This window comes from Mesocricetus auratus, unplaced genomic scaffold, assembly GCF_017639785.1.
Source record: "Mesocricetus auratus isolate SY011 unplaced genomic scaffold, BCM_Maur_2.0 Super-Scaffold_100020, whole genome shotgun sequence".
Lineage (NCBI taxonomy): Eukaryota > Metazoa > Chordata > Mammalia > Rodentia > Cricetidae > Mesocricetus > Mesocricetus auratus.
In genome coordinates, this window is record NW_024429201.1 from 1273530 (window position 1) to 1417708 (window position 144179).

The 144179-nt window shown below is 37.1% G+C and overlaps 1 long non-coding RNA gene across 2 annotated transcripts; it reads left to right on the forward strand.

Annotated features, from left to right (window-relative positions):
* Nucleotides 1-5884: 5884 nt before the first annotated feature.
* LOC121133203 lies at nucleotides 5885-118249 on the forward strand. Of its 2 annotated transcripts, XR_005869995.1 has the most exons (9): nucleotides 5885-5996; nucleotides 6687-6778; nucleotides 50365-50556; nucleotides 79059-79099; nucleotides 79626-79743; nucleotides 81479-81538; nucleotides 82772-82810; nucleotides 93010-93168; nucleotides 118084-118249. It is a non-coding gene; the product is annotated as an uncharacterized LOC121133203 (long non-coding RNA). The 2 variants fall into 2 exon arrangements; XR_005869996.1 differs by lacking the exons at nucleotides 82772-82810; nucleotides 93010-93168; nucleotides 118084-118249 and adding an exon at nucleotides 82552-82758.
* The last annotated feature ends 25930 nt before the right edge of the window (nucleotides 118250-144179 follow it).

Consider the following 144179-nt stretch of genomic DNA (forward strand, 5'->3'; position numbering starts at 1 on the left):
CCTGGTTCAGTTCCCTGCAGCTGTAATGTGGCTCACAGACATCTGTAACTCTAGTTTCTGGAAATCTGATACCCCGTTCTAGACTCCATGGACACCAGGCACACATGGTGTACATATGCATACATACATACATGCAGGCAAAGCACTCATATACACAAAGTCAAAATAAGTAATTATTAAAAAACAAAATGAGAGCCATATGATAAAATGTCTCTTTCCAATGGGGTAGCTCCCCTCCTCCAACTACCTCTTTCTGCAAGTGGACACAGCTACATATTTTGTGAAAGATTTAAAATTAGAACAAAACACAATATGAAGTAGGTGACGACAATGAACAAAACCATTTGACATTCTCCTGTGGCATCGTTGTCTAATCACCTTACAGATTGTTTCTCAGTGTCAAGTCACAACTTGTGATGAGAAGAAAGCAACTTCATTTGACTCAAATGAGATTGATTTTTCTCTTAACAATTTTTCCCAGGCATGCCTATTCCTTTATCTTCCTTGAGAGATTATCATGGTTTTTGACCATATAGTTAGTTTGCTGTGCATAACACTGTTATATGTACTGTCCAGTTTCACTATGACTTCATTTTCTCATTATAGTGCTATAATAAGAATGCATTGCTGGCCAGGTGGTGGTGGTGCACACCTTTAATCCCAGCACTCGGGAGGCAGAGGCAAGCAGATCTTTGTGAGTTCAAGACCAGTCTGGTCTACAAGAGCGAGTTCCAGGACAGCCTTTAAAGTCACAGAGGAATCCTGTCTCTAAAAAGTAAAAACCAGACAAACAAAAAAAGAATGTGTTGCTAATTTTAGAGAATTAAAATATAATGATTTCCTATTCATTGTCACCAAGCTTCCTGATGGACAATTCTACCCCAGACTTGATCTTATTTCTACCTCAAGGCCTTCCCTCAAGCTATTTTGCTTGCCTCCAAATGGTAGTGATCTTCCACTTCAGTTATTTAAAGTTGTATTAAATATCTCACAAAGTCCTTCATGAACTGACCACAACTATCTCAATTCTGTCATCTCTTACTTTCTGCTTCTTTCTCTGCTGCAAGCATGTAGCCCTCCTTGCCCATGTTTCAACTCTAATTCATTTTCCCATTAGGCCCTTTCTATTGGCTATTCTTTCACTTTCTGAATTCCTGTTTGTCTTACCTTTTTGTCTTTGATCAAAATAATATTTTGTGTGAGTTCTAAATTCCTCACTCTTTCAGAGCCCCCTGCATGGACTCCCATATTTTTATTCTCCTTTGACCAGATGTTAGTTACTTTACTTACGATAAAATACCCTGACCAGAGCAACTCCAGGAAGGAAGAGTTTGCTGTGACTCACAGTTTGTAAGTACAGTTCATTCTGGTATGGAAGTGACAGTGATAGGAGCATAAAGTACCTGGTCACATTGCTTCCTTAGTCAGGAAGCTTGAGGCAGTGAGTGTATGTGCTCACTTGTCTTTGTATAGTCTGGGAGTTCATCCCAGAGAATGATGTCGCCCACAGTGGGCAGGTCTTCTTAACTAAATTAACATTGGCTTATCTGGAGGCCCATTTCCCAGGTAATTGTATATTTTATTGGTTAACAATTGGGGTGAACCACCTCATTCTATCTACTTTTTCTCTGTCTATACTTTCTGTATAATTGTGTGGTTGTTTGGTTTATTATGTCTTTTTATCACTTATTTGCTAACACTAAGAATAAGCCCTAATATTAAAAGAATCTTTGTTTTGTTTCAGTAGTTTCCAACTGCCAGATCAGCACATAGGACAGTGAAGACGAATAATAAATATTTGTTGAATAATGAAAATAAATTCCCTTTCAAATTAGTAGTTTATTTCCCCTTTTCTAGAAAACATGAATAAATGTAGCTTTCTATACATCTCCAGCTTGACATAATCAGTGATATTTTTGCCTTTTTCTCATTCACTAAAAATTACAGAACACTTTAACTATTTTATATTTCATACAAAACAGTATTTTTTATTAACAAAGATATGGTAACTAGAAGCTATGTGTGGTGACTTGAAGTGACTCAATCTTGCATTCACTCATTTACATATGCAAAACGACAACTTGTGCTTAGAACTGATAGATGATTTTGTTTTTTTAAGATTCTGTTTGCTAGATAATTCCAAAACATAGCAACCGGAGATAGCGAATGTGTGATCTCACCGCCTTGTTAGGTCAGGAGCTGCTTAGCTGGTAGCTCTGGCTGAGAGTCTCCATCTGTGTGGAGTCAGCGTGTCAACAATAACTGATGCTTCTGATATCTTCATTGGTGGATCCATTTACATGTTGCATCACATTTACACAATGGAGTATTATTCAGCAGAAAAAAAAAACAATGGAATCCTGAAATTTGCAGGCAAATGGATGGCACTAGAAGAAACCATCATGAGTGAGGCAACCCAGTCAAAAAAGACAAACATGGTATGTACTCTCTCATATATGGATTTTAGACATAGATCTGGGGAGTGCCAGCCCACAATTCCACGGCCAGAGAGTCTGATGGCTGATGGAAGCAGAGGCAGACTCCCACAGCTAAACACTGAGCTTAACTCAAGGAACCCAGTGACAGAGAGGGCTCTGTTGAGCAAAGAGGTTAAGACTGGGCTGGTTTAGCCCCCAGAAACAGATGACCTGAACAAGAGTTAGCTCTTGAATACCAGACTGATGGCTGGGAATCCAGTATGGGACTGATTAAGACCCCCTGAATGTGGGTGTCAGTGAGGAGGTCTAGGTAATCTATTGGGCCTTGGGTAGTAGATCAGTATATATCCATGGCATATAAATGGACTTTGGGTTCCCATCCCTCAATGAGAGTCCCACTCTCATCCTGGACTCTTGGGGGAGGATCTAGGTCCTGCCCTGGATGAAATGGCAGACTATGGACACCCCAATGGAGGGCCTCACCCTCCCTGGGGAAATGAGGGAGTGTTGGGGGGTTGGTGGGAGGGCATGGGAGGAGGGGAGAGAAAGGGAGAGGGACCTGGGATTGACATGTGAAGCAACCTTGTTTCTAATTTAAATTTAAAAATAAAAATTAAAGAAGTGGGAAAACGAAAAAAAAATCCAACTGGCTGAAGGCCTACTTTTTTAAGTAAAGAGGCAATATTTTGGCCTCTGTGTTTTTGACTTTTCTGTTTTCTAATTGCCTTTTTCAGGTAGGAAAAGTGATGCTGTGCATTGACCTTATTGATGTTCAATAAGACTCTTAAGTGAAGCATACCAGAAAAGCACACACAGGATGTAATACAAAACAGACATATGTTAAAAGGCTAAAATAAGTATGAATGATGGTGGATGTAATGTATCCAGAGGAGAATTTTCTAGATGAATTGAAATTCGATACTAAAATGATGACTGGTATAGAGTCAGTCTGGGAGAAAGGGACACAATATAAAGAAACAGCACACATATACAGGCAAACATGCACGTGCACACACACACACACAAACACACAAGGTAAGTATGTTCAGAAGATATGGTGATATTTTCTTTGAGAAATTTTGGTTTGATAGGATTGATATGGATGGGAAGAAGCAGAAAAGGTGTGCCTGAAAAACTATTAATAATTAAACCCGCACACACATGTACACAGAAAGCTCAAGCAGCAGAATGCTGCAGTATAGGAAACAGGTGGAAAGACTGGAGCATTTACTGCTGACAAATTTCTATACATAGGACAGGTGGTGGTGTCAGGTGGGTGACACCTCAGACATTCACAATCATTTGGTTGCCTTAATGATTTTAAGTCAATATAAGAGAAAGCTAGATGAGATGAACATATAATGGAATGATTAAGACAGAAGGTTTAAGACCCCCAGAATTGCTTCACTGTAAGTAAGAAATATATGGGAAGATATCATAGTAGGCATAATGCTCTAGGGTAGACATGCTGAAAAAATTTAAGTCCAGGGGAAAAACTGCCTTTTGGAGTGGGAAAGCATTTTCCTCAAGGGAAAAAGAATAACTCTTTTATCTTTCTCAATTTCCAATTCGAAGATGGTTGAACAACAGAGGCCTAGGTAATAGATCTGTTTACTTAACTAAGAAAATTATGAAAATTTGAGATTGGCTTGGAGTTGATAACCCTTCCAGACAATGTAGGCAAAAGAAGAAGAAGAAGAAGAAGAAGAAGAAGAAGAAGAAGAAGAAGAAGAAGAAGAAGAAGAAGAAGAAGAAGAAGAAGAAGAAGAAGAAGAAGAAGAAGAGAGAAAACAAGATGTCAGATTTCCACATTCCACGAAAAGTCCAGAGCATCAGGGTGGAAGTTACATGTAAAGATCTGTGAGAGGCTACTATTGCAGGCTAAAGTACACAACCCCACACAAATGTGAGAGAGATTAGGCACTGGAGAAGTGAGAGTGAATTTGGCAACTGAGGGGAAAAGGAAATGAAATGGAGGAAGGCACCTATAGACAGGAAATTCAAATTCACACTGCCATCTGCCCATGTTTTATTGAGTAAAGCTGTCATGTTGCCAAGTCAGAAAGTCATTTATACACCTTATAGAATCCAATGTCTTCTTGCCAAAGTAATAGTGAGCTTATTTTAATGTTCTCTCTGGGACTGTCAACCACTTGGCCATGTTGGATTAATGATCACTTTATAACTAATAGTATTTCAAAAAGTGTTTATGTTTTTCAGCTAAGAATAATAATATCACTTTTAGAACAAAGTGTGACATTCATCCATTGATTTGGTTTGGCTTATGCTTTGGTTAATCACATTTGCCTTTTCAGGAATTTATTTAATTTCTTTTATATGCAGTTTCTCTAAAGCAGTAAATTAAGTAAGCTTGAATCTTTTCCCCCTATTTAAAAGAATTGCTTATACACCAAGAGGCTCATTCTCAAAGTGAAAAGTCTAACAACCTTTTAGTGCCTGTAACTATGTTAATACCAAAGTATTTGCTATGTTAATCACTATGGATTTTAGAACAAAACCATGAAATTTAATTGATCCCAATTGTTTAATTTGACATAGCTGGTTAAAACAAGTTCATATTCTTTTAGGCCCATATTTACATTTCAGTGGGACTTGGCCCCAGTCAACTTTAACTATTCCAACTATTCATTATATGACTGTTACAAAGTTATCCTATGTACTTTTGTGTACGTGTATCTTCATGTGTATATAGATGCATATGCAAGTATATGTACAATAGTGTGAGGTCAGAGGCTAGCATTGGATGTCTTTCCTCAAGTACCACACACATTTTCTTAAGACAAGGTCTCTTACCAGACTAGGACTTTCCACAGAGGCTGTGATGGCAGGTCAAGCCCCAGAGATCTGACTGTCTTCATCTCCCTAGCACTGGATAACAAGTGCACATCACCACTTGTTATCTTAGGGATTGAACTCAGGATCCCATCTTTACAAGGTAAGCACTTTACCAACAAAGCCATCTCCCCAACTCTCCACATCTCAGAATTTTAAAAGAATGACAACTGCAGTGGGTGAAATATTATCATTTATTTAGTTGTTACAAAATTCTCTGAAAGGAAGATGCTAAGATGCTTTCAGTAAGTTCTTTCAACAATAATTGCCCTCAGCACTATTGTCTTATAAGTTCTTACTACAACAGCCCACTAAGCTCTGCTTACAGATTTCAACTTTTTAGTTTTTGCTTAGAATTTCAGAATCTTTAAAATTTTCTCTTGAAAAACAGCATGGTCAGGTTCTTGACAGTAACACCCTACTTTCTAGAACTAACTTCTGTATTAGTTATTTGTCTGCCACTGTGACAAAACACAACAAAGGCAATTCATGGAAGAGTTTATTTGGGCTAATGGTTCCAGAGGGATGAGTTCATTATGGCACATTGGAAACATGGCAACAAAGGGTAGGCATGGCAACTGAAACAAGGAAGTTGAGAGCTCACATATTCTTCTTCCAGCGAGGTTTCACTTCCTGAAACTCTTGACCTGAGCCTCCATGTGCAGTGACGTTGACAACCACCAGCCATCACAATAATGAAGTCAAGTATAGTACTTAAATCATTTAAGGGGCATCTTATAATAATCAATAAATGATTACTTCTCTTTGGTTAAATGAGTTTAGGAATCAATGGCTATGATGTACTTGGAAACCTGTAAAGCTCACTGATAGACTGTCAAGTATAAGAAGCCCTACAGGAAATTGTGTTTACCTTTTTTAAACCCACTGCTTCATAAACCTATTGGTTGCTTGAAAACTGTTTTTATGGCACATGTACAAACATCTTCTATGACTCAATTTGAAAAAAAACAATGTGGTCTCGAAAGAATATAGTTAATATGCTTTATATGAACCTCAAGCAAGTCAAGTGGCTAGTTCAAAAACATGTTGCTGACTTATGCCAGTACCTTGAAGAGTCTGTTTATCTCCCAACTACTAGTCATTGAGGATGGGAATTGTTGATTGGTATAAGGACATTACAGTTCATCACCATAAATGAATACTTTATCATCTACTTTCTAATTTCCCAATTCCTGATGTGTTCAAGTGATACGACATCACAATGAAAAAGTACAGAGAAAAAAATTGCTCATAATTCCTATACCATCAGAACAAAAGTAGAAGTTTTTCTTGTTCTTATTCATATACAACATTTACTCAGATCCAAAAGTTCCAAAGACTGCTGATTCTCCCATGCAACTCTCAATCCCTCTGTTGTTTTATCCATTCCTACAGAAAAGCCTGGGGAATATTGGATTTTGCCTTCAGGGATTTCTGATAGTTCATAGGACAGCCATGAACACAGACTGTCACTGTACCCCATAGAGGTAAGTGGAGTTATATGATTATATTCCTTTTCAACTATTTTCCTGAGGAATGAGCTGAGACTGTTCTCAGACTTCTTTATTTCCACTCGGTGTCACTGGGAGTTGTGTTTCAGTGTAACCATGGTACTTGACCAGGAGCTGATTATGTAGAAAGATCAATTGATAGTTTCTTCAAAGAGGAGACAGTAAAGAATGTCTATCTTGCTAAGCCATCTAAAAGTACAGGCCTCAAGCATCACATATAACTCACTTCCCACATATTAAGAGTATATAAGTCTCAGTTTCTGAACTTTTAATTTCTTGTTATATATGATTCAGAAAATATTTTAAGTTGGAACAGCTACAGTCATTAAAAATATTTCTTTCATTTCTTTGGATTTATTATATTATTGAATCATTTCCCATCCCCTGAGCCCATGTTTTGTTGTTTGATTGGTATTTTTTTGCCAAATATATATATTGTACTCTGATAACCACTCCCTCCCATCCCTACCAATCCCTCCTCACCCCTCCTCACTGATCTCAGCCTCTTTCCAAGATTCCTGGCTTTCAGTTTTGTTTCATGACCCATTTAGTTTAGAGGCTGTCTGTGTGACCACTGACTAGAACAGAACTATACATTTTTCCCTCTTCTCTTTCTTTTTAATTTAAATTAGAAACAATCTTGTTTTACATGTCAATCCTAGTTCCCTCTCCTTCCTCTCCACCCCTCCACCCCTCCTCCCCTGCCCTCCACCAACCACCTATTCCATCCCTTTTTTGCTCCTCAAGGAGGGTGAGGCCTTCCATGGGGGATCTTCAAAATCTGTCACATCATTTGGAGAAGGACCTAGGTCCTCCCCAGTGTGTCTAGGCTGAAACAGTACCCCTCTATGTGCAATGGGATCCCAAAGTCCAATTGTACACTAGGGATAAATACTGATCCACTGCCAGAGGTCCCATAGACTCCCCAGGCCTCCTAACTGACACCTACATTCAGGTTTTCTGGGACGTCTTTTTTTTTTTTAGATTTATTTATTACATATACACCAAATTGAATTGAAGATGGTTGTCAGCCACCATGTGGTTGCTGGGAATTGAACTCAAGACCCCTGGAAGAGCAGTCAGTGCTCTTAACCTCTGAGCCATCTCTCCAGCCCCTCTGAGACGTCTTATACTAGTTTCCCAGCAATCAGTCTGGTGTCCATGAATGCCCCCTTGTTCAGGTCAGTTGTTTCTGTGGGTTTCTCCAACCTTTACTCATCATTCCTCTCTCTCTGCAACTGGATTCCAGGAGTTAGGCTCTGTGGGTGTCTGCTTTCATCAGCTACTGGATAAAGGCTCTAGGATGGCATAAAAAGGTAGTCATTTAAGCTTGGTGCAGTCATCAGTGGGTAGACAACTGTAGGCAATGGTTCCTTTTCCCTTTGAATCTACCATAGGAAATAATCCACAAATGAGGGGTAGGGACCCCTGAGCCCTTCCTTCATTCCTGTTTGCTAGTTGTTGAGACCATTCTTATGCATACTCCATGCAGATCTCTGCAGATTTTGAAAATTCATGACTGCAAAGGCTGTTTCTTGCCAAGATGATGTCACTTTACATCACATTCCTTATCTAGATTCTACAGGTACTCCAAGTTTAACATATAAAACCAGAAAACTGAAGCTAGAATCCACATATGAGAGAGAACATAAAGTGGTGTATTGTTTTTATTATGAGGATAATGTCACTCAATATAATTTGTTTCAGTCCCATCCATTTACCTGCAAATTTTGTAATATCATTTTTAAACTGCTGAATAGAATTCTATAATATTTAAAATGCATCACATTTTCATTATCTACTTATCAGTTAATGGATATCTAAGGTAATGCAATTTTATTTGTGAATACAGTGACAATGTACATAGATGAGAACATTTTTCTATAGTAGGATAAACAGTCCTTTATATGTCCAAGAGTGGGATAGTGGACCATATACAAATATTTGATTGAGTACTTTTGTGTCTATGTTCATAAGAGATGTCTTTTGCTCTATCATTATCTGATTTTGGTACTACGGCAATACTTGCTTTGTATGAGACTGGGAGTATTATTTCCCTTTCTAGTTTGTGGAGCAATTGCATAACATTTGTTGTAGCTTTGTTTTAAAGGTCTCGTAGAATAAAACCATGGCTCCATCTATTTTTTTAAATTACTACTTCAATCTCCTTTTTTTGCAGTATGTCTTTTTGCATTATTAATCTGTGCTATTTCTAATTACTTTTAGTGTAGGCACTTAGGACTATATATTTTCCTCTTAGGAGTGCTTTTATTGAATCTCTGAGGTTTTGGTGTGTTGTATTTTCATTTTCATTCAATTCCAAGAATTATAAAACTTCCTTATTGGTTTCTTCAATGGCCCATTTAAATATAATATGGTTTAATATCCATGAGTTTGTGCATTTTCTGGAATTTCTTTTAGTTTAACCACATTTCACTGTGGTCAAATAGAGTGCGTAAAGTTATTTCAATTTTCTTAAATATATTGAAATCTTCTTTGTGTCACAATGTGTGATCTATTTTACAGGAATATCTATGTGTTCTGAGAAGAATGTATATTAGGGTGAAATATTGTTCACATGTCAGTTACATCCATTTGGTGGATGGTTCATTTATTGTCAATGTTTCTTTGTTTATTTTTTGCCTGTACAACCTATCTATTAGTAAAAATGGGGTGTTTAAGTCACTTCATATTCTTATGATAGGGTTCATCAGTGTCTTCAAGAAACGGAAGCTTGTTCTTTGAAATTAGGTGTACCCATTTCATGGACACACATTTAGAATTTCAGAGTCTTCCTGGTAGATTTTATCCTTGATCAGAATGGGGTGGCCTTCTTTATCTCTTCTGATTAATTTGACTTCAAATATATTTTGTCATACATTAGAATATCACTACCTGCTTTTTTCCTGGTTCTACCTGCTTGAAATAATTTTCCCATCATTTTACTACAAAATAATATCTCTTGAAGGTGAGATGGGTTTGTTACAAGCAGTGAAATGGTGGATTAACATTTATTTTATAAGAGGGAAACTGAAGCAACTAATATTTGATTATTATTGAAAAACACATTATTTCAATTGCTGTCATATAGTTGATTTTGTGATGTTTGTCTTATTGGTTCAAATTTACATAACTGCTATCCAAGCATCATTTATATTTTTCCCTGTCATCTCTGGGGTATGATTATCATTCCTTTCAAACTGAAGCATTCTTTTCAGTATTCTTTGTAGTGTTTGTTTTGTGGCTATGAATCCCTTTACCTGCTTTTGTCATGGAAAGTTTTCCTTTCTCTTTTAGTTACAACAGGTAGCTTTACCAGATAAAATATTCAGGGTAGACCTCTGTGTTATTTCAAAACTTGAATCACTTTTCTCCAACTTTGCTGCCTTTTGAAGTTTCCATTGGGGAAAAAATCATGTGTCATTCTGATGGTGTTGAGTCTATGTGTAATTTGGACCCACTGTTTGATAGCTTTATGTGAATGAATGTTTTGTTTGCACGTATGTTTGTACACCACTGTGTACCTGATGCCTTCAAAGGCCAGAAGAGGGCATTGGATCTCCTGGGATTGGAATTACAGACATTTTTGATCTGTTATATGGGTGCTGGGAATAGAATCTCAGTCTTCCAGAAGTGATGCATTAACCATGTAGCTACCTCTCCAGTCCCAGGGTTTTAACTTAAAATAAAACAAGGGGCTTCTTACATATGCCTATTTGGTGCTATATGTGCTTCTTGTTCATGGATGGGCACTGCTTTTCCCAGACTGGGAAGTTTTCCTTTATGAGTTCAGTGAAGGTATGTTCCATGAAGCTTTCTCCTCCTCCTCCTCCTCCTTTTTGTTCTTCTTGTTCTTGTTCTTCTTGTTCTTGTTCTTGTTCTTCTTGTTCTTGTTCTTCTTGTTCTTGTTCTTCTTGTTCTTGTTCTTGTTCTTGTTCTTCTTGTTCTTGTTCTTCTTCTTCTTGTTCTTGTTCTTCTTCTTGTTCTTCTTGTTCTTCTTGTTCTTCTTCTTCTTCTTCTTCTTCTTCTTCTTCTTCTTCTTCTTCTTCTTCTTCTTCTTCTTCTTCTTCTTCTATTGTAATAGATACATTTGGACTTTCCATGGTGTCCCAAAGTACTTGCATAAACCATTCATGAATTTAAAATAAAAATACCACTTTATGTTATTGAGTGATCCATTCTTCTACCTTGACTTACATGCCTGATATTATATCTTCTACATGATCCAATCTAGTGGTAAAGTTTTCCATTGAGTTTTATTAGGCTTATTGAATATTTCATTTTCGGTTTCATTTATGTTTGGGTTTTATTCAATAGTTCTCTTTATTGGATTCAGTTTTCATATCCTGAAGAGTCACTATTTCCTTCAGATGTTTATTTGTATTTTCTTATACTTCAATATCTAATTTATTCTTGTCTAATTTAAATTCATTTGGGTATTTATTGGCATCCACTTTTAATTTCTTGAATTACTTGAACACATTTATGATTATTCTTTTTAAATCTGTGTCTTGAAGTTAATCTAAGCTCTTCTTCACAGGGACAATTAACCCAGGACTGGGATAACTACAGGAGGCATTCTGTCTTGCTTTTTCACAATTTATGTTGCTCTTTCATTTAGCTGCAGGACCTTGGGCATCTGAAGTTTGGTGGTTGTTGGTGTGTGTGTGTGTACATGTGTGTATGTATTAATATGAGTTGTTATGCCATCCTGTTGGATCACAAGGGAATGAGGATAGGCAAAGGATTCTCTTTACTGCTTAGGCTATGTGCCTTAAGAGGCACCAGGTAGAAGATGGAAGAGTTGAACTTGTAGTTGGGTCTGATCTCTAACCCAGGACTAGCCCCATCTGGTTGATGATGTTATGATCTGCAAAGAGTCCTGAAGAAGGAGGTAGGTTTGTGTAGGCTAAGAAAGAGAAATATGACTACCTATTCAATAGTGCAGTCTATGTGGGTCTCAAGCAAGACAGGTAGGGTTTTAGGCAACCTAGGTAGGAGGAAGGACAGGGGTCTACTTGGTATTAACATTGGCTTAGAGTGTTAGAAATGTCAGGTGGGGCATTGGGATGCTTATGTGGATAAAATGCAGTACCTAACTGGTAATTTGATTTTATGAGAAAGGTAGGCAGACAGTTGGGTTTATAATCACTTATAACTACCAAGGAAGATTCTGAGAATGTGAGAATGGAGTCAACAAAATTTAAAATGGGTTAAAATAAAAACAGTGAAAGTTTGACTTTATTGATATTATGAGATCAAGTGTTATAAAGCAAGTTAGTCCCTAACTTTAGAAGTACATGAATCAATTATATCCTTTTTCCTTTTAGGATCTTTGATCATATTTCACATAATTTACAATGGAAAGCTTTAACTGTGCATATTGTTTATTCTGTCACTGAATACATAATTGTGCCATGATAAGGTCTTTAGGTCCCCTTAGGTTGTATTGTTTTTAAAATAAAGGAACAAAATGTTTCTGATCCTCTTCTATTTGCTATATTCTATGAATTTCCATGGTTTCATAATATTTTCCTTAAAATATTTGATCTTGACTGATTTTTTAAATTTTTATGTGTATGGGTATTTTGTTTGCATGTATTTCTGCACTCTACGTGTGTACCTGATGCAGTGAAGCCAGAAAATGGCATGAGATCCTCTGAGATTGGAGTTTGATTTGAATGTGAGTTGTCATGTGGATGCTAGGAATTAAAGTCTGCTCCAATGGAAGAACAGTCAGTGCTCTTAACCATTAAGCCATCTCTCCAGCCCACTCAAAAATGTTTAAGGTTACAGGAAGAATGGTTTAACGATAAAGGTTACACAGGTCCACTCACTGATTTTGAAATAAGAGGACTTGGATTAATCAATGCCCATGTGATAAACAATGTGCTTATTTGCAAATATGACCTTAGGCTTGTTCAACTCAGACTTAGTCCTATATAAATCTTGAGAAGATGAAATCAATAAAATATTTTCTTTTTACTAATGCTTAATCTGTGTTCTGATTTTCTTATTTCATTGGTTCATTTAAAGATAAACATATATACCTCAAGAGATGAAACAAGACAAAACAAAATGATGAATTCTGGGCACGTGAGTGAGTATTCCACAGCTCTGCTGGCTGCTTTCTTTTCTCCTTCCTTTCCTTGCATGCTGATGGCAGGCATTCTGTACATGTGACCAACACCAATAGCACCAAACAAAGGCATTATCATGGACACTTAGAATAAATCAAGGAAAACAGAAACAAACCCCCAAATGGTTACATAAATATCTTACCTTCTTGGAAAGGTGTTGTGAATGGGTTGATGTGTGTGAAATGCTAGAAACTTACCTAATGGAGAAGAAGATGTCCAAGGAGGAATGGTCACTGAGCTCAGATGCATAGAGACATTTAGAACAATCTAAAGGAAAGCTGAAGAGAAAATTCATGTTATGTGCAGCACACTTAAGGTGTGAAATAGATGCAATTTTGGCATGGTGACACATGCCTGTGATTCCAGGATTTGAGAGGGTGCAGGATTATCAATTTGAGCCATCCTTGGGCTCAAAGGAAGACACTGTCTAAATAAATAAATAAATGACAAAAGTCAAATTCAAAACAAAGCAGGCCACTGTGCCTGCCATGCAGACAATGAAAACAAACAGGAGAAGACAAAGATGGAGACTGTGGTAGCTGGTCATGCCAAATTGTGCCATCTATACTAAAGGCTGTTTTCAGCCTAGAAATAAAAAGAAATTATCAAAAGTAGAAACTGGAAAGAGATGCCAACAACTTGGCATTGTTAAGTTCTGGGTATATAGGGGATCCATAATAGTGTAGCACCAGTTCAAGGCAGAGATAATGCCATTTTGGAAGTGATAGTACAGGTGGATAGGAAGAAAAGAAACCAAATTGAATTGAAGAGCACCCTACAGTTTCTGCGATGTACCCAACCCTTGGAACTTCAGAACCTTGAAAGATCTTGACCTGTAAAGAATTAAATAAATAATTTTAATTTCAATGACGTGGGTACTATTTGACTCAAGTGAATTTGCTTAATAACAATAGCTATCTAAATACATACTGGAGTAGCAAATTTTATCTTTTAAGAAATGGTATCAGGCTTAGGATCTTAGAAATCTGTCTTTATAATGTATAAACAGAAAGTATGACTTATTTGGACTGAGGTCCATACATTTGCACTTTCTCTCTATGAACAGTCACTGGCTGTGGTTTACAGCGTAGCACTTTGGAATTCTTATTGAGGGTATTCTAACTTCATTTAAACGCAAGGGGTCATTTCTGGAAAAATAACTGAGTCTTTTTGGCAAAAAATTTTATCCCCATAAACTTGACCATTTTACAGAATGTGACCAATAAGCTGCTTCCGTCGCTTGCTTTAGAGAAATTTTGATAAAATGTCAGTTCCCTTTAAGATGGTTGCAGTTTTCAGGGGAAAACCCGTGACAAGGGCTGTCAATAATTGCTAGTCAATAGAAAAGCAACATATCAAGAGCAACAAATGAGGCAAAGATCAAGGAACAGTGCCTTAGATCCAAAAATGTTCTGAGGTGTTTTGATGATGAAAATGATTACTTTTATTTCTCTGCAGTATTAGTGGAAGAGACACTGCTTTTCTAAAATTACACTAAAGCTTAGGTGAATTCTTGAGGCATTTAAGGTGTATCGATATATCCCCCTGGTGAATGAAATGTAAAGAGAATTTCAGATTACCTTTGCTATGTAAACAGCTTTCTTTCCTATACCTTTTTTGTTTGTTCTTTCTTTGCTAGCATATTGTGAGAAACTTATTTATAAATCCTTCTAATTTTGGTGTTTCCCAAGAAAATATGCCTTTATCTGATGACAAGCATCCACAAAGCCCACTATTTGCATGATGTTGTTTTTCCACCAAAGGAAAATAAATATCTATCTGTCTACTCACTTAAGGCAGAGTGCCAGTGAGAGACCAAGAGAATAATTTCACTTAAATGTATCTTTATGGCAATCATGAGTTTAATAATGGTTACTTAGCAGAACATGGGTACGGGGTGAATTACTGGAGCCCAGGCTTACACGTGGCAATACTAGTGAACAAAAAGATATTTCTCTTACCCAACAACTGCTAACTCTCTAAACCCATCAAGACGGGCATAGCCTTGTGAGATCCTGCTCCGTTTCGTGGCAGAAAGTTAACTGATTTGATCTTTTTAAAAATAATTTTAAATTATTTTTCAATTTATGTGTGTATGTGAATGGGATGGTGACTGCATGCAGGTGCCTGCAGAGGGCACAAGAGGGCTTTGAACCCCAAAATGGGTGCTGGAAACTGAGCCCAGGTGCTCAGAAGAGCAGCAGGTGCTCTTAACTTCTAAGCCATCTCTCCAGCCCCAGTGGGCCCAATCCTGTGCAAGCTTCCCATTAACTTCTTGTTCTTCTTTTAATTGGGAGGTATAGATCTGTTCAGATTTCACTTCTCAGAGACTTGCTTAGACCCATTATGAATGTTAGACTCAACTGTAGAAGACTAAGAGTAATGATGGGAAGGTCACACTCCTGGATATTATTAAGCAGTGTAAAGTCTGATGCCGGAAAGTCATCTTAATTTCGCTTAGTTTTGACACACGGAATAAAAAATTTAATCACAGGTATCAAAGTGATCTTACTGAAAATTACAGTCTATGAAGAAAAGATCACAAATAGTATATATTTTAATACAAAAATAAGCAAAGTCAGGGTGATTAACTATGTTTAAAGATGCCTTTTGAAACATATTTTGTAAATTAAAAATATATTATTATGAATGTTTTCTATCTAAAATAAATAATCGAAGTGCTTTTTGAAGAAAAATAATTACAGAGGGAAGTACTTTGATCAATACTCCCATTCCAAAACTAGTGCTAGAATGTCACTTAGCAGTCCATGAGATGGCAGGAAATTAGGTCTCTATTGAGACCTAGATAATTCCACACAACATTATTTTTGGTAAGTCATAAATTATGTTTTTGCCATTGTGGATTCTACAATAAAAGCCTTGGTTGCTATAGAATCTTTAAAACTGAGGAACATTTCTCACTCTGTGCTAAACTCCTCTCCATTTCTGAATGGATTTGTGAAGTACCACTGTTCCGTGGGAAAAGCTCCTCTCCCATTTAAACTAGCTTCTAGTCTGGTTTTAGGTTTACTAGAAAAGTTACCATGTGAAAAAAAAATCTCCCAGAAATAAAAAGAAAATGCTCAACATTTCCAAGGGATCTCTACCAATTGCATTGTGACTTTAAAAAAAGTTTTGGCATCACTGATGTTGTCTGTTGGGCAAAGGAACATCCATGACCTGTGATATCATTTATCAAGGATAATCCATGCACAAAGAAAGTAAATTTCAGTGACAAGTGGGGCATGAATATTGAAGGTTCCATTGAGCAAATGAACCAGCCTAAAATTATGCCATATTTTATCCAAAGTTCTTTATGCTAATATGGGTACATATTGTTTCTGTTATGCTAGTTCAATAGTCCTTTAGCTTTCCCTCCAGGCCCAACATACTATGTTTTGTTTGAAGTAAGATTGTAGTAAATCCTCCTACGGGCTCACTTACATATTCTCTAATCACTCTTTGCTAAGTACTGTTAAAATGTTCATATATTCGATGACACTAATAGGAAACAGGAATGAGGCCAAAGGATATTTTGCTTGAGAATGTTGAGCTTTGGCATATTTTTATATTCCCAAATGTTATTTATTTGTTTAGAGATTATTATCTTTTAAAAGCTTGTAGGGCAAGTCTGAGGAATTCTATTGGATTTCATTTTAACTCCACCAGTTTGAATAAGGGAAACTGTTGAAGCGGATTCTTCTCAGTCTCCTGCCAGCATCTAGCAACACAGGGCAAATATCTTAGCATCTCTAGACTTCAGTTACCTTACTTAGCAATTATTACAAATCCTTTCTGTGAGATAGGATGCACACTGTTGCCTACAACTCTGTACATACTCTATAGCTAGTAAATATGGGGATCTAAAAGTCCTTTATATGATTACTTAATTGAAAATAAGTTTTCATTTCAGATGAGGACTTTTCATCTGAAGTGAAAAATTATAATGCTAATATGTCAATAATATGTGTATTTTATACATAGAAGAAACCAAAAGCATTTCAAGAATATTTCATTCAATGTGGACCTCTTTGTAAGATAACCCACATCCCTTAAATTGTCTACCATATTTCATAATTAATGCCAACCCTTTCTTGCCTTTCTGTTCTAAACCAATTGCTGTTTAAGAAATCATGTTTTTCCCCAAATACCATGTGGGTGGTGATATTCTACAAGGGAAAGAAAATTTAAAAATGTCACTTCTGAGATTCAGTCCTATTTTGACCTACTGCCATTATTTGTTTATTTACATTTTTGTATTCTTAATTTTCTGAAAAATATTTATTGCTTGGTAATTGCATATACAAATACAATGTGTGTAGAGTTCCAACTCTTCTGGAACCCCTTCATGTCACTACCAACTCCATGCCTTTTTCTTCCTACTTTTCTTTCTCTTCCTCCTCCTCCTGCTGTAGCTTACTCAATTCAGTTAGTGCTGCCCATAAAGCACCCTTGTTTGGACAACCTCCCATAAGGCCACAATACTAAAAGCAAACCATGTCTCTTTACCCAGCAGTCAAACCTGCTAATAGCTCCTGAGGTAGGTGTGGTACTCATGAGCTCCCCCTTTCCTGTGCCGGACTGCTGAGTGGGTTGATCTTGTGCCAGTTTTGTGTTGACAACCACAGCATTGTGTGTTCTTGAGTATAACAGTAAACTCATGTGCCCAAGACAATTGTTTTTCTGCAATATTCTCTGAACTCTGGATGTTAGGGTTTTGCTGTCCTTTCTTCTGCAATGTTTCCTGAGTCTTGGTGACAAGCAGGTATGATATAGGTATCAAACTAAAGATTGAGCACTCCATATTCACATACCCTCTGCACCTCTATCACTAAATGTTATCTTCTGAATAAAGAACTTTCTCTAAACAAGGGGGAATGCATGGACCCCAGACTGATGACTGAGTGGCCAACATTGGACTGATCCAGACATTCCCCCCACCCCCAACCTGGGTGTCAGAGAAGAGGCCTAGGCAATCTATGGGACCTCAGAGAGTAGATCAGTATTTATTCCTGGCATACAAATAGACTCTGGGAGCCCATTACACATGGAGGTATACTCTCTCAGCCTGGACACATGGGGGAGGACCTAGGCCCTGCCTGGTATGACATGACAGACTCTGAAAATCCCTCATGGAAGCCCTTACCCTCCCTGGGGAGTAGAGGGAGGATGGAGTGGAGTGGGGGGTTGGGAGGTTTGGGAGGACAGGGGAGGTGGGAGGGAGAAGGAACAGAGAGTAACATGTGTAAAAAGTTAAATTAAAAAAAACTTTCTCTGATGAAAGGTACACCCTGGCCTATGGGTAGAAGTGGGAATATTTATAAAGCTATTTGATACTATGTTCCTTTAGGCTTATGATCTCCCTATCTATAGGTAACTGACAAGCCTAGCACAGCCAGGAATGAGCTTCTTTTTATGAAGCAAGCTTAAGTATAATTAGATACCTTTCAGTTGGTCCCATATCATTCAAGATAGTATTGCACCAATTAGTGTATCTTACTAGGCTGGTCATTATTGTAGGACTCACAGCTAGGTAGGATTATTGATGCTTTTTCTTCCCTCAGTAGCCTGCAAAGCACAATGCAAAACAGCCAGCAGGGAGGAAGCCTTTAACTCAATGATAGCTTGATTTCTTCATATCCTATGACCCAAGTGTGGCATCAATAACAATAAGTTATTACTGTCAAGTTCTAATGGGTAGCCAAAAGAACTGGTAATATGTTGAATTGTTTGAGGGATTTTAGAAAGTCTTCATCCAACAACTTGAAAGACAGTAGTATTCTATACCTGAAACTGGACTTTCTGTTTGAAAACCTACATGGGGTAGCATTATTTCTCCATTTGGAACAACTCCAATTTAACTATATAATACATTAGGAAGTGTGATGTGTAATCTCAATTGTCAACTTGGATTGATCTGGAGTCAATTAAAATGCAAGTCATTAAGCACTCTAGTGAGAGACTTTCTCTTTTTCCCTTTTTTCATCCGTGGTCCAGGTTGTTATCAAACTCATACCAACTCTTCTATTTCATCCTCCCAAGTGTTGGAACTAAAAGCATGACCTACTATGTGTTTCTGTCTGTCCCATATTTTAAGAAGAGTTGAGTTTGTGCAGGGTTTCATTCTTCTTCATGAAGCTATCCAGCTTGTCCATTTATTGAAGACACTCTTTTCTCTCCAGTGTGCTTTTGCCTCATTGTCAAAATCTATTGGTTATAGAAGTATGGAGTTTAAATAGCTAAGCAGCCAGGAGGACATCACATGTTTGTTCTGCAAAATGGTTATGCATACAAAACCAAAGGGTCAAAACTCAATATTTCATCAATACATATAAATTGAATTATATATTTATAATAGAAATGCATGACTAGGAAATAACACCAACATGAAATATCCACATGGAAGACCTCTACACTACCTCCTCGCAGGTATCTACTCTAGGATGCCCTTTCATATCATAAGAAGTTCTGGACATACACCCACCGAATACATACCAAAACCCACCCTGGAAAGTTGTGAAACATTACTCAAATAATTAAGGGTAGAGATTTTGTAAGGTTAAAGTGGTGAAGAATCATTTGGAAGGCCCAGTGGTACTAAAAATGATTCCTCCATAATCCCAAGATTTCTATATGAGAGAACCACTTTTGGTTCTGTTATAGGTTAACAAAATGATTGTCAACCTATAATATACAACCATTATGTATCCACAGCTAAACTGTGTTAGGCTACCTTTAGGGACTTTGTTCAACCTATTCTCCTGGAAATTTGTTGGTCTGTAGGTCTTGAAACACATCTAGATAATTAATACTTTATCTCTCTCAGTTACCTATTTTTAGGCTGAACACTTTCATCTTGGTTATAACATCTATATTCTCTTTTCTTGCTATCCTCTATTCTTCTCCTGACTTGATCTTCCTGCCATAAAAGAAGGAGCTAGTATAGGTTTAAAGAGAAATCTGGTACTAGGGAAATGTCCAGAGATCTACAAGGATAACCCCAACTAGCAATCTAAGTAATACTCAAGAGGCTACCTTAAATGCCCTTCTCCAATAATGAGATTGATCACTACCTTATATGCCATCCTAGAGCCTTCATACAGTAGCTGATGGAAGCAGAAGCAAACACTCACAGCTAAACACTGAGCTGAACTCTGGAATCCATTTGCAGGGAGAGAGGAACGATGAGCAAAAGGGTCAAGACCAGGCTGGAGAAACCAATAGAAACAGCTGACCTGAACAAGGGGTTACTCATGGATCCCAGACTGATAGCTAGGAAACCAACATAGGACTGTTCCAGATCCCCTGTTGGAGGTCTGGTTAATCTATGGGGCCTCTGGTATTTGATCAGTATTTATCCCTAGTATTCGAATAGACTTTGGGAGCCCAATCCACAAAGAGGGATACTCTCTTGGCTTAGACACATGGACAGGATCTAGGCCCTGCTCCAAGTGATATGACAGACTTTGAACATCTTCCATGGAAGGCCTCACCCTCCCTGGGGAGCAGAAAGGGGATGGGATAGGAGTTGATGTAGACTAGGGGAGGAGGGGAGGGAGCAGGAACTGGGATTGACATGTAAAAGAAGCTTGTTTATAATTTAAATAAAAAGGGTCAATTATGTATGAAGTAAACAAAAAAGAATCTATTTTCTCTGGTTTTCTAAACAAACTGGAAAAATTATCTGTACAATCATTTGAAACTAACTTCCAAGACAGTCACTGTTGTAGGACTGTTCTGTTTGGTAAGTTAGCATGTTCTACACATATGTGTATCATGCAATTTTTTAATAGTATGCCACGCCTAATGCAAAGATTTTGTGCAGTCATTTCCGAAGAATAACAAAATACACACTAAATTCAAGATGGTATGTTGTTCAGGGATGAAGGTATATCCTAGGATAGAGTGCTTGCTTTAAAGAGGCAAGGTCAAGAATTTAGTTTCCAAGACTGAGGAAAAAGCATGTTAAAAGGTGTCTTGTTTCTTCTGACCTCGATTTACAAATTTACTTTGACTTCCACTGTTACAGTACTATGTAAAGGCACATTTTCAAAAAGCAAAACAAGTTTCTGTGTCAATCCATGACAGAAGGGTGTCAGTTTTTATATTCTTGTTGAAACTGTATCCAACTCACCAGTTCTTGGGGACTTTTTTGAACAGAACAGAGATCTTTTCTACTACTTTCTACTTTTTAGTAGTAACATTTTGTATATTTTAATTGACTATGTATATGGTAAACCTGTTTTGTTATACTCTCTCATATTTTATTTTGCTGTTTTAGTACTAGATGATCAGTAAACACGTGTGATGTAATTGAATAAGTTGTAATGAAAATAAGAATGTAAAGGGCCAATAATGTAGGTGTAGAAAAAAAAGTCTCAGCAACATTCAGGAGATGAATGCCATTCTTTTAAAATGTTGACTGTATATTTGATATTATGGTGTCAGGAATTTAAGTTTTATGGAATAATATAATTATTGTAAGGTACTGTATTTAAATTTTGTTGTTAAAGACACAGATATTATCAGAACTTGGCTTGATGGGACACGGGAGAGTGAGATGGGGGGCTCTTCAGTTACTAGTGTGATCAGGCTATGTAGTGCATCATTGTCTCAAAAATGAAATTTAACAAAAGACAAGAAAAGAAATGCATTTATATACCTATTGAGGCAAAATTTTTCATTCAGTATATTATTGCTAGAAAAAAATTACCTATATCAACAACTTGTAAGGCTAGTCGATTAGAGTGTTGTGGTTATGGAGTGGAGGAATGTTGTATATCCACAGCTAAACTGTCTGGGGCTATCTTTAGGCACCTTAATAATGTTTTATTACCCACCTCTGTTCTTGACTTACCATCTCTTTCACCATCAGGTAAAAATACTTAGGATGTACTAAGACTGGTTTTCTCCAATCCAAAAGCCAATGAGGCAATCAGATAACTTTAAAAACCTCCATAGAGGTTTCTTGGCTTTACAGCAATCCATCTACCTTCTGTCTCCAACAGTGTGTGTGGTCATGCCCTGATTTATGCCTTTCTTTTGTAAATATAAAGTGTTTGTCAAATGTCTTCCATGTTGGAAAATGTTATTTTCAGCAATCCGAGTCCATGTTCTAAGGTAATGGTCACTCAATTACATTAAGAATAAACACTCTCACTTCCAGTGAAACTTGAACTGTGTTTGTATCAACACTTTCATGAATCAATTGCTTTATTTTGAAACTAATATTACTTCTCTATAATCTGCTATTTAAGCAAATCAATAAATATACTCATGGATTGGTCAAAAATACATACTATTTGATTGTACAAAATTAAAAATAGCCACTGATAACTATATAAAATTGCGTCTTATATTACTAATTTATATCAAAGGATATGCGGTACTACTATGTTTTTATTTTATTTTATTTTCCAGTTTAAATTTAGATAAGAAACGAGGTTGCTTCACAAGTCAGTTCCAGGTCCCTCTCCCATTCCCTCCCCTCCTCCCATGACCTCCCCCCAACCCCCCCCCCGTTATCCCCTCATTCCCCCAGGTAGGGTGAGGCCCTCCATGGGGGTGTCCATAGTCTGTCATTTCATATAGGGCAGGGCCTAGACCCTTCCCCAAGAGTTCAGGGTGAGAGTGCACCTCACATTGTTCTATGGGAGTCCAAAGTCCGTGTGTATACTTGGGATGGGTACTGATCTGCTGCCCAAGGCTCAATAGATTCCCTAGGCCTCCTCACTGACACCCAGATTCAGGGGGTCTTGATCAGTCCCATGCTGGATTCCCAGGCTGATGCCTGGGATTCAAGGTACTACTATTTTATATCATACTTTTTCCTGAAAGCACTTTCTAGTCCACATGCTTGACATAGTAACTGGAAATTCATATTTATTAATTTAATCTTAAAAATATAGTATTAGACAATTAAAAATAATTTTATGTAGCTTATACTTTAGAGTTTTTCTCAACTATTATATCCTAATGGAGGCTATTAATTAACTTTTTAACACAAATATTTAATGCTGTAATTTGCAGTTCCTTGAACCTGCAAGTCATGGGAATACACATTAAAAAATCAGTGATCTGTCTCACTTCTCAGTTGTTTTTCCAGAGAAAGAACACACACACACACACACACACACACACACACACACACACACACACAGGATATGAATAGACACATATAATTTATTCCTCATATTTTTTACAAGGAAGCAATCAGTCATAAATTTAACTGGAAAGTAAGTACCAACAACAATTCCCCAAGTAATCAATGAGTAGGCTTTTGTTTCTGTGTTTATGTATATTGCTATATGTAGATAATTACATTGCTCATGATATAATTACTCAGAAATGCTATTCATTTCTTGTGTAAAGGACAGGAGTTATGCTGTTACAATTTTTAAAAATTTATTGTATATACTGTGTTACAAAATTCTGAGTCTTCTTTAGCACTTTTTAAACTTTAGTAGTTGACAATCTTGTAAGTTAATTTAAACATTGGATGGCAACATTTATTTTTTAATAAGCTCTAGGTAGGCAAAAATCTTATGATGCTTGTTTGTAGTGAGTGGGCTCATCAAAGTTGCTGTAATTCCACATGACTACATTCTTCATAGAAAACACACATTCACACAGATATTATACAAAAGCCTGTAACACAAATTTGATTTAGATGAGGTAAGTCATTTGCAAGTTCTCCAATAGTTTGGGATGACCATGATCAAACCTGAACTAGATTTATGTACCTAAAATCTGCCCCTGCCTGTCCTTTACTATTACCATAGAAGATTAGGGATGGGTGAACCCAGCCATGTTTTGGGTTCGTCAAACATCTTGAACTACTTTTCCAATGTTCTGGGTTAGGCAAAACCCAAAATGTGTTTTGCCAAGCACAGTTTCTCTTAATTCCAAAACCCAGGAGTATTTTAAGGTAAATTTAATCCATATGCTTCTGATTCATTTACACTAAACTCATCAAAATGTTCTGTCTTAAGAGCTATTTGATGTGCAAGAAACTTTTTGAATATTTTATAAGCCATTTAAAGTCCTATGCATTGGCCAAGAGCAAGTGAACTCAAATTCTAAAGTGACCAAGTTTGGTTGCAGAATTGAAACACCAAGGTTGTACAAAGTTCTAAACTTGGCTACACAGTTCAACCCATGGTAAGAACATATATTAACTTTTTTTTCCAGAACATAGATTGTGTAACACAATGAGCAGTGAACAAAATGCAAAATAGGGCATGGAAATATAAAGAAGCCAAGTGACAAATAATTCGAAGCAGATTGAATGTCTGTTCTTTAGCAAGAAGCATGCATGAGCTAACATAATGGAGGATGACACCGCATCTGTTTTCATTTTTCTCTCTTTTGGGAGGACTTTCTTCTTTTTTGGACTGGATTTGGTTTTATTCTGCAAGGTTCTTTCCTATTTGTATCTTTGAGGTAATTAGAGAACTTACAGCTAGCATTTCAATGCTGACACTAAGGAGAAAAAAAGGATGTTTAATACTATAAATAAAAGGGATAGTCTTTTGTCATAAAAAGCTATAGTAGATCACTAACTATATTTTATTAATACTTCAGCATAATATTTTACAAAACATTTAGGTTTCTCCAAAGGAATGATGGCTAATTGAGATTCACTGTACTCAATTCACAACTCAAATTGACCATCAAAATCCCATCACTTACTTAAACTCATTAGGACTTACTGAAATTAGCTACAAACTATTGACTATATATCTAAATTTTTTTTATCTCCCACTATTATTTATTTTATATGACTGAGAGGATATTATTATATTAAAATATATTTGAACTGGGCGTTGGTGGTGCACACCTTTAATCCCAGCATGTGGGAGGCAAAGGCAGATGGATCTCTGTGAGTTTGAGGCCAGCCTAGTCTACAGAGAGAATTCCAGGACAACCTCCAAAGCAATACAGAGAAACCCTGTCCCGAAAAAGCAAAAAAAAAAAAAAAAACAGAGAAGAAAGAAAAACTAAAATATATTTGAAAATGATAAGTAGGGGATTATCTATATAAATATGATGACTAAGAAGTAAGACATAAAAGCAGAGTGTAGAATAAAAGAATAAAACATTGCCACCGAGGAACAATTTATCACAGAACAAAAGATTAGCATTTTGTTCTTACTTTGCAGTTAAGCAAATGTCTAAATGCCAGACCCAGACATTGAATGAAGTTGAATAAACATCAATAATGAGTTTTGAATAAACTTTGACAGTACTTTTGACGAAAGCTTGTTTTTCCTACTGTTGTTGGCTTAAGAAACATTTTAGTGGCTTTCAAAATATTCTTCTGTAAGAGAACACAAATGATAATAAATATCTTTATTCTTATTATCCAAATTAGTCTATCTATAGTCTTTCTTTGAACTTTCTCAAGAACATTAGATTGACAAAGAGGATGCCAATGAAGATGCTGGGATAAGAACAGTGTAATACAATGAGATTGCTTCCTGAGTAAAATGACACACTCAGTTATTTCTGTTGTATGTTCTCTTATTTTACTTAAATCAATATCCTTTTTTAAGATTTATTTATTTATTATGTATAGAGCATTCAGCCTTGGATGGCTGAAGAGAGCACCAGATCTCCTTATAGATTGTTGTGAGCCAACATATGGTTGCTGGGAATCAAACTCAGGACCTCTGGGAAGAGCAGTCGGTGCTCTTAACCTCTGAGCCATCTCTCCAGCCCCTAAATCAATATCCTTTTAACATGCAAAGATAATAGCTTTCCAGAGTAAGGTCTTTAATTCATTAGTTAGTAATTAACCAAAAATTATACATATATATGTATATAAAAATGTTAAAAGTTTTTAAAATTTAGTTTTACCCTCTGGAAAATGAAGACAACAATATCAAAGTCTCTCCGGTTTTTTTTTATTGAAAATATAATGCAATGTTAGCTAAATTCATGTGTTCACTGGAGTTTGCAGTCAGTTATTTTGTTGTAGGTAATTGGCTTAGCCATTCATTGGGATGAATGAATTACAGAGGGAAAGTCTTTGTTATCAAGGTCAGCACCGTCTGAAGACCTGACCAGATGCTGGCTGTATGCTCTCCTAGTCCCTCCAGATCACATAACTGTGAAATAAATTGTTTTCTTTATAAATTATCCAATCTTAAGTATCTTGTTATAGTATCACAAAATTGAACTAAAACACTTGAAAAGCTAAAAGTTGAATAAACTATAGAGCTAGTAATTGCCAAACAATTGGTATCGGTAAGATTAAAAGTCTGCTTTCCTTGAACTTCTCAATGATGGACTCTCTCAGCTGAATACCCAGTGAGAATTCCATTATGTTCAGGCCATTGATATGGAAACTGTCTGTTTTTGTTGAACTTCTCTGTGTCGGACTTTCTCACCTTAATACCCAGTGAACATCCCATTATGTTCAGGTCTTTGCTGTGGAAACTTAGCTACGTGACAGCCTTTGGTTGTTCCTTCAAACACTAATCTTAGTGTTTCTGAGGTAATATTTTTCAGATAGAGTTATAGACCATAATTCAATACTTTGGATAAGAAAAGTACCCTAGATTTACAGTTGGGCTCAAACTAATCCTTTGGAAGAAAGAAAGAGAATGGCTTAGGGTTCTCTGAGAAGGTAGAAATTCTTCTTGTGGAAAAAAATGTCATCTTTAACTATGACTTTAGCCTACCGTACCTGTCCATTCACCCTGTGGATTTTAGACATACTTACCAGACCCCATCAGTGAACCTGTCAAGTAGGATGTTCTCTATTTTACTACTATCCTCTAATCTCTGTGTACAGTATCCTTGTATAATATGTGCCACGTATTCACTTGTATAATATTTACTTGTATCTGCTTGTATATAATACACAATTCATATTCACTCATCACATATTTACTAAGGGTTTCTGTCTGTTAAGCATTGCTCTAGGTATCTGTAAAGAACAAATTAGTTACTGTCTCTCTCATCAATTAGGTTCTCCCTTAAATTTTTATGAGTAAAAGTAAATATTTATATCAAAATGATAAAATGTCTTCAAGAAAAAGGAAAACATCGTGGAGCATTACTTTAATAATAGTTTTTCGATATTACATATGAAAAACAGATTTTGCCTAGTAATTTTAAAACAGACTTACGTCTTAACTCCAGGACTTCCCATGAGTCTATATTTCTTATTAAAAATGCAAATATAGTTTCTTCTGCCAAAGTGAAATATATTTAGTTTTATTCTTCCTGGTATAATAAATTAATTAAGTTCATCTAGTTTCCTGTGAAACTGAGATGAATGAGTTAGAATTAGGGCATGTTACCTACTCTGGCATCTGTTACTTCTGACTTATTGATTCTTATTATGAATTGTTTTAGTTGTATTATCATATAATGAATATGGTATTATCATTCATGTGACCCTAATTCAGACTTCTTAATATATCTGACGGGAAATTTTCATTCTATGTCCTCATAAGAACAAAAGAGTATTTTTCAAAATATGAGTATTTATTAACTGTTAAAAATAATCTTACAAGCTTGAGATGTAAGATATCATTTTGCATGTTTTTCATTTCAGTACTGAAGGCCAGTTGATGGGAATGCAATGCTTCAAGTAAAAGGTGTTATAAATCACAAATTGATATTTTGAGTAGGGATCTAAAGTAAACCCTGAGACCCTGGAGTTGGCTGGGGCTGAGAATCTTCCAGCATCTCTGGAGTAATTGGGATAATAAGCCTGAATGCCTCCAACACCCCATTTTATTCTGTGCTGGACAGACATTCTGCTAGAGTAACTACTCTACATCTGTATCTACATTGCTAGAACCCTGCTACAACTAATTTTTACTAATAAAATTGTGAGCACACCAATGTGTATCTAATATCAATTGATCATCCATGAAAACCTACATATGAAAAGCATTATACTGACTAAGCATGTTATATTTAGGGATATATATTTAGATATACATGCACAAAATACATATACATAGATGTATGTAACAATAATTAATTGAAAAAGAGTCCATAAGTTTGAAAAAGAGTGGCATATAGGAGGGTTTGGAGGAGGAAGGTAGGGAATGGGGTAAATGATGTAATCAAAATGCAATCTCAAAGAAATAAAAGCAATAAACATGATTTATAGTTACTTCTGTACTGTTCTAGCATTACTTTTCAGTTAGCCTGCTTTAAATTTTACAGAAATTGATTACTGTTTTTCATTCTAACTTCATAAAATTCTATAGAAATTACCCGTTTGATTAAATAATCAAACGACCAACCTACCTTTTATTATAATGTGTGTTTGTTGTACATGTGTTGCATGCATGCAGCTTCAGAAGAAGATGACAGGGGTGTGTGTGTGTGTGTGTGTGTGTGTGTGTGTGTGTGTTAAGCACGTGTTGCATTCAGGCAGTTGCAGAAGAAGGTATCTTCCTCTATCCATGTCCACCTCATTTTTTTGAGTGTTCGTATCTCAGTAGACATGGAAGTTAGCATTTTCAGCTAGACAGGCTGGCCATTGAGTGCCCTTGATTCTTCTAAGTCTCCCCTCCATCCTGGAATTGCAGGAGCAATGGCCACACACAGCTGTTTCCATGAACACTGGGGTCATCACTCATATCCTCATGTTTGTGCTTTATCCCACTGAGCTGTCTCCTCAGTCCATTGATTGCACTTTGATGCACACTTTCTTCCCCATAAACAGTTTTGAGACCCATCTCATGTCTTAAGGCTTTTGCAAACATCCATTGAAAGTGTCAAGCTCTTGCCTGGCAGTTGATAGTATGGTATCATTTTTTTAAAATGCCAGATTTCTTCAAATATAAAGACAATGTCTATACATATTTTCATATAACAGTACTATAGTGGGGGTTGGGTACCCCATGGTCACTTGTTCTCTGCAGTTTGGAAGCTGTGAATTTTCTTGTAAAAGTCTCCATCTGCTTCAAAAAGAAGCTAGAATAATGAAGGGTGAGAGCTACTCTTGTCTGTGTATATAGGGATAATTATTGAAGAATTCAGTTAAGAATTATACCATTAGGAAAGTGTCAATAAGAGGGTCTTCTCTAAAGTCTATGACCTCACCAGCCATAGGTACACAGCTTGATTTACAGTATTAGGCACGAATCTCCCTTCACATCTCAACAATTAAGTGGCCCATAAGTTCAGTGACAGGTCTATTTGTTAACCTCATGATAAAGCTATCACTCTGCACCTTGGAGGGTATCATGTCCTGCTGCAGGTTGTTGTGATTCAGAGGCTTTATATTTAAGGCTCAGGGAACATTGCAGAAGGGAGAGAGAGATGGGATGAGCCCAAGACAAGGACATCTTCTGTGAGATAGTGTCTTCTCTATATAACAGGGAAGCTGCACTCATGAAATCCCAGTAACATGGCTGCCTAGCAAGAGGAGCGCAGCAACACTGATTTACATGCCTATATGGGTGGGAGAAATCTTCCAAGGCTGAACTGCAGGCAATTAATGGCTGCTAAGGGAGGGATTCTGTAGAGACAAGGTTCCTCATAGGTCACTTTAAACCTACATTTACACACACACACACACACACACACACACACACACACGAACTTAGTCCATTTAGTGTTGTTCATGTGTGTGTGTGTGTGTGTGTGTGTAGCAATAGTAATTAAAGAATACAAGGACACAGATTTTAAAGAGCAGGGAAGAAACACAAAATGAATTGGACAGCGTGATAAAAGGAAGGAAACTATGGAAATATGATACTTAAGCATGAGATTTTCTGTACAAGATATAAACATTTAAATATGAGAAAAGAAAGGAAAATTTGGAGGAGTATCAAAGATTTGGAATCTAAGAGGACTTTGGAGAATGGGAGGAATGAATTTATTCAAAATATATCTTAGTCGCATCTACTGTGAAAATGAGGACCATTCTCAGCAGTCAAACTTCCCACATTCTAGAAAATGTCACTCTGAAGGGGAGCAGTTATGTGAAGGGCCCCAAGGGAGGAAATTCAATAACGTGAATGTAAAGCTATGTCTCTTTGGAATAAAAGAAAAAGACTCATGATGGAGACACATGATGGAGAACAAAAAGAATGTGACTATTCTGTAAACTCTCTGTAGTCATGTTCTGAACACGAGCAAGATTGATCCACTGGATTACAGTAAGATGGGGTATAGTATGATATGCCCACCACTAACATCGTTATTCAGAAAATGGGGTTTCCGTTGAAACAGAAGTTTCTTGGAAAATATATTGCAGCTTTCAGATGCAGACAGGTGTCTCTTGTTTTGCTTTCAAGCCCAGAAGGCTGAATTAATCCTTGAAGGATATGATATTGAACTTGCTTCAAATTCATTGGCTTTGATTCATCAGTCCACAAACAATTCAAAATAAGGATACCAGAGAGGTTTCAGATAGCATCAGTGTGCAGGAAAAGGAACAGTGTAGCCTATGAGTAAAACTGAAGTCCCGCAGCTCCAGAAATAGGATACTGGATTATAAGTATGATTTGGGATGTCTTTGGGACAATAAAAGACTTAACAGTAACTTTTCATGATTTTTTTTGTTTGTTTGCTTTTACGAGACAGGGTTTCTCTGTATTGTTTTGGAGGCTGTCGGTCCAGCCTGGCCTCGAACTCACAGAGATCCGCCTGCCTATGCCTCCCGAGTGCTGGGATTAAAGGCGTGTGCCACCACTGCCCGGCTCATGAATGTTTTTAAATTGGCCTAAATTCAAGGGAAATATGATCAGAGGAAAGATGAGCCTAATTTCCTAGCCTTCACTAAACTGAAGGTTAGAACAAAAGGACCCTGTGTTGAGTTTCTATTGTTCTAGAAAGATATTTGCAAGTGTGAGCAGGTTTCAAGAAAGAGTATTTATGTGAACAACTTTTCGATGACCATCCTTGAAGAACTAATTTGTTTTCTACAGAAATAGCTGTCACGTCTGCTGCGTGGCCTGTGTCCGAGAACGTGCGGAGGGTGTCGGGGATTGACAACACAGAGACTCATTCAACGATATAAAGAGAACTTTAAACAGGCTCCAAAAAGGTTCAAGAAAAACTTCCTAAGAAAAGCTCCCACCAGAGAAGCTTCTGCTCCCTCCTCTACCCTGGCTGGTTCTGCTCTGACACCAGAGGTGGATGTGTGTGGGTTTTTTGAAGGTGCGGTTAGTCTTTGGACAAGGTCGAGGTCAGGGCGGTTTCTGTGGGAAGGCCTTTCCCAGGAACTTATTGTATCATTTTTAGTAAACATGTTTTTACTAAACATTGTCTTACAGCTGTCTACTCCCAGGCAGAAGGGGGAAGTGGCCAGGAACTTATTGTATCGTTTTTAGTAAACATGTTTTTACTAAACATTGTCTTACAGCTGCCTACTCCCAGGCAGAAGGGGAAGTGGGTCTCTGCTCAAGGTCTGGTGTTCCCACAAATAGCCATTGGTAATTGATGTCAAGAAGTAACTATTTACTACAGTTCTTGTGAAAAATAGCTATGAGAAATATACAGATGAGTCAGGAAATCCTCTAGGTTGTGAATGCTTGAGTTATAATGAGTTTATGTTACAGCTGTTTACATAGTGTTATCAATATTTTAATTTAATCGAGTTTTCTAAAAGCTTGAATATTTGGCACCCACCACCTAAGCTTCTATTGTTCTGTATATCTTTACAATTTTTTGAACTTTTCTATTAAAATTACTATTTTTCTATCTAAGATCAAATGGGATTCATCCTTTTATGCTACTAATTCTTTGGGCAACAAATATTTCTAATTTTCATTTTGCTTTGAAAATTTAATGTTTTACTATTAAACAATGCTTGGTTCTTTATTTATTCTCATGTAAAGGATTGTACATTGGAGAAATAATAAAAAAGACTAACTGGGCATGGTGGCATAGGCTTTTATAATCCCAGGACTGGAGAGGTGTAAGCAGGTGGATCTCTGTGAGGCCAGTCTGGTCTACAAAGTGAGTTCTAGGACAGCCATGGCTGTTACACAGAGAAACCATGTTTCAAAAAACTAAAATTAAAATAAGTAAATAAATTAAGACCAAAGACTCTCAAAATACCTCTTCTGATTTCCTGATTACAACACACACACACACACACACACACACACACACACACACACACACACACACATACATTTTAAGTAAGCTTTAAAATAATCATTTCCTTATGGCTTTTGTAGACATCATTAGTGTTATTTCTCTCTCCTCTCTTACTCTGTACTCTCCTCCAGCCACTTCCCAAGTAAAGTCCCCTTCCCATTTTCAGGTCTCCACTTGATAGCACCTGTGTCTTATTGTCCCAGTATATAGAGTTCACTGTACCCTATCCTATAGTTTTTTTCTACGTTTTTAGCTGCTGTAGTTACTCCAGGATATATACCCAAATACAATGCAGAGAGAACATGTGGTGTTTGTCTTTATGGTCTGACTTACCTGCTCCATTTAATGTTTCCTGTCTTATCTATTCACCTGCAAGTTGCATGGTTTAATTTTCCTTTACAGCTGAATATAATCCCACTATGTATGGCATTTTCATTACCCATTCATCAGTTGAAGGACATTCAGTTTGTTTCCATTTCCTTGTTATTGTGAATATAGTGGCAATAAACATGTCTTTGTAGTAGAATATCAGGTCCTTTGGATATGTAAAGGAGTGGAATACTTGTGTTACATTATATGGTAGGTCTGCTTTCAGCTTTTTCATCATTCTCCACATCAAATTCTGTAAAAGCTACACACCAGTTTACAATTCCAGCAGCAAATGAGGGTTCCCCTTTTCCTTCATCCTTGCCAGCCTATAGTGCAGTTATTTTCTTGATCCTAGCCATTCTGACTGGGTAAGGTGAAATCTCAAATCAGTTTCAATTTGCATGTCTCTTATTGGTAAGAATGTTGAACACTTTAAAAGGCATTTGTTAACAATTTTAATCATTTCTGAGAACTCTCTTCATAAGTATAACCCTCATAAAAACATATGTATGAGAGGAATAGACTATAATGATATGTAAAGAAGAGGCTTTAAAAGGGAATGAGGCAGGGCTGGACTGTGGAGAGTGAGGGATGAGATGCTTTAAAGTATTCATGTACAAATTTTAAAAAATCAAATAAGAAACTCCACAAAAATCAATAAACATAAATACAGATTAAAATGATTTTTGCAATCTATTTTCTTCTGGGGTTTGTTCTTCCTAAGTGTGTTCCTAACAGGTAAAATGTCCACAGATAATTAATAATACATTTTTACTAGGAATGAAGTAAGAAAGGAAAATCTGTAAAAAGTTAGAAAACAATAGAATCCCAAGTCTTCACCAGCTTGGTCCATAATGAAAAAATCATCTCAGATCATCACCATAAACTTGTTTGATAAGGTTATGCAACATCTAATTATATTCTTCATCTTACTGGATGAAGAGGCTACACAGACGTCATGGATTTGGTCTCCAGTGAAGCATTCTAAACAGAGGATCATGAACTTTTACTTACAAATTAAATATAATTGCCTTGGATGAGAACAATCACATGGATTGGGAACTGGCTGAAAGATCATAAACAAAAATCCAACATTCCAATTTCAACCCTGTTGAAAATACTGCAGAAGGGTTTCACAATGGTTAGTACTTTATAAATGTCTACTTGTTTTAAAAGTAGAAAAGCTCTTGGAAGTACAACACTTTCAGAAGTACTGAATGAAACAAATATAGTAACTTCTTAGACATAACATGAGATGTCATGCAAATTAACATTAAATTTAGAATTTGAGTTGAAAATGCTTGACACTGAAAAATTAGGCATGCATCCTGTTCAGAAAATGGCCAATGCTGTTAAACATGAGTATTTAAAATATTCTCTAGATACTAGTAAATATAATTCTGCCAAGATTATTAATTTCAGTAACATTTTTATTAGAAACAAAGCAAAGAAATAAACTGCAAGTTTAATTTTATACATTTATGCTAGCAATTTGTTCAATTAAAAAGTCATAATGGGTTTACATTAAAGTATAATGAATTGAAACCATAATAATCGTAATGCAGATGTGTTACAGATGCACAACTATGAAACTACAGCTCTGAGGCCAAAATTTCTTTTAAGAAAAAAACCTCTAGATTTATGATGAAATATTAAGAGTTTTAAAAATATACACTGCAAGACATTATGTAGTTATGTAGTAGTGTTTTTAAATCTTACATATTAGGGAATATAAACAGCTAATTTTATAACATAAATATTGTTAAAACATGTTTAGGTGACAACATGTAAATTATCAGGTAATAAGTGGAAAATGGTTCAATGCGTAGAAAAGAATGAATGGTTTTTTTTTTAATTTTCAGAGAGATGGCCAATATTGGCCAGGCAATAGTGGTGCAGTGGCGCATGCCTTTATTCCCAGCACTCAGGAGGCAAAGGCAGGAGGATCTCTGTGAGTCTGAGGCCAGCCTAATCTACAGACTAGTTCCAGGACAACCAGGATCTATCTAGATAAAACCTATCTAGATAAACAAAACTAACCAAAAAGAAAATAAGAAATAAAAGGCCAATATTGCCTTGTCTATTGAACAGGATACATTTTTAGTGACATGAAAAAATAGTATACTGTAATGATATAGGAGAAATCACATTGAACAATATGATTCAAATGGCAAAACATGATAATTTGTAATGTAATCCAAAAATTTCCCAGTCCTGGGAAATTTATTTAAGCAATATTTTATTATGTTTGGTTTTATAAATAAACAAAAGATACTATCGGATTGGTTAAAGGTTTAGTATACTGGGTTTTATTTATTATTACTATTTATGTGGAGTGGTGGTAGGTATGTTTGTGTTTGTGTGTGTGTGTGTGTGTGTGTGTGTGTGTGTGTATTTGAATGAAGTACAGGTTCCAAGGAGGCCAGAACACATTGGATCCTTTGGAACTGGAGTTCTAGGCACTTGTGAGATGCCCAACATGGGCTTTCTACAAGCAAAGTATATGTTCTTTACCGATGAATAATCTCCCTAGACCCTTTACTTTTATACCACTGAATCTATACTTTCTAATTAATTACCAGTGCACATTTTTGTATAAGAATGGAATAAAATAAAAGCATACTAAGTCCAGAACAGAAGGGATTTTATCACTATGAGGTATCCCTTTAGAGGGAAAGGGCAAATTTGTTGCTTAGAACTCAACTCTAAGCTGAATGAATATCCCTGCTCAAAGACCTTATAACAATTTCTTTTCATTTATAAAAGCTAAAAGGATGAAGATATGACATGTAGTGTAGTTTCCTCTGAGGAAAAGACAAATTAAAAAATATTTCATCCAAGCAGAAGCAATGGAAAGCATGCTTGCACAACAGCATCCCAAAGGAGAAGGTGGGATTTCTATCACTGATTGCTCTTAGAATTCACACTGTGAGTGTTGAGGCCAGCATTCTATTCACAGGGGACATTACTTGATCTGTCATGGCTTTTTCATTCATTTCTATTTACATGATTTTGTTGTCCTAATTATCATTGTTTTGGAGAACATTTTGCAGGCAACTCAAATGTTTTTAGTGATGTCCTTGGGGTTTTGTTTGGCTGTGTTTGGCTAGAACTGATTTGTCATACCCTACCATGGTGAAGTTAGGAAAGTGCCTGCCATTGAAGCCTGCTCTTTCCTGGGGTTTTTCTGCTTGAACAGGCAGTTTCAGTCAGTTCCTGATCTTGGAGAGGAAGTGTGAGCATTATAGCTTACATATCGTTTGCAAGTGAACAGTGCTACTGCTTTTATCAAGAAACAGCTGACTCATAATCCTTATTCAATAAAATACTAACAATTTTCTTACATCTTTTCCTGTAAAACAAACATATGTACTAAGCTATTAATTCATCCACTCTTGGTGTTTCCTAAGCATTTGTTGTAATGGTGGTAGACACTGAAGACAATGATGATATGTATACATGCTTGATGGCATTAAAGAGCAAACTAGGGAAAAAGAGTCAGTCGTACAGTCTGAATGTTCGCATCCATTGCCAAATCTATGTATTGACATCCTAATCCCCAAGGCAAGGTTTCTTGGTAGTGATTAGATAGCAAGGTAACAGTCTCATGGATTTGATTGCTGAATGTCATGTCTTAAACCAGTATCTCTTAATAGTGCATCCACAAAGACCCCAAATTGACATCATTAATAGGTATTCTGGATCTTTAACAGGCACAGTCCTGTGGAAAGTTCAGTATGGTGGAACGTCTACCTCTTTCTCTTAGTATCTCTGAATAGTAATTTGCTTTAGCAACCCAAAATTGACTGATACACAGTAGTTAAACAAAATAATAAATTTTCTGTTTATAATGTAACATATTTTGGGGATCATTTTGGAGGAATGCTAAATCCATTCTTACTGGTGATCATAGGGGAGATAAATGATCATATGATAGAGCTGATTATTTCTCATATAATTTGTGTACATCGATATGTTTGTGAAGCATATTTGTATGTTCATGCAGAATCTAAAATGCAGTTAGTACAGCCTGTCTGAAGGCTGCATGGGGAGAAACACATGAAATGTTCAAGGCATTGAACTATTTGGTGTTCTGGAGAGTAGTTTATAAGAGAATGGTGATAAGAAATAAGATGGGCCGGGCGTTGGTGGCGCACGCCTTTAATCCCAGCACTCGGGAGGCAGAGGCAGGAGGATCTCTGTGAGTTCGAGGCCGGGCTCGACCGACAGCCTCCAAAACAGAGAAACCCTGTCTCGTAAAACCAAAAAAAAAAAAAAAAAGAAATAAGATGGGTGAGGGTCTCTCTCAGTCTATTTTGTGTTCTTGTAACAAAGTACCTAAGGTTGGGTAATTTATAATAAACAGAAAAGTTTTAGCTTATAGTACTGAAATCTGGGAAGTTTAGTGAAAACGTACTGAGAGAGAACCTTCTTGCTGCATCATTACTGGGTTGTATATGAGAAGGCAACAAAGGACAAGAGGGTGTATTTAATGTATGTTTATGCTATAACAAATAAAACTTGCCTGAAGATTAGAGTGCAGAGCTAGCCACGCTATTAAATGGCACACACATTTAATCCCAGCAATTAGAAGACAGAGGCCTACACGAAACTTATCCAGTCTGAAAGAGAAACAAAATTCACACAAAGCTGATCCCAGCACTTGGAGTGACTTGCCTTTAATCCCAGCTTGTTGGGCCCCAGCCCCATGGGGTCTCTGTGAGTTGCTGGTCAGCCTACAAGTGCAACTTGTTTTCCAGTCCAAGTGCTTTCTGTTTTCTAGTCCTGGCTTACTGCCCTGGCCTTGACCCTCTGACATCAACATCTAGCAGGAGGAAAACAACTATCTCTTCTACCTGGGGTTTTTCCACTGTGCTGTAAACATGTATATAAAGCTCCTCCCTCTTACAAGAGAAAGACCTCTTAGCACTTGCAATGAAGACACACATACACACTCTCCTGGCAATAAAGGCAGCACATGTATTCTCTTAGAACAAACAAATGGACGTCTTGTCTCTCTTTTCCTGATACCTTGGAGTGGCTTGTGGCGCTGGTGCCACAATTGGAGGTTCCACACCAGCTCTAAGGAGGTATAGACAGAAGTGATATGACTGGGCAGAGAGAGGAATATAAGGCAGGAGAAGATAGGAGCTGGTGCAGTCTAAGGCAGTCAGTCTGAGGAGCAGTGTAGTATAAGAAGTCTGATGCAGAGTCTTAGCCTAACCACTGAAAGCTGAGTTGGGTCCAAGGAAGAGTAAGCGTGCTGCTTGCCCATTTCCCAGCCTCGCAGGATCCAGGAGACAATCAGAGGGAGTCTAGTCAAGTAGGAACTCCTTTATTGTCCCACAGAAAACATCCCTTTAAAGCAAAAAAAAAAAAAACCCCACAGAATGGGAAAACAGTGGTTTTAAAGGTCAGCCCACACCTAGGTGTCCTAAGCCTTACCTAGTGAACATGGTATGTTCAGGCAGTGACCTCATCTGGTTCAATGTAGGCAACAAATCTATTTTTTTATAAACAACTCAAGATTCGCTCATCTGACTTCCCCTCAGTGCCATCTTTGACTGGCTCATGTGCCCTACAGTATGAGGAGGCAGTTTGAGGGCAGGATCACCCCTTTGGTCTGAGGGTTGGTAGAAGTTTCTCTGATCCTTCAGCTTTCATGCCCTAATAGCTGACTCCAAAGTTTTTATTATTGATAACAAAGAGAATTCATGCTACAGTAAGTTGTCTAAGTTAGGCTTTCTAATGCTGTGATATACACCAATACCAAAAGTAATTTGAGAGGAAAGGGTTTATGCCATTTTATAACTCTCCAGTTATACTCCATCACTGGGAGAAATAAGGGCAGGAATTCAGAAGCAAAAGCCTAGAAGTAGGAACAGAATCCATGACCATGGAAGACCACTATTTATTGGTCTAAGTGTCTGGCTTAGCCTCTCATAAAACTAAGGCCCACCTGCCCTAGGGTAGCACAGCCTCCTGTAGACTGGTCCCTCCCACATCAACCATGCCCCACAAGACAAACTGATGGAGCCAGTCTCTCAGTTGAGATTCTGTCTTTCCAAATAACTCTTGTTTCTGTCATGTTGAAACAACATCTACAAAGATCTGAGCAAATATAAGTAAATATATGTTTAGGCTATTAGTGGAAGAGACTAATAAAAACTAGTTCACTTTTCTCAGTTGAAATAGTGTTAATTCCACAAGAAAATAAATTAAAACATGGGGAATAGGAGATGTGTGATGATATTAAATTTCTTTAGTCAATATGTAGAAATTTTGTTCATTTTAACCATTCAGAATACTTGAGAAACATGAATAATATGCTCTTTTTCTTAGGCAAGGCCAATGTATAAATAACAATAAGTAGTAAAATGGCACACTACTTACATAAGTAAAACAAATAAGCTAAAAATTATGGGGAAGGTTTAATTCATATTTCTTGTAGTGTTGATTTATCATGTCCTAATGTAATTTTTCATTACACTGGTAAAATGAGAAGAGATGTCGACTTTGCTAGACATATGTATTTTTGCAGTCATTTTTAAAACTTAGGTTATCAGGAGCAACAGATAAGAGTCTTGTACATTGCTCTGATTTTTAAGAATGTGGGTATGTGTGTTTGTGAGTGTGTGTGTTTTGTGTGTGTGTGATCACTGACATATGGCTATGTATATAGAAATCCAAAACAAGGAAAGCAATCAGTCCATCAATTGGTTATTTTGTTTACTTGAAACCAGAAAAGTTAGTTTGACTGTTTCCCCTTCCTTGGATGTTTGGACATTAAATATATAACCCAGATGTCAACTGGGGCCACCTTGTTCTTCTTGAGATAGGTAGATAATCACAATATCCACCACATGAAAAGGAAAACTCCTTTCAAAATGTTAGTGAAACAAGGAAGCTAGAGTTCTGAGTTTCACGGCGCCTCTAGTCTCCGCTGCTGCTTCTCTCTTACTTCTTGTTTCTTGTATCTACTACATAGTCCCAATTTTAGATTCTGAACTTTTAATAAAAGTTTGACAAAGCAAAAATCTGTCTCACTCACATGAAGTGTAAAAGGAGTAAAGGGAAGATTTTGAAACCTGCTATCAAGGGAGACAAAGGAGCCCAAATATTTACACTACACATAAGAAGCAAAATTTCATACTTACACAGATATTGTAAGCCTTTCAACCCCATTGGAATTGGGGCAAGAGCTAAATTAGTATACTTATTTAAGGCATTTCACCTAACAAATCAAGTGAGCATAGATATATAAAATTAGATATACACACATGTAGGCAACAGCCTTGTAGCCAAAAGTCTTGCTTTAAAAGGAAAAATTCAAAGTTGTTTCCTTATGAATGACATAGGTAAATTGTCAGGATAATCTACACAACATGTTATTGAACAATTATATAAAATGAAACTTTGTGTATCCTCCAAAAGGAAAATTTATTGTATTATACATGGAATTAGTAAGAACCTCAGAGGACAAAATCATAGTTGTGATATGTTCCAATTTTGAAGAAAGACATTTTAGATTTAAATGATACAAAAACTTACCATAGAAGTTCCTTTCAGGGAGAGATTTTGGATTAAGACAGGATTTTTTATTTCCATTTTATACGTCCATATTTTAAATTTAAACCCAGTTTTAAGTTGTTTAATAGCACATTAATAAATTCATTCAGATATGCTGTCGTTCTTTTGGATTATAAGAGAAAGAGTTGGTAGGTATAATAAGATAAAACTTATAAAGCATGATGTACTTTTCCCCTGATTCTCAACCTAAGTTCTGCTCATCCTTGTCTTCCACCTCCCTGGCTGCTTGCCAAGTTGATTTAAAAACTCATAGCTTGCATTCACTCTTCTTGGTTTAGTTTGTAATTCTCCCACTGTAGCTGCTTCTGTCATGTGAGTCTCTATTCAAAATTGCATCTTCCCAAGACACCTTCGCCATTAAGTCCTAATAATGGAAGTTAAACAGTGAACTTTGACGTAGAATAAATCCCTCTCTGTCTTATATAACTTTTCTTTTTCAGGTAGCAGAGAGGTTCTAAACCTGTGAGTCGTGACCTCTTTGGGAGTCCTCCAACACTTTCACAGTAGTCACATATCAGATATTCTGCATATCAGACATTTACATTGTGATTCAAAACAGTAGCAAAATTACAATTATGAAGTATCAACAAAAATAATTTTGTAATGTGGGAACTGTATTATAAGGTCACAGCATTAGAACGGTAGAGAACTACCGAGTTAGTACCTGGAATAGCGTCTTACCAGACTTATCTTCAAATTTTTAGTCTCAAAGGTCTCTCCTGGCCTGATTCAATACTCACTCTTCCTTGGTATTTAAATTCTCCCATTGAACTCAGTAAGAATGTGGCCAGCCTCTGGGAGCTCAAAAGAACAAGAGAGCAGATTTTATCCTGGAGCCTACAGGAAAACATTTATCTCTGTGGACATTTTGATTTTAGTCAATGTAACACATTTGTGAACATTGGATTTTGAAACTGTGGAATAATAATGCATGTTGATTTGAGCCATTAATTTTATGGTCATTTGGAAAGCTAATATAAATGTCTTTTTTTTACTAGTTGGTGTTATTTCAACACTGCCTTCTTCTCCTTGCTTAAGGATCTCTATTTCCTATAGGTATACACTAATAGACTGTGTCACTCACAACTTATTTCTGTCATCTAATGATGCTATTCTTATTGCACCTCACATATGAAACATATTTATACTTTACTCACTGTCATTTTCTTCATTGTATTTTATCATCATTTATGGTGACCTTTATATCAGTGTTTAAGATCCAGTTTCCACCTAAAATTCCACCATTGGCCTTTGTATAGTTAATAATCTTTACTTCTATCTCATCTCCATTCTTGGGACCTAACTGCAAGTCTTCTTGGAAATAGCAACAGAATTACTTCCATTGTTTGAATTTTAATCTTTCTGCTCTGGGGTACCCTCATTTCCCATTCTCCTTCTGCTAATCCCCTTCCCATAAGTCACTAACTGGCTCAGATTTAGTTAATTAGCCCAATTTAGTCTTTGCTGCCCAACTTTTCCCCCTTTGGGCTTACTCTCTTAGGCTCAATGTTCACATAATTGTTCCATTATATAACCCTTCAAATTCTCCCTCTTTTTTCTTCTCTATGCTACTGGAATTTCAAAACTTGAAGTCACTTCAAATTTTCATCAATTGGTTTACCCTTGTCACTTGAGAGAAGCATACCATCATGTAGATGAAATTTACTTCAAGTTCACATCTATTATCTATTGGAATTTTAGCAGTGCCAGTGTTTTTGCTACATTAAAAAGTAAATTGCTCCTTTCCCTCTGTGTATCAGTTCTCTTTTGTGTTTTTCACTCTTGTCTGGTTAACTAAATTATTTTTCCATTTAAAAATCTGAGAAAGAACTTCCTGACCTAGCAAGCATCTTCCCTTTTGGAGACATGTTCTCTGTGTTTCCAGTACAAAGAACATGAGCTGTTATTGTTCCTGAATAGTACTAAACACTATCTTGCTTATTACTCAAGGTTTTGTTCACAAAATCATCCACTTTCTTTTCTCTCACACTATTAGCATCATATTAGTTCTGTTTTCTCCTTTATCAAATGGTTTTTTAATCCAAATCATATCATGGAAATTTTCATTTCCTGGGCTGGGGAGATAGATAGTTTGCTTTTTGAATCTCTTCCTGGGTAATTATCAATACCTGAATTTAGTTCTCAGAATCTATGTAACAAAGCACCAGGGATTATAATCCATGGAGACAGATGAACTAGAATCCCTCGAGTTCATTGGCTCATCATTTTAGTCAAAGGTGAGTTTCACGGAAATTATAAGTTCTCCTTCAAAATCAGGAGAACTGTGTTTCTGACGACAGCACACTAAATCATCCTTTATCCACCACATGCACAAGCACATGTATTTACCCACATATGCATGTTAACTAGAAAAACCCCTCCAATCTTGGAATTCTATACAATCCCTTTCTAGTTTCTCCTTAAATAAAATTGCTCAAATAATTACATATGTTGATTACTTGACATTCTTAACAGTACATACTTAGTCCTTTATTCAAAGAACAATTTCAATTGGTTTCCATGTGATATGCCCCCCACACCTAGATTTCTTTCTATGTTAACATCTCCTCTTGATTTCCAAAACTTGGAGTGCCTTTATTCCCAGCCTTCAAAATTTTCCTCTTTCCAAAATATTCTCAGATTTTAATGTGTAAAATTCTTCAAACAAGTGATTTTTTCTTTTCTTTTATGCATTTGTATCTATACTGATTACAGAGTATTTTACCAAAAGAGGGAATATAATAAACAAATTGACCAACACATTCTTTATCTGGCATATTAATTTAACAAAGATATCACTAATGAGATAAATTTACAATTTTAATGCCTTTATGAAGCTATATCCTATTATAAAAATATAAAATGACAAAATAAGTATTGACGCATTCACAATACAAAAAGCATTTCATAGTTTTGTAATGATTTTATTAAAGGAAAAAAATCAGAGTACCTTGACATTTAAAATTATTCAACTCAAAATTAAGACTTTTATTATTAATATAAAACTGTCATAAATTTAAAAATATAAATTATTACTGTTATAATCCTGATTTCTTTTGGGAAATAGCTCATGTGTTAAACAGTACTTGTTTGCTGCAGTTGTTTAATTAAATCTCAGTCATTTATGAACCAAATGAAAGTACTGTTCAAATAAATCTATGTTGTTCTGTAAAAAACAAAAAGCAAAAAGACCCACCCACCTTGAACTCCTTGTGCTGTCATGTTAATCTATGCTGAAATAATCTCACTACTAAATATTTCATTTATTAAACAGCATCAATTTATTAAATGCATGTTTCTAGAATTGGATGTAGACTTGTGACAGTGGACGAGTTTCTGAAACTTTAACATTTAGTTGCTCAAAACTGGAGGTGATGTTACAGCAGAGGGTAAAAGCTCGCAAATGCAGTTAACTCTGCCCAGATGTATTAGTACAACACAAACGTCATTTTAAAGATAATCTGAGTCAATGTTTAAAATCTGGAGGAGTGTATATAAAAATGAAAGTTTCTGCTTTTTTGCAATGAGCCTCTATAGAAAATAATTAACTGTGAAGTATAAGATCTAAAATTCCATTCACTTCTTTCAGATTGTGATCTTCACATTTGCTCCAAGTTCTAATGGTGAACTCTCCTGATTTGGCCAGATGTGGCCACAGTTCATCAGAGAAATCTTCTGAAATGGCCATTTCCTCTATGGTCCAACCTGCTTCACATAACCTTGTCTAAGTCTAACAGGTTTCATTGCCTTACTAGGTTGTCAAATTATTCAGTGATGCCAGTCTTTTCCTGTTGCAGAACTCAGAAATAACATAAACTTGTCACTTACAAGCCTGTCATCTCCTAGTGTCTGCTCTTCCTCTCTAATCCACAAGCATCTTCCATGATCCCCGGGCTGTGGGCATTTTGGCTAAAAAACCACTTTCTTTACCTCATCTATCCAGTGTCAAGTGGTGTATGTGTAGAGTTCACACTATTTGGGGCAGACAAGCACCGTGTTGCTACACTCAGGTTCAGTCACCTTTTTTGGCTGATTTCGGTTCACCTGGCTCCTGTTATCATGTTTTGTGTTGTACTTAGGTAATTCTGTACGCATGAAAATTAGAGGTCAAAGAGGGGCAGGGAGAAGTTAACCATTAAAAGTAGAGTAGAGAAAGTAAAGGTACTCGTGAGGACAAGAAGGTAGGAGTGTAGACAACATTCCAAATCATGGCATCTCCATTGTTGTGGAATATTCCTTTACACTATGTGAAGATGTGCGATTGCCTTAATAAAGAGCTGAATAGCTATTAGGAAGGCAGGAAGAGTTTAGGTGGGGACTTCCTAGGGACAGAAAGGCAGAGTCTTTAGCCAGGCACAGAGGAAGCAGGATGGGCAGTACAGAGTAAAGGTGACAAAGTCATATACAAGAACACAGATTAAAAGTCATGGGTTATTTTAAGTTATAAGAGCAAATGGGACAAGCCTAAGCTATAAGCTGAACTTTTATAATTAATAATAAGATAACCTCTCTCTCTCTCTCTCTCTCTCTCTCTCTCTCTCTCTCTCTCTCTCTCTCTCTCTCTCTCTCTCTCTCTCTCCCTCTGTTTCTGAGCTGACAGACCTAAGGAAAATCTGGCTACTCTATCAAGAGTTGACATGTCTCCTTTGGTAGAACCTGAGTGTCTTTGACCTCCAACATGTTAAGGCCTGTTAGACTAGGTTTGAGTTCTGTTTTATTATCACATGATCAATGCTGAAAGTCATCAAGACAGAATATACAAAGCAAAACTTGGCAGGTGTGAACTCATTGTCAGTATTTACCAAGGTAATTTTTGTTTCAATGTATGGAAGAACAGAGAGTCAGAGACACAAAGAAAGGCCATATTAAAAATTACTTTCTTTTTTGTTTTATCTGCTTGCTTTATTTTGTTGTATTTTATTATCTCTTAGAAGCCTTTTCTTGTCTAATGAGAGACAGAAAAGTACAGCACGAATAAATTAATGACCCAGAGACTGATACTGGGTCCAAGTTTCAAGCTGAAGTTCAGAAAAGCAAAGCACCTGGGTACTAGCTCTCACCTCTAGCTCAGGCTGTACGGGCTGATTCATGCATGAGTTCTTCACCAAGTCCCAAACTGCTGCCTCTCCTCAGTGTGGCTGGAGAAAGAATGCTTCTGTCTTATATACTTCCCTAACGTTGGGATTAAAGGAGTGAGCTATAATTCTCCTTCAGATTGATTCACTCTTGTGTCGATTTTGGTGGCCTTGGACTCACAGAGATCTGTCTACATCTTAATTCTGAGTGCTAGGATTAAAGGTGTGTACCACCACCTCCTAGCTTTTGACTGTTGGGATTAAAGGTGTGCGCCTAGCCTCTATGGCTTATGGCTGACTTTGCTTTTCTGAATCCTCAGTCAAGCTTTAATAATTCATAAATAATATATCACTACAGAAAGAGAGTAGATCCAGATGGGAGGGAAGATGGGGAAGAACCAGGAGGAGTAGATGGAGTGGAAACCATAATCAGGATATGTTACTTCAGAAAAGAGTCTATTTCCAATAAAAGGAGGAAAATTCTGCTTCTCGGAGTAAATTCAAATGGTATTTTAAGCAGACTTTAAAGCAAGAATGTGGTATTTACGCTTAGGTCATCTTGCATCCATTTGGGAATAGATGACACTCAAGGTTTCAAAATTCTTCAGGAGAATGAAAAAGCTCACTGCAGAATGTGTCTGTAATGATCCTCATATAATTTAAATTTTCCTAATGTTTTGCAGGTCATTTTGAATTGGGTGTGTGCATGCCTGCAACCATAACATACAGGAGAGAGCAATGGGAGGATCAGGAATTCAAGGGTATCCTTAGTTGCCACAAGGGCTGAGACCTGAGCTAGGACTAAGACCTGAGCTAAGGCTAGGACCCTGTCCAAAATGAACACCTCTGACAAAAAAACAAACACGAATGAAAGCAAATCCATTTTAAATGCACAAAAATTCATTCCAAATGCAAAAAGAAAAAGAAAAGAAATCCAAATAAATAAATCATTTTCTTCACCCCCATTTTTTCTCAATTGTTTCCTCAAAACAGGGCACCAAGTCCAGAAAGATGTCTGTTACACACCAAGTGTTTAACGTTGTTCTCCTCTTTCCTCTGGAGACACTGACTAACTCTGCAAAGCCCCTCTCCACGTCTGATGCTTGCTGGGTCGGTTTAATTGTTCACTGCTGTTTAAGTTCTGTTGAAGTGCATATACGTTCAGCACTTGAGCATCAAATGGCTTTCTTTCTTCCTTTAAACCAGAAGAAATTAGACTTCTTTGCAGGTACCAAAAGAAAAAAGAAAAAACAAAACAAAAACAACAAACAAAAGCATCATAGGTATAAGAATTTAACTCATTTGTGGAGTGCTTGGCAAGCATGTGCAATGAATGACCTAGGTTTGATCCATGGAAACGTGTACACACACACACACACACACACACACACACACACACACACACACACACACACCATTATTACCTCAGAATCACAGGACCACAGAAGGTGACCGGAGATTTGCCCTTTTGTCAGGCTCAAGTGGCGAGTCATATGTCGAATTGGAAGTGTCTGAAAACATTTCACTTTCTTTGGGACAAGAACTATCACCCGAGTTTGTTTCTGTCTTTCCCTTCCACACCACCTAAGTAAAGAAAATGGGGTGAAAGCTGAAGTACTGACTTGACGAAGTCTCCGTGAGAGAAGCATAAATCACACCCTTTTATGTGTCCACGTGGGTTAATTGAACATCTTCTAACTGAGCATATTTTCCCCAACTCAGCGCGGAAGGTATCCTGTGAGGCAGTGCAGCACTGGGAGAATGTTTATCTGCTAGATGGGAGGGGGGCTAAGGAAGCCCAGACCTCATAAGGGACTTGACATGAATGGTGTGTGCTATGCCCTTTCCTTTGGTACTTCAGCAGCTACTAAATCCTGCTCTGCTTCCTACTGCTGGCTGACAAGAACCAGAAGCCTCTGCCCACAAGTGACTGGTGGCAGATGGATCAGGCCAGTGAAATGCTACGCCCCGACTTTCATCTCTCTAGCAGATGGGGTCATTACACAGTGTGCTTTTACACACGGCTTCTCTTAAGACAGCAATTTATGTGTAGGCTGGGCGATGGTTAGTATAATTTGATAAGTGTATTTTAAACACGTGCTATGTGCCTGGCAGCATGCTGCCTGCTTCCCAAATAGGGAGGAAGACAAGGCCACAACATATTGGCTTGTGTGTTACTATTGAGAGGGAGTAATGAATGTAAATCTACAAGACATATTATTGAAATAAATCAAGCTCACTTGGTCTTTAATTTTCCTTAATATTAACAAACTCACTGGGAGATAACTGGTGAACAGAAGTTATGAAGTGAAGCTTGGAACATATATGTAAATAGGCATCTAGAAGATCATATAGTACATCTTAAAATTTCTACATCTTAATTGTATCTACTGAAATTTACTTAATAGATGTTATTTTTTGAGTGAAGATTCAGAATTCCCAGGAGTCACTTTTACTTAGCTGTGAATTCTGTCCATCCGTCCTTCCATTTGCCCATCCATCCATCCATCCACCTACCTTGCCACCCATCCATCCATCTGGCAATCCACTTTCTAATAGTTTTCTTTGATGAAAACCGAGTTTCCTAATAACCTGTGCTATTTAATCCTGACAGTGGAGGGAAATAGCCATGGTCCCGGCAAAGTGCCTCAGATTTCCATTCTGGGAGAGGCAGCTGTTGGTAGCACTGCCTGAAAGGAGACTGGAGAGCATGCTGGGAATACCCAGGGGAGCTGGTGTTGTGCAGTGTGGGTGACCACAGTCTTTCCTTTCCTTATGCATCCCACTCACTCGAGTGCACGGCATTTTCTTCTCTTTCCTACACCTTTGGGGAGTTGGAAGACGGAAAGCACCCTCTGCTTTCAGGCCTGCACCAAGTGAAAGGCAGGGTGAAGCAGCAGACTCAATGAGTCTGGAGGGTTGGTTTTCAGAACTGGGTAAGGGGGATCATGCTTGCTCTGAAGCAGAACCTGGTCACTATTTAGCCAGAAAAACAATACAAGTAAAATGGAATTTTCAGCAGGTTGTTTCAGAGATACTTGGTCATTCAAGTGAGCAATAAAGTAAGCAGGGTGGCCATTCGGTCTTAGATGTCTGCAGGAGGGTGACAATCTATCACTGCCTGAATAAGCATGTCGAACACCCCTTTGGAATCCCAACACCTTCACACCCGGGCCTGTTTGTTTGTTTGTTTTTCTTTGAATCAAAATAAACATATAGGCAGCCAATTTTGGGGTTTGTTGTTTAGAATATTTTTCCAAGTTAGCCCTTGTTAAAAATGATAAAACGTTTCCATCCTGAATTAAGAAAGAAGCAAAAGCGCAGATTCAGCTGGCATATAGAGTATGTAATGTGAGTTATGAGATATAGTATTCTCTCATTCGGAAATTTACTATTTGGAACATGCTAACAGTCATAGGCTGGTTCTCAAGGTTTGGGGATGAACTGCATGGATCTAGGAAGTTTCTAGCAGCTTGAAATGCCTGGGATCAATTGAATTGTTGATGTTGGGAGCATTATTTCAGCTCTTCAAATCCTCAGATTTCACCCAGAGAATCAGATTTTGTGGTAGGTCTGAGAGAGCCTGGCAATCTATAGTTTTATGAGGAATTCAAATGCGTCTGGGATTTCTGCCAGCCAGGCCTTTGCCGGGGTGCATATGTGATTTGTGGGCCACTTTAACAAATCAACCCTACTCTGTTTTCCCAGCAGCTTTAATTCCCCCATGGCATTTAAATATTAGTTCCTGTTTCAAAGCACTTCCCATCTTCTCGGTTCTTCTAGAACCCTACTTATCCTTTGTGATGATACAAGTACCACTGCCTCCTGGTGGCCTTCTCCAGTCACCACCGCACTGATAGGAACCAGACTTCCACTTGAATAATGATGTATGCATTTGGTAAAACTGAATTTCAAATATCTGATTTTTTTCTAAGAGAATCCCTGCCTAAGGATCAGCATAAGATTATTTTTTCTCTACACACGGATCAACTATATAATTTCTGTAGTCTGTGTGATGAAACAGCTAGGAAGAAAGACTGAGAAGCGAAACTGTGTATGTTAAGTTTCACTGTGACTCTTGACATATTACGAGTGGTGTCTACTCTTGAGGGCTATTTTGAAGATTGAATGCTTTGGCATCTGTGATGCTTGTACTTGCACCTGGCATTTTCATTCTTCCATGCTAGATGTTTATTTTTATCATTGGCCATGGATTATAGTTCATGTCCATATGAAATCTAAGAATTGGCTCATTGGTTGTTTTTTTTCCTCACTGAGTCAAAGTACATAGTCATTATATTTTCCATGTTAGGCACGTTGGAGGTCAAAAACTAAACTGCCAAGATTATCTGCTTTCACACTTGTACCCCAGACCCAGGAAGACCACACAGTTTGTGACTTACTCTTAGGAAGGAAAGGAAAAAAATTTAAACTTGTCACTGGTCCCCATTTCACTCTCGTGTTTCCTTTTTATTTTGTATTTAATTTCGGCAGTCTTCTAGAACAACCTTTAATGATTGAAATTTCTGAGTGTTCTTTGTGGAGAAGAGTAAGATGCAAAAAATAAATAATTCTACTTAAAATCTTTCTTGTTAGTCTTATTAGATGAAAACTATGAGAGAAAAAAATAGCTTTCTGCAACATAGCTAAAATCAGAAATTTGCCCTTGAAATGGATGAATTGGAGAGGTGGATATAAAGACAGGAGAATCAAGAAGGGTCTCTTCTGTTTGAAAGTTTTCTTCCCAGGTTGCTTTGTTTTCAGCTGCAGAAATGTACAAGGCTTTGTGCATCTGTCCTTTATGAATGGCCCTTTGTCAGTAGATTCTCTCCCAGTGTCAGGGAATAACTCAGAGGCATCACGACATAACTATAACCCCAATGAAATCCAATGTTGAAATCACAAACATCCTCTGGGCATCTCCAATATTCTTTTTATAAGTTTTTTTAAGTAATTCAAATTTTCTAAGTGTCATCTTAAACTGTTACATTATGCTGAAAAAAATTAATCATAAATTTAATCCCCTTCCTCCTTTAGAAATATTAGACAATGAGGGATTTGATTTTAAACTTGAAATCTCTCAAGATTGTAAGTGGATTTGTGTTTACACTTGAAATCTCTCAAGACTTTAAAATGTTGATTGTGAGCCACAAAAGCACTTCTAGGCAAGGGTATTGTGTATGTGGTGTGTATCATCTGGGATTCTGGAATGATTTATCCAAGCATCTCAGGTCATTAGTTTAAGTATTTTTCTCTGCTCAAATCATGTGTCTTATCAAATCATGACCTTCTTTTTTTTTCCTAGCAAAGCTCTGTTGCTTGAATCCTGCAAATTTCAGATTAGTGAGAATGTTTCTAAACTCCACCAGTGATTCATGACTCCAACTCTCATTTAGAAAAGCCATTCACGCAGAAGACTTACATTGTGTGAAAATTGGTGACAACATGTCTTGGACTAGAAGAAAGCAAGCTACCAGAGATGGCCAACATTCGCTGAGTAAGCACTTCCAACCCCTTCTAAATCATAGCCGTGCTTGGAAAAGAATTCTATGTCTAGACCCCAGTCAGGAAAGTCTGAGCATCCTGAACAAATATAGTTCTGTTCCATTTAACTCTATCCATTTCCCCCTGTATTCTAATCCTCTGTCTTTTGTGCATTAAAAAGCACAGACTAAACAAATATGACTAGTTAAAATGAGTTACTATTATGGTTCATTTGGAATTTGAGACCAAATCTTGATCCACCTATTAGTACTTTCAGAAATGTGTTACTATCTATGGAGCCATCTAACCTCTGCTTGGCTACAGCACACTGATTCATGCCTGGCAAAAGTGATGACTATTCGGTTAAGTAATTTTGCTTTTGGAGTATAGCCTCAGGGAATGATTTGGCCAATGAGTAAATTTTAGAAATATAATATTGCAATTGTTTACAGCCTTTTTCTTCTCAGAAGTTTCATTTGGCTTCTAACAGTTTTCAAGTACTTGGCTGAAATGAAGCATCAGTTCTTCTTTAGTTCTAATGATATCAACTATGTCCAAGCTCTGCTGGATTTGCTATTGTGCTTTAATTTCAAGCACTAATTGTTTCATTATTTCTCTTTTTGTAGTTTTTAGAGCCATAAACAAGGGTCAAAGAATGAACCAAGTATGTATTTCCAAAGGTGTATCTTTTGAGAGATAATTCATATATCTGATACACCTTGGTCAGAGAGTATCTACAGAATTTGAGGACTTCTTTTCTCCTATACTCTACAAACTTCTAGTCTGAACAGCTCACAACCATGGGATAGCTTGTAAGTGACGACTGCATCAGGTGTGACCACAGCCTGTTTGGTATGCTCAGAATGATATTTTATTATTCTACATAGTCCTACTTTACTTCTTATCTCTAAAATCATTTACTATAAGAAAAGCCACACTAAGACATGGTTGTATAGAACTCAGTGAACTAATCATTTCACTTGGCATTTCTCCATAAGTGGTGAGAAAAACCACAAAATGACCTGCATTTCATTTTGCTTGATAATGTAAGAATAACAAGGCTAATAAATGGCCATTAAAATCTAATAAATTGTGCTCATGCATGTCAAGTAAGTCTTTATGTTCTAAGTGATAGATGCTCCTTGCTGCTAACTAGGCCTAATATTTAACCTCAAATGTCACTACATTAAAATAAGGTTAAAGTCACCACAATATCTGTTATGTAGAAATTATCAAGTACCAATACTCTTGATGATTTTCATAATCTCTTTCTTCCTTCTGTTCTCCTGCCAGGATACACAGCATTTATCCTCTTCTGTGTTAGTTAAGTCTTACTGATCTTTGATTTACATATATGTGCTTTTTATATAAAATTAAAAAAACACTACTTGAAGGCAGAGTTCTTATTTCCTATTGCATGGCATTTAAAATATTGCAGGATCATGTATTTGGTGCATGGTGAATGTTAAACACACCTGTTTACCAAAAATTAGACATAGACCATGAAACCTTGAATACTGACACTTGGATACATAAATAGTTGGAATGTGTGATCATTACCATTGGTAATTAATAATTCCCATGAAAATAGCAACCTCAGTAGTAGATCAGATGAAAGCTGTCGATAGGAAGGAAGTCATTTGTCACTCATGAAAATGAAACGTATTTTCAGTTGTGCTAGTGGGCATCTTCTAAGCACAACTTAGAAGTTCTACTTTTTGAGTGATGGTTTGTGGTGTGCTTGAGTGCTTAATTATATTGCAAATAGTTTGAGAAGCCATTGGGAATGGTGGGATGAAATTGTCACTAGAGATTTATCTAGCAGAATTGTCTATGGATGATTTTTAATTTTATAATTCACTGAAGCAACTGCATTAGTTGCACACAAATTTCTCATGCTTTTATAACATAGGATTTCAAAAAAGGAAGTCTCTAGGTCCACTAACACATATAGCTTTTATTTGTAGCTTGGAATACAGTGTTTTGTAGGTGCTCTGAAGCGGTTAGTTTATTTTGAATGATATTTCACATGTTTTCAGGAAGTTGTAAAACTAATTAAGGGTCTAGTTTTCACAGTCTATAAGCATTGCTTCATTTATTTAGCAATATGCTTTAATTCCTTCTCTTCACAGTCCAGAAGTGCTATGTACATGCAAACACAGTTCTCATTAGCAAAGGCAGGAAAGGTAAATTTGTAATTCAGTTCCAACACCAATAATACAAAATTCATAGAAAACCACCTTGTTTTATAAAGTGGCTTCATGTCTTCCCATAATACTACTAAAGGTTCATGTAAACTCTGGGGTGGGATGTTAGGGTTCCAGTGACAGATTGGAAAGGGGATTCTGGAACATTTCAATGGTAAAAAGAAAATAGGACATGACAGATTAAAGAGCTCTGACCAGTGTTCACCTTCCCCAATGTGCCCTTTATCAGATGGATTAATGCATTCTCGCCATCAGAAAAGACAGGTTGCTACCTACGACAGCAGAGAGCTCGCCCAGGGTGACCTGGCATTAGTAGGAAAAAAGTGGGAAATGTTTATTTCCCCTGTCATTATATTGAAAGAAAGAACATTTGCCCTGTGGCTTATCTTAAAATAGCTTCATTAACACAAAGCAACAAACTGAAAATAGCAAGGTAGGAAATGTAGTGTAGGTGCATATGGTCAAAGAATTTATGTACTTGTTAAGAATGAGTTACTTTGTTGTTCAGACTTATTTTTAGTATCGATTTTTAAGACAGGATCATCTCTGATTTGATTTTTAAGAACTGGGTCATTATGTTGTTGATTAGGACACTCAAAAACTTTTACATTAACTTCTTTAAAGTTTGAATTTTTTGAAATAATACGCCTGCATTTTAGGGATTGCCTATAGAGTTTTGAAAGAACATCTATCCTCCATATGTAAGACCCTCAGGAATTCACTACCACCATTCATTATCCGATGACATTCCTGATGCTTCTTTGCCCCTAGTGTCACTAGCATTCCTGTCCACAGTTGGAATTGCTCCATTTTATTTTGTTATAGATAGAATTTTCTAAGATGTCATATAAATTAAAATTTGTAGTATGTTCTATTTTGAATCTAATCTCTCTCACACACTACATCTGAATATCATACATGTTGTGTGAGTTAGTAGTTCTGCCATGAGTACTATTGGGTGGTAATCTGACAATATGACCTTTGTTTGTTTTTACAATATGCATTTGGTTCCTTTCAGGTATTGATGGTGTGTGTGTGTGTGTGTGTGTGTGTGTGTGTGTGTGTGTGTGTGTCCCAATTAAAAAAACTAACTAACTTAAAAGAAATTAAGCCACTTAGGCTGAGAATTCTCAGTACAAAACATTAGAAACCTCCTTTCAAATCGTTGGCCATGTTCCAAAACATGAGTGTGTGAATAAGTGGGTCTCTTTGCCTTCTGTTGGGTTGCCTTGTCCACCTTTGATATGATGATTTTTAAAAATCTTATTATATCCTATTTTGTTTTAAAAATGCTTCTAAAAATAAAACATTTTTGAAAGGTTTAAAAAAAGAAAAAAGCAATATTGATGATCAAAGTAGTTGTTAGTTGTCCCTCAGGGGTTGGAGGTGGGCCCCTGATCCTAAAGATCACAACTTAGGACATAGGACACTGATATTTCAAGCTAAAGCCTTTCTGCTGCAGTCTAGATTGCATGGTTTCTGAAAATACTAAGCAAGTTGTCAAGGAAGGAAAACAATTAAAAAGTCTTCCTTAGAAGCAACACCTATGACTTACTATCATCACAATATATGCATAAAGGTGAAATAGTGACACTTACATGTTGGTGTCAACCAGCCGATGAGTGTAACTACCACTCCCACTCTTTACACAAAGTGACTTGTTTACATGTACTCTTCACTACCCACCTTTAACTCATCACAAAACTCTCTCCATCTTATTTTCCTCCCAACTTCACATCCTTCCTGTATGATGCTTAAAAACATCACTTATATTTTAAAAAATTTATCCCGTGTACATTTGATTGCATGTATGTTTGTGTGAGGCTGTCAGATCCTCTGGAACTAGAGTTACAGGTGGTTGTAAACTGCCATGTGGATGCTGGAAATTAAACCCAGGTCCTCTGGAAGAGTAGCTAGTGCTCTTACCCACTATGTCATTCCTCCAACACAAAAATCACTTTGTTTTTAACCCACAGAGTCCATTTCATTCTGCCAATATACATGGGGGGCATTCATTAGGACACAAAGTAACCATCATTAACAACACTATAAAAGAAAAGTGGCTGTCCCTTCCCAAGTAGTCATCAGCAGTCAGTAGGCTCAAGCCTACAAGTTGGGTCTCAGGAACCCATTTCCCCTCCCTGCTGTGCTGCAACTTTAACTGTCTTAATAATATGCATATCTTCTGTAGGTAACTACAACTCTTACAAGTTCATGTGTGCAGCAATTATGTACTTCACAGAGGACATTTCACAGCCACTGCCTCTGCCCTCTGGCTCTTTTACTCTTTCTACTTCCCTCTCATGGTGTTTCTGATGCTTTGGTGGGATAATACAGAAGTCCTTGGAAGCTCAGCACCCAAAAACCACTTAATCTCAGCACTTTGAACAGTAGTGAGTCTCTGTTAGCTATTATCCATTGCTATAAGACCCCTCTCTGACTTAAGGCTGGGAACTGTACAAATCTATGAATATAAAAATAGATACTTAGAAAATAGTTTGACAATATGACCAGTTAGAGAACAGCATCAATGGGTTATTGCCTAAGGCCTTTGACATCCCAAAGCCATGAATTTTGACCATATTTATAGTACAAGACATGAATTCAGGGAAAGCCTTAATTCCAATCAAGAAAGCAATTGGTTATTCCCATAAGCTGTCTTGCCATACTTGCCTCAGTGGGCACATCTTATCTGTCAAATCAGTATTATCACATTCTTAATAGAACCTTTGTTGTCTCTTCTACAGCAGCCTTCATAGCACCTTCTAGAACTTTTGAAGCTAGTTAGCAGTGGAGAGTTTCCTTTTTCAGTATAAGGTTGGTGTTTCTGTGTCCTGCAACCAATGTGTGTGTGTGGTTTCTTCAGCAATAGAGTCTCATTATCAAGATTAGTGATTAGTTAAGAGCAATGGCAATATCCTGTATATTTTGAGTACCTCTGGGGCATCTTGAGTTAAGCCTGATAACTTGTGTGAATGAGGTTTCCTGTGCCTAGTACAAATTTTTCATTTAATAACCAGTGACTTCCAGGATCAGTACTGTTAACTAATGTAGAGTACTTCTATTCAAGTATCTTTAAAAATAATATAATATATATGCTTACAATATAATATGTTGAATAAATTATATATGTGTGTATATTCATGAACATATAACTTAACCTTGCTTGGTCTACTTAGTGTTACTTGTCTACATATGATATGAGCTATTATTCCAATGCTAACCACTTGGCATTGGATAACCAATGAGGAGCTCATCCCGGCTGGTAAGTCTATTCTCCTGTCCTCAGCATTACTTAGTTTCTTGTAGTTCTTTGTGTAGTAATGGGGCACTTTGAGATCTCTCCCTTCCACTTTAGCATGCCTATTGATGTTTTACTTGTTCAGTTGTTGTTTGGATAGTCACACTTCAAAGTTTTCTTGACATTCCTAGGAGGAACAATCATATGCAAAGTTTTCTGGTCTCTGGCTCTTACAGTCCTGCTCACCCCTTTTCACGATGTTCACAGAACCTTAGATGTAGGAGTTGTGCTGTAGTTGTATCTATTGAGGCTCAACACTCTATGATCACTTGTTCTCTGCATTTTGACCAGTTGGGGGTTTCATAATGGTCTCTGTATATTGTAAAGAGAAGTTTATTTGATGAAAGGATGAGAGTTATACTTATCTCCAGGTATAACAATAAGTATTTAGAATACAGTTGGGAATTTGGTTGGTTTAATATAGTGGAATTTGTAGGTTTTTCTCTACGTCCTCTCTGGCCTCTGGTAGTTGGCTAGATTTTCAGAGCCAAGGATGAATTCTATCCTAGAGAGTGGGTATTACGCTTAATTACATAGCTGTTGGCTAGTGCCAGGATGTGAGTTTCTTTAGGGATATTTTGGTACACCGATCATTTTTGTGGTTCATAGGTGCCATGATGAGCAGTACTATTGGTTACTTCCCTCTCTTGGAAGCTTGAATACTACCTTCCAGTATTATGAAAGTTAGTCCTAGGAGAGGAGGCTTTATATCAGATCCAGTTCAAATCCCCCAAGTCCTAGAGTGCATATCTGAAGCGCATGGTGTCTTCAGCAATAGGGACTCACCTCCAACTTCTGGGGAGGCAACCAAACATAGCAATAGTAGCCTGTATTGTTTGAGAGTCTCTTGGACCCCTGACCAACAGCTACAAAAGGGGGTTATCATGCCTGGTACTGGGATTTTTTGTTAATCAGTGACTCTTAGGGGGAGGTTTTCATCCCAACTGAAGTAAATAAACAGGAAATAGAGACAATGGCTCATCTAGGATCCCAGGCCAATCTACAACCCCAAAGTCTGCCCACAAGGACCTACTTCAATTAGTCAGACTTCACACTTTAATAATTTTACAATTTCCTAAAACAGGGTCATCAAATAGGAACCAGGCCCTTGAAGAGGGTCAATATCCACTCAAAACATTGTACTATAAAAACACATTTGGGGTGGGGGTGAGAAACTCTGGTGTTATATGACATAAGAAGGCAACTCCAGTTGACAGCATACCTAGAGAAGAGTTTGGTGGTTTCCACCACACTGAAATGATAATACCTGGGAATACAAAACTACTAGTTATTCTGATACTGTACACATATATAGAATAACATTATTCTACCCTGTAAGTATATATGAAAGTCATGTGTCAATTAAAAAATAAAGTCATCAGCCCCATGACTTATTGTAAGGTTTATTTTGCTGTTGATTCATGTAACAAGAACTTGCCATTTTTTGTTGAAATGAGTAGATGGGGAGTCTGACCAGAAAGATTTTTCCTAAGCATTAATTGAAGTTTATTCTGTTGTAAAATCCTATGTGACCTCCAAGATATACAGCTCCCAATGAAATTGGTTTCTACTAATGTTCCATTCCACAAATGGGAAGAGGTCTAGTCCAGTTCATTGAGATATGATGCCTGATCTATTATCAGATAAGTAAAAAGATATCTACTTTAGAGTGAAAACTGAGCCCATGTGATGACCAGGGCATTTGACATACCCAGGAGATTACTGACTATGCAGTTCTTACTAGCACTGTCAATTGCACTTCAGAGAGTTAAATTTCCTGAGAGGGAATCAATAAGCTCAGAGGGCATTTCCGATGCCATTCCAAGGATACCCAATTCCAAGTCTGCATAACTGCCAGTGTATTAAATCACCTGCCAGGGAAATTTAATAAAAAAGAGTAAGAAGAATATAACCTACTGATCATGATTTTTGATAATTCACCTGGAGTTCTTTTAAGTTCACAGAGTAAAGTGTGTAATAATTCATGGTAATTGGTGAGGCAGAGTCACATGAGTTTACTCTCTTGTCTTTAGATGCTTTTCCATGAAACCACACAGTCCACAGTTGGTTCCCCAAGCACATCAGTTGAGGGGAAAGCATGCTGTAGTTTCATTTGGAAAGTGCAAAACAAAACAAAACAAAAATAAGATAGCTATATAAACCAGACTTTAAACAGTACTAACTACAAAATCTCCTTTGATTCAGGAGAGGTGGAAGGGACTTGCTGTGTCTACAGAAATGCCTTCCTTACTTAAATTGCTCCCAATGTATTTAACTCACTAGTGCATTATTCAACAACAAATCTTCTTACTATACCTGATCTTGCAGAAGTAGAAACATCTAAGTGTTCACAAAATCAGAAACTGTTTTTTTAACTTCCTTCTATCCCCTAAGAACCTATTATATCATAGCTACCATCAAAATTGACACCTGGTTTTCCCCTGTGGCAGCACAAGAAGTCTAAGTCTTGAAGGGTAAAAGTTGGCTTGGAGTTTCTTAATCTCATGATGTTATCCAGCACATGTCTCCTTCAGAGATTCTTTGCCAATGTTCCCTGGAAGACTTCATCTGTGTTCAACACAGTCTTCCATAGTTTCATGCTACTTATGTTGGCTAAAACCAATCAAGCTATGAACCCCAGAGGACCGCTGAAATCGATACTCCTTGTTCTATTTACTTTCTACCTCTCACAGGACTAAGTATTGTGTTATGTGACCCCTTGATATCCATTACTGATTTAAAGCTACTTCCCTTCCTTTCTCCTTATTTTGTTCCAGAGCTTAGACCTTTCAATTTGTATTTCACACTGCTCTCTCTCTCTCTCACACATTACTGCTTTTTGGGCTTTCTCTTATTGTTCTTCCTTCACTTAAGATACATGCCTTCCTTTCAGTGTCTACACCTGATGCGTTCCTAATGACTTGAGCATCCAAGGTAGTAAGTAATGTGTGTCCTTTACTTGACTTACATACCAAAATCACTAACAACAATTGTTTCTGATGCTTAAGTCCAAATCATGACCAAGGATAATGTACATCATCTTTAGTAGCTACACCCACACCTCATCCCCAATCCAAGGATTCCCAATCTGATCAGAATTATTCTTACTTTCCACCTCTCTGCTACCCTTCTTCCCAACACATTATCATCTCCAATCTCATTGCTTCCAATACTTCAGTTATTCATTATTTCATTTTACTTAATGGTGCAAAATTGTAATCTTTCACTTATGATCAAACTATGATGTCTGTGCCCTAAATTTGTCAGCCATCCCAGCATTAAGTTTTCTTTCTCCCTTACTCCTGTGAACATAATGGAGAAAATTACACACACAGGTTGACTGGTTTTCTTTCAAGTTAACAATTGCACATTTAAAGTTTCACACTTGTTGTTTTCCTCTTCTACACTAGTCATACTTTTTTCATTTATTTCATATATTATCCTCCCTTCTTCATACCTCTTCTCTCTTCCCCAACACACAAGCCCACTTTCACACTCGGTTTAGACCCTTCATTCTCCTTATTTCATTGAAAATATAAAAGTTATTCATTTAATAATCAGAAAAATTCATTCAATAATCAGAAAAAACTACTGTCTTGCACAAGTTTACCCACTTGCTCTGCTGATTCTGGCTGGTCACGAGGAGAGCCAGCCCTGACTTTGAAGGTATGGGGAGTCTGTAAGAGTTCTGGCCTGCATTTCCTCTCAGAATTGACTGAAACATCTCATGTTTTCCTCCTCACTGGAAATGGGTTTACTTTCTATTGAAATTTTCTCACTAGAATTTACAAAGTATTTTCCATATCCTATCTTTACCAACAATCATTCATCATGGTTGCAAAGCACAGTCTGGCAACTAAACAGTCACTTGCACTTCTCACACCTATACTTTCCATTCAGACTCTGACTCCTCCTAATACATCTAGAATTCCTGCTATGCTGCTTGGACTCCACCTTTGTCCTCTTTTCTTTTTTATTGAGTGTGCACTGATGTGTGTGTGTGTGTGTGTGTGTGTGTGTGCATGTGTGTGTATGGGTGTATGATCACCTATGCAAGCACACGCAGAGGCACATGGGGACCTTTTCCTCACTCACTGCCCTACCTTGTTTTTGAGACATCTTTCATAGAACATGAATATTACCATTTCTGCTAGAATGGCCAGTGAAGACCTCCAAAGATGAGTTACCCTTTGTTTCCCTAGTTATTATCATCACATGTCTCATCTTTAAATGAAATCAACTAGTGATGTTTTATGTTGTTATTCCCTGACCATATTGCTCACCAAGACCCCATATATATATACATATCTGTCTACTTGATGGATATCTCAGAGTCATCATGTCCCAGATGTACTGATATGCCAACTGTGGTTTTTCAGTACCCATTTGTCCTCGTGTTGCCATTGCCAGCTACTCAAGCAAGCAAGTCAAAGAGATGGCATTTAATTGTTTTCATCATCTTTCATCAAAGCCATTAACCTATCAACAAGTCTTCCTTCATCTATAAAATATTTGCAAACACATGGATCACTGTCTGTATCCCCATTCTAATCCAAACTATGGCCATCTCTCTTCTTAAAGCAAAAGTGCAGAACCTTATGCATGCATAGATATATACGATATTCCCCAAAATTTGTCTCTCTATAAGAACCTATTACATTTAAAAGTGAAATGATATACTTAGCTTAAAACAACTAAAGTTCCCATTAATTTGAATAACAATCAAATGTCTTAGCATGATTCAGGCCCTGAATAATTTGTTTTCTGATTCCCTTATGAGTATTATTTCAAACACTAGCATCTATGTTGCCACTGCTGCAATGTTGTGGATGTGCTTTTTTATTTATTTCCCATCTCACAGTCACGTTTCTGTTTCTCCTGTCATAGTACCCCTTCTCCTCATTCTTTCCCTGCCATTTTGCTCTTTGTATGTTTTTGTCTGGTTACCTTATTCAAAATAAGCTCCCAATTTCTATTTCATGTCTATGCTTCACAACTACATTTATAGTCTATACTTATATTGTCTCTCCAGCACTGCAAGGACTGTGTCATATGAGCAGAAACGTGTCTATTTTATTTATCACTGAACCTATAGCACACAGGACAGTACCTGACACATGTTGGTCACTTAAATCATTATAGATTTAATAGAAAATGAACTTTAAAAATTTATATAAGATAGCACGAATTTCACTTTGGGCTTACCAAATTGTTATAGATATATTTAACAATTGCATTTTGAATCATGCTAGCCACATCACCATCAAACAACATATCACAATTAGAATACTTTTAAAACAATATAACAAGTACCCTAAACCTATTTTTAAAATAAATTATTGCTTCCTATCATTGGTATTTTCCATTAATTTCTACTTCTTTTCTCAACCTTTTCTGTTTTGTCATTAATTTAGAACATTTAGGGGATGGGACAATGACACTAAGACTTTGTGGAAACTGAATATTTTTATCTTAAATTTTGAATGCACTACAGATTCTAGAAGGAAAGAAATACAAAATTTTAAATTCGGGCTAGAAAAATATATAAAGCATTTTTATTGTTATGTGGTTAACAGTAGTCATTGTTTACATATAAATTCTTAACTTGAACAATAATGTTAAATGTTTTGGCGGTTAAAGTTCAGGAATAAATGAAAAATTTTAAAAAGCTGTATTTGACATTTTAGTTAATATCCACTACATATTTCTCTGTAGGGTCCTAGACAGAACTTCATTAGAAGGAAGAATGTAAACAAGAAAAATCACATCCTTTACTCTCCATGCTGTAGTAAGTCTGGGTTTTCTCTTACCAGGCCATACACATAATAAGGCAATAATCTCTGAAGATATTCCATTATATCAGGAAGTGGTATTTCCAACAAGACCTCCCCAGCTTCCTTTGGTATCATCAAAGATATCTAGGAAATTGTCTGTTATGCATAGAGAAGACAGATGACAGAAAACACATGGCCTTTTTGGTAGGCATGACCAGTACTTGAAAACCATATGTATCATGGGTATCAATAGTATCAAAGCTCATTAGTAGACAGACATGTGATATATGGGGTAGGTGGGTAGAGAAAGATAGTTCAAGTGCTATGGGGAATCAACATTTGTCAGGGAAATTGCTCAGAGGAGGAGGGGAACATGTGTAACCACAGCAAACTTTGGACTGATTTAAAGCAAACGTGGGAGCTTCAAATTAACTCTCATGTTCGTTCCTTTACTGACATTGGATGTTTAGTATTATTGCTTGCTCATTATTGTTGCACTTTCCCTTGTGCTATCTTGTTGCTTGGATTCTTGCAGATAAGAGTTGGACTGTTGGTTAGATGGACATTTTAAACTTATTTTTTCCCAATTAATTTTCTGAGAGATTCCAGCAGGATGGTTTTGATCATATTTGACTCTTTCCCCAACCCCTCCCATAGCCACCCTCCTTCCCTGTGTATGCAACTTTGTGTCCTCATTTATTTTTTAAACCTAATGAGTCCAATTTGTGTTTCCCATTTATTCTTGGATGTGTGGCCTTGCAAGGGAGCATGGTTAACCTACCAAGGGCCATACCCCTAATGAAAACTGACTCTTCCTCTACTTAACTTTTAAAATGAGGCTCAAATAGCTACCTCCTTCCAGATCAGTATTTTCTTACTCACAGACCTACCATAGATTTCACGAAGAATTCCACAGTTACAGAAAGTTAGTATTATTATAGTAAGTCCAACAAATGAAGTTTAACTTTTAAAGCTGTTTTGAGACAATCGACTCTCTTTGTCATTCAGGAAAGATGAAAAAAAGTTGGAAATTCTTGTTGAAACCATAAACTGTCTTAGAATTGTTAAAAATAAAGCAAACTACAAAAGGGTCAGTTTCTGTTGCATTTAAGATATTTTAGGTTTCTAAGGAAACAGAACACACAGAAATTAAAAGCAGATGCTATAAAAATTGATGCTCTGGACAAGGCTGACTGGACTCAATCCTCAGCAAGGTAATGTTTTTCGGCTGACAATTTTATTTGCCAATGATTTTTCATCATAAGTTTGATAACCGTGTTGCTCCCAGAAGAAATGCATAAAAATTATTTCAGTACCCTAATGTGTTGCTTATACACTTTCAATGTTGAACAGACTGTTATCTGCCTCCTCACTGCTAGTAAAAGTAACAAATCAATATACCTTTCCAGAAGCATGTGGGGCAATTGTAATACCTAGTGACTGAACACATAATTCTGAGCCCAGTTTACTACAAAATTCATGTTAGTGAAAGTGAAATCAAAGAAAAACACAAATTAATTTTCTTATCCACAAGGCATTTTCTTTTTTGCTTAAAACTCATCTCAGGAGAAATAAAATTTGATTACCATCGTTTTAACAAATCCTTGAGAGTCTGAGCACTGTAGCAAGTTTTGAATTCTGTAGTATACTGATAAGTAAATAAGTGCTGATGCTTTCTTGATGAAATTAAGCATATTTTGGTACAGGGTTTGAGCCTCAGCCTGTACCATAGAGATCATTTTCTTCAGCCCCAGAAAGACACTATTTCATATTCAACACACGTTTTTTGAGCCAGACACATCTGCATCAAGGAAAATGCTATGAGAAGCCACCTGATAGGTGGTTGCAAAGGTTAAAGCAGCAGCTATCTTCCCAGTTCCTCTGTGAAATCTGCTTTTCTAGCCTGTGCAGGATATGGGCTAATTTGTGGCACTGCCCCGCAGACTGCATGAAATTAACCAAAGTTTGAAGTCACTGCAGCTGCTCTGTGTTTTACAGCCGAGCAGATGGGCAGCTGGCCAGCTACAGTCAATTTTAGCAGCTTTCTATTCCACAGTACATCACACACATACAGGCTGATCTTTGCAAGTACATCCATCCATTGTACCGTTTTGACCTGGCCACTCTTGACACGGCACACTTGAAGATCCTTTGTTGTTGGGAAATAGATATCCTCTGAATTGTGGTATCCTTGATAGCAGAATTATTGATCTCTATCCAGTAAATGTAGTTCCACCTCCAGCTCCTAGTTCTGACAAGGAGTGGCCTCTGCAAGCATTTCCAGGTATCTTCTCTTGAGTAGATTAAGAAGGTCCACAGCACAGACATGTTGTTCAGAAAAATGTGTCTGTGGACAGCAAGTAACATATTTGAAACAAGATGAACAAAATGAAAGATCTGGTTAAATAAAAAAGAAGACTCCATTACAATGATGACTTGGGAAATTCAGGGCAGTGCCTAAGATTTTATACCTGAAAGCAGTTACTAGAATCATGCTAAGTGGTAAACATGGTGTTACTACCATTATAAAGAACAGTGACACATTCACATTGGTTGCAATTTAGTAGAGGAATTAGCAAAAGGGAAACACAATTCCAATCATGTTTGAACTGCAGAAGTAGACATTAACCTCCTAGATTAAAAGTTGGGGGCATAAGTGGCTAGAGATGATTCCCCGAGGATCTAAAGGTCAAAGCTGGTTAATCACTTTAGGAGGGTGAGGGAAAGAGTTTATATTTCTCTCTGTGTATGAAGAGACAGAAAGAGAAAGAGTGACAGTGAGAGTGGGAGTCATATCATGATGGCTGTGCCCCTGCTGAAGTGAAGTCATTAAAGTAAGGAAGCTTAAAGGGATGGAGCTGGGCAAGAGGTCAGAGAAAATGTTACGAAAGGCTTTGGGAGAATAACTTACATTTCACTGCAAGAATGTAAGTGTGATGGTGAGCTAAGCAATAATAGAAAAATTGTTGGAGTATCTAAAAGTTATCCATTCATTGTTTATACATTTTTAATTAAAGAAAAAAACCAGAGAAGCAGGATATAAGGAACAACTACTAGCAATCTAATCTATTCTTCAGTCCTGAAAGAAACATCCTTGCTATTAAACGTTAAGGATGAAGAGGTGGGGAGTATACTGAACGGATAAATAAAGAGAGAATTTGGAGAAGAATCTATGGTCAGGAATAAAGGACAAACAAGTTAATTGGCACTAGGCATGCTGAATAAGTGTTGTTAGTTACATAGGAGACTCACTTAACAAGTGTGAACTAGAGGAGGGGAGAAAGAAAAGACAAGCATGCTTGTGGAGCAGAGTGAAAAATTCAGTTCTGTTATGCTTTAAACTAGAGTTGGTTATGGGTGTGCAAGAGGACGTATAAAGCTCGGGGTCCCATATTCCACTGTGAAGTTCAAAGCAAGATCTCGCTTGGACATGCAGATCTACAAACTGTTTGAGAGTGAGCACTAAAGCCAGGGCGGTACAAAAGTTTATCTTTGAGATGGATAGAGGAATAGACAGAAAGACATTTCCTGAGCAAGGAAGTAAAGCAGAACCGAAAGTTGAGTCAGAAATTGTGGCTATGGACTCTGAACCACTGCACTATAGACCTACAATCAACTCCTGACTAGAAAGTACAGCTCAGAGAAACTGACGATTGGGTTCTTTTTAACGAGAACAGCTGCTGATACAGTATTTTGTGTAAATTGTAGTTCTTTATTAATCAGGAAATACTTACTTGATTAGATGTGCATGCCCTCTTAAACTTTCTCTTAGATGGATTGGTAATCATCACATAGACAAAGCACAGTCCATCTGTGTTCTCTGCCTGTCGGGAGCTGATCTGGCATCACAGGGAAGATGGGTGGCCTCTTTTAAGGGTTCAATGGAAACCTCACAGCATATGAACCTGGATTTGGTTCTTAACATTGAAAAATTAATGTGCGGCTCAAGCATCATCATTCATAAAGTCTCTCTAACATATGAACAGCATTAGGCCATCATTGTTCCTGTGGATAACTTTATAATAGAATTCAGGTCATGTGTTATGTTGCATCAGGTACTGTAGCTCACAGAAGGAAACAAACTTACCATGATCAGAAAAATTCAAACACAGTGCAATCTTTGTAAAGGTTTGCTATAATAAATGTGAATGAAGAAAGTAGGCCATGCAAGAAATAAGTTGAAATATCCCAGCGTACTTTAATGAGCTCATGTTTTTGTCATAACTGAAAAACCCATTAATTTTAAAATGTATTATTTTATGCTTATTTTAAAGTAGGATTGTATATCAAGCTGCAGATTTACCTTTTCACTTTATACCCTCAGTTTTCACTTCTCACTTAACATTATAACCACATTATCCATCAAAACTAATCAAAATTTAGTAGAGAAATAGTTCTGTGAATTGGACATACATAATAATAAACAGTTTTGCTGGAGTTCCTTTTTTTAACAAATGAAACTCTAGAAGATGACAAAGAAGTAAAATCTAACCACTTTTGATATTAATTCTTATGGCAACTTCATTACTTCTTACTTTAGAATTAAAGGTAAACATAACAATATTTTGTTGTCATTTGAAGTTTATATATATGTATGTATACATATTTAAAGCTTCATAATCTTTATTTTTATACAGTATTCTGTCTACATATATGCCTGCAAATCCGAAGATGGTTATGAGCCACCATGTGGTTGCTGGGAATTGAATACAGGACCTCTGGAAGAGCAGCCAGTGCTCCTAACCTCTGAGCCATTTCTCCAGCCTGATATATAATTTATTAGGGAAATTTGCAAAGAAGTTGAACAACTTCTTAAAACCATAGAACAAACTTATCTTAGGATAATATTCAAAGTCAATAAATATCTTGATACTTTTTAAAAATTACACACACACACACACACACACAGACAAATCTGTGTATTTATGTGGCATATATCAAAGTATGTTCCTTGTTTTATATAAATCATAGTATCCGAGATTGTTAGTAAAGTAACAGGAATAAGAGCTGGAATACTAGCAGCTCACCGGCACACAGTTGGCTGTGTGAAACTCCTTCCTACTTTGGTAGAGCTGATTTGCTCTAGGAGATGGTGATTAAATTTAACAGCCTACACAGAGTCAAAGTGAAGAGCGTCCTGCAAAAAAAAATGGGAGAGGGATCAGTAAGAAGATCCTGAACCAAACTCTGATATAATGAGACAAGATTCTGGAGTTTACCCATAAGAGATCGATCAAAATTCATTTGCTGAAGTTATCCTTGAAGTCATTTAATCTTTAGATCTGAGCCTAAGAGAGAAGGGGGCAAGTAACCTATTGCAAATGTCCCTTTTCTAGTAATAAAATTCTGGCGAATTGCTTGGTCATTTCTCCAATGCATGAAGAGCCTCTAGGCCACAGGGAGGAACACAGTGCCACCTTCTCTCTGTGTACTGAAATGGCCTCCATTGAGAACAAGCTTGGATGAGGTAACATGCTAGCTAGGCTTCGCAGATGAACATGGTGAAGCAGGTTGTTCATACCCAGTCGTGTTTTGAGTTGTTTTTGCAGCTGCAGTGATAAATTTTTAACGGATTAATCTGTACTTTCTCACCCAGTCTTTGTGACTAAGGGCACAGATTTGGGGACAGCTGGCCAAAGCTAGTGGTAAAATCTGTGGCTCTGGAGCAGAGGAATTTAACTGGCCAAACCCACAACCTTGGCCTCATTAGCACTTTCCTAAAACCAGCCAAGTTAACTAGTGACAGATGGAGTCCTCAGCACTTGCACACATCTTCAGAGTCTTTGACAGTGGCCCATCAGATAAAGAGGGGCACAAGCAAATCCTTATATACTTGCACTGAGGCCAATGAAAGCAGCACATAGTGGTTTGGCTTTCCTTAAACATCCATCAAAATTGCCTGTCATTTCCTATGTTTATGGTTAAATGAAGCTCAGGTTCTCAAGACCCACTGCTGACATAAGGTTTTTATCAGTAGAAAAATGGAAGCAGATGATTCCATCATCTTTGAAAGTGGTGGCACAGGGTGAGGCTGACATCATGTGAAACCTGTATTAAGGTCACCTTACTACCCACCAATTACTTCTTGAAAAAAAATAATACCTTCAGATTTTCCATAAGCATTTACAAGAGGGTTGGTTTGAAAATATTCAACTAGGGGCTTTTTGAAACATGATTTCCTTTGTTTTGTTGCAAATTTTGTTCTTAAATTCTTATTGTAGAAAAGGTTTGAGATAAAACAAGGTCTAAGCTATCTTACAACAGATTCTCTGTCTTAGACACTCATTGGGATAGTTTGAGGAACCCTTTGTAGCACTAATGCTTATACAAGGGCCTCAGGTTTGGTCTGACCCTATTTGAGGTCATAAGAAGTCCTGGGACTAATTCTACTGTTCAGTTATAGTGTAGTCTCATATTGAAATTTAGTGGAGAGAATAGTAAGCTGTACTATTACTCAGTATTCTGTATTTGGCAGAGAGCTTTCTGAATTCCTGTTAATTTAACTAGTTAACACTATTTCCATACACACATTCCTTATGAAATTATATCAGTGGGAGAACTTAAGTTGAGTTTCTCTAAACATTTGCTTTTCTGCTTAGAGAAAAAGACCAGTGTTCACTGAATAAATGCAAACTTCTGTGAAATTTTTTAGACTAGATGCCAGACCTACAACTCAAATGAGAGCCAACTATTATAAGCATGATTCTTAAATATTATATTTAGGATAATATATTGTTAATGGCTCCCAGCCACTTGTTTCTGGATTGTGCAAGGCGAGTCAGTTACTTGGGTTTTCCACCTGAAAATACAATAGTATCACCATCATTATCCACCAGGTGGCTTGGTGTCCTCATTTGGTTTCTAGTGCTGTGATAAATACTACAACAAAAAGCAAACTGGGGAGGACAGGGCTTACTTTGCCTTACAGCTTTATAGTCTATCATGAAGGGAAATCAAGGCAGGAACTTGGAAGCAGAAACTGAAGGAGAATCAGGAAAGAATGCTTTTTACTGGCTTGCTCCCCATGGCTTGATCAGTCTGCTTTCTTATATAACTAAGGACTGCCTTTCCTGGTTGGCATTGCCCACAATGGGCTGGTCCTGTCTACAACAAACATGAATTTTAAAAATTCCCTATATGCTTGTCTTCGGGGCAATCTGATTCAGATATTGTCTCAACTGAGGTTTCCTCCTCTGAGATGAACCTAGCTTTTACAAGTTGACAAAAAATAACCACCACATTTACTGATTATGGTTTTTGCTGGTACCATGTTTCTGTGAGGCAGGACGGTTTACTACAACATTATTAAGAGATCTTTCAACTCTTTTCAGAAGAACAAAGGAAAATTAAATATCATGTTGATACTTTAAGAATGAAGTTTTTGAGTCATAACTCTATCAACTATCATACATAAAACATTTAAATTTGTTTTAAGCTTCCTAATTATCCATGCAAACTTTATGTTCTTGGAGATCAATATGTTAGGGTCATGAAGAATAAGCTATTAGTTGACAATGCAGAGGTAATGCCAAGTGAGGATAGTTTCAAACTCATTGAGAAGTCACGTGTAATTCTGATAGGTCTGCCTTTATATGTTACTTGGCTTTTTTTTTGCTGCTCGTAATATTGTCTTTATTCTGAATGTTTACTGTTTTGATTATTATGTGTTAAGGGGACTGTTTTTGGTCCAGTCTATTTGGAAATTCATGTCTTCCTGGTTTGAAATCTATTAAAAGATGAAATCAACTAACAAGGAGAGAAAAAGCAGGGAGGGAATGAGGATGAATATAGTAAAAGTGAATTGATATAAATGAAAGAAATCATCTACATTGGACACAGCTCTATGTATGCATAATGAATATATACCAACTTAAAAAATTATGACAAGAATATTAGTATACAATAGTGACTTCTGTCTTAGTGATCAAGGACAGATGAATTTAATTGGCTGATATGATAAGGAATGAACTGATTAAAAAAACACTGCTTAGTGCTTACTGTAATTTTAGTTCATACACATTATCATTTATTAAAAATAAAATTATATTATACCTGTAAGTATTTACTTAAATAAAAAGGTATTAAAATATTTGATCATGGGCTCAGTAACACAGAAAAACCACCAAGATGGTAGCTGTAGCAATAGCAGTTAATGAGGGAGAAATCAACTACTATTCTGTGAAACTATGGTAGTTAGAATGAGAACAACCCTCTATAGGTCCATATGTTTGAATACTGAGTACCCCATTGGTGGAACTATTTGGGAAGGATTAAGAGTTGTAGCCTTATTGGAGGAAGCAAGTCACTGAGAGCAGGCTTAGAGATTTCAAAGCCAATATATTTCTGAGTTAATGTTATCTGCCTCCTGCTTGTGGATAAGGATGTAGGCTCTCAACTACTGCTCCAGTGCAGTGCCTGCCTGCTATCAAGCTCCCCGCCATGGTGGTCATAGACTCACCACCTGTAATTTTAAGCACCAATAAACTCTTTCTTCTACAAGCTACCATGGCCAAGATGTCTCTTTACAGCAATAGAAAAGTAACTAAGACAGGAAGACACCAAAAACATGGTTCCTAATAACATATTGCCACACTTGTAGAACAGTGCACCTCTAATGCTCATGAGGACATCTCTTTTCATAGTAGATTATAATCAGCACAGAGACCCACAAGTGAGAGACTTTAGAGGGGATGCTTTCCAAGAACACTCCCCAGGAGAAGAGAAGGCAGAGAGAATATAAGAGGCAGTGGTTATGCAAAACTCCAAGGAAACAGCACCTTCCAGACACAACAGGGCCAACACACATGAATTCGCAGAGACTATGACAACACACACAAAGCCTGTATGGGTTCCAATTGAATAAAATCCCAGCACTGAGAAAAGGAAGTAGACACAATATCCTATACCCAACCAAGTTGCTATGATACCTACTGGGAAAAGTAAAACCGGTTTTCTTCAGTGAAATGTCACTGTATATGTCAACCACACTCAAGGGCAGGCCTCATGCCCAGGTGTAGCTAGCCAACACAAAACCGACTCCATGGGGTATGCTATTGTGGCAGTGGTTTTTGTTTGTTTGCTTGTTTGTTTATGTGTGGACTTTTCTGATTTAATTTTTTTATTTCTCAATCTTGGTTTTGCTTTCTTTGAGAAAGAGATGGAAAAACATGAAGGTGGGTAAGTAGAGAGGTGGTAAGGATCTGGGAGGAATTTTAGGGAGGATAAGAATATGATCATTATTATTGTAAGTTTTTTAATAAAAATTATTAAATTATTTTAAATTAACATTAAGTTATTAAAATTATTAAAAGTGAGTTTCAATTTACATTGAATCCATTTAGGATTGCTCATATGTACATTCCATTAGCAAATCAGCCCTAAATAATATGGCAAGAATGTGAAGGTGTGTGAATGCTTATTGATAATATCTCTGTATTGAATAAACTTGTTTAAATAAAGCTAATAGACCTAAGTATAAATACAGAATTATTATTTGTTGAATAAAAATGAAATAAGCACAGACGAGCAAATTTTAAAGTTGTTGGTCTCACAGCCGAAGTGGCAAAAGTTATTTTATTTCACAAACTGTCCCATTTTGAAGCCACTTCACAACCAAATGGAGTGGAGACTGAGTCTTAAACTACAAATGCCAGTACAGTGCAAGCATCTTTTCTACTGGAAATTAGTTTCTATCATTTGTATAATCTGAGGGTCATCATAGGAAAAGATAAATTATTCTGGATGGTTTAACTTGTCAAGTACTATGAAAACATCAAAATTTTTCTTTATAAAGCATGCGTATATCTCTATTTGGTAGGAAAATATGAAAATGAATAAAAATCATGTGAAAAAATACTTGGATATCAGTTTTAAAACTGTTCACTAATTTTCTAACATATATATTATGCTAGACTATTAAATTAGTGCTGGTAGATTCTCCTCTATGATATATGATCTCACTACACACTGGTTTGGGGCTGGGTTTCCAGTCTCAAAATGATTTACCTCACTTTGAGTTGTCCCTAAGTCCAAACAGATCATTGTTGGTTACTGTCAAGAGAGAAAACCACTATTGCACCCCTGGCATATCATAGGGCACCACTATACCCCCCATGAAAATCATAGAGTGCCACAATTGATTACCCATGCTGGTCATAATTGTGATCTAGAGGCACCACAGTTTGGCAGAATTACTGGTTGCCTTCTCCTTTGTCAGCCTTCATAATGCTTTGTGTTGCTATGCAAAACTGGTTCACTGTGTGGAAAGACATGATTTTTGGTAAAGGGACCAACAATACACAGTCAAGAAATGACAGTATCATTAACAAATGGTGCTGTTCAAACTGGATGACTACATGTAGAAGAATATAAATCTCTCACCTTGCATAAACTCAATTCCAAATAAATCAAGAACTTGAGAAAAGACATGATACCCTTGATGGAGGAGAAAAGCTAGGAAATTCACTTGAACTCCTTGGCACTGATAAGTACTTTCTTTATAGAACCCAATAGTACAGTTGTTAAGACAAATAATTAATAAGGCCTCAGGAAACTATCCTCCACATCTAAGAACACCATCACTCCTTTAAAAAGACAGCACAAAAAAATGGGAAAGACTTCCAACTAGCTTTATATCTGACAGTGGGTTAGCATGTAGAATACATGATAGAGACTCAAAAAGTTAACCATCAAGAAAACATACAACCCAATTTCAAAAGGGAAGCATGGAAGTAAATCAAGAGTTATCAAATTATGTAAATGTGGTGTGCAGTATTCATACATGAAAATTTTGATTTATTAAAAAGTTCTCAAAGTTTAAAAAAGAAAAAATAGAGTTTACATGAAAGTACTATTTTAGGGAAAAACGGTAAAATTCTAAGCGCTGAGAAATGTTTTAAAAATATTTAACTTTCTTAGCCATCAGAGAATTGCAAATTTAACATGTCATCTTACACCAATAAGAATGGCTAATATCAATAAAACCAAGTGGCAAATGTTGGTGCTGATGTGTGGAAAGAGGACATTTACTGGTTGTGGGAGTAAAAACTCGTGCAAAATGGGAGAGGGCATGGCAAGCAGAGAATACAAGGAGGTTTAAATACCACTATAGATCTTTTGAAAGCGTCATATGGAAATTTGCTATGGTAGAAGCTTCCTAAATACACACACAGGGAGAGAAAAAGACAGAGAAGAAAGAAAAAAGAGAAAGAGAGGAAGAAGGGAAAGGAAGGGAGGGAGGGAGGGAGGGAGGGAACGAAGGAATGAACGAAGGAAGGGAAACTAAAATGAAGTTACTCTATTGTGGGGCAACAATGCACTTACTAGATATCAAAAGCTAACAAATAAAAATGCCGGTGCCGGGAATAGGTTCCTTCTTTGGATATGCTGGGCATTGAGTTCTCCTTGAATCTCCTACATTACAGGCTATGGCAGTTGCTCTTGGATTCCATTCAGAAATTGACAGTGAATCCTTGCTGCTGAAAGAACCATACCCTTGAGTCACAGAATATGAAATCACTCTCTTATTCATATTGAAGTTTCATCCCTACTGTCTAGCTTTCACAGTGCTGAAAGGTACTATAGAAGTTTCCAGAAACAAACATTTCTTTTAGTGTTGTTGATTGTTTTCTTAAATAAGATTTCATGATTATATTGTCTTCTAAAACAAAATCAGGTTACAGTTGGATCCCTTGTCCTTCTCTCTCCTTATTGTCTTTCAGTTCCAAATGCTTGCATATCTTAACATCTGGTTGGGCTCTACACTCAAGCCTTGGCACAATCATCTTAGTAGTTTTTGTCTTTTTCGGAAAACAGGTTTGTCTGCCCACCATAGCCTCTCAGATCCCTGTCATAATCTTCTTATTTTTTCTGGGCAGACAGAATCCTTGCCCTTCTTGTTCTGTGTGGAGCTGCTGTTTGCCATATTGTATTTTCCAGAAAATCCATTGGATCTTAACAACCTTATCCATGTTCACAGGAGTGACACAAATACAGACAACCAAATACTTCCTTTTTTTCTCCTTTTTTAGTTTAAATTAGAAACAATCTTTTTTACATATCAATCCCAGTTCCTTCTCCCTCCCATTCTCCCATGCTCCCACTGACCCCCATCCCATCCCTCTTCTACTCCAAAGAAAGGGTGATGCCTTCCATGGGGGGATCATCAAAGTCTGTCACACAATTTTGGGGCAGGGCCTAGGCCCTAACCCATGTGCCTAGGCTGAAACTGTATCCCTCTATGGGGAATGGGCTCCCAGTGTCTATTTGTACACTAGGTATAAATGCTGTTCCATTGCCAGGGATTCCATAGATCGTCCAGGTCTCCTAACTGACACCCAAGTGCAGGGGCTCTGGTTTCATCCTATGCTGGTTTTCCAGCTGTCAGTCTGGGGTCAATGAGATCCCCCTTGTTCAGGTCAGCTGTTTCTGTGGGTTTCCCCAGCCTGGTCTTGATCCATTTGCTCATCACTCCTCCCTCTCTACAACTGGATTCCAGGAATTCGGCTCAGTGCTTAGCTGTGGGTCTCTGCTTCTTTTTCCACCAGCTACTGGATGAAGGCTGTATGATGGCATATAAGGTAGCCATAAATGTCATTTTAGGGGAAGGACACTTAAGCTAGCTTCTCCCCTATTGCTTAGATTCTTAGTTGGGGTCATCCTAGTGTATCTCTGGACATTTCCCTAGTAGATTTCTCTTTAAACCTATATTGGCTCCCTCTATTACAGTATCTCTTTTCTTGCTCTCCTCTGTTCTTCCCCTGACTCAATCTTCCTGCTTCCTCATGTCTTCCTCACACCTTCTCTTCTCCCCTTCTCTTTCTTCTAACTCCCTCTCCCCTCCTGCCAAGCTCCCAATTTGCTCAGGAGATCTTGTCCCTTTCCCCTTTTTTGTCTTCAAGAGACTATAGATCTTGTCTTTAGTATCTCCAAGATAGTTTTTCAAATGTAAAATTGATATCTTTTGGGACTATCTTAACTACCTTTTAACATGAATGTTGAATATAATTAGTATTGGTTTATCGTATACATTCCATTCTAGAATGTAGCTTCTGAGTTACAAACTGTGCCTCTGGAGATTCCAAGTCTTAGTGGAATGTGTAACAGAGAGAGTACTCAAGATACTTTTCTTTAATGATAGAATTGAAATTTTCTAAGCATATTATTTTGTTGCCAAATGCTTTCCATTGCTAGAGGAAGGTCATGTGGCCCCTATCACCACTTGATTACAAAGTATTCTTGAAAGAACTTATCCCTGCACCTAACACGGCACATGAGCCCTTATTCAGCAGAAGCTTGTGACTGATGCTGTGGATCCTTCAGCTCTCTTACTCTTTCCCTGAGCCACACGACTGACGAGCATTGCTCTCTCACTACAGTCTGGAGCAGAGTGACAGCAGATTCTGAATCACTATTAGGAAAGATACGAGCTTAAGTGTGTGTGTGCATTTGTTTTGGGAAGAAAACTCAATTATGAGCTTTCTAACACCAAGTCTTGTGTCAATGCCAACTTACTTGTTGTCTATTTTTTAAACATTCTAGTTAAACATCCACTCTCACTTTTGTCAATAATCCTGGTATTTATTTCCAGGCCTTTATTATCTCTCCACAAGTTTTCTAGGCTAAAAGATATTTAGCAATCTATTTTGCAATTCCCTAAGCTCCTTGGGAACTTGACCTCTCTTAAAGGGTAGATAGATAATTGCCACCAGAATCAGTAACACTCTAATGCTCACTTAATCACTGTTTGTCTCATTTTTTTTCAGCATGAAGAAAACTTTACTCAGTAGTTAACTGAGGCAAGAAAAAAGTTCATTTTTCTTTTCTATTTTCTTTATGACTGCATGGTGGGAGTGCACCCAGAAGCTACTGAGCTATACTATTCCTTTTTGTAGATGTACCCCACAAGCATTCCTTATATGAAAATATAGTCTACACTAGCTGACATAATTCACACTCTACAAATAAAATGTAACAGTGTGAAAATATAGAGTAGAAGTTAGAATAAATTCTCAGTAACAAGAAAATGATTACGTGTTTACAGAACATTATTTTAAATAGTGCTTATCTGATTCTTATGCAATATTTACGTGTATAAAAATTTCTGTAAAAATCTGTGTACAGTGAAAACAGTACCCTGCAAACATGGGCACTTGTAGTTACAGGCTACTCTTTCCTTGCTGCAGTGCCCAGGTTACTCTTCCTTGCTGCAGTGCCCAGGTTACTCCTTGATGTAGTGTATAGGTTGCATGTTTCTACCAATGTGCTGTGATGCTCACAGGAGTCAAGCAGAAGACTTGTTCTATTGTATGTATCTTCTAAACAGTGCAACACAGCTTTAAAAATGGAATGAATAAAAATGGGGCAAGCCTGTGGGTGTGGAGATAAGTGTTCAGTGTAGCCTGAGGCTAATCCTTAGGCCCTATGGGTAGAGATTGCTGCTGCCAGTAACTATGTTTGTGGGTGCTGGTTATCACAGATGGCCTCCTCCTCTTCATTCTCTACCCACTCTCAGTGAACACAAGCCCTTACATGTATCTACATGCTTAGAAAATGCATCCTTTCCAATAAATAATTGTTGTGTCATGAATATGTCCTGAAATGAATAGTCCAAGACCATTGTTTCCTATCACATGAATTTGTCTAACTTGGATCAGCTACTTAGACATTTGTCCCAGATCCTTGATATTTAGCACAGAGGAATCCAGGATCTTCCTAACATCTAATGAGCTCTTGCTCCTCATTGAGTCTCCAAAGCCATCTTGGCTTGGCTCCATTTTTTTTCCTTGCTCGTGTATGAAACTAAAAAGCCATTCCCAGGTCATACTCTCCTGAAAATACCTTAGAATTAACACAAGAATTTTGCTTTGAACCCAGACTACAGGACATGAAACAAGTGAAGTTCTGTTCCCTTTTTTTTCTTGGTTCAATTGCATGCTATGCTTTAACTCATGCCTCTGGTTCTAGAATTTGGCACTGGTGCTCACAGCGTTAAGCATCTGGGCTCTTAGACTTTTAAGATTGCTGTATGCTTAAGGAAGGTCAAGCACTTTGTTAACAATTTTCCAAAGAAAACAGTCTTTGTTGCCATAACCTTCTTGTATAACCAAGTTCACAGAGCCTGGAAGCAGTTTGTAATTGTATTGAAACAGAGGGAAAAAAACCCTGCCCTTAGGGACCACCCAAGGGACAGGGATAAATTGGTTGCCTCCATTAAGTGATCTTTAAGCATCAAATTTTAGTAGAAATGTTGGGGAGTAAATGATCACTTTTAAAAAGGGGTTGCCTGAGGTCCCAGAGTGCAAGTTGCCCTATATTTAATAACTGCAAGGTCATTGCCTGAAATCAGTAAGAGGAAGCAGAGTGCAGTGATATCCTATTTCCATTCTCTGTTCTGAGGGCTTGTGATATCAGCAGACCTTCAAAATGGAATTGTTGTTTTTAAAATGTCATATTATATGTTAATGACAAAGGGAATCAAAGAATTTACTCCAGTAGCCAGCCATGACTCTGTATTCTAAAATCACTCTCAAGTGATGCCTGCCCCAAGAGCTCAAAAATCTTTTTTTTTTTTTTTTTTGGATTTCATTCATTGAGTTGCTCTAATGGGTGGAGATTTTTACGGCTGTTTTGAAAACAAGTCATGCTATAGGCAGGGAATTTTCAATTATGCACACTAATAATGGAGGAAATCAGGAGTGAAGATTATTCTGAATAGTGTATAATCTCCAAATCCCCTCTCTTGGCCTTAGAAAGTATGTGTTGATTCATTTTTGTTGTTGCTATTGTCTTGATACATTGAATGACACAGAAACAAAATGGATCATAATGCTAAACTAGACAGATAGTGTGAGACATGTCTTGGGATATTCTTAAGAGTAAACCTAAAAAGAATTGATATAGCAAGAAACAAGAGTAACCAGTTATAGGAAAATGCAGTACATTCACACAATCAAAATCTTAAGTGTGCAGGGGCAAAAACATAGCTATTTTGATATTTTATATACTATATTAATAGTTGGGGAATAATCTATTTGTGTTATATTAAAATAAAATAAATAAATTTGAACACTCATTAAAAAATTTAAATACCATCTTTCCTATAGAAACATAAAAGTATATACTTCTGTTCAGGGAAATTTAACTGAGATTTATAAGTAGGGGGTTCTTATTGTTATTTTCAAATAGGGTGAGCAGATAATAACATTTCAATGTGGGACCTGAGTTTCCCCAAGGTCCTGAGAAGGCTGAAAAAGAAGAAAAAAAGGAAGGGAGGGAGGGAGGGAGGGAGAAAGACAGACAGACAGACAGACAGACAGAAAGAAAGAAAGAAAGAAAGAAAGAAAGAAAGAAAGAAAGAGAGAAAGAAAGAAAATGAATGTGGCTCTTCAGGAGGCTATGCCATACAGCAAGAGCTTTAGTAGTTGGCTCCCTAAGTAGAAACAGCTAGTTAAGTAAAAATGCCTGCTGCCATGTGGGCACAAACTTCCTAAATGTAGTCCCCGGTTGAACATAGCTTACAACCAGGCTTGAGGGGGTATAAAACTTGGCTTTCATGGAACATAGAAAGGCTCAGAGCCACTTAGCAGTTTAAGGTTTGACTCATACTGTCAGAAAAGACCACACATGCACCAAATGCACAGTAAAGACAGGTACAGATGGAACAAACCTCTATACAGGTTGCAGTGTGTTTAAAAACTTGTCTAGGCTTAGAAAGAAAAGAAAGTGGGCATAGACAGTCATAGAAAAATAGTTTAGAATTAATGAATTAAGGCCTTAAAGAAAGAAAAAACCACATAAAGTGGAAAAAGTCAAGTAAAGATGGGAAATACACAGGAAGTCTGGATCCTGTATGGTGCTGTGTTGACTTTGACTTTTTTTGAATGCTGATTGGTGAACTCAAGATGTGGGGAGACATTAGATTGTAAATGGGGCTGCTAAATTATACCAGCCTAGATACTTTAAAATGGATTTCAGAAATTGTATTGTGACAGGGGTGAGATTATGCTTTGTTTCCACAGGAAAGGAAAGGCATATAGCCTTCAAAGTTAACTGAGATCAGGTTTGACCAGGCCTCTTGAAAATCTTGGTTATAGACGTAAAGAAATAAACCAGGAAAAATTACAAGACAGATGACTTTCATACTGATTTTTATGTGCGGGAGTTGTTCTGAGACTGGACAACAAATGTTGCGGCTAGTTTCCCCGGGACCTAACCATTATCTGAATTTTCTCAGGGTCTCCTGGGGATTCCATCACACCAGACAACAGGAAGCAGGTAAGAGAACAGAATGCCCACATTCATAAGAGGAGAGGTGGGTGGTTTTTGGTAGTTCGGTGGGTTATGGGTATCTGTCAATTTGGAGGGGTATATAGGAATATAGGATAAAAAGCCTACAATTAACCTCAAACATTTTACATTGGCATAGATTTTAGTAGATTGATACATATTTAAAGTTATTTTCATTATACTGTGTGTATTTTCCTATTCCTCTTTGGGGATTGTGCTTATGCAGTTCATTTAAAAATGCAGCGTATAATTAAGAAATGCAGGTCAGTAGTTGTTCATCTATAGTAATCAAATTTGTAGTGATATTAGGTATGTTTTTAAGGTTAAACAGCTGTATTTTAGATAAATAGATGATCTTCAAATGCTTCAGAGACATACAGAATATGACCTTTGAGATATTTGACAACCTAAGACTTTTCATGACAATGATGCACATCTGCTCCTGTCAGCACCAATTTACTTCAGAAAGGATGATGGGCACTGAAAAACCTCCAAATGCGGTTTGCTTTCACAGTGTCAAGGCTAGCCATTTGGGGAAGAAACTGCCCTTGTCTTGAATGCTGACAGTATGCTGTACAAGCTGGACAAGTAGGACCCAAAAGAAAAAGACTGCTGAACTTTACCAAGACAAGGTAGGAGAGTCCTTCAAAATTCCTGCTTCATGAGAAAGTTTTCCAGATATTCTAGGGTTGAAATCTAAAGATGAATGCTCCACCACTGCAGAGGAATCTTTGGTGAATATCCAGGCAATCAGATGTCTCTCATTTCTATAGTTTTGGAAATGGTATGTACTGTACTTTCTGTTTATTCAGGAGATATTATATCTTTCTGAAATCTTTGATGGAGTTTAAGACTATATAGTTACAGTTATAGTTTTCCTTACTTATGATGGAAGGTAAATTAGGTACAAGACTTTGGACTCACCAAGATAGGATAAATAATGGAGTCTTTTCTATGAATTTGCCAAATATTAATGTTGTAAAATGTTTTGCTTTGCCTGCCTATGGCATCTAGTTGATCTAATAAAAATCAAATGGTCAATAGCTAGGCAGTAGAGCAATAGGCGGGGCTGGTAGACAGAATAAGTAGGAGGAAGGAAGAGAGAGAAAAGGGAGAATGAAGGAGAAATAATGGGAGATTCACAGGGCCAGCCAGCCAAGCAGCTTCCAGCCAGACAAACAAGGAGTAGGACATACAGAATTGAAGGAAGGCAAAAAGCTCCAAAACAGATGAAGAGAAGCAGGTTAAATTAAGTGATAAGAGCCAGATAGAAATGAGCATAAAATAAGGTTGATAACTACTGATAAGACTCCATATCATGATTTGGGAGCTAGTTAGTAGACCAAAAGAAAACCTGTTATAAATTAGTGTGTAAGACACTATAGTGTGTGAGAATTAAAATACACATTAAGGATTTGTTTCAAAATATCCTGGGTCATTCCAGACACAGATACTCATTTTTATTTTCAACAAAAAGCATTGTACTGTATACAAGCCACATTAATAGGTAGATAAAGGACACTGAATAGGTATACAGTACAGATTATCTTTGAGAGTTCAACCTACCGGATAACAAAGCAGATTTACATAATAATCAGTTAAACATTTTTCTAAATGACATTGAAGTCATATATATGTTCTACACATCAGCGTGAGGATGGATATTTTTGTCAACTGTCTCCATTCCATCACTGATATATCTACTTGCTGTAACTACTTTTCACTCTCTAAAGTCTGATTATATTGTTTCTGCTGGTAGAGCAAAAGACATGAAAGTGGCTAATTTATAAAGATCATAAATTTATTTGCTCATAGTTGTGGATGCTGGAAAATCCAAGAACAAGACTCTAGAATATGTCTATGTAGTTAGGACTATTCTGTTTCAAAGACAGCACATCTTGTCACATTCTTGTATGGTCCAATAGCAGCATCCAGCAAGAGTCCTCACTGCAATCAATTTTAGGAATAATAATCCATTCATGGAATGCAACACCCAGAACCTACCCACGTCCCATGCCACATGTCTCTAAATAAAATAATCATGGAATTCAATTTTAAAATATGGATTCTAGAGAGATACAGACTTTAAAACAGTAGTAAAGTTGGTGTTGCTCCAAAGTATAGGTGGGAGTGCTTTTTGGTGAACTAGGACCTAACTATGGCTGCAGAGAACATATTTTGGATCTGATTTCTGAAAACCAAAATTAGGGATATGAAGGAAGCAATAACAGATAGACCCACAAAAGTTGTCTCATTTATGTAAGGGTGTAGCGTTTTTATACAGACATTAAAAATGATAAATAGAAAGAAAAGTCACCAATACTGTATGGAAATGAAGACAACAAATGACACCTTCTCTTTTTCCAGGTTGCAGCCTTGAGATCCTCAGAGCTATGTGTTTTCCTCCATTGACCAGATTACTTCATGGTTGGTTGAAAAATTAACATTATGTACTATAGTTAAGTATTCTAAAACTGGCATAGTAAATTGAAAATTTTTAGTAATTCAGCAAGTACTTTTATTGAACACATCCTTACAACCATCCTTAAATTGGCTAATCTAAGTTGCCCTAAATTAGAATAAGCTACAATAATCAGATGATATAACTATAGAACCGGCACCTGGAATCCCTAGAATCTCAATTACAGTACTCATATCTCTTTTGCTAAATCATCTGGTACATACTGTATGATGCAGCCATTAGGGTTCGTATGCCCACTGCATCATAAACCTGGGTGTAAAAAGTCTCTGCTGGTCGGTGATGGCTTTATGCTTGTTGAATTTCACTAGCAAATGAACAGAATTCCTAAGCTATTGGTACACTGTAAGCATTAGCTACAGAGACTGAATTTCTTTGTAAAAAAAAAAACTACAAACAATAGTTTATAAAAATGTTAGTCTATATGGACACCCCCATGGAGGGCCTCACCCTCCCTTGGGAAATGAGGGGATAATGGGGGGGGGTTGGGAGGGTGGGCATGGGAGGAAGGGAGGGAAAGGGAGAGGGACCTGGAACTGACTTGTGAAGCAACCTTGTTTCTTATCTAAATTTAAACTGAAAAATAAATATAAACAAATAAAAATAAAAAATACATTAAAAATGTTAGTCTGTCGTTTTCTAGGGTTTAGAGATCTTTAAAGAAAAATTGCATTGGGTTGTCCTTTCTAGGTATAATATATTAAGAACATTCTTTGTTTATTTAAACATTTCTATCCATCTTTTACACAATACAACATCAAAGAAATTCCTAGGGGAAAATTAGGTAATCAGGTTTGCAAGGGAAGAACTTTCATATGCTGTCATCATGACTCATGGACCTGTAGTGGAGGATAATTTTGTAAGCGAGGAAGGATCAAAAAAGATGACAGGAAGCCTCCTTAACCAGGTTTTAAAAACTGATCCAAACAATGTTAGATTTTTATCTTCCATGACAAATCAGGTGTCAAGGTGAATTTGATTACCACTTCCATGGAATGATCTTCTCAACTGGATGACAACTGAATGATATGCCCAAGCTCCTCTAATTGAACAATATAGAAATAAAGGGCTTTAATCTCTCTGATTCCCCTCAACAATCCTTCTGTTCATTTCAACACTGGAGGGAAGTGGAGAGACGCTGTGAATTCTTTGGAGAGCAAATAATCAGTTCTTTATTACAGGCTAGGAGTTTCACATCCTTCTGCATGCCCTAGTTTCAGGTAAGCCAATGTCTGATTTTTGGTGAGCTTTTTTGGGGGGGAGGGTGGGTCCTATAAAACTGATGCTTACAAAGAATGTCACCATCAAACATGAAGATTACCATGGATGACAAAATACTGGCTATGGAACTTGATCTCTGCCAGGTAAGGATGCTTGTTGGAGAGGGTGATATGTTTTGTCTCTTCAGACTTTACAGCAATTACCTTACAGCCTTTGAGTACCCGACATGCACAAACACAAAACTTTACTAACTTAACAATAAATGAGTATCTGAAAATGTTTGGTGGGATGAATAGGTACTAACTTCAGAAGAAAACAGTGAAATATGATAGTTTAGATTTGGGATTTTGTATAATTTTGTGTGGAGTTAATGTAATATAGTAAATGCAGAATCAGAATCCATTGTGCCTCATATCTTATCCAGAATTTTTTGCAATCATCTACATCTTACCAATGTATGACAATGATTTATTTGTCATAAAAATATACAGAAATATGTATGAATTTTAGTGTAGTTTATGTTTATTAATATACTTTAGATCAATAGTAACCTCTTAAACAGTCATCATCTGGGAAACGGATATTAAAATCTTTCAAATTTCCTTCACTTTCTTGGCAATAATTATCATCAGAAGACCATGTGAATTCCTGTTTACTTGATAGACCCTCAGTCAAAACCTGTCACATACAATTACAACAAATTTATGTATATTGAGGGAGTCTCCGAAATAATGGTAATAAATTTGTGGATATAAAGAAAATATAAGCAATAGAAACTCTTTTGAGAGAGGGGACAAAGACCATAAAGTTGTTTGGGCAGGAAGGAAGGAGGGGAGGTCTAGGAGGAATTATGGAAGGAGAAAAGATATGAATAAAAATATTGTATGATGTTTTTAAATTCACCAAAAATGGTTATGGCAGAAGCTGTCCCTGAAGTGAGTCTGCAAAACAGACCATGCTACTGTTCACTACAAAGCTCTCATGTTGAATTTATAGTATATTCTAATTTTTTAAGGTGGCCTGGGAAGACTACCTTTGGCTTCCACTCTTGTTTATTCTGCTAACAAATCATATGGCCTTCTCCCAATTTCTCAAGCACATTAATCATGGTTTTGTTTTAGATATGTTTTCTGTCTTGGTTTTCTAGCAGGGAACTCGAGGTTGACTGATTTCCACATTGATTTTTGCTTAATAAGAGTTTTTCAGCCTCTGCACCATTAACTTCTTGTATGTGTAGGTGGGGTGATGGGGGTGCCTGTGCTTTACTGTGTTTAGCAATTTCCCTGGGCTCGATCCATGTGATGACAGTAGCACCTTTCTCCATCCCATTCTTCCAAGCTGTAACAAGGGAAATGTTTCCTGACAGTTTGAAATGTCCCCAAGGGGATGCAATCACTCCCACTGTACATCCTGCACACACACCACTGAAGTTACTCAACAACAGCAACAGAAAAGGTAGCCACTGAGTCAGTATTTATCACCTCATTATGTATCACACTAGTATCTTTTAAAGGCACCTTAATTATCCAACATTTTCCTCCTTAACAACTTACAGATGCTCCTTGGCTCACAACCAGATGATATCCTGATAAGCTCACTGCAAGTTGAAATATTATGAATAAAAGTACACAATATACATAACCTACTCTACACCATGGCTAAATTAATTATAGTCAGAACATTTACCAATGAATTTAGTAAGGCAAAATGATCTAACACAAAGCAAAATTTATAATCGTCTGTAAAATGTCTCATGCAAATTATTAAATACTGTAAGTTCTGAAAGTAAAAACTAGAACAATTATATGGCTATAACTTTTACAATTATAAAGAATAATATCATGTTGTAAGTGTTGGTGCATACCTTTAATACCAATATTCAGGTGCTAGAGGCATTGTGAGTTCAAGGCCAGTTTAATCTATGTAAAAAAGTCACATAGTGGGATACATAGTGAGACCATGCCCAACATAAATAAATAAATAAAATAAGGGAAGAGAGGAAGAAAGGAAGGAAGGAAGAGAAAAGGAAATATTGTGAGTTGAGCCATCGTAAGTCTGTTATCATCCCTGACACATTTTAACATCAGAAATCATTCCTGGCTTATGTATAATAAAGATGTGATATGGTAGATGAAGAATTTACCGCTTCTGAACTTCCAGTCATAAACCTTGCCTCTGAACATGTTATTTGTATACAATAAATAGCATTTTAAATACTGCTCTATGACATTGTTTTGTTCTATGATGGTATACATCCCATAACATCTACATTAGGTTCTACACACATGCAGTGTTCTTTTAAACATTTAAATGGGATTTGGCTTTAGGAATGTGTTCATTCTATTCAATAATTTTGTTCTATTCAGTTATTATATAGTGTAGTGTTTTAATGATACAAGCTTGCAGATCCTACAGTCTGTAGCAAAACTCACCTATGCCGTGTAACACAAAATGATCAGTAAACAACATAGAAACAAATTGGTGTGAGGATACTCAAGCAGAAATTTATTTACTTTAACAGTCAATTGGCTCATTGGGATACAGTTTGGTTAACCATGTTATAGAACTATTAAAATTACATTGAATAGAATAACAGCAGTTCAGGGAACAACTTGTGTCAGACAAAAGACAGGAGTATATGTCTCCTACTTGGTTTTTATTCCTGTTTATAATATTAAGCCTGACACACACACACATATATATACATATATATATCTTTCATGTATATCATACATACATATGTTATGAAGTATTTCAATGTATTTCACACTTTCTACAATGTTTTGATATTTAAATTTTCTGTAAGTAATTATTAATTGTTCTGGAATCACTTAAGTACAATGCTTGTGCAATTCTGACTTATGATTGTCAAAATAAAGATGAAATGTTCATAATCCAGGAGAGAAAAGAAGACACATGATGAAAATTTATATAATAAATGTGAGAAATTCCAGGAAACATTAAAGCATATGAATATTCATGTATCACCCAGATTAGTGGAATATAATATCCTTTAAATTAATGGAAAACACAAGAATGTTAACACATCTTTATTGTACATGAGACATCTGCTTAGGAAGGTATATGAAGGAATTGTCAAGAACACTGCTGACCACTTCTCTTTCTCAAATTAATCTAAACTGAACCTTAAGCAATGGCTGTAAGCACCAGTGGTTGTTGTAAGCCGAATGGAGATAACTACAGTTTGATGGAATAGACATTATGATCATTAATCAATGCCCTGAACATATTACGTATGCACTTGTCATAATTGGTCACTGGGTCTGGCATAGCAAAAATAATCTGATACAATCACTGTAAATTTTCATATATGTAAGAACATTTTAACAGTAAAATAGTTGAAGTATGTGGACTTTGTATAAGCATACATACTTCATTACATTTTGTGCAAATACATGAGGGACAACTGAAAAGACCTGAGTGACTGTAAGCTTGATCCTTCGAAAATGATCTGCAAATTCTTGCAAGAAACAAAGTGGCAGCAGCAATGGCAGTGGGAATGGTGACTTGAGAGGCAGTTGTTGAAACAATCAGAACATCTGGAAATATGTAAGCCCTAAGGCTCAGAGACTGGCCAAAACCATTCCATCACTAACAGGTTTGGGATGTAGAAAGAGATGATTTCATTCAATGAAAAGCAAGAAACAAACTTGGGGCATATGAGAGTCATATTTCATGGCATTGCTTCATCTCTCAGGTGCAGAACACTTGGGTTACTCTCCTCAACATCCATAGTAATTCTGTAAAGACAGGTTACTGACTGCCAGTAGATATACCTCTCTAGGAGAAAATCAAGTACCATATGAAATAAACCCGTTTCTCTCACAATTACTTCTAGTCAGTGTTTAGTCACAGTACCAGAGAAGCCAGTTTGAACATTATACATGAGTGAAACTTAATTCCGAACATATTTTCTGCTTTTCTCCTATTAAACTATGTTCAAAGAAAGACAATCAGAGTTGTTTGAATAACAATACCTCCTATAGGTTCATGTATCTGCATGTTTAGTTCCCAGTTGTTTCGAAGGATTGGGATGTGTGGTCATGTAGTAGGTGTGACCTTGCTAACTGGAGGAGGTGTGTTGCTGGGAGTGGACTTTGAGGTTTCAAAAGCCCACATCAGGCTCCATCTCTCACTTTCTCTCCTCTATGTCTGTCTCTTGCTCTTTCTGTGTCTGTCTCCCCACCTCTCTCTGTATCTCTCTGTCTGCTGCCTGTGGGTCAGGATATAAAGCTCTCAGCTACTGCCTGAATGCTGCCACGTTCCTCACCATGATATTAACAGACTAACCCCCTGGAACTGCAAGCAAGCCTCCAATTAAATGTTTCTTGTATAAGAATTCCATTAGTCATGGTGTCTCTTAACAGCACTAGAACAGTGACGAAGACAGCAAGCAACAACAACAAAAGCATCTCTCACGAATGCTAATTCGCAAGGTTGGAATTATAGATAAATGATAGAGAGCTCACTCATACTTTGCTTCCAAAAGACCCAAGTTTGGTTCTCAGTGCTTGCATCAGGCAGATCAAAACAATCAAGAACTCCAGATTCAGCGGATTTCCAACTTCCTGCTCTGGTCTCTGAGGGAATGCACAAATATTCACAAACAGGCACACACATAAACACTTAATTTAAGAATATAAAAGTTAATTTATTACAAATATATATACTAAAACTTGCAAACAAAATAATGTATAATTCAAACAATACTAATACAAATTATTGAAGTCTAGAACGTAGTAGACATTCTTAAAGAAACGGTTGCTATTTGTTTGAAGGACTTTCTATTAAGAAGGATTTTGTTATGCAGTGTAAAATAAAGCCCTTTTGTGTTAAGGATTTGTTGGACTTAAGGTTTTCTTTGGTTGATGAATCCATGTCTCCTAGTGTGTCTTCAACACTTGAGATTCTCTCTTCCATCTCTTCTATTCTGTTGGTAATGCTTGTATCAGTAGTACCTGACTGTTTGCCCAGCTTTTCTATTTCCTGCCTTTCTTCAGATTGTGTTTTTATTGTCTCTATTTCAGTTTTCAACCCTTGCAGTGTTTGCATTGCTTCTTGCAATTTTTGGTTTATCTTTTCGTCCATTTGTTACCTTTTATGAATTTTTTGGTTTGTTCTTTCTTCCATTTCTTCCAGTTTTTTTGCTTTGTTTCTTCTTCCATTTCCTGCCTTTTTTGGTTTGTTTCTTCTTCCATTTCTTTCATTTTTTGCTTTGTTTTTTCTTCCAATTCTTGCATTTTTTGCTTTGTTTTTTCTTCCAATTCTTGCATTTTTTGCTTTGTTTTTTCTTCCATTTCTTTGAGGGATTTTCCTATATCCTCTTTTAGGACCTCTATCATTTTCATGAAAGTGGTTTTTAGGTCATTCTCTTCTGCTTCGTTCGCATTGGAATGTTGGAGTCTTGCTGGTGTGGAGTCTCTAGAATCTGGTGGTGTCATATTTGTTTTTCTGTTGCTGAGTGTGTTTTTGTATTGTCTCTTACCCATCTCTTCTTCTAGTGGGTGCAGAAAGAGCCCCTTACTGGTCTGGTGGTTAGGGGACCAGAGTTCCCTTTTGGTGGGTGCTAGCAAGTCCAATAATCTGGTGGTTCTTCTAGTCCTTGTCCTCGTTCTGGTCCTGTGAGTGGAGAAGAAGAACAGGAATCTGGGGCGCTTAGCCTCCCACCTGGTCCCCTGGACCCTTTGCTGGATCCTGTTGTACCTGATCCAGCTGCTTCCCTGGACTCCCTGGCTCCTCTGGTTTCCTAATAAAGTCCTTTTAAAAGGGGTGTATATCTTCACTTTCCAATCTATCAAATATCATCGTTTATATTATTATCCAACAATCCTAATTCTTAAACAAAGGAATGATCTGTGTTGTGAGTAAATGCTTTTTTACTGTATAGGAGTCCTTGATGAATAAAGTTATTTTATACATCTCCTTTGCTTCCTTTACTTGCATCTATAAACTACATAATTAATTATTTTTAACATTTTATTGAAAGCATATCAGGTTAACTAAGTCCTTAATCATTTTCATTTCTCACCTCAACAACAATTGAGTGAAAATGACCATATATTCCAAAAGAAACATTGAACGATGTCCTAGAAAAACTGGGTACCAACTTTCAATTCTTGGCATCATATCCTCCCATTCTTTGATACCACTCCAGATAGACTAAGTCGTGAAATACAATTCATAGGCTAACAAGCAACAAGGCACAAACAAAGGTGAAATTTTACTTCACAGCTTTTAGAGCAATCAATGTAATAGGCCATAACCATATATGCCTAAATCCAGAATTCAAAATCAATAGTAACTCTTGGAAACAAATTCGTTTTATCAATAGCTGTGGAGCTTGCAGACCTGTCTTACCCATCACAGTGTAGCATATGCTTTAAAGCAGTCAGGTAACACTGTCAGTGCCTGAATTTGGGGATTTTAAAAAACATATAAAATGGGTATGTTAAATATTAATAAAAGTAAGGATCTTAATAAGCCAATAAATTTAACCATAAACTTTGTCAATAATAAACATAGTATAAATTAGATAATAATGGATGTTTTCTATCCATAATCAGAATCAGTCTCATAACTGTAACATGGTAATTTCTGTCAACATACAGTAACCTTTAGTAATGTTAGGTTAATTTCACATTTTATTTTGAAAATCGTTAATGTACTTTTAAAATTTTTGGGGTTTGGTCCTGTAAACCTCTCTATATACAATAATATAATTCTAGCATGGTGATTTCATTACTACACGTGTGAACCACATATTCCTTTTGAAAATTCTTTTATAAGTTCTTTGTTAAGGTACTCTGGAGAAATAGAACCAGTAGAATATATATGTACTAATGAAAAGAGATTTATTACATTGGTTTACCTGATCAGTATATAGTCTCACAATGGTCCTTTGTAAGCTGGAAAGTAGTCTTTTTAGTCTAAGAACCAGAGACCAATGATGTAACCCAATTCTAGGCTGAAGGACTCTGAGTTTCCTGGACAGTCACTGCACAAAACTGAAAGTCCTGGGGCAGAATTCCCATTCCAGCAGCAAAGCAAATTCTCTCCCTCTAGAAAGCTTACTTATCTAAGTCTCTTCTTCCTCTTGCATTTGCCCTCTAGCATAACAACCTATTTTTCGCTGTGATTCACATTCCAGGAGGCAACCACTCCTCAGTTTATTGATCCAACATGTGAATTCAATCCTCAAACACCCTTAAAGGCACATCAAGTGTGTATACTGTTCATGCCCCAGGTATTTCTCAATTCAATTCAGTTGACAATCAAGGATAGCCATTATAATGCCCATTTTGAAATAAAAGTTATGTCAAATGGGAAAAATTATTTTACAAGTCAAAAATACCTGTGAATATCCATCTATAAGCTGAAAATACATAACATTATGGATATATAAGATAATCAAGAATATTAAAAGATGGACTGTAGAGATGGCTCAGCGACTACACTATCCTTGCAGAGGACACTGGGTTGGTTTTCGATATCATGCAAAGGCTCACAACTGATGGTAACTCCAGTTTCAAAGGGTCACACTCCTTATTCTTGTCTCCGTGGGCACCAGGCAATGCATGTGGTACACACATACACATACTTACGAGGCAGTCATACACAGAAACCATTTTTTAAATAAATAAAGAAATCAGACGTGATAACATAAGCTTAGAACAGATATAAAAGTAGAGAAATCTGTGGTCTTTTCTGCTGTTTTTTTTTATTTTCCTGTGCATTTTATCTTTGTCTTATTCTTTGTTGAAGGCAGAATCTGAAATGTAAGGACACAACAAAAAATTAGGAGTTCATATGCATTGTGAAATTTGTGTTGAAAAAAAAAACTATCCTGAAGGTTTTTTTTAGAGTTAATTGATTAAAAATCTGAAGTGTTCTCATCAGTTCACCACAAAGGCAAAGGCATTACTTCCTCCCTTTACAAATGCTCCTGAACAATATTCAACGGAGAGGGAAATTTTCAAATAACTACATGAAAATACTGTTAAATCAGGCAATTAAATAGAAGAAGACAGAAGAGTTTAGCTGGCTAGCATGGAACAAAATGAATATCCTATGGCCTATAGAAGAGTAAGATAAGAGAACTATTGAAAACCTCATCCAAATACCAGTTAAATCATCATAGTATTTTCCCTCAATGAACTGATGGCAAGGACAGTATCTGGGTGCTTGCCTAGAATTCAACATGTTAAGCACATTCTTTGAACAGCACTACTGTCTATAAGACCATGATCACTCTGCAATCTAATATGTGTCTGAAAGTTGCTTGGGATGATGGGAAGTTATTGCTCCACTAGAATTATGAGCAGCACATTAGTTTAAACATCTTTATTCAATATTTTATAACTACAATTTAGGTGATTTAGAAAGTAGATCACTTCCTGTGGTACCAATGTAAGGGTGCATAAAAAAGCAAATATCTAGGGATATTAGTTGTTGGAGAAGACCAGACTAGACACCTGACTAAACACTTTATTCTCAAAGCACCGTGATGTCTGCCTTAAATCTGAGTCAAGTGGAGAGGCATTTTTTCCATCTTTTTCTTTGACAGTTACTTGAAGTTTTCTTTGGATGTGACAGTAATGACGGTTTTAGAACAAGAAACACTTTACTTATGCAAACAGAATATCTCACCATGTCAGAAAAGAAATAGTTGTTTATTCTAATTGTGTCCATCTAACAGAAATATCACTCTGTTGCTGAAAATTCTTTTGGATAGTGTCTTGTTCAGCTACTCTGTAATGATGTCAGGTCTGTTATTTATTACCGGCAGGGACAGAGCCAATATGCATCCAGTCCATATCAAGTAAATGGAGAAGTCGATAATTAGACTAGGTAAATATTTAGTAGACAATGAGACGGTATTAACATATAGAATGATTGGAGGGAGCACATGCAGGATAAAGTAAAAGAGTAAGGAGTCAGCAAGTGAGACTTCTCCATGGTACCATATGATTTTTCTGCAAATCATATGTCTTATACTTAGAGAGAAACTTCAAATAAAATGAGCAACAACATAGGAATGGAACAATTTTTATCCAAATCTAGCTTGGCAAAACAGTTTCCTGAGGTTACTTACAGGGACATGGGTAATATGGACTGCTACATCACTAAGATGTCATATACATCAGCTTGGATGATGACAAGAGTAGTATTGCTAAATTTCCCCATACAACTTGAAGCCAGGTATACCACCAAAGAGTCTTCACTTCATAGTTATTTGTGGCTGTATAACCCAAGGGAAGAGACTCAGGAGTCTTGTAATTTCATGAAACGTGTTTCTTTCTCTATGAAAGTGTGTTCTAATCTTGAAGAAATAGTTACAAACACTTCCTCATTTCCTGTGACTCTTGCATTTATTTTCACAACTGTTTTTATTATTTTTTCATTATTGTGGCAAAAGGCTTGATAAAGAATATCCAGAATTTAGAAACAGACTAGATGTCAAACGTAAATAAAATGTCATCATTTGCACAAGTAAATATTATTCATCTGTTAAGAATATGAAATTAGCATAAGTGAATAGCAATATTTATTCCTATGTTAAGTGGGGGATGGTAGCACATGCCTTTAACCCTATCACTTGAGAGGCAGAGACAGGCCAATCTCTGTGAGTTTGAGGCCACTCTGGTCTACAAAGCTACACAGAGAAACTCTGTCTAAAAAACAAATGCATAAGTGGATAGAGCTAGGAAAAAAAGTCATACTGTATGATGAAACTGAAACAAATAACTTTTTTATATTTTGTTTTATATTTGGATGCAAACTTTTAAGCTTTTGATATGTGTGCTACAGTCCTAGTAACCACAGAGTTTAGGCACCTAATAAGGGACCAGGTGTGGGGAGGCTCTCCCAAGGAGGAAGAGTGATGTATAGTATTCAGAGAAACGAAAGCAAACTAGAGTAGGAGCGTTAAGCAGGGAAGGAGATGGGAGAAAGGCTACAGAAGGGAATATGGGGAGAGACAAGTAACACTAACAGATGCTTGAAAAAACATACACAAATCTATTACAGCAGAAGCTTCCTAATATATGTATGTAATAGTGGTGACTATGCTCCTATTAGACATTGAATGTGATAAAGTAAAGACTCCACCGCTAAGAATGAATTGCTTGTTGTTGAGTTGTTGGCCAAGAGTTCTCATAGACTCTTTCAAACACCACAGGGTACTGTCAAAGCAACTGGTTGTTCTCCACAACCTGATAATACGTCTTCACTGCTGAAGATAACACTTACCGATGTCATCTAACACAAAGAAGTGGAAACGGTTATACAAGATGTGGAAATAAAGATCTGTAAAGGAAAATGCCAATGGGAACATTTTGTGAGTAGTCTTCAGAGAAAATGACCATTTAAGTATACCTTCCCTCAGATGCATGGATCTGGAAGTGTAAGAAGTAAGCTCTTTCCTCCTCAATTTTTTTGTTCATGGTACGTTATCACACCATAGAATTACTAAGAAAGACAACCATGTCTTGTACAATTATATATAGAGCTAAGAAATATAATGGTGTTACATATGTCCTACAAGGATTCATAAGTGCACAAAAATTAATTGAAGTACACACTAAGTTAATAGCAATATTTATTCCTATGTTAAGTTGGTAAAAATAGGAAGACTGGATTTGAAAAAGCTTGTCTAAAGTAGTCTAATAACTCTGTTTCAGTTTTTGTAGGTATGTTTGTGTACTATTTGTGTGGTTAATTGATTCTCTGGGTATTTTATTAGCAGAAGATTCCTCTATAGCAGATCTATCAAACGACTGTGACTTAAGGTTCAGATTTCACTGCAATTTCAATTCATTTTGTGATATCTGAAAATTAAACTTCTTAGTACAGTAAGTGTCTGAAAAAAATCTAAGATTAAGTAAAAGAAACTTAATGTGAAAAGGCTGAGAGAACATACAATCCTCAGCTATAACTGCAATGTAAAAATTCACTCCTATAATTCAAAAAAACTTTTCAGTTTAATGATTATATTAAGATTATACTGAGGAGATTTTCCATAGCTTATAGAACACCCAGAGTATAACTGCAATCATTTCCCTGCATCTATAACTCATTTAATTCACAATATCTTGTTTCCAAATTAAAATCCCCTTTAATTAAATAATTTCAGCCAACTATGGAAACAAAGAATGCTATATTTCTAAATATAAGTGAATATAATATTTACCAAAGCTGCGCCTGCATTTAAATGGAAAGAGGGGAAAGCCATAGTCCATAAGCCAGACAGCAACTAGTTTCAGGTGTTTCCTGTTAATAAATTAGAATAAATTTAGAGCCAGACTTATGAAATTATTCCCCCTTAATCAAAACTTTGATGATTTGATGTTTATTCTTTTTTCATAGGAGTTCACTGGAAAGGTAAGTTAATAATTTAAAAAGAGAAGGTAGTGCCATTTATCCATAAGTTCTGAAGCACACTATGTGTTTCCAAATGACCAGGTGGGGTAATGAAATAATGTGGATGATTAGGAATCTGAGAGAGGAAACTATTCTGGCAAGTACTAGTGATCTACCATATTTTTTGTATATTAATTTAAAAACAAAGGTTCACCGTTATATTAAATATGTCTCCTGCTTCAAGAGAAGTTCCTCTACCTCTTATTAAAGAGTTAACAAACTCAGAGGCCATGTTTATAAAGTTTCCTTACTATTTGGATGTGAGATTTGAAAGACAAGTCTCAGATTCACAAATAAAAAATGAAAGAAGGTGCCAGATAGGTCAACCATCAATGAATGTACCATGTTCTCTGAAGAAAAAAAATCAAAACAAAACAATAAAACATCTTTCTTTTTATTTTTATTTAAATTAGAAATAATCTTACTTTACACATCATTCCCAGTTCCCTCCCATCTTCCTATGCCCCCAATGACTCCCCCATCTCACCCCTCATCCACTCCACAGGGAGAGTGAGGCTTTGCATGGGGAAATCATCAAAGCCCTCCATGGAGGAACGGTCTCCCAAAGTCCATTCATGCACTGGGTATAAAAACTGTTTCCACTACAAGAGGCCCTGTAGACTACCTAGGGCTCCTAACGTCACCCACATTCAGGGAGTCTAGTTCAGTCCTATGCTGGTTCCCCGGCTGTCTATCTGGGGTCTGAGAGCTCTCACTTGCTCAGGTCAGCTGTTTCTGTGGGTGTCTCAAGCATGGTCTTGACCCCTTTTCTCATCACTCCTCTCTGCGACTGGATTCCAGGAGTTCGGTTTAGTAGTGTTTAGCTGTGAATCTCTGCTTCTGCTTCCATCAGCTGCTAGATGAAGGCTCTATGACAGCATTTAAGGTAGTTTCATTGAAAGACAAAGCTGTACATAGGAAAACAGAAAATAGTAGTGGAGAGAGGTTTGTTGAGCCAGGTGGTAGAAACCTTGAACGCAAGTTGAAGAGCTAAAATTTGTCTTGGTAGGAAATAGAATATATCACAAGTGACAGAAGACACAGCCCTTTATAGAAGTAGATTCAGATCCAATTGGCATTGATTTTGAAGGGTAAATTTCTTTAAAATATCCTATCATAGCAATGTTTCTAGATAGAAATAAAATAGGGTTAAAAATCCAACAAATGTTGAAGTCTGACTGCTTAATATAGAATATGTCAAAGACAGATGCATTAAGACAGTATCTTACCTTTGTTTAAAAGTAAACAGAACTATTGGGAGAGTTGTAAAGTGGAGATATTTGGGAGTTGACTTTTGAACACACTGAATTTTCAGTTGCAACAGAGAATCCATGAGGAAATATCAGAAATTATATATACTGTGCCAAAACTTGAATGTATCTTTAAAAGTGACTGACACAGTTGAAAAAGAAGTACACAGAAAACAGAACTGAGGGCCAAAAACTGAAACTTGGAAGTGTCTGTGATAAAACAAGGAAACAAAGAGGATTGCCAGTGAAGGAAACAAAGGATTAATCAGGGAATCAGGAAGCCAACCAAGAAGGCTGCTCACTGAAGCCAATAGAGTAAGGCAGTTCATGAAGGGTGGGGCACTAGTTTAAGATGCTACAACATCATCAAAGAAAACAAGAGAAGAAAACCCTCAAATCTCTCTCTCTCTCTCTCTCTCTCTCTCTCTCTCTCTCTCTCTCTCTCTCTCTCTGTCTCTCTCATCTCTATCTCGCAGATAGATACATGCACACACACAAACTTCAAAGAAGAATCTACAGTGTTGCTGAAGTTGTATCTTATTTCATCACATTATTGACACTCATTTGTCAATGAAGGTTCCATGTGAAAAGGACTATGTTCTTTACCAGAAGACAGCATGGAAAAGAGTTAATTGACATTGGAAAGTGAGTATATTAGAAGTCTACGATTTAGCCTAATTACAAAATGACTTAGATAGGGCTATATTTTTTTCTACTTTTCTTAACATAGCTAAATTGTTTTATTACAAACAAGACAATACCACAATTAAAGTTAGAAAGATAAGGGATACAATGAAGGCAATTACAAGAAGCAAGTTCATAGCACTAGTGCCTAAACAATTGGAGAGATCTCATAGTTGTAACTTAACAATACACCTAAATGCTCTAGGTGCTTAATAACACACCAAAATAGAAGAGAGTTACAGACCAATTTTCCATATGAACACATATGCAAAAATTCTTGATAAAATACCTGTAAATCAAATTCAAGAACACATCAGAAAGATCATCCATCATCCTCTCTGAGCAAATAAGCTTCATCCCAGATGCAGGGATGCTTCAACATAAGTAAATTGGTAAATATAAACAAACTGAAAACATTATAAATTCACAGATGGAAAAATAATACTGTATGAGCAACTCATTTAGATGCAGAAAAGGCCTTTGACAAACAAACCTTCATGATAAAAATCCTGGAAAGTTTAGAGAAACAGTAGACACACATAATAAAGGCAGACTATAGTAAGCCCAAAGAAAACATTAGCTTATATGGAGAGAAAATGAAAGCAATTCTACTAAAATCAGGAGCAAGTCAAGCTTTCCACTCATTCAGTATCTATTCAATTGAAGCCCTAGCTATAGCAACAAGACAACTAAAAGAGATCAAGAAGGTACATACAAATTGGAAATGACGAAGTCAAAGAATTATTATTTCCAGATAGTATGGTAGTATTCATAAGTGGCCCTAAAAATTCCACTGGGAAACTTCTGCAGCTAATAAATGCTTTCTGGATACAAGATTAACTTAAAAAAATCAGTAGCTTTCCTATACACAAGTGACAAATGGAATGATAATCGGGGAAAGAACACCTTTCACAATAACCACAAAATTAAAATATCATGGGGTAACTCTAAATTAGAAAGTGGAAGACTTTTATACTAAAAACTTTAAGACATTGAAGAAGATATCATAAGATGGAAAATGTTCTATGCTTATGGATCAGCAGGATTAATAAATATGGCCATCTCATCAAAAGTAGTCTACAGATTCAATGCAACTCCCATCAAAATTAAACACTACTCTTCACAAATCTTGAAAGGATGATTTTTCAGCTTTATATAGAAACATAAAAACCCAAGATAGCTAAATGGACTGCTGGAGTTAATAACACCCTTGACCTCAAATTGTACTACAGAGATATAATAATGAAAACACATAGTAGTAGCACTATAACAAACATATTAATCAGTGGCATTGAAGACCCAGAGATAAACCCACATGGCTATGGACATATGATATTTTTATGTAATGCCAGAAATACACACCAGAAAAAAAAACCCGGCATTTTCCTCAAATGTCCAACTAGACAGCTACATGTAATAGAATGCAAATAGATCCACACTATTATGTTACACAAAACTCAACTCCAAGTGAGTCAGAGACCACAACACAAAACTACATACCTGAACCTAATAAAAGAGAATAGGGAATAGCCCTGAACTCACTGGCAGAGAAAAAGACTTTATGAACACCATTAACACGGGCACTAAAAAACAATAGATGATTCCTCATGAAACTGAAATGTTGGTGGATGATAAGGAACACTGTCATCCAGACAAAGGATAAAGTGACAGCCTACCAAATGGGAAAAGATTTTTTACCAATTACTCACCTAATGAAAGGCTAATATCCAAAATATATTTAAAAAATATATATCAAGAAAACAAATAACCCAATTAAAAATGGAGTGGAGAGTGGAGATATAAACAGATAATTCTCAAAATCGGAAAGTCAATTGGCAGAGAAGTACTTAAAGAAATGTTCAATATCCTTATCAATAAGGGAAATGCAAATCAAAATTACCTTGAGTTTTCATTTTACCCCTGTCAGAATGGCTCAGATCAATTAAAAAAAGAGTGACAAGTCATGCTCACAAGGATGTGGAATATAAGAAGCTCTCATCCGTTGCTGGGATACAAATGTGTATAAACACTGTGTAAATCAGTGTGGTAGTTCCTTCTACCTCAACATCTCAGGCATACTCCCAGAGGATGCTGCATCCTACTGTACAGACGCTTGCTCAACCATGTTCATCGCCACTCTATTCATAGCCAGAAATTGGAAATAACCTAGTTGTCCCTCAGTAGAAGGATGAATTTTTAAAATGTGGTTCATTTACACAATGGATTATTACTCAGGCCCTGCGCTCCTTAGTATTTCAAACAATAACAAAATCCAACCACAAAAAAACTATCATAAAGCATAAAATCACACATTAGTGTGTATTACTTAAACTAAAGATAATCCAACTGTTATTTAATTTAGCAACTAAACCAAAGAGATCAGTACAGAAACAAAATTAATCAGTTTCCTTATCTTTCAATGATGGTAGACTTCATCTCTACTGCTTCCTCTGGGAGATGTTATTAATTGATTTTGGATATATTATATATACAGTTGCACATATTTATGCATAGGGATATCATACCAGTAAAACTTTAAGTAAATTGTAATGTCCAAGAGTAAATTTTAAATATTTTCATCTATAGAAGTCATTGCATTCTGTCAAATTTTTGCCTTATTGTAATTTATAGTACTGTATGTTTTCTATTTCAATGTGTGACACTCCAAGGTCAGCTATATCTAGGTGCTGGATTTTAAAAAGTGGAAATTTACTTCGGATTTCATGTTTATCAGGAGAGGACACAATATATCACAGTACAAAACATAGCATTCTCTCTAGTATTATGAAGTTTTATTTCAAAACTAATTAGTGTCACAGGGAATAGATAGATGAAAACAAAGAATTACTTTATTTTTTAAAATTATTTACATACCAATCCCAGTTTCTTCTCCCTGGTGTCCTCCCATTCCCCCCACCATCTCCCCATCACACCCTCCATCCACTTCTCAGGAAGGGTGAGGCCTCCCATGGGGGATCTTCAAATTCTGTCACATCATTTGGGGCGAGACCCAAGCCCTTCCCCATCCTGAATGGGCTCACAAAGCCCAATAATGCGCTAGGGATAAATACTGGTTCCATTGCCAGAGGTTGCATAGACTGCTCAAGGCCCCCAACTGACATCCACATTCAGAGGACCTTGTTTGGTCCTATACTGGTTCCCTAGCTGTCAGTCTGGGGTCCTTGAGCTCCCACTTGCTCAGGTCAGCTGTTTCTGTGTGTTTCCCTAGCACGTTCTTGACCCCTTTACTCATCACTCCTCCCTTTCTACTACTGGAGTTTGGCTCAGTGCTTAGTTGTGAATCTCAACTTCTGTTTCCATCAGCTACTGAATGAAGGCTCGATGATGGCATTTAAGGTAGTCATCAATCTCATTATAGGGTAAGGACATTTAAGGTAGCCTCTTCACTATTGCTTAGATTTTTAGTTGGGCTCATCCTTGTGAATTCCTGAAGATTTCTGTATCGCGGGGTTTCTTGCTAAACCTGTAATGGCTCTCTCTATTAAGGTATGTCTTTCCTTGGTGTCCTTTGTTTTTCCCCCAACTCGACCTTCCTGATGCCTCATGTTCTCTTCCTATAAAGAGAAAAGTTGTTAAGTAATATGTCTAATGAATCTACATTCTTAGTAAAGTTGATCAGTGAGAAATTAGAGTATATAATGAGGAGTGACTCAAATTAGAGACCATCTCTACAAAATTATGCTAATGAAATAAAGTGATAAGATAATAGGCTAATGGAATGTAACCACAGGTGAGAGTAGATGGAAAGATTATTCTTTGTGGCTTTGTGGTGAGGTGTGTGTGTGTGTGTGTGTGTGTGTGTGTGTGTGTGTGTGCGTGTGTGTGTACCTGTGTGTGAAGGCCAGAGGTTAATCACTAGTTTGTTCCTAGGACACCACCTATCATAGTTATTTGAGACAAAGTTTCTCAGTGAGACCCAGAATTCTCAGGTGTGCTAGCTATGCTAGTTGGACAGTGAACTGCAGGAACTCACCTGTTTCTGCATCCTCAGCACTGAGCACACAAACAGGTGCCACCCCTCCTCTTCCTCTTCCTCTTCTTCCTCTGCCCTCCTTCCTTTATCTGCTTCTTTTTTAGCATAGGTGCTGTGAATTGAACTTAAGTTTGAAGACTTTTGTGGCAAGCACTTTATCATCTGAGCAGTCCCCAGATTATTATTACAATCTTTATTTATTATTTTAAAATCATCTCTATTTTAAAAGAAACAATGTCTTCATGTCTATTTAAGAAAACTTCATAGTTTGTTCCTTAGAGATACATTATTGAAAAGAGGTTTTTTTTCAAGATAAATCTGTCTATATACCATATTATAATGATCCTTTCCATGGCCTTGGGGAGAAAGTATATGTGGCCCATGTATCCTCTAATTATCATGGTGTCTGTATGACCACCATACTGGGCATGGTTGCCATTGTAACTTTGATTACTCTCCTGGTTATTACCAATGAGTATAAGACAGACTATTCCAGACTAATCATTGAGACACCTGAAGGCATCAACTACATGAAACCTTCCTCAATCTGTGATTCTTGAAATATTCAATAATAACTAATTCAGTGAGCTTGTATTTAGAAATGGAGTTTTCCGGGTTTGTCATGAATAAAATTTTCTGGGTTTTTTTAAGACTGGGTCATTTTATATAGTCTTGATTGTCATGAACTTTCTAAGTAGAACAGGTAGCCTCAACACTCACAGAGATCCATGTGCCTCTGCCTCCCAAGTACTGAGACTAAAGATGTGGGCCACCATGACAAGCCAAAATCTTCCAATATCTAAAATGACTTTTTTTTCTCCTTTTTAAAAATTTTATTTGAATTAGAAACAAGCTTGCTTGACATGTCAATCCAGCCCTCTCAACCTCCCCCCCTTCCCTGAACCCACCAATCCCCCAAACCTCCCATCCCATCCCCTCTCTGCTCCCCAGGGAGGGTAAGGTCTGCCATGAGGAATCTTCAAAGTCTGTCATAATATCCTGGGCAGGGCCTAGGCCCTCCCCTTGTGCCCAGGCTGAGACAGTATCCCTCCATGTGGAATGGACTCCCAAAGTCCATTTGTATGCCAGGACTAAATAATGGTCTACTTTCCAAGGGCCCATAGATTGACAAGGTCTCCTCACTGACACCCACGTTTAGGGGGTCTGAATCAGTTCCATGCTGGCCACTCAGTTACCAGTCTGGGGTCCATGAGCTCCTCCTTGTATAGGTTAGCTGCCTCTGTGAGTTTCACCAGCCAGGTCTTAACTCCTTTGCTCATCACTCCTCCCTCTCTGCAACTGGTTTCCAGAGTTCAGTTCAGTGTTTACCTGTGGGTACTTTCCTCTGCTTCCATCAGCCACTGGCTGAAGGCTCTAGGATCTCAATATCAGGCATTTAGGTAGCCTCCCCACTCTTGGTTAGTTTGCCAATTGGTGTCATCCTTTTAGATCTCTGAAATCTCCCTACTGCCAGATCTCTTCTCAAACCTATAGTGGTTGCCTGACTCAACCTTCCTGTTTCCCCATGTCCTCCTCCCCCTCCTCTTCTTCTCCTCTCCTCTCCCCTCCCCTCATGTTCCCAAAAACCTCAGGAGATATTGTCCCATTCTCCTTCTTCTAGTTACCATGCATATCTTTTTATGATCCTCCTTGTTTCCCAGACTCTCTGGTTGTGGGGTTATAGGCTGGCAATTCCCTGCTCCATGTCTAAAATTCATATATGAGTGAGTACATACCATGTTTCTCTTTTGGTGACTGGGTTACTTCACTCAGGATAGTTTCTTCTAGTGCCATCCATTTGGCTGCAAATCTCAGGATTCCATTGTTTTTGTTCTGCTGAATAGTACTCCATTGTATAAATGTACTGCATTTTCTCTATCCACTCTTTGGTTGAGGGGCATCTAGGTTGCTTCCAAGTTCTGGCTATTATTACAAATAATGCTGCTATAAACATAGTGGAACAGACATCCTTGTTGTATAAGTGGGAATCTTTTGGATATATGCCTAAGAGTGGAGTTGCTGGGACTTGTGGTAGGTTTATTCCCACTTTTATCAGGAATCTCCATACTGATTTCCAAAGTGGCTGAACAAGTTGACACTCCCACCAGCAGTGGAGGAGTGTTCCACTTTCTCCACAACCTCTCCAGCAAAAATTGTCCTTGGTGTTTTTGATTTTACCCATTCTGACAGGAGTGAGATGGTATCTCAGAGTTGTTTTGATTTGCATTTCCCGGATAGCTAAGGATGTTGAGCACTTTCCCAAGTGCCTCCCAGCCATTTTAGACTCCTCTATTGAGAATTCTCTATTTAGTTCTGCAGCCCACTTTTTAATTGGATCCTTTGGTGTTTTGGAGACTTGCTTCTTGAGTTCTTTGTAAATTTTGGAGATTAGCCCTCTGTCAGATGTGGGGTTAGTGAATATCTTTTCCCATTCTGTGGGCTGCCTTTTTGTCTTGCTGACTGTGTCCTTTGCCTTACCGAAGCTTCTCAGTTTCAGGAAGGCCCCATTTATTAATTGTTGATCTCACTGTTTGTGCTACTGGTGTTATGTTCAGAAAGCTGTCTCCTGTACCAATTCGTTCAAGGGTACCACCCATTTTCTCTTCCAAGAGGTTCAGTGTGGCTGGATTTATGTTGATGTCTTTGATCTATTTTGGCTTAAGTTTTGTGCATGGCGATAGACATGGATCTATCAGCATTCTTCTACATGCCAGCATCCACTTATGCCAGCACCATTTGTTGAAGATGCTTTCTTTTTTACATTGTATATTTTTAGCTTCTTTACTGAATATCAGATGTTCGTACATGTATGGGTTAATATCAAGGTGTTCATTTCGATTCCATTGGTCTACCTGTCTATTTTTGTGCCAATACTAAGATGTTTTCAGGACTACAGCTCTATAATAGAGCTTGAGGTCAGGGAAGGTGATGACTCCAGATGTTGCATTGTTGAGTAAGGATGTTTAGCCTATCCTGGCTCTTTTGTTTTTCCATACAAAATTGATTATTGTTCTTTCAATGTCTGTGAAGAATTGTGCTGGTATATTAATGGGCATTGCATTGAATCTGTAGATTGCTTTTGGCAGGATTGCCATTTTTACTACATTGATCCTACCTATCAAAGTGAATGGGAGATCATTCCATTTTCTGAGGGCTTCTTTAATTTCTTTCTTTAAAGACTCAAAGTTCTTGAGATACATGTCTTTCACTTGTTTGTTTAGCAGTACCCCAAGGTGTTTTATGTTGTTTGTGGCAATTGTAAAGGGTGATGTTTCTCTGATTTCTTTCTCAGCCCTTTTATCATCTGTATATACTAGGGCTAATGATTTTCTTGAGTTGATCTTGTAGCCTGTCACTTTACTGACGGTGTTAATCAGCTGTAAGAGTTCCCTGGTAAAGTTCTTTGGGTCATTTATGTAAACTATCATATCATCTGCAAATAGTGAAAGTTTGACCTCTTCCTTTCCAATTTGTATTCCCTTAATCTCCTTTTGTTGTCATATGGCTCTGGCTAGAACTTCAAGTACAATATTGAAAAGGTATGGAGAGAGTGGACAGCCTTGTCTTGTTCCTGATTTTAGCGGAATCACCTTGAGTTTTTCTCCATTTAGTTTGATGTTGGCTGTAGTTTACTGTATATGGCTTTTATTATGTTTAGGTATGTTCCTGTTATCCCAGATCTCTCCAAAAAATATTATAAAGGGGTGTTGGATTTTGTCAAAGGCTTTTTCAGCATCTAGTGAGATGATCATGTGATTTTTGTTTTTCAGCTTGTTTATATGATGGATTACATTGATGGATTTTTGTATGTTGAACCATCCCTGCATCCCTGGGATGAAACCTACTTGATCGTGGTGAATGATTGTTTTGATGTGTTCTAGGATCCAGTTTGCCAGTATTTTATTGAGTATTTTAGCATCAATGTTCATGAGGGATATCGGTCTGAAGTTCTCTTTCTTAGTTGTGTCTTTGTGTGGCTTGGGTATCAAGGTTATTGAAGCCTCGTAGAAAGAGTTTGGCAAAGACCCTTCTGCTTCTATTGTGTGGAATACTTTGAGAAGAATTGGTAGAAGCTGTTCTTTGAATTTCTGGTACAATTCTGCACTGAGGCCAACTGGACCTGGGCTTTTTTTGTTGGGAGACTTTTGGTGACTGCTTCTATTTCCATAGGGGTTATAGGTCGATTTAAATTGCTTATCTGTTCTGGATTTAATTTTGGCAAGAGACAGCTATCCAGGAAGTCGTCCATTTCCTTTAAATTTTCGAATTTTGTGGAGTACACGTTTTCAAAGTATGACCTGATGATTCTCTGAGTCCGTTGTTATGTCCCCCTTCTCATGTCTGATTTTGTTACTTTGCATGTTCACACTCTGCTGTTTGGTAAGTTTGGACAAAGGTTTGTCTATCTAGTGGATTTTCTCAAAGAACCAACTCTTCGTTGCATTGATTTTTTGTATTGTTTTCCTAGTTTCTACTTTACTGATTTCAGCCCTCAATTTGATTATTTCCTGGCATCTACTCATCCTGGGGGAGTTTGCTTCTTTGTGTTCTAGAGCATTCAGCTGTGCTGTTAATTCTCTAGTACCACTATTCTCCAGTTTCTTCATGTGGGAACTTAGTGCTATGAACTTCCTCCGTAGCACTGCTTTCAAAGTGTCCCATAGATGGGTATATTGTGTCTTCATTCTCATTGAAATCTGGGAAGTCTTTAATTTCTTTTTTTACTTTCTTTTTTGACCCAGGGATGGTGCAGTTGTGCATTATTCAATTTCCATGAGTTTGTAGGGTTTCTGCAATTTGTGTTGTTGTAGAATTCTAATTTTAACGCATGGTGGTCTGATAAGACGCATGGAGTTATTCCAATTCTTTTGTAGCTGCTGATGTTCGATATGTTGCCAAGTATGTGGTCAATTTTTGAGAAGGTTCCATGTGGTGGTGAGAAGAAGGTATATTCTTTTTTATGTGGATGAAATGTTCAGTAAATGTCTGTTAATCCCAGTTGGGTCATTAATTCTATTAGACCATTTGCTTCTTTGTTGAATTTCTGTCTGGTATTCCTGTCTAGTGGTGAGAGTGGGGTGTTGAAATCTCCCACTATAAGTGTGTGGGGCTTTATATGTGATTTAAGTTTTAGTAATGTTGCTTTTATGAATGTGGATGCCTTTGTTTTGGGGGCATAGATGTTGAGAATTGAAAATTCATCTTGGTGGATTTATCCTGTGATGAGTATGTAATGACCTCCTTCATCTCTTTTGATTGATTTTATTTTAAAGTCTAATTTGTTAAATATTAGGATTGCTACCCCTGCTTGTTTCTTGGGTCCATTTGATTGGAAAATCTTTTCCCAACTTATAACTGTGAGGTAATGTCTGTCTTTGAGGGTGATGTGTGTTTCTTCTATGCAGCAGAAAGATGGGTTCTGTCTTTGAATCCATTCTGCTAGCCTGTGTCTTTTTATGGGTGAGTTAAGGCCATTAATATTGAGAGATATTCGTGACCATTGATTTCTCATTCATCTTTGATTTGGAATGGCTGTTTGAAGGAAATTATGGGTGGAATTCCACCCCTTTGTTCTTTTGGCTGTTCGTAAGTGGGATTATCTAATGCCTATGTTTTTCTGGTTGTAGTTAACTTCCTTGGGTTGGAGTTTTCCTTCAAGAACTTTCTGTAAGGTTGGGTTAGTGGGTACGTATTGCTTGAATCTAGTTTTGTCATGGAATATCTTGTTTTCTCCGTCTATAGTGATTGAGAGCTTTACCGGGTATGGTAGTCTGGGCTGGCATCCACGGTCTCTTAGTGTTGGTAGAATATCTATCCAGGACCTTCTGGCTTTCAGAGTTTCCATGGAGAATTCAGGTGTAATTCTGATAGGTTTGCCTTTATGTGTTACTTGGCCTTTTTCCTTAGCTGCTCTTAATATTCTTTCTTTATTCTGTATATTTGGGGTCTTGATTATTATGTGGCGATTTTTTGTGATCCACTCTATTTGGTGTTCTGTAAGCTTCTTGTACTTTCATTGGCATGTCTTTCTTTAGGTTGGGAAAGTTTTCTTCTATGATTTTGCTGAATGTGTTTTCTGCCCCTTTGTGGTGGTTTTCTTTTTTTTTTAATTTATTTTTCAGTTTAAATTTAGATAAGAAACAAGGTTGCTTCACAAGTCAGTTCCAGGTCCTTCTCCCTTTCCCTCTCCTCCTCCTGTGCCCTTCCCCCAACCCCCCCATTATCCCCTCATTTCCCCAGGGAAGGTGAGGCCCTCCATGGGGGTGTCCATAGTCTGTCATTCCATATAGGGCAGGGCCTAGACCCTTCCCCAAGAGTTCAGGGTGAGAGTGCACCTCACATTGTTGGATGGGAGTCCAAAGTCCGTGTGTATACTAGGGATGAGTACTGATCTGCTGCCCAAGGCTCAATAGATTACCTAGGCCTCCTCACTGACACATTCAGGGGGTCTTGATCAGTCCCATGCTGGATTCCCAGGCTGATGCCTGGGATTCAAGAGTTAACCTTTGTTAGGTCAGCTGTTTCTGGGGGTTAAACCAGCCCAGTCTTAATCCCTTTGGTCATCAGTCCTCCCTCTCTGTTACTGGCTTTCTTGAGTTCAGCTTAGTGCTTAGCCATGGGAGTGTGCCTCTTCTTCCATCAGCCACTGAATGAAGTTTCTGTTTCCCAGACTCTCTGGCCATGGGATTGTAGGCTGGCACTCCCCAGATCTATGTCCAAGATCCATATATGAGAGAGTACATGACATATTTCTCTTTTTGTGACTGGGTTACCTCACTCAGGATGGTTTCTTCTAGTGTCATCCATTTGCCTGCAAATCTCAGGATTCCATTGTTTTTTTCTGCTGAATAGTACTCCATTGTGTAAATGTACTGCATTTTCTCTATCCACTCTTCGGTTGAGGGACATCTAGGTTGCTTCCAAGTTCTGGCTATTACAAATAAAGCTGCTATGAACATAGTGGAACAGACATCTTTGTTGTATGAATGGGCATCTTTTGGATATATGCCTAAGAGTGGAGTTGCTGGGTCTTGTGGTAGGTTTATTCCCACTTTTATCAGGAATCTCCATACTGATTTCCAGAGTGGCTGAACCAGTTGACACTCCCACCAGCAATGGAGGAGTGTTCCCCTTTCACCATATCCTCTCCAGCATAAATTGTCCTTGGTGTTTTTGATTTTAGCCATTCTGACAAGAGTGAGATGGTATCTCAGAGTTGTTTTGATTTGCATTTCCTGGATGGCTAAGGATATTGAGCACTTTCTCAAATGCCTCCCAGCCATTTTAGACTCCTCTATTGAGAATTCTCTATTTAGTTCTGCAGCCCACTTTTTAATTGGATCCTTTGGTGTTTTGGAGACTTGCTTCTTGAGTTCTTTGTAAATCTTTTAGATCAACCCTCTGTCAGATGTGGGTTTAGTGAATATTTTTTCCCATTCTGTGGGCTGCCTTTTTGTCTTGCTGTGTCCTTTGCCTTACCGAAGCTTCTCAGTTTCAGAAGGTCCCATCTATTAATTGTTAATCTCACTGTCTGTGCTAGTGGTGTTATGTTCAGAAAGCTGTCTCCTGTAGCAATTCGTTCAAGGGTACCACCCACTTTCTCTTCTAAGAGGTTCAGTGTGGCTGGATTTATGTTGAGGTCTTTGGTCCATTTGGACTTAAGTTTTAAGCATGGCGATAAACAGGGATCGATCCACATTCTTCTACATGCCAGCCTCCAGTTATGCCAGCACAATTTGTTGAAGATGCTTTCTTTATTCCATTGTATATTTTTAGCTTCTTTGCCAAAGATCAGATGTTCATACATGTGTGGTTTTCTTTACCTTCTTTTATACCTATTATTCTTAAGTTAGCTCTTTTCATGGTGTCTCATATTTCCTGGATGTTTTTTGTTAGGGATTTGTTGGACTTAAGATTTTCTTTTGCTGATGAATCAATTTATCCTTGTATTCTGTTGGTAATGCTTGCTTCTGTAGTACCTGACCATTTGCCCAGCTTTTCTATTCCCAGCCTTTTTTCAGATTGTGTGTTTTTTTTTTATTGTCTCTGTTTAAGTTTTCAACCCTTGTACTGTTTGAATTGTTTCTTGCAATTTTTGCTTTGTCTTTTTGTCAATTTGTTGCATTTAATGAATTTTTTGGTTGTTTTTTCTTCCATTTCTTGCAATTTTTGGTTTGTTTTTCTTCCATTTCTTACATTTTTTGTTTTTTTTTCTTCCATTTCTTTGAGGAATTTTCCTATATCCTCTGTTAGGGCCTCTATCATTTTCATGGAGTTGTTTTTAAAGTCATTCTCTTCTGCTTCATTTGCATTGGAATGTTAGAGTCTGGTTGGTGCAGAGTCTCTAGAATCTGGAGGTTTCATATTTGTTTTTCTTTTGCTGAGTGTGTTTTTGTATTGTCTGTTTCTTTTAGTGGGTGCAGAAAGAGCCCCTTACTGGTCTGGTGGTTAGGGGACCAGAGTTCCCTTTTTGTGGGTGCAAGCAAGTCCAATACTCTGGTAGTTCTTCTCTTCCTTGTCCTAGTTCTGGTTCTGTGGGTGGAGAAGAAGCCCAGGAATCTGGGGTGCACAGTCTCCCACCTGGTCCCCTGGTACCTTTGGTGGAAGAGAAGCCCTGGGATCTGAGGTGAGTGGCTTCTGCCTGGATTGGAGGCTTTGTGGCACTTTCCATGCACTGGTCCCCTGGCTCTGCAGGTCCAGTCCCCTGGTCTGGTCCAGGTGGTCCCCTGGACCTGCTGGTACCCTGGTCTGGACCCGCTGGTCCCATGGTCTCTTTGTTGGGAAGAGAAGACCTGGGATCTGGGGTGTGTGGCTCCTGCCAGGTTGGGAAGCTCTGTGGCAGTCCCCAGGCAATCCCCAGGCACTGGAATGCAGGCCTGGATGTAGGGCCTGTTTGCCTGGTCCCACTGGACCTGCTAGTCTCCTGGTCTCTTTGGTGGAAGAGAAGACCTGGGATCTGGTGTGTTTGGCTCCCACCATTATGGGAGGCTCTGTGGGAGTCCCCAGGCACTGGAAGGCAAGCCTTGATTACCTGGACCCACTGGTTTCCTGGTCTTGTTGGTGAAAGGGAAGACCTGGGATCTGGGGTGCATGGCTCCTGCAGGGATGGGAAGCTCTGTGGCAGTCCCCAGGCAATCCTCAGGCACTGGAATGCAGGCCTGAATGCAGGGCCTGTTTTACCTGGTCCCACAGGACCCGCTGGTCCCCTGGTCTCTTTGGTCAGTACCCCCACTTTTTAATTGGTTACTTTGGTGTTTTGGAGACTTGCTTCTTGAGTTCTTTGTAAATTTTAGAGATCAGCCCTCAGTCAGTTGTGGGGTTGGTGAATATCTTTTCCCATTCTGTGTACTGCTGTTATAACATGGTGACTGTGTCCTTTGCCTTACAGAAGCTTCTCAGTCTCAGCAGGTCCCATTTATTAATTGTCGATCTTAGTGTCTGTGCTACTGGTGTTACTTTCAGGAAGTGGTCTCCTGTACCAATTCGTTTAAGGGTACATAACCTGAGACTTATTGGAAGTGTTTCCTTGTATTTTGGTGATAGATTCCCACTTGGCTATATGAAAAGGAGCAATACATTTATCTGAATAATCTAGACATAAGTTTAGACTTATAAAATAGATAACTTGACATGAAGGAAGCTTTGCCTAAATTATCTAGTAATTTTCTACAAATGGAATATTATTCTTGGCTTGGAAGGTTAATACTCACATGAAATTATTTTCCAGACTCCAAAGTATTACAGATACCAGGAAATAACTCTTGTTTGCTGGATATATACTATTATATACTGGCACAGACATAGAAAGTAATGCTCAGCTAATGAAATGTTGACTTTAAACATGGTCACTGACACATATCCACTACACAAAAATGTGAAAATGAAAGTTTAAACTAGAAAAGTAATTTATATCCTCTTTCATGACTCAATTGTCCATTGCCTGCGTTCTTTTCTCATCACCTAATATTTAAGTTCATAAAATATATTTACTAGTGAAAAATGACTATTCAAACTCATGGAAGTTCTTTTAGATGTGTATACTTTGGGTCTGGTTGTTTTCACTGTGAGGTTTTCTTTTTTCTATTTGTTAGTTGTTCATATTGAGGCTTTAATAACTTTTTAAATTGAGATACATAGAATTTCAAGATATTATAAAATGTAACACATATAAAATACCAAACGTCTAACACATTTTTAAATCTGTAATTATTATATAAAACCTAAATTTTGAAATAAGGACCAAATAAGTTTATTGACAATTTTGAGCTATTTAAAATCAAAATTAATGCAAGCTTTCCTCTTCAGGAGACTACAGTGGAAAAGACTAATAAAGAAAATATCAAAAGGGAACAAAGGAAGATTAAATTTCAAAAAATATTATAAATTTTTACAACAAAATATGAATATATAAGAAAGAAATGAAAAGGAAGCTTACAATTAAAACTTGAAAGAAGAAAGAAAGGCAAAATGAACTCAGAATTCATGGAACATCAACCACAAGCAATTAAAAAAAGAAAATTGTGATGCATATAAGTAAAAATTATCACATTTAACTAGCCTTTGTTAAGTACTCATACATCTGGCATTGATTTTTCTTTTCTTATTTATTTATTTTTTTACCAAAACAAAATCACAGAAACCACCAAGGAAACAATGAACACATATTGATATGTTTAATGCCTCTGGGGTTTCTTCTCTTGTTTTATGTTTTCCACACTACCAATTAAGAAGTCATATGCTCAGCAGAGCTCTTAAAACATTATTATATTATGCATGAATCTTCTTAAGCATTTTGGAGAAATGTATATAAGTGTTTTCCACAGAGCACATCTCAGGCTGCTCCTAGTGGCCACACATCACCCAGGGTTGGGAACACCCTTTTCGCTTATTATGCTTTTTTACAAACTCCTCAACCCTCCCTCCCAATTAACAGGACAAAATGTCCAAATAAACAAGAAAGGAAAAAAACCTTTAAAAGCCAATAAAAGGACTTGATTTTGAATTATTTAGCTTCCAAGTTGACATTTGCCTATGACTGACAGTAGAGATATCCCCTCCCCCATTTAGGTGCCCCCCCCAGCAATGACACCCACTTCGCCAAGCTTTGAAAGTTCTCATACGTTGGCATTTAAAGTTGTTTGGCCTTTGGCCCTGTGCCTTCTGAGGTCAGAAGCATTGACTTTGGAGGAAAGATTAAATTAACCATACCTAGGCTCTAGAGTAACTGAAGGAAATAAAAATGCAAAGGGAGAAAGGAGAGAGGAAGCACATTATGTGGTCAGATGAGGAAGTCATTAAACACATGAAACCCTAGACTGAATAATTGGTAAAATTTCCTGAAACAAGACAGCTTTTAGGGTCCTTTAGCACTGCTGTCTTGTGTGCAAAGTGACCCAACAGTGAGTGGCTCAGGTAACATTAGCTTGCCAGTCCACAGTAAGCATAGTTGGACTCACACCATAAATCAGATCAAGAAATCTCCCTTGTGATAGCATTCAGCTGTGGTTGCGGCGACAGCAAGTCAGGATTATTTTTTTTCCCACTTCTGAAAGTATGAAAGAGGCCAGGTAGCTGTGCCAACAACTAGTTTCTATTACCCCTTAACTAGAGACTTTGTTTTTGTATATCAGGCTCATTGGATACAGGCAGGACTGCTTCTGCCCTCATTAGCATCTTGCCTGACAACGTGGATGTCAATGGTGAACTCAGATTTTTGATAGAAATGTGTTAGAAAAGATTTGTCAACATCCCCTAGATAATTTTTAGTGTCTCACTCTATTTTTCTGAAAGCATGATTCAAAGGAAACTATGGTCATCCAGAAATGTTTATTGCTCATTAGATAAGTTTCACTGCATCTCACCACACATAATGTTTTCCATTTTGTGCAAAATTTAATAAGATACAGGGTTGTTTGTTTTCATCTCCAAGCCCACTGAGGTGCCACTTTCCAGTTCTGTATTGAGCACTAATGTATCCTTAATAAGTGACTCCAGATGGAGCGTGTATGTGAAGCCCAATTGGGGGAGTTGGTAAGACGTAGACCACAAACCCGGTTATACCGCATCACTCCATAAGATGCCACATGGCCTCGGGTAATTTTCCATAGCAAAATCTAAATAACATTCATTTGCTAATGGTCTAAATATCATAATTGGACCCTCTATAGAACTCTAATTACTGATAAATAGCAACTTTCATCATGACCTTCTCCCATTTAAAGGAAATGATCATTATACCTAACTCAAGCTCTTTCAAACCCTTGATCATTCCAATAAAGCATTTCTGAAAATGCCAAACACATTGCTTTGTTTGGAATGGCTGTTCTAACTGAGAACTAATGATGTGTGTGTGTGTGTGTGTGTGTGTGTGTGTGTGTGTGTGTGTGTGTGTGTGTGTAATTCCCATGCACTCAGAATCATTACCAGACAACAAGTAAAATAGTGAATAGTCATTGTCCAGACACACACACACACACACACACACACACACACACACACACACACACACACATTTGCAAGTAACTACTTTTCTACAGCTGCTTATGAGACTTTGTACATGACATACAAATAATTTCTGAGCAGCTAAATGAAAATTCAACCTGCACAGACTCAAGTGCATCCTGCACACAACCTGTTGAATTTCTCCATTATATGTACCTGCACATCTCCATCTCATCAAAGATAGGATCACATATGAAAGGTGAAATGAGCTGCCCACACTATATTATATTTGTATTTAATTAATAAAAGTCAATTATCAGAACTTCTACAAACATTGCTGCATCTACATTGAAGAAGTAAATGCCCCAAAATGAATACAAAATAGTCTGCATCTACCCAGAACAAACTGTAAGACAGTTATGTGGGTGAACATTAGTCATTGGGTCTTGGAACCCTGAAGGGCCATAGACTCATTCATTTACAAAGTTAGCAACGAATGTCTATTTGCTTTATTTTAGGCAAGGAATATTTGAAGTAAAATAGATGGTTCCTGTTTTTTAAAGGACCTAAAGTTCACTGAGGGACACAGGTAAAGGTGTAAAGCAATGAAGTCAGGGGTAGAAACATGATAGGAAAGGATAGATGACTGTAGAAAAACATAGGCATCCAAGAGGTGGTCATCTCTCGCATACTGGCTTTAGATTACAGGAGAAATGCTTGCTGTAGGACGCCAAATATGAACTGAATCTTACAGAAGTTATTCTGGAGACTTGTAGATTGGTTTTGCAGATTCCATGTCTTCACATATATGCTATTAATAAAACAGTACAGTTAGTATCATTGGCTCACTGAAGATCAAGAATAATTCCTGTAGATTTTTTTGATCAGGAAGGTCAAGTTAGGGGAAGGACAGAAAAGGTGAGCAAGGAAAGAGACACTTTAATAGAGGGAGCTGTTAAGGGCTTAACGAGAAACCTGGCACTAGGGAAATTCCCAGGAATCCACAAGGATGACCCCAACTAAGAATCTAAGCAATAGTGGAGATGCTACCTTAAATGCCCTTCCCATAAAATGAGATTGATGACTATCTTAAATGCCATCATCGAGCCTTCATCCAGTAGCTGATGGAAGTAGAAACAGGTTCACAGTTAAGCACTGAGGCGAACTCCTGGAATCCAGACGTAAAGAGAGATGAGTGATTAGCAAAGGGGTTAAGACCGTGGTCGGGGAAACCCACAGAAACAGCTGACCTGAACAAGTGGGAGCTCATGGACTACAGCCTGACATCTGGGGATCCTGAATAAGACTGAACTAGACCCTCTGAACGTGGGGGTTAATTGGGGGTTTGAGAAGTACATGAGGCCACTGACAGTGAAACCAGCATTTTTCCCTAGTGCATAACTGGTTTTTTGGAGCCCATTCCCTATGAAAGGATACTCTCTCAGCATAGATACATGGGGGAGGACCTAGGTCCTGTTCCAAATGATATGACAGGTTTTGATGATCCCCCCATGGAAGGCCTCACCCTCTCTGATAGGGTTGGGATGAGGAGATGGTGGGAGAAGTGGGAGGATGGGAGGGAAAGGGAACTGGGATTGGTATGTAAAATAAGATTGTTTTAATTTAAGTTTAAAAATTAGTGAAAAAATAAAAATGATTTCTCAGATACAACAATGTTTTGTTGTTAGTGTAGCCAAACAGCCATTAAGTGACAAGCAACAGAAGCATACTCTTCTCATAAATTAGCCTGGCTAAAACTGAAGTAAGATCTGTTTTGTTTTCATATCATAATAGCCTGTTGGGATAAATGAACTTGGCATCCACAGTTTTAATTGTATTAGGTTATATTCACTACCCAGGATAGTAATGGAGAGTGGTGTTGTGTCATAAGTGCTGTGGTGTGTCAGTGATGAAGATAACATCCTACATGTGACCAGGTCAGTCACTCTAGGAATTCATCCTCTGAGGGCACAGGTGATCTCAGTTCTAACAAGTGAATAGACAATGCATTTCCACAGCAAGGTCTGTCTTTTTTCAAGGGTGGCTGCACCTTCTTTCAGAGATAAAAGGCTGTTGTGTTTTCTGCAGAGTCAGTTTTTCATTAGTGGGAAGCGTCTCTCACTGCCCACAAAGTAGTAAAACCTCCATTGTTGTTTATGATCATGAAGCCCTGCCCGCATGATTTAGAGCCTCATATTAGCTACCAAGAACAACATGTAAGCTAGGGAAATGAAGATTTGGTAATGAAATTAATCAAGAAGGGAAATTTAGCAATGTGACAGGATAGCTGTCTTCATCAATTGCTTTTTCACTTAACATAGTATGTAAAATCCTTCACACCAAGGTAGGTAGGCCCTGTCATTCCGTGTTAAGGTAAGTATATGGGTCATTGAATGATAAATTCCAAGATTCATACAGTAACTTCCCTAGTGTATGAAATTTGAAGACTACACTTCTATAGAGAACTTCCTTTTTTGGTTAGCTACCATATGACCATGCCTGATGCTCTCTGCAGTAACTCTGGGTAGGACTAAGCCTCTGAATAGAGAGCAGTAAGACTTTTTCTTGTGGAGTTGTTTCCTGACTCAGCTAGTTTGCTTTCTGGAACAAATATCACAGTGCTATGCATTGGCCTTGGGAATTTCCAGACATGCCAGATGACAGGAGAAAGGAGACAGAGAAGAAATAGATGGAAGTTCAATGTCTAGCAGGCACCTGCTGTGACCCACTGTGACTCCGCCAGCCAGGGGATTGTAGGAAAAGTTGAAACAGTCTGCAGTGCTGCCTGAAATGAAGGAGCAGATATGATATTTGACTTTGACTCACACCAGACCAAAGATGGGACCTGAAAACAGAACAGTAAACAGAGATGTTTCAACCAATAAAGAAATCAAAGAAAGTATTTTAAATGACTATATGGACTTACTTTTATAAAAATATTTACAATATGATAGGTGAATATAAAATCTGAACAATATCAAAATTAAAGAATTTTCAAATATTCACATGCAAAAATCACAAGGCCTGAAGAATAACAGGTGAAATCACTTAAACCTTTAAAGAATGGAACTTTCCAAAAGGTTGCAAACTTTTGCACTATAGACTTACAAACAGTTCCACATTTCAAATACATACAGATGCACCATGTATGTATGTATGTATATATATATACATATATATATGAAAAATCTTAAATCCATCATATAAAACATAATCCCACAGAGCAAGCAAAATGTTTCTATCAGGCCAAGGATGAGTGCTTGGTAACCATTCCCAAAATCTCGATCTGATCCCCATCACTGCATAAAACAGCTTGCCTTTGCACAAATGTAATCCTAGTATTTAAAGAGCATATCAGAAGTCTAATGGCATCCTTGGCTGCACATCAAGTCTAGACCATCTCAGGATACACGAGCTTCTGCTTCCCTAAGGCAAACGAGAGAATGAATGAGCGAATTAATAATTATAACATAATTAATATAAATTTAGCTTGTTTCTAGAGATATATGGATAAATCAATACTAGAAAATCCCTTAATGTGATTTGACTTATTAAGAGTGACTAAAACTTAAGCTGACAATATGTTTATTTGAATAAATAGGAAGTGATTGAACACTGGAAATAGCTGCAAAAGTTTAAAAGGATGCCAGTAAACAATAAACATTGGGGGACATAGGCATGATTACCATACTGTACAATGTATGTACATATTGACTTATACAGGATGTTATAAATATGCACTAATAATGTGTCTGTTACAGATTTTAAAATAAGGATATCCACTTATAGCAATAAAGGCACTGTGAGTGTAGAAACCAGAAAGAATTTTCAGTATGAAATGTTATACGTGGGTCTTACAGTTCCTGTGATTCAGAAAGAGGGAAGTGGTTTATGTAGGTGCTACTGAAATAAGTCCTAAGAGGGCTGCAGCACAGGAGACCTGCACTCCAGGTTTTACTACGGAGGACCTGCCTTTCTGCACTGAAGCAAAACCCCAGTGATGGAACTTAAGCACGAGCACCAAATGCAAATATGATATTTTTCTGTTGTTTACAAGAAATATCTATTACATGCATCTCAAAGCAAGGATCTATGAAAGTAGATATACAAGGTTCATAAGCACATTAAAGCTTCTTTGGAATAAGAATATCCAAACAAAATGAAACATATAGCAAAAAGGCTTGGAGAATATTTTTAATATTGATCAGAAGAAAAGAGAACTGGTTTCTTCAAAAGGAAAAATATTATACAAGAAATTGAAATTGTAAATAACATTCATGAAAATTGAATCATTTAGCTTTCGATATGTGACTTCATTTGTTATTTGTACAATGTAAATATTTTCACATATCCATAAACAGTATTTTAAATTTTTGAAAGTTGTATGGAAAGAATGTAAGACTAAAGAAAAATTTGCAAAATGTTGCTGGAAATACAATAGTTGCAATTGCCTTTGAATATAATATCTTTTTTTATTTTTGAACATGGTTTCTAATTTAAAATTATGCTTGATGATTTATATGGTAATTTTCTTACTAGAAATCGATCCTATAAAAATTTCTATGCAAGCATATCTACATATTATTGTAATTATGAAGGCTGAAGCAATATAAAGTACTTATAATAGGAGACTAACTTCTAGTATAGCCTTACAATAGAGTATCAGGAGAGTATTAAAATCAAGGCAGCTAATTCAGAGGTAATTCAAAATACACTTGTTTGAAAGAAAGGCAAAGAAAAGAATGTTTAGAGTACATGTCTACTTGTGATAAATATATATCTTAAAACACATAATTTGAAAATGTAACCTTATGTATGTGTACATATATATATTTCCATTGAATTTGACTGGCTACCCGGAAGACAAGGTTTCTAACCTTTAATTCTCTGCTACATATGGCTTTACTGTTAAAATTGTAAAATAATTTTTGACTGATTATTTTCACCAAATATATTATTTGTAGTGTTTCAAGCTACATAATCATTACAGCTAAAACTATAAATATTTTTCTTGGAATTTAAATAAATTTTATGGTTATTAAATTTTGGAACAAAATAATGGATCATTTTGAATGTCTGTCCTAGAGGTGCATGTAGTTGGACTTTCCTTTGGGGGAATACTGGCCCTCAAATAACAACATATAGTCTTATTGCTAATGAAGAAAACTCAGCCTTACCGTAGGCTTGTTCCTAACTAGTTCTTATAACTTATATTAACCCTTACTTTTTAATCTATGTTCTTCCACGAGGCTTCTTACCTCATCTCCATACTGTCCACCCTGCTTCTTCCCAGGCTGGCTAGTCACTCTGACTTGGTTCTTTCCAAGTTTTCTCTCTCTTAAGGTTAAGTCCTGCCTGTATTCTCCTACCTATACTCTTGTACCCAGCTATTGACTCATCATCTTTTTTGTTACACCAATCACAGCAATACATCTTCACTCAGTGTACAAATATCCCACAACAGGTGTGTTGCCTTGGCAATGGTGTGGAAACAGAAGCAGGTGGAAGGACAGCTCTGAGCTGCTGAGTCTGAACAATCGGGAACCACAGGAAATGCTCCCCAGACAGCATGACTGTAAATTCCATATTCAACTCTCTTCAAAGTCTTACAGTAAGGAAATGTCTTTGATTCAACCAACCTTTAAATAAATTATGGAGATATTTCCCCTCATCTGTTATTAGGATCTTATGGAGCATGTACATTGCGTTTAGAGCTATACCAGAAGTTGTGAATGCGGTTATTTCAGTTCTTACTTAAGAGTGGTACTGAAACAGTCAGCAAGGAAAATAAGAAGGTCTGGGGAAGGGCATGTTGGTCATACCCTGGATACCATGGTCCTTGCATGTGTCTAAGAAAATTACAGAACTTTGAGTGATGTATGGGTGTACCTTCATTTGGAGGGTGTAAATTAGTTTGGGGTTCTGTAACCTGTGGTTGGGAGTAGATATGAGATTTTGTCCTGTGGAATACCAAGCAAAACAAAGATGCTGTTAGTAGAAAAGATGAGTTTTCTCTGATGTTGAGCAAATGCTGACTTGGATGCTTAGAGCGGCAGAATCCTGTCAGTTCATTTGGAGAGGCACTACCCCGTGGACTTGCTTTGGTTAGCAGTTTATGGAGGTGTCTCCAGTGATAGTGAGAGACAGAGATAGAGAAATCCAGTTGGGATGCATGAAGAGCCTTGGAGGACAAAAACTATCCACAGGGTAGGACCCTTTCAGTTTATCTCTTTCTCTTATTGTTTTCTAAAAACAACAAAACCCTGCATATATTAAAGGTACTCTAATAGAACAAGAAATCAACAACAGATTGCAATATATAGGAAATTCAGAATTTATGAGAAAAGTATAAATTAAATAGAAAGCATAAATTTATTTGCTGTGATATATGTCATATAGCTAGGAGATAATTTATAACCTATATACACAAAAGATTTCAGAACCATGGAGATAAAATTTAACAGTAAGAACGTTAACTCTGACTATAAAGCAAGTGTATTTGGAGCTTTTATTCTACAAAACATACTCTAATAAATGATGACTATGTATTTGAGCTTATACAGACTGTTTTGTAGCATATTATAAGCATGTCACAAGCAACTGTGGTCTTATTGTGCAAGAGAAGCATCCAACCTTCAAAGGCAGTCCCAAAAAGACTTTGGCATGCTTCTCAAAATTTACCTAATAAAATTGGATAAAGACATTTATAAGGAAATGAAATACAGATTTAGTAAACATTTCTAGGTAAGTGTTTATATACATATTTATATATATGTTTTATGAGCAGTATAAAATTTTTAAAATATTCATAGTGCATGTATAGTGATAACATTTTATAAATTACCAAAAATTCCTATTCTGAAAAAGATAAGTGAAATATCTTATGTTGTACAAAGCAAAGTCAATTAAATGGATTCTAGTATCAGCTGCAAATTAAAGTCATGATTTGTCTTTAATAATTTAGTCATTGAGAAGATCCTGTACCTTAGGAAACAGTACTCAGTAACTCTTGAAGAGTCACTAGAGGCAAAAGATACAGTTGTGTTATGAGGCAAATAAAAAGATCAGATAAAACTGTGAAAATGAGGGATGGGGACATGGTCATATTCATAAATAATTTTGTGTTTCTAGTTTCTGATGAAATATCACACTAGATCTTGTTGTCAGCCCCTTTCCAGACTAACCATGGCATATCACCAGAGAAGCAATTATGACTAATAAAAAATTAAAGTTGAACCTTAGTCAACTCAATAAAAGATTAATGGGTTCTAGTGCTAAAAGATTTTGATGCAAAAATAAGCAGTGGCAGTTGTCTCTGTCATAGGATCGACTATCCAAACTTAGCATCACCCTTGACTTCAGCTACCGCTGGCAAACTGCAGAACAGAATTCTTAAATGAAATTTTCTAAAAACGAAAAATTTGTAAGTTTCATAGGATACCTTGTACCAATATGCTATTTTAAAATACCATACCATTACTTCACCTGTTGAAATTTCACTAAGCCAAATTAGTAAGTCAAATTTTATCAAAGGTGTGTTAGTCTGTCTACACAAAGAAGTGCATCAAGGATGTATATGGGATATACTACAATTCATGTTTTTAGGTATTCACTAGGAGTCTTGAAATACAGCCATCATGACTCAGGAGCTCCTTCAGTAATGTACCAAGCAGAAGTAGAGAGAATGAAAATTAAAATTGTTTACATAAGGAACTACCCAGAAAGGATGAATAACAAAGGTATGAATTAATGGGTTAGGATTTCAGGAAAAATCATAACTTTAAACGTCTACCAAAAGATAATAAAATGATGGACATTCTGCAAGGAAAGAAAGTAAAAAATTTGTGGGTGTCAGTGAGGAGGCCTAGGTAATTTATTAAGCCTTGGGCAGTAGATCAGTACTCATCCCGAGTATACACACGGACTTTGGACTCCCATCCAACAATGTGAGATGTGCTCTCACCCTGAACTCTTGGGGGAGGGTCTAGGCCCTGCCCTGGATGAACTGACAGACTATGGACACCCCCATGGAGGGCCTCACCCTCCCTAAGGAAATGTGGGTATAATGGGGGGGTTGGGGGGAGGGTACGGGAGGAGGGGAGGGAAAGGGAGAGGGACCTGAAACTAACTTGTGAAGCAACCTTGTTTCTAATCTAAATTTAAACTTAAAAATAAATAATAATAAAAACAAAAGTAAAAATTTATCTATATTTTTATAATAGTTTCTGAAAATGAATAGGAATGGAAGAAACTATTACTTTAATAATCATAAAAATATATAAACTCTTAAAGACTAAAGAATGCTCAGTGTCGATGTAATATATGAACATTGTTTATTATTGTAGAGGAATCAATATAAAATAATGCTATTCAAGAGAAATAAAGAGAAATAGTTTACTATCTAGATTAAGTTTTAAACACCTCACAAAGTTAAATTGAAAAACTTGGTCAGCTGGAGAAAGAAACTAGTTATAAACCTCTGCAACCATCCTTCATAATTAACAGAAGGAATGAAATGCAACAGTATTAGGGCAAGGATATTCAGTATCATCAATTTGATTTAATGTTGTGTTATTATACTGAGCAATGCTTAAGAAGGAAGCATATGAATGATCTCCAGGGAAGTGCTATGTTCTCACTCTGTAAACACCATACTGATGTGGGGAGTCCTGTGATTATGTCAATAAAGCACTGTTGGGCCAAAAGGAATCTAGATAGGTGGGACTAGGAGTCCAGGTGAACTCTGGGAAGGAGAAACACTGGGAGTCAAGATGTAACGCCATGGGGTAGGAAGCCCAGAACTATTCTCCAGTAAGAGAAATACTTAGATTAACAATTATGGGGTAATTACTTAAGTCAGAGCTAGCCAGTAAGAAACAAGCAAGGCCAACAGCTTCATAATTAATATAGCCTCCTGTGTGTTTATTTGGGACTGATGCGGCTCTAGAACTAGGCTGGCGGGAAGGCTTCTCTCAAGGAAAAGGCTTCCCTTTACACCACACAAAAAACTCACACAATGAAACAATAGAACTCATCAAATTAATATGTGCATTTAAAAATCATCAAAACTGTATATTAAGAAGACCTAAAATAATGATATCTTTCTAAATAAAAGTTGTAAATCTTCTTTAAAAAGTCATGAGTCATGGTGTTGTGTTTCAGGTAGACAACAGTATGACTCCTTAGGATGTTTTCAGATACCTTACTGTTATTTTTATCCTCCTTCCTCTGTCTTCATGTCCTGCCCCCCTCACTAGTTAGAGTGTCCCATTTCCTAGTTCAGATCACTTGTGTCCTGCTGGACCCATCTTTATTGTTTCCCAATTCCCTCACCTAGCAGTGGTTCCTTTTCACTTTCCTGGTTTCTGCAGTTACCCCAGCATTTGTACTCACATCTGAAGTTTTGGACCCACCTATAGAAAGAAGGAAAAAAATCATATATATATATATATATATATATATACACACACACACACATGTCGGTTTGAAAACATACATATATTTGTATTTAAACATAAACATTTTCATCTGGGTGTTCAGCACTTTCTCTAAGGAGCTAAGAACATCTATCATAAATCCAAACCCTATGAGTGAGAAGTGCTCTTTGGAACTGTCAGTCAGGCTGTCCCAGAGGCACTCAGACATAGAGTCTATTGCTATTGCCCTTGGTTGTCTCCCAGAGGCGGAAGGAATGCCCTACAGGTGAAGACTGCATGTATTTCAGACCCAGGCCCCAGAGGTCTCTGAGCTGGACCTGATATGAATGCCTCCTCTCTGAGGACTAGCTTTCCTGTTTCCAGAAGGTGCCACGCAAGCTTCCAAAGGAGCATAGCAACCAGGAGTCCTACCCATCTATGACAGATTAGTCACAACCACCATTATGGCATGATAATCCTAGAGGTGAAGTAGCGGCACATACACCAAATGCTCTCCGATCAGACTTAAGGACCACTCAATAAGAGGGAAATTGTGTCTGGTACTGGAAACCTAGCTAAGTACCCAGGACTAGCGAAGTCATGTACCCAGGACTAGCGAAGTCATGTACCCAGGACTAGCGAAGTCATGGGTTTGGATGAGACCTTACAACCACCACTTTAATAAATGAGCAAAACCTATGAGCACATTCTAAGCATTTATGTTTATGCCCACAAATAAATATACTCCTCACCCCTCATAAGGGAAACTTCTCCATGTAACAGACAGAGAACGTTTCAGAAAGATACAATTAGAAAAAGATGCTATTGAGGAGCCCAATTCTGACAGATACCTCTGCAAAACAACTCCCATGCCTAAGTGCCCAAGACTCAGGGAATATACCAGAAGAAGAGTGGAAAAAATGATAGAGCCAGAGGATCAGGGAGTTTTCTGTGACATATCCTATTAATATCAGAAGTTATGCCCATAAAGTCTCACCAACGTGACTGCATAAACCTCAGCTGAAGAGGAGCAACAATAAACATGCTGAAGGGAGTGGAGTTAGGGCCACAAGTCAGCAACCCTACACAAAGAACTCCAGGTCGCTAAGGAATGACGAGAGTGGGAGAAATAGTCTTCCTGAAAAAAGAACACAACGATCAGTTATTTCATGTCAAATAGCCAGACCTGAACATACACATTCAAGTGTCACGGACTTAGGTGGACTGTAAAAAAGATGTCACCAATATGAAAGAGAGCAATGAGAAGAATATGGAAAGGATTGGGGACAGGAAAGGGAAGGGGGAATGATGCGATTGTAGTATAACATCAAAAATACAGAATGTAAAATACTCGCGAAGTGAGTTTTGTAGCTTATTAATGCAAGATAGATATTTTTTGGTTTTTTCGAGACAGGGTTTATCTGTATTGTTTTGGATGCTGTCCTGGAACTCGCTCTGTAGACCAGGCTGGCCTCGAACTCACAGAGATCCGCCTGCCTCTGCCTCCCAAGTCCTGGGATTAAAGGTGTGCACCACCAACACCTGGGTGCAAGATAGATTTTTAAAATAGAAGCTTTCTCTCCCATCTGAAAAAAATTATAAATTTTACTCGCTCTGGAATAAATGAAAAAAAGCACAAATAACAATACAACAGTATTATGATGGAAAAATGTAATCATTATATATTTTGTTTCATATAAAGTATGCTTATTAGGTCACAGATGTTTAAATCTCATAAAGGTATTTTATAAAAATCTTCCTATGTATATATTTGAAACAATAAATGACTTAGAAAGGCACATTTTTTTCAAGCATGAAATAAGATTATTGAGATTGATATTAATTAATCCTATTCAGAAAATAGGATTAATTCAAATCAATAATAAACTGCTATGTAGAAAGGCCTAGCTTCCTTCTAATAGCTCCAATGGAAATATCCTATTAAATATTTAAAGAAGTGTAAATTCTTTTAGAGAGCAGAGTAATGGTTAGAGCATTGTGTTAAAGCCTTATGTTTTGAGACTTTATTAAGAACACAAAGGTCCTGGGAGCTGGAGGAAAGGCTCTGTGATTAAGAATGCTTGTTGTTCTCGCAAGAGGACTGGTGACTGGTTTCCAGTACCCCCATCTGATGGCTCACAGCCTCCTGTGGTTTGAGCTTCAGAGGACCTGACACACTGTTTCTCGGGAACTTGCACTGACTTGTGCACACAGGCATAAACATATAAACATAAATAAAAATTTAAAACTACATCTGAAAAGGACATAAAAATCTCACCAGAATGTCCACCTTAGATGTTGCAGAGACCTTAACTGCAGAATAACAAGTTGAACCCAGTATTATATAATAGCGACAATGCATCTTATCATACTTGGAGCTATTCTACAGACAGTTAATATCTGAATATTAATAATTATGACTGCATTATGAAAATAAAATAAATTGCTAAAACCTCAGATGTCAATTTTTAAAGTGTATTTGATAGGATATCTATTGAAACTACTTGACAAATTAGCAAACATACTATAAAGGCAGTTGATTAATCAGACAGTTATCTCACAGAAAGAAAATTGAAACTTTTTCCTTTTCAAGTAAAAAATGAGAAAAATATTTCCTCATACTAAACTTTTATTAGAGTACTTAGTATTAAAATTAAGAAAAAGTTAAGCACTTGTTTGGACATAACTGATGGGCTATTTCAAATATTTGTGAGCTCAATTTCTTTCTCAATGTCACTAGCAATGGTTAAGGTATATATTTAGTTTTCTAAGTATAAATAATAATTATATATGTTAAAATAATTATATATTGTTAAATAAAATATATAAAAGTAATTCCCAACCATGAAAATAAACCCATACATGACATTTTAAACTCCCTTTTGAAAATCCACTACACAGAAATGAAATTTAATGATACATGAACAAGTATGTTTATTTCAACAGTGTTGACTATTGCAGAGGAAATTCTTGAATATTGTAAAGAAAGGGTGGTCAAATAATCATAATTTAGGTTACTATGTACCTTTTAAAATAAGTATGTTCATCATCAACTCTATTGACTTAAATGTTTTCCAGAAACATATACTTGGAGTCAATTTCAGAATTAGTGTCTGCTATGAAAGTTGCAAACTAAATGGACAAGAATAGTAATATATATGTGTGTATATGTATATATATCATGTGCATACACAATTATAAATGTATATGAGCTGAGCTAAGAACATGTTTATTTATTTACTTAATTTCTTTGCCTCACTGGTGCTGCTATGCACACTTAATGCAAACAGTTGGAACTGATCAATTTTATCATGTAGAGAAACACATGGAATATTGTGAATAATTCTTCCTAGCAGTTGAGTCATCTTGTTGACAGTTTTACTCTATCTGGCTTTGCTTCCTACTATGTTTATTTCACATTTTTATGGTAATGAAGAGCTCTGAAGTACTCCTTTACTCTTTCTCAATTCTTGCTGACTCAAACAGAAAGTTAGCCCTTTGGGGGGAAGTGTGAAATGGGACACTTACTCAAGGAGGTGAAATTGGTGATTATTTCATTTTGTCACACGACAGCAGTGCTGGCCCGAGATACACTATGGATGGATGATGCCTTGTCTTGTTGTGACTAAAAGTAGCTGCTACTCACAGCAATGGAATCCCCCAGTTATATAAAGGTGCATTCGGCGCTATTTATATCTGTTTAGTTTAACAAGACAGTATACCATACACTAGATCCATATCATCTGTGGGAGTTTAAAACATTTTGTCATGCTTTGGAAACCTAAAAGATACTTCTATAAATCAAGAATGATGGGGAGTTTTTCATTTTGTCAATTATTTGTAAAATATATTTCTATGAGACACTATGGATTTGTGTTTCTTGGATTGCTTTTTAAGACACTATATTTAACATGTACATATTAAAAATTGACTGCTGTTATAGGCTTCAGTGTCCTACCTCTGGTATGAATGATTCACAAAGTGCTCTGCATATGTGAAATGATTAGGTAAATGAGTCACTTAGTTTTGGTTGCTAGTTTCCATTAACTAGGGACTGCATTTCAGTTTTACACTCCAGTTTTGCCATTTCTTTTTTTGTTCTCCTACCTGGAATTTCTCGCAAGGCATCTGCTCTTGTCTATATATCTAGTGTGTTCTGGATATCCCCCCTTCAAAACTCAGGGAATATCTCAATACAGTATTATCACAGCATTTAAATGTGGCAACGGAACAAACCAATTTTGCAAATTCTTGTAATACAGGAATTTCTGGGGGAAAAGTATTGAGAGTACCAGAAAAATAAAATAAAAACAAGAATCATGCTCATTCATTTGTAGTGCCCATTTATCCAACGTGTATAAGCAGAAGAAAACAGCTTAAGATTTGGATGTCAATGTGGTGGTTTGAATAAAAATGGCTCCCATAGTCTCATACATTTGCATATTCATTCTCCTGATAGTTAAACTGTTTGCAAAGGACTGAGAGATATGACCTTGTTGTTCAAGGCATGTTACATGGAGATTTCTAAAGCCCACACCATTCCCAGTTAGCTTAGTGCTCTGCCCACCCACCCACCCCCCTTTCTCTTTACCTCGTGCCTATGGATAAGATGTGAACTCTCAGCTACTGTTCTAGCACCATGACTGTCTACTGGCTGCCATTCTCCCTGCCGTGATGGTCATAACCCTAAACCTCTATGACCATAAACACCCTATAACCTCTCTTCTACAAGTTGCCTTGCTCATGGTATCTCTTTCCAGCAATAGTAAAGTAGCTAAGACAGTCTGCCAAGATAAAGGAAAATTAAGGCACAGAAAATAAGGGCTTCAAATTCAAACGCTCAATATCTTCAAGCACATGAGCTCATATGTCAGAAATACAGCTGGTTTCCTCTCAGAAACAAACACCTGAGAGAAACAAAAAGCAAAGGCTTGTCTGGGCTCAGTCTCAGAGGTTTCAAGCCACTGTCACTTGGCCCCATTGCTGTCAGCCTGTAGGGAGGTACAATGTCGTGAAGGAAAAGGCATGATGCAAGGGAACTGCTCCCCTCAAGTCATGACTGAAGCGTAGATGGACAGAAAGGAACCAGGACCCTTTAAAGACACTTCTCAGCTTCCCACCAGCTCCACTCAAGACCTAATGATCCATGGATGATGATAGTGCTATAAGACCAACCATTTCTCAATACACCACCAGAAGAGGACTGAGCTTTCAGCAATGAGTCTTCCGGGTTAGGAATTTGTATCCAAAACAGAATATGTTGCTGTCTAAAGGGTAAAATCATGAAAATGCTTATTCCTTCATACAGGGAAAATGTAAGAAAATATTAAATTAAATATGCTATTTGTTTATTGAGGCCCTATTCATACCAGAAGAATTTAGAAATAATGTGAATAAGGATATTTGTGTAATTCCATAGAAACAGATAAATGTCAAACATTTTAACCACAAAACAAGTTTAAGGAGGTAGAAAGACAGAAAGAAACAAACACATAAAATATTAGTAGCATGTTCACCTCAAAGGAACTAAGCAATGGGTCTTTGAGATGAACATCAGATTTTTAAATTCTCTTAGGTCTCTGGATCATTTTGATACTTTATCAAGCTTCCAGCAATAATTTCTAATTCATCACACATTATCTTAGTAACTAGAGAAGTGTCCTTTTGGACACTTTAATGGATACATTTTAAGAACCACTGTGAAGTTGTTTTCAATCATTTCAGAGACACAAACCCTTGCTTGCTTGTAAGAATATATTGCTTGGTCAACCACACTTAGCATGCTATGACTCTCATTTTTTTCTATCTCTGATTTTTAAAGATCAAGAAAGATGCAGTGATATAATTCAGTATGGCAGAAGCTGTATTTGTCTCCTGAATCAGTTTAGTTTCATTAGGTTAAGTTTACAGTAAAGCATTAGTGTCCTTGGTCTTAATGCAATACTCTTCAGTGCCATTACCCTTAAATCTTGTTTCGGTTCTTTGTGTAAATGTTTGATGAATAATTTTGTTTTATTTTTTCTAAACATAACATTCTCTGGCAATCTAGACTTTAATCCTCTTGACTAAATAAATGATTTTTATGGCATGCCATGAACAATTATCCTAGTCACAAAATTGTTTACATGTAGCATATTAAAAATACTGATTCAATACACATAAACCAGAAATTCAAGATCACCTGTCTCAAGGACTATAAATGATCATCAATTTTAAAGTAGTCATTACTACTCTACACTTAATTGTGATTCTTGGGACAAGATGACTATTTCAAAACAAAATTCTAGAATGGTAGCCAGTTTTAGATAAGGACAGATGCTACCAAATCCAAAGGAAGGAACAGATTCCAGAATACGAGGAAGGCTAAGTACAAGAACCTTGAAATAGACTGCTCACTAAACCAAAGGGTGAGGAGAGGAGAGCAGACTAGGATGCCAGGAAGCTGGGACACCAGAAAAAAGCAATTGCAAGCAGATCCAGGGTGAAAATAAAAGTCTCTGGTGTGAAACGGCATATGGTTTGCATCCTATGATCTGGCTCATCTCCACTTTCCACAAACATGTCTGGGAAGGCACGGAAAGACCACAAAAGTCTGAATATAAAACTCAGAGTTGACAATGAAGCGGCATCTTTGAAAAGGGCCCTCGAGCTAAAAAGCTAAGAGAACATGATTGTAAATTATAATATCTATTATAAACATGATTTTTCTCCCCTGATATTTCCCCTGGATCACAGACAGACTCGTGATCATCAGCGTTGGCCTTACTGTGTAGAAACTGTACTGAGATTCTTCTTCACCCACATAACCCAAGACCCTTACTATCATGATTGCCTCTTTGTACACCTATTAGTTGCTATAGAAAATGGTAAACACTAGCCAGAAATCTGTTTGCTTGGGGATTGGTTGTGTAGTTATCCTAGAATATATGACCCATACAAATTGACTTTTAATGGAAAGATATGAAATGAAAAATAAGAACAGTGAGTACTATGGGTTTGAAAGTACTCTGTTTGTTCAGAGTGCTACCAAAGTAGACATTGAGGTCAGGAGATCTTGAGATCAACATCTTACCTGCCATTAGTCAATGGAGAGTTGTCTAAAAAGCATTTGCCACTCCCATTCCTTACCCTTCCACCCCTCCCCCCCCCTCTCTCTCTCTCTGTCTGTCTCTCTCCCCCCCTCTCTCTCTCGTGTGTGTGTGTGTGTGTGTGTGTGTGTGTGTGTGTGTGTGTGTGTGTGTGTGTGAAAGCTTCTGTCAGTGTTCATGTACTCAGACATTAGAGTCAGTGGCCAGCTCTGGATGGACTTTGAACTGTAAAGTTTAGTGTGTGAGGAATGATTTTTTTCACTTTGTTTAACTATAGTTTACTCAAGTCCCACCAGTGAGATGATATCCTAGATACAGTTTGGTAACTGCTGACAATTTTTTAATGCCCAGTGAAAATGAGGCATTTCAAGAAAGAGATCTATCTTACCATTCTTTTTTTAACCCTGATGAATATGAGTGGGGTGTGTGCATATGGATATTCACACTCTATAGCACTGGCAATCAAGCTAGCATGTTGTGGAAGGGGTACTCTTTTCCCATGCTCTCCACCATATTCATTGGGACAATGTCTTTAAATTAAACACAGAGTCTATAGATATGGCTAGTCTGGCTAGACATTTCGCTGGAGGAGCCTCCTGCCTCTGCCTTCCATGATGAGTATTAGAGGCTGGCTGCCATGCTTACATGGCATTTACTTGGGCTCTGAATACCCAAATTCCAGTTTTGACAGCTGCACAGAAAGGACCTTAGTGATTCAGTCATCTCCCGGATCCTTCACACTTCTATTTGGCCACTGTTCTAAAGTTGTAAACAAAGCAGTAATTCCACAATTTTAAAATAAAAATGTTAGTCTGATTGCCAGAAGGATTTAAAGCCAAGTATTTTTTTATTTTTATTTGAAGTAGTGGTAAACCAAGCAGGAAATCTTTAACGAGTGAAAGAGAAGAAACAAAAGAATAACCTCAAAGATTTTTTCATGAATATGATCTTTTCAAAATTGTTTAAAACTAGTGGCACAGGTCTTAGGGAATAACCAAGCATTTATTAAATTAGATTAAAGGCTCACTCCGTAAGATGAAACACACATCTGTCATTGATAATGATTCTAAGTACCTAAGACTAGATAGGTCATGAGCCCTAGGGAAAACATGTTATTATTCTGCCAAATGAGCAAAATAATGAATCATCTCCTAATGACATATTGATGTACCCATATATCAGTGCACCATCTATCCCTTATCAGAGAAGCTGCTTCTTACAGTAAATGGCAGCCACAGAATCACAACTGGACAATGTTTAAACACTGAGGAACTCGAATCACTCAGCTGTAAATAAAACATTTTTTTTATAAAACCCTTCCCTCCAAGGCTCAAAGATCTATGTAGGAAAGGAGGCAGAAATATTCTAAGAGTCAGAGTTGCTGGTTGGTGACTCCAAGGAAATAGTGTCTTCCAGGCACAACAGACTAGCACCCATATGATGTCAAATAAGCATTCCCAAGATTTGAACACAACAGACAAGACCCTAGTACAGAGAAGGGGAAGTAGGCACAAAGCCCCACTCCTAACAAAAAAGTTTTGCAACTGATAGTTGCTTGGAGAAGGGAAGTCAGTTCTCTCTAATAGAGTGTTACTAGGCATATTAACCACATTGCAAGGCTGGCCTCATGTTCAAGAGTAGTTGACCAACATAAAAGGACTCAATTTTTCCGTGTTTGATGTTTTGGCTATGGTTTGGTGTGTTTTATCTTTCATTTTGTTTTATTGATTTGTGGGACAGAGGGATGTTTATTTGAAAGAGAGAAAATGAACTTGAAAGTAGGTTAATAGTAGGATTTGGGAGTAGGGAAAGTATATTGTATGAAACATTTAAAATTATTTTTTAAAACTGTGCTATAAAAGCAATTTCATTTTTTCTACTGATATTTACTTGTATTTCTTTTTATTGTGTATTTAAAGTCTACAACACATTTTAATGTATATTAAACCCTAAGTTTAATAAATTATCATGTCTATTAATCTTATGTTTATCTTTGTATGTATCTTTTATATGTATCAACATATAGTTTCTTAGAAAATTTCAAGGTTTATGATACACTACTGCTGACTAGAGTTCTGATAGATACATTATATATTTAGACTTTCTCATTCTGTCTCTATGTTTGCCCCCTTTGATCTACATTTCTCTTCCCTCTCCCTCCATAAGATCTGTTTTCCTTGTGAGTATTCAACTTTGTTTATAGGAGATTTTAAGATTCTGCATATCAATGAATCCATGCCATTTTAAAGCAAGTTAACATAGGAATTGCAAATATTGCTCCATAACAGCAGTCTCAATGAATTAAATACTAGCTTTAGTAATTAATATGTGGAACAGTATTATCTTGATGTACATGCTTCAATGTGGTTCCTAGGATACCAGGCAATCTAAATTGTTCTTTCTTCTCAATATTTCATAACTATCCCTTGAAAAGGGTTTTGTGATGCTTATAGAGCATTTTCTCCACATTGGCTTTCTCTAGTTCCAAGTTTTTTGCAGGGAGGGGCTTGGGGTTTTTTTGTTTGTTTGTTTGTTTGGTTGGTTGGTTGGTTGGTTGGTTCTACATATGTGTTGACTTGGTTCCCTGATGTTCTTTGCTGGTTGCCTGAAATATGCTCTTAATCACATTTACTGAATTATATTCCTGACATTATCCTACAACATAGTTCACATTTCATATTTCAGTTGAATTTTCAGAACAAGACTTTGGCCCATCCATTTTCTCCCTTTGTACTTTATCAACCCTCCTGATTTAAGCTAGCCCGTGGCTATAAAAGTTACACATGCTCATTTTTCATTCAAATCATGTGTCAGTGGAGGGTTTTCAGAAGTTTTGTCAGTTATAGGAAATCTGGACAGGCAAATCTACAAAAACAAACTAATGCATAAGAACCTTTTCTGGTTTTAATTTCACTTGATTTCCACATGGAGAAATTCACTTGATTTCCACATAGAGAAATTGGATGTCACTGTACACTCAGGCAAGACAGTGATGGCAGTACTCAGTCATAGCTGCGTAGATAAAAATTAGAATAGAAAAGACAGATAGATGTAATTGTAGGAGTTATAAAAAGTCTGTTAGAAGATGAACAAGGTGACAAGAACCACTGAGAAGGATCAAAAGAGTGGTTACCAAGAGCTCCCATTACCTTAGATATGTAGTGCTAACTGATTTAAAGAATATTCAAGTGAAAAATTTTTGCTGTATATTCTTAAAAAGTGTTGCACATTTCATCTTTGCATATGATGGGGATATTAATGGAGGTGTCACTTTGTAGACCTGATTCACATCCTCATGTCTTAAGAAGTTTTGGTTGAAAGGACAATTATTTTAACTGCTGGCCACGCAACCAAACTCACTGCAGACGTTATGTCACATTTTTCTCTTTTGATAGTTTCTTTTTTTATTTCCTCTATAGTGTATATGCCTCAAATAAAGAGTATGTGTGAAAAAGTGAATGGGGTTATGCTTCCTGAATCTTCAGGCAATCTTAAAATAGAACGTCTCGGCTGAGGTTCACACTGGATTTCAGAAACTGCACATGGTTAATTTACTGTTCTGTCTTGGTGCTGAACTGATGTTTTTGTTTGTTTAATGTGAGTGGTCTTTCTAATCCCATTAAGTAGAAGCAAAGTTCACAGATGTAAATCCATTTTGCTTTGATTTAGCACTTTTGCAAGACCAGACTTTCCAAATGAACTCCTCAACTTTGACAGTGCGTGTAGCTTCAAAAGGTGTTTTTCTCCCACCTTCAAGAAGAAAGGATCAAGACCTTTCTGGGGATTCCTTTTTCCTCCTCTAAAGATAAACACTGGCAGGGAGTGATCTTGAGAGGATCAGGCACTTGGCAAAGCCCTTTGTCCAGGAGGAAATGTTGAGCCTAAAAGGCTGAGTCCCTGCAGATGGAAAACAACCTGCTTGGTTGTTCCTGGTTTTGTGTTTTTGCTGTAGAAGCCATTTCTATTGGCTGGGTACAGCTATGGCTTGCTGAAGGTGAGACTCTGGGCCCAGTGTCAGAAGACCCCATGCAATATTAACCACTTTGAGACTGACTTCTCACTAAAATAATCACAGTCATGACAGTTACTGCTATCTAGAATGTGTCAGAAATTTCTTGTTTCTGTCTGTAGTCTTGAAAATATGTAACATGAACTTCACAAAGTTTATTTCACATGAAAATTCCTACCATATTTTCTTTTTCTTTTATTGGTTGTATTTTATATATATATATATATATATATGTATGTATGTATGTATGTATGTATGTATATCAACTGGGTTGGGCATCATAATGTCTATAATTCTCTGCATTTTTGACTAGTTACAGATTTCTTCAACAGTCTGCACCTACTTCAAAGCAAAGCCCCTTTACTGAGTGATGAGAGCTATATTTATCTGTAGATATAGGATAAGTTTTTGAAATGGAATTAGAAACTATATCACTTAGGAGAATGACAGTAGTCATTCTCCTTTAGGATATATGACATCAACAGCTACACATGGTTGGATAGGCTTAGAAAAACAGGTACGACTTCCTATTATTAGACTTAAAGTCCAATTAGACAGGGGTTAGTTACCCCCAAGATATTAGTGCTACTATGGCACTAGTGGGGATGTCTTAGTGGACTCATCAATACTATGGTCCACAAACTTTATAGCTGTAGATGTATTGGTTACTTTTATACACAGGCATCCAGCAAAGCACCTTTGGTATTATCATGAGAGATATTACTCAGGAAGGAGGCTTCCATGTTAGTCCTCATTGCTTCTTTTCAAGACCTGTATCTAAAGTGTGTGTTGTCTTCTATTTTTAGGATTTTACCAAGTGCAATGGTAATAGCTTTTATTGTTTTGGGTGACTTGTTGACTTCCCTAACAAACAATACAAAGGGGAAATTTTCCATGCCTAGAGCTATTGTTTTATTAGATCATATATATGGTTTTTGTATTTTTCTTATCTTGCCGTGAAAATGAAATGGGGAAAGAGATGTAAACAAATCTGAAATAAAAGTCAATTTACTATTCTCTTAACTTCTATTCTTGAAAATATTTTGTGTGTGTGTGTGTGGTATCTGTGGATGTATGTTTGTGTATATATGCTTGTGTGAATTAGTGTTGGATTTTGATGTCTTCTTCAATTGTTATTCACATAGATTTTGTTTTAAATATGGAACTCTCTGAATTGGTCAAGTTGGCTAAACAACAAGATCTAGGTACTTCCCTGTCTCATCCTCCCCAATATTGTGATTACAGCCCCACACCAATGCACTCAGGTTTATGGAGGTGTATCAGTCTCTTTTCCTCGTACTTTCCCCAAAAACATTTTACCTACTAATCCATTTCCTCAGTTCCCTGATTTGACAATTTAATGCTATTATGGATAAGAATTTTTGCAGTCATTAGCATAAAAAAGGAAATTTTATTTTGAGCAAAAGAAGTAAATTACTTATAAATCATGTCTTACTATGTTGACCATCAAACAATCTTGTCCCTAGTTTTCTCCTTGAGAAAAAATTCTGAAAATAAGCTTTAGTGCAAATGTCAAGACTGTGTGCTGCCAGCAAAACCTGATTTTAATAATGTGGTCTAAACTTGAAGCCTGAAATCCATATCACAAAGGAAAGGAGGCTTAGAAAGTTTTGTAGAAGGGAAAAGGAAGAATAGTTTCCTTGTGGGAAGACTGTAAAAACTATCAAAGCCAAAAAACTTAAATTGTGGCAGGTGTCTGATCTGGCCAACAAGTCCATACATTCCTGAGAAGGGAAGTATGGATTAAGGAAAGAAATAGACAAGACACAGAAGATAGAGTCAGGAGGGCACTCAGTAAATACTGAAACTTCCCCAAGTTTGTTACTCACAGTTCTTATATACCCCAATCAAAAGTGGAGGACAGAAGACTTCCATGATACACAGAACAAGCAGGTGTAATGACCGTCCCAATCCCCCAAACATCTCATCACCAGGTCCTAAGTCAACCAACCTGTAATTTTGTCTTGAGAGTCCAGTCATCTAGTAGCTACACCTTAGACCAATCATGTTCTTTTAGGTCTTGAGGGTCCAATTATCCAGTAGTTACACATATGGCCAAACATCTTGTCGTTTAACCTTTGAGGACCAAGAATAGCTTTGAACTCTCTGACCATTAAGTCAAGATGGAACAGAGTCAAATCTGTAGATCCCTACAGGTAGGATGTCATTCATTGGACTCCAGTAGGTCACAGTTTATGTTGTGGCTTATTCCCTGACAAAAACTATAAACAAATGAAGTAAAATCCCACCACAGCTTGATTGATGTTAGTAGAAGACAATAGGCAGGTCAGAAATGAAAGATAACTGTTCTTGCCAGTGTTGCAGTACTAGGTACATTACCTGTTAGGGAGGTACTATAGCAGGGCCCAGTGATGGGTAAGACCATTGATGTCTTTTCTGCCCACATCCAGCGTAGACTCCTGATCAGCTTGAAGTTGATGTCTCTATGGCCTATAGCTGAAGTGTGTGCAGTGTCTTCAACCCAGGGTTTTGCCATGTATTTATGATGTTTAACCAAAAGCCTGTGTTATTTTAGAGAGCTCTGAACTCCCTCTGATCAATCATTTGTAAGTACTCTATGCCTGGTACTGTGATTTTCATTTGATAACCCAGATTTTATTTGAGGGGCATTGTTATCCATTCATGATATCTCTCTTCAGAATTCTTTTCTGTTTTAAGTACTATATTGAAAATAGGATTTCCACAGGTTTTTTTTGTAATTCCTTACTTTTGGTCAGAATATTAGTAACCAGTTAACTGTCACTGCTTTGTTGATTGTACACATCTTAGTTTTCACAAGGAAACTGGGAGAGGTCCATCTTGTCGCTGCACACACAGCAAGGTTTTCCTACAATATTTGGTCAGAGTATATGGCTTTTCTCCTGGCTTCTTCTCTCCACTTCCAACTTTCCCTCTTCACCTGTAGTGTGCTTTGGCTAAGTGTAAACTAAACTAAAATATAATAATCAATCTAAGGTTGCATTATGTTATGCATTTAAAACATCATTTTAAAGGAGTTTACATGCCTTCTTGTTTTTTTAAAACGATTATGAAAAACATGATGTAACAGAAATGTTTGAAATACAAAGTTTCTAGGAAGAGTCTTTTCCAATATATTAAAAATGATTACCATATTCTGAGTTATCTATATAGTATTAAAATCTTGGGTTTATAATAAATCACATGAGAAGGGAAGAACTGATCCCAGAGACAGGAACATGTTTTCAAGGTAACATTGTCAACAGAGCATGTTTATCATAGTTTTAATTCATAAATGGCATTGGTACCTTTAAGCATTATATCCAAGTTCATATTAGTGTTTATAATCCTTTTCAAATTGATGTAAATTCCATCCAGAAGTCCTGGGTGAACTAAATTAGGAAGTGTGTGTACTGAATTAGTTTGATTAAAACTGAAGTGTTAACATTCTCTTTACTTCCTACAGAAATGTCAATCCGTTTCCCAAGACAACTTATAAAACTTAAAGTCATGTGAGCTGTTTTCAAGTGATTCTAGGAAATGCATACACAAAACATGGAAAATTTTAGTTCCAAACTGTATTCGGGCGAAGTATTTGAAAATGATTGGCAATGGAGAAGGGAAAGGTCTTATGGAAATTTATGGCCACTTAATTATAGGTATAAATGCCACAAAGGGTATAATAAATGTTTTATATTGTGTTTTATTTATTTCTGAGAAACCAAAGCATATTCTACAAGCTAAATTCAATGTCTCTTAAAATTAGTATTCTCTGATCCCAATATCATTTACAGGTTGAAGAAAAAAAAGAGTGATAAGCATATGTCCTCTGGAGGCAGGTAGGGCATCCACTATGCCAGAAAAAGACCTAAAAAGTAGACAACGCAAACCTATGGCCCTTTCTCTTTCCTCTCACTGCTGCTTACAACATAACACAGGGCAATCTTCTAAATGTCATTTCTAATTCACTGTTGTTTTTATTAGTATTTTAACCTTTTAATTTACAATGGGGAGACTGAAACAATTGGGAACAGTCCCCCCTACAACTCCATATTATTTTCCACAGCAGACTGATGTATGTTGTTTGACAATGTCTGGAAACCAGCTACTCATTGTTTCCTGGTGTGGTCAGACAGCTGTGCTGAGCTATAGACCACCTTTACTGTTTGCTGAATGATTACAAGTTGTCCTGTCGGGTTCCATATGAATAGCTGTTCTGGAAGATAAGTGCCAGGTATGTGAGTATAGTAAGAAAAGTGTAGAGGAATGCCTAAATGATATAACCCTGAGACAATGGCCATTCCTGCCTTCCATTGAAGAGAGATATTTTCATTACATTTATGCCTTTCTCCACTTCATCTATAGAACATAGACTCCTCCCACCCTCGGTAAACAAAAGCAATTATGCACCTATCCTTTATGGAGGTGACCATTCTTAAAAATCTGTTTTTATTATTAACTTTGTCTTTGTGTATGTGCATGTGAATACAGATGGAGGTTATAGGCTGCTGTGCTCCAGAACTGGGAACACATTTTGATTCCTCTGCAACAGCAGTCCTTGTTCTCGGTTGCTAACACATCTCTTCAGCCCCAGGGACTTGACTTGTGTTGGTTTCACAGGTTGAGAAAACATTTTTGGCCAAAGGTTCAATTATATTGTTCCTAGAGTCATTTGTCTGAGGCTTCAACTAATTTATTAATTTTGTTCTGAGACATCAGACAGTTCTTACATAAAAGTTACCTTTTACATTCATATTTTAGCAAACCCAAAAGGCTACCAGGAAATAAACAAATTCTTGTCTTGAAGTCATTAACTACAATCACTCACCCTCATTTCTCTCTTGCTTAGAAGCTAGCCTTCTTTCCTATTGTGAAAGATACTGTGATAGACAGCTATGTGCTGACAGAGAATGGATACGTGGCTGAAAATGGAAAAGCTAGAGTGCTGAAGAAAAGGATTTGTCTCTGCAGTTCTTGGGGTTGGGGAATACAAACGACAAAGCCAATGTCCCTTGCTAGTACTGTCTTAGTTTAGAACTTAATGTTTGACATCGAAGGAACAAGTGCACAGACAATCCGACAGGCTCATGAAGTTACGTCAACACACAGCTCTTGATAGTGAAGGTGGAAACACCAAAGCACTGCAAGTCAGAACTGTTAACCACTATCAACTCAACAAACAAACTTAACTCAAGAAATCAACAAAGAAAACAAGCTAGTCTCAGGAAAATAATGACCAGGCGTTTTTCCCTAATGTGCTGATCTCAGATAATATATACCCACATGTTGACATGAAATTAAAGGCAATACTATCTGAAAAACTTAAGGGCACTCTGGGGAGAGGAAGGACTAAGGATGGAGAGGGTGGTGAATAAGGCCAAAGAACGTGAACCTCATTACTACATAAAATGAAAATACACCAGTAAAATACATTTCTAATAAAATAGTTTGAGAAGTAATCAGTAGAAACCTAGAAAAGACAACTCGTGATTTTTTTTTACTTTCAAAATATTAGTTGTCAATAAACTTAGTATTTTTAGCTTTTAAGTACATACTCTAGGTTATAAGAAAATATGCATCTATATGTCTATGTATTTTCCCTGTAACATGGTTTTTTATAAGATAATTTTCATTTTGAATGGTTTTAGGTATAATAAATTATGTTACCAAAATATCTTTTCTCTGAATGAACTTCATTCAAAACTATTATTTGACACTGATTTTTGTTTATTTACTGATTTGAAAAACTCTTGGGGACTTTGCTATATAATCAGTCAATTAAAACAGGTCCAAGGAACCCATATGCAGCATGGAATCTCTAAGTTTTTCTTTTAATAAGTTTTAAAACTTTGCTTTAATTTTGTTATTGTTACTAATGCATGCATGTATGATGTGCATGCATGAATAATCATGTACACATGGAAGTCAGGGGACAACTTTGTAGGGTGTATTTTCTCCTACTACCTTAAGGTGGGTTTGCACTCAGGTCATTAGACTTAGCAACAAACAGTTTTACCTGCTGAATCATCTCACTAGCCTGAAGGACTCCTGTAGCACTCAAACTTTGTCTACAGAAGAGACGCCATGGTCACTCAAGTCTGACTAGGATGCTGGTATCTACCATAAATACGATTGAAAACAGCTGTAAAGACAACAAAACCCTAGCTGGGAATTACGTTCTACTATCCATGCTGAGGAAATCTTCTAACCAATGATGTTTACAGGCTGAGGAAGGCGAAGGTGCAGACAGATTCTTTCAGCAAGATTCGCCACAGATGTCCATGGTGCATAATATAACAGACTGGCGTATCAGAGTTACATCTGCAAAAGGAAAAGTATGCTTTTCTTTGGAGAGATGTATTATTTTTGTAACATTTGAAAGGTATGTGCACATGAGGAAGTCAGCCAGGGTCTTCACATTTCCTCACACTTGCCATGGATAATAGAATTGTAGTATATACATATTCATTTCATATCCATGTAATAATTCATGGTTCTTTTGTTCATCTCATGGTATTAAAAATGAAGCAAAATTCCATCTGTCTCATCATTCCAAGTTAGTATGCGACTCCAGATATTTGCTGGCGCAGTTTAGAAACAGAATTGCCATCATCATACACATTGCTTAGTAATTCATTAGGGTAGAGCTGGCCTCCTTGGAAAATCATGTTACTTCATCTGAGTCTACAAAACAGATTGAGGGTTTAGAACCTCTAAGTTGACAGGGCCAAAACGCTTTGTGACGTTTCTCTGGAACATTTATGGTCCCTGAGCACACTGCTGAGTGGCAAACATCCACCAGACCCCTCAGAGATTTTGTCCCAACGCCCAGCTTGTGCTGAGGTCCAGAGAGAAGCTATGCAGATCCAGAGCCAGCAACCACACTGGCTGATAGCTCTCCACACATCTCCAGGATGGGAAAAGTGAAGGGGACAGCTCCTAGAGGACTTCTCCCTCTCCTTCCTGATCATGTACTGGAATATGCATCATCATTGACCTTAACTCTCCTCTCGGGAAAAGGACCAGAAGAGTAGGAGTTCACAGTAGTTTCTGTTTAAACCTGTGCATCATAAAAATCAAGAATAACGTGTCCTTTGGATAAAAATCAGCATCGATAATGTTAAACTCAGTGAAATGAGTACGCTTATGGTTGCTACTTACAGTTGTGCTCTAAGTATCATTAACCTTGGATACTTCAAGATTCCCATATTATCACAGACCACAAATTAAAAGCTCTAAGACATCCTCTACCTTAAAAAATATCCACAAGGAGCAAATTACCAAAGCAAAATATATTTGTTGATTTTCTAATAATAAAAGCAACATTTGAAAAGATTAAGCTGAAAAGAAATGCTGTTAAGTCTCATTGATCGTGCAGATGACCTAAACAAGGCTCTTCTGTGAGTATCTGTATACATCATCTGACAACATGCTCACAAATGTGGAATTTATTTAGCCAATTTCTGAAAGAAGTTATAAATTACCTAAAGTTGCCTAATTTAAAGTCGGTGCATTTCACAAGGCTTGGAAGTGAATATTGCTCAACCTACTTTTCTGGCAGCACAGTAATGTACATAATTTATAAAAACATATTTATGTAGTAATTACGACATATTGAAGTACCATGATTTTCACAGAGATAAGTAAGAATTAATAACTAGTTTGCTAATTTAAAGGAAATGGATGTTTACTTGTAGCCAGTAATACTGGAAGGAAATATTACCAGGCCTGGACCCAGAAGTTGGTGTGTGTGTGTGTGTGTGTGTGTGTGTGTGTGTGTGTGTGTGTGTGTGTAAAGAGTGGGAACTGTGGATCTTGGATATGGAATGACAGTCCATGAATCATTAGTTTAATGACATATTGATAAAGAACTCTCCTCTGGTTTTTAGCTGAGCTAGCTGCTTAAGTGATCCTTAGGGTGCAAATGGGGTAATTGAGAAAGACTGTGATCTCTCCTAGACAGTGCTCACTTAGAGGAGCAAATACAGAAACCTAGATTATAACTCAGTCGTTTTATAAGGTAGTGAGGGGAATATGATGCAGTTGATTATTTACTTCAACAATCCTATTTCCAGAAAGACTACAATCAAATGGACAGTTTTGAAAGGCAATGAGAGCTGCGTGTAGAGATGAATGCCTGATTTCCCAGCACTCATGAGGATGAGGCAGAACTACCACTAGTTCAAAGCATACTTGGCTTACCAAATAAGAAGTGTCTAAAACATAGATAGATAGATAGATAGATAGATAGATAGATAGATAGATAGATAGATAGATAGGTAGGTAGGTAGATAGACAGATAAACAGATAGATAGATAAATAGATAGATAGAGACTGCAAGAGAAGGAACCAAAGGATGTTTTGCAACTCCACCATCTCATATTCTCATATTTTTTTCTGTACTAAACTCTATTGGCTAAATGCAGCCAAGCATTAAAGGCAGCAATAATGTTAAACTGCTAAATAAAGTCTGGATAAACAAACGAACGAGATGTTAGTGTGTGTGTTTGAATGAGAATAACATCAGCAGTTCATATGGCTGTATGCTAGATATACAGTTAGTGGAACTGTTTGGGAAAGGTTAGGATGTGTGGCTTTGTTGGAGGGGATGTGTCATTGGGAGTGATCTTTGAGGTTTTGAAAGCCCATGCTGGAACCACTTCTCTCTCTCTCTCTCTCTCTCTCTCTCTCTCTCTCTCTCTCTCTCTCTCTCTCTCTCTCTCTCTCTCTCTCTCTCCCTCTGTGTGTGTGTGTTTCTCTCTCTGTCTCTCCTTCCCTCCTTCTTTTACTCCATTCCTCCCTCCCTTTCTCTGTCTTCTACCTATCTCTCTCTCCTCTTTCTATGGACTGTGTATGATTATGAAGCTTTCAGCTACTGCTCCAATGCCATGCCTGACTACTTCTAACCATAATAATCACGGACTAACCATCTAAAACTGTAAGCAAGCCCCCAGTTAAATGTTTTATTTTATAAGAGTTGCCTGAGTAATGGTGTCTCTGCACAGCATAGAACTAAGACAGAAGTATATTATTTTTAAAGGACTATATAAGCCTTAACAGTGCCAGAATAAAATGGTAAGCCATGGGGACCTAAATGTACCACTAAATTTTAAAATGCTCAAAAAAGGTCTGGATAAGCACAAGCAAACAAGATACTTAGGTAGTGAGAACTGTGTCCATAACTTAAAGGAAGAGTTGTAGTGGAGCAAGAAAGAAAGCACTTTACCCTGCATGTCATCACCAGAGGTATCAAGGAAAGCAAGAAAGCAGCCAGGAAATAGAAATCTGGCTCAATTTGGAAAGAAATGTCTAGTGTTAATCTTTCTCAACAATTTAAGAGGCTGTTTAAATTTATAGAGAATGGAGGGAGTGTAGAGAAAGATAACAGTTCTGGCCTCGTATCTTAATTGTAGAGAGGATGGAGACTAAAGTTGGAAAAATGAAGTGATTTGAGGATGGTGATGAAAACTGTGAATGAAACATGCTAAGTCTCTCTTCAACCTACTGATCTTTTCACTACTTCACACCACCTCTAAAGCGATGCACATATCGTTGTTTTCAGTTTTTGGAAAAGATTAATAAATAAGGGCAGACTACCTGGGGCTTTGTAACTTAAAAACAAAAGGAGGAGAAGAAAAGGTAAAGATAAGTAGAGCGTGTGCAATGACTGACTTTAAAGTAGGGAGACCACACTGAGACTGGCAGCTAGTTACTGAACAGCACTGAGTGAATGCATGGCTGCTCTACACACTGCCCCTGGCATATGGACTACAGACTGGAATGAGGTTAGAAACAGGTTTAACCATGGAACTTGAGACATGGTAGGGGCAGGAAACGGGAAGTCAAGAGGAACACCCTAGACAAAGCATCATAAATAGCAGTAAAGCTGTAGCAGCTAACAGGGTCTGCTTTAGAAATCAAGACATTTAGGCAGGGTTTAATTTTAAATATATTTATTGTTTAAAGGCTTGAAATATAAGGGCTAAGACAGCACATTTTAAATATAATAAATATCTATTTAATACATTAATTTCTAAGTCATTCTTTGAGAGTATAACCAATTCTAATCATGGAAAGCTTCTTGTACAATAGCTTGTTTTTCATCTATTAAATCTGTTGGGGGAGGAAATTTTCATTGGTTTAAATGAGGCTATTGTTCTTTGTTGAAAGACTAATATAAACTCACAATTATTTTTTGTGGATTTGCTTTGCATTTGCGAATAGACACTTCAACTTTATTAGCAAAGTATATTGTTTTAAATTAAATTTCTAATAAATGTACTTGGGTGTGAATTCAAGGAAATATTTTACAAAACTAAAGAGACAAATTAACATCCCAAACTCTAAACAACATTCTAGTGGGTTTTTTTATATGGAAATATTTTGGGGGGGGTTAATTGTTACCTTTGATTTTTAACATTATGTATGTTAATTATACTTGTCCAGAAAAGCTTCTAGTCAAGACATCCTTCTCTTCCATACATAAGTTAATAGTGACATCTTGTGGTTAGTTTTGACTTTGAAATCATATGTAAGCAAAGAAAAGGTGTTTTGTGTTTTATTGAAATATACCCATCTTTTTCTTCCACTTTTGAATATTTTATGATGCTTATTTACTATGCAAGCCTTCTTTCATTGCCATCAAATTAAGCAGATGATATCATTAAACTATGTCATGTTGCCAACATTTTCACTGGATGTGACAAGACCAACACATCACATCTGGGACCATCCTCCTCATAATGAATAATCACAATTCAAAAACGAAATATCTCAGACAAACTCAACCTGAAGCAGACTCCATGTAACCTGATCCCTACTCCTCACCAATGTCAAGATCAATAGAGTGAGCCGGGCGCTGGTGGCTCATGCCTTTAATCCTAGCACTCGGGAGGCAGAGGCAGGAGGATCTCTGTGAGTTTGAGGACAACCTAGTCTACAGAGCGAGTTCCAGGACAGCCTCTAAAACAATACAGAGAAACCCTGTCTCGAAAAACAAAACAAACAAACAAACAAACAAAAGATCAATAGAGTGAGGAAAATCTCA